The 116,430-nt window shown below is 41.3% G+C and overlaps 2 protein-coding genes, 1 long non-coding RNA gene and 1 other non-coding gene across 17 annotated transcripts; all 4 read left to right on the forward strand.

Annotated features, from left to right (window-relative positions):
- The first annotated feature begins 6,176 nt into the window (after positions 1 to 6,176).
- LOC120436488 lies at positions 6,177 to 7,582 on the forward strand. The gene is made up of 4 exons (XR_005610489.1): positions 6,177 to 6,275; positions 6,355 to 6,459; positions 6,617 to 6,686; positions 6,864 to 7,582. It is a non-coding gene; the product is annotated as an uncharacterized LOC120436488 (long non-coding RNA).
- Positions 7,583 to 12,406: 4,824 nt separating this feature from the next.
- On the forward strand, positions 12,407 to 68,020 carry LOC116312270 (collagen alpha-1(XVIII) chain-like). Of its 7 annotated transcripts, none has more exons than XM_039607008.1 (43): positions 37,577 to 38,738; positions 48,442 to 48,983; positions 50,575 to 50,655; positions 50,735 to 50,794; positions 51,870 to 51,945; positions 54,141 to 54,283; positions 54,366 to 54,383; positions 55,193 to 55,399; positions 55,473 to 55,499; positions 55,622 to 55,684; positions 55,765 to 55,848; positions 55,927 to 55,977; positions 56,058 to 56,198; positions 56,336 to 56,389; positions 56,719 to 56,763; positions 56,903 to 56,965; positions 57,703 to 57,834; positions 58,048 to 58,113; positions 58,209 to 58,235; positions 59,228 to 59,326; positions 59,409 to 59,444; positions 60,207 to 60,293; positions 60,488 to 60,520; positions 60,628 to 60,663; positions 60,758 to 60,817; positions 61,121 to 61,198; positions 61,380 to 61,415; positions 61,516 to 61,569; positions 61,953 to 62,024; positions 62,129 to 62,194; positions 62,300 to 62,327; positions 62,780 to 62,812; positions 62,898 to 62,932; positions 63,055 to 63,171; positions 63,258 to 63,405; positions 63,838 to 63,902; positions 64,140 to 64,268; positions 64,369 to 64,401; positions 64,487 to 64,683; positions 64,795 to 64,849; positions 64,936 to 65,133; positions 66,440 to 66,549; positions 66,641 to 68,020. In XM_039607008.1, exons 1-43 carry the CDS (start codon positions 37,715 to 37,717, stop codon positions 66,849 to 66,851), a joined length of 4,920 nt encoding a protein of 1,639 aa, XP_039462942.1. In that variant the 5' UTR covers positions 37,577 to 37,714; the 3' UTR covers positions 66,852 to 68,020. The 7 variants fall into 7 exon arrangements, with proteins under 7 accessions (XP_039462944.1, XP_039462942.1, XP_039462941.1 ...); XM_039607007.1 differs by having other exon boundaries at positions 37,578 to 38,159; positions 38,232 to 38,738; positions 64,487 to 64,849; XM_039607009.1 differs by having other exon boundaries at positions 37,578 to 38,159; positions 38,304 to 38,738; positions 64,487 to 64,849.
- trnai-aau lies at positions 15,440 to 15,513 on the forward strand. The gene has a single exon. It is a non-coding gene; the product is annotated as a tRNA-Ile (tRNA).
- An 11,274-nt stretch (positions 68,021 to 79,294) lies between the features above and the next one.
- On the forward strand, positions 79,295 to 112,452 carry LOC116316396 (NLR family CARD domain-containing protein 3-like). Of its 8 annotated transcripts, XM_039607405.1 has the most exons (11): positions 79,313 to 79,348; positions 82,334 to 82,376; positions 95,380 to 97,109; positions 97,659 to 97,779; positions 99,622 to 99,700; positions 99,828 to 100,053; positions 100,225 to 102,022; positions 104,063 to 104,236; positions 104,867 to 105,040; positions 105,803 to 105,849; positions 105,998 to 112,452. In XM_039607405.1, the coding sequence occupies exons 3-11, from the start codon at positions 97,091 to 97,093 to the stop codon at positions 106,531 to 106,533; spliced, it is 3,174 nt and encodes a 1,057-aa protein (XP_039463339.1). In that variant the 5' UTR covers positions 79,313 to 79,348; positions 82,334 to 82,376; positions 95,380 to 97,090; the 3' UTR covers positions 106,534 to 112,452. The 8 variants fall into 8 exon arrangements, with proteins under 8 accessions (XP_039463340.1, XP_039463339.1, XP_039463338.1 ...); XM_039607406.1 differs by lacking the exon at positions 82,334 to 82,376 and having other exon boundaries at positions 79,295 to 79,348; XM_039607404.1 differs by lacking the exon at positions 79,313 to 79,348 and having other exon boundaries at positions 81,690 to 82,505.
- The last annotated feature ends 3,978 nt before the right edge of the window (positions 112,453 to 116,430 follow it).

Genomic DNA, 116,430 nt, shown 5'->3' on the forward strand with positions numbered 1-116,430 from the left:
TGTATACAAAAGGTTTTCCCATGTAACGGTCTGCTAGAGGGTGTGGAGGCCCATAGCCCCGCCCCCAGGGCATGAAGCAGGCATGGAGGAGATCCAGGCTCCAGACATCCAGAGGACCCAGAGTGCGAGAGCCCAAGGAGTACCACCGGAGGGGCATCCGTGCCACCTTCCTGGGAAGGGCTGAGGAGATCCCCAGACGAGGGGGTCACCCAGTAGCCACGGAGCAGAAGCCAGAGGGGGCTGCACCGGCGTGCCCGCCGGCTCTGCCGGCAGCCAGCTGTGCCAGAGTGAACCGAGTTGCAGGCCCGAGGCCGGAGGCCCGAGGGCCCCTTTGCCCCGGAAGAGGCCTGACCGAGCGACAGGCATCGGGCCCCGCCAAGTAGCCACCGGGAGTGAGCCGGTGCATACACGAGCACCCAGCCCCGGACACCAAGAACCACCAATGCACCAACCCCTGAGGGCATCAGTTACCAGCAGGGAGTGTGGTGAGGGGAGATAGGCCTCCACACTTGGAGGGCCTGGGAGTACCCAGGAGGTGGAGTCTAAGACCCGACCTGACATATAGACACAGACAAACAGGCACACACAGACATAAACATGCTTTCCCACCCTCATGCACACATATACAAACACTCAGCACTCACCCAACGTAGGGATAGACATACATAGACATGTACACACAATCATACTCCCCAAACATACTCTATGCCCTGGGTCCAGGGTACTCGTCCCCAGAGGGGAAACGGCACCCAGACCCAAGAGATGTGACCCTTTCCCCGGGTGGAGGTAAGCAGACCGCCCCAGGCTCCGCAGCAGCAGGGAGGCCAATCGGACAGCCAACACCTCCTCCCAGCCCCCCGCCCCGATGGCTAGTAGAGAACGGGGGTGTGTGAAGACCCCATACCTCCCTCCTCCCGCTCATGTGTAGTGTTGCTGCGTGTTGTTCTAAAGTGCATTTAAAACAAGGGAGGGCATGGTGCTACTGCCAGAGAGCAGCAGGTGTTAGCACGGCCCCTCCCGAGAACCCTCAATGTCTACATGGATTTAAAATTGAGAGGTGGGCACCGGCGCCAGAGGTAGGGTTGAATACACAGACCCCCCTCTGGACGCCGTTAACGTGATCACCCTCAAGGCCCTATATATATATATATGTGTGTGTGTGTTATGAGAGTGTGAATAATGTGGATGTCTAAGTTGTGAAATAAAATTGAGGCACAGGTGGCCAGAAGGGGACAGAGAGGGGGGGATGCCTCCCTGCACCCTGGTGACACACCCGCACCCCAAGGCCCTACCTGTGTGGGTGGGTGTGGTGGAGCGGGAAGAGGAGGCAGCCGGGATGGGGAGGAAAAGAAGGAGGGGCAAGATGCCCCTCCTTAGGGCCAGCTCCCGGCTGACCCCAGTAGGCACCCCGTCCTCTAGTACCCACCAAGGCAAGGGAGCCCAGGCCCATCCCGATCGGGGCCCACGGCAGCAGCACCGCTAAGCCCCACAGGACCTGGGGAAGCCCACCCCACCCCACCGCAGAGGAAACTATACCCACCCCAACATTCAATCATCTCCAGACTACACAAGACAACAGACACCCAGGTTAGGTTTATTCTCCACCTCTCCTGTGTCTCTCCCCACCTGCAGAGTGGACTTCTGCAAGGATGGAACAACCTCCTGCCAGTTGAAGAGTCCCCAGTTGGGTCGATGCACCAGAGGCCCCTGCGCCAGGGCTGAGCCCGTGCACCCACCAGCCCACAACCTCGGCGACACACCGGCGAGGACCGAAGCCCCAAGGCCCAGCCAGAGCCCCATCACGGAGACGAAGCACCCCGAACCCCAAGCCCCCGCCTGCCCCGGATCCACTCAGGGGCAGCCAGGCTACCAGGCCAGTAACCCACGTCCGCCAGTACAGACCATCCCCAGCCCCGCTGCACGCAGCCATGAGGAGAACACCTCTAAGAGCGACCAGAGCCACTCACCAGGTTATGACCACAACCCCGGGTTGTGCCCTCCAGGATAACGTCTCTAGGGGTTCTCCTGGCGCCCTTAGCCCATCCCAACCTCCACATCAACCACAATAGCGAAGGCAGGACCAAACCATGACCCCCACCCCACTAGGTGATGAAGCCAATCAAAGGAGCCCAAAGGGATTGATCAAATGTGGTGGCAGAGGCTGTATCAAGACTAATGTGATCTATTAGATGGTTTTTATATTGATTAGAATTAAGATTATTTTATTTTTCCAGTTAAGGAGGACCGTTTTCTTGGCAATGCATAGGGCTGTAAAAACAATGTGGGCTGTGTTTATTTCTGCAGTGACCTCATCCAAGTTGCTCAGCAAGCACACTAAAGGGAGGCTGGAATGTTACATTTCAGACACTTTGATAAGTCTTCACATATCTCACGCCAAAACTTCTGCACTGGTGGACAGAACCAAAGGGCGTGGATGTAATTGTCTGGTGTATTGCCTTGACAGTGTGAGGAGTTGTTGGAAGATGTAAAGCCCATCTTGAACATCCGATGACCTGTATAGTGCACTCTATGTAGTATTTTGTATTGTATTAATTGCAGACTGGGATTTTTAATCAATTTAAAGGTTTTTAAGCATACCTGAGACCAGAAGTTTTGGTCTAAGCTTACTGATAAATCTGCTTCCCACTTTGCAATAGGAAGGATATTGATTCATCTATTTTAGAAAGTGTTCTGTATATTTTAGATAATAATTTGGGGATTTAAGAGTAAGAAAGTGTACCGCACTTGGTGGTGTTTGTAATTCAGCTTGACTGAGGTTAAATCTCTTTTTTACTATGGATTTAATTTGTTGATATTCTAAAAATCTTTTCTTGTTGATCCCATATTGTGTAACTAGTCTGTCAAATGGAATAAATTCTGTTCCCTCTAATATATGTTCTAAGTATTTAATTCCTTTACAACTCCATTCTGGAAAATTAATCATATTATTGTTTTGTAATATGTCAGGGTTATTCCAGATAGGTGTACGTTTGCATGGGATTAATGAGGACGCTGTCATTTTTAGAAACTCCCACCATGCTGTCAGAGAAGAGCTGATGTTGATGCTTTTAAAGCATTCATGTCTTTTGATGTTTGAGCTGATAAATAGTAGGTCTGAAATTTCTAGATTATTACATAGTGCCTGTTCTACATCTAGCCAGGGCTCATCTAAGAAGCTGTGTTTAAACCATCTAGAGATGAACTGAAGCCTGTTGGCTAAAAAAATAGTGATTAAAGTTAGGCAGATCTAATCCTCCTTTATCCTTGGTCCTTTGTAATGTTTTTAAGCTGATATGTGGGGTTTGTCTTTCCAAAGGAATTTAGAAATACATGAGTCCAGAGATCTGAACCAATCTTGTGATGGCTTACTTGGGATCACTGAAAACAAATAGTTTATTTTGGCAAGACCATCATTTTTATAGCGGCAACCCTTCCCATGAGTGATATGGGTAAAGATTTCCATCTAGCCAGATCGCTTTCTACTGTCTTTAAAAGCGGGATGTGGTTTAATTTAGTTAATTCTGAAAGCTTAGGAGAGACATTAATACCTAAATATTTTATATTTCCAGATTGCAGTGGTGTAGGAGAAGAATTATGGAAGGAGCAATTAATCGGAAGAACTGTAGATTTTGACCAGTTGATTGAATAATCTGAGACTCTTGAAAAGAATTTATCAATTCAATCACCCCAGAGATATTGGTTTGTGAGTTTTGGAGAAAAAGTAACACATCATCTGCATAAAGGCTGATTTTATGTTCTACATTCTTGCATTTTATGCCCTTAATTACTGAATTCTGTCTAATTGCTGCTGCTAGTGGCTCAATAAAATTGCAAACAGTGAAGGGAGAGTGGGCATCCCTGCCTGGTGCCCCTCAGGAGACAGAAGCTGGAGGATGTTTGGTCATTTGTTCTGACACAAGCTGTTGGGGAATTATATAATATTTTTAACCAGTTTATGAAAGAGGTTCCAAAACCAAATTTGTGTAAAGTTGCAAATAGAAATTTCCAGTTAACTCTGTCAAATGCTTTTTCTGCATCAAGAGACAATATTATGGTTTCAATGTTTTTGCTGCATGAGTAGTCTGTTAAATTAAGTAATCTACGTGTATTTGTTGATGAGTGCCTACCTTTTATGAAGCCAGTTTGGTCAGGATGAATTAAGAGGGGGGTTATTTTCTCTAATCTCTTTGAGAGAGCTTTGCAGATTATTTTAAGGTCTACATTTATAAGGGATATTGGACGATAGCTTGAGGGATATACAGGGTCTTTGCCTGGTTTCAGTAAGAGACTGATATTTGCAGAGTTCATATTTGGTGGTAGTCTGCCATTTTCTTTGATTTCCTGCAACATTCTGTGAAAAACTGGTGCTAGAATCGTCCAGAATTCTTTGTAGAATTCTGCAGGAAAGCCGTCTGGACCTGGAGCCTTATTGTTGGGCATACTTATCAGGGCTTCCTGGAGTTCACCTGGCATCAGTGGTGAATCCAGTGCCATTGCTTGAGTGTCTAATAATTTTGGAAGAGTTATGTTGTCCAGAAACTGATCAATTTCTTTTAGATGGGTTTATTTGTGGTGTATATAAAGTTTCATAGAAATCCCTAAAAATTTTGTTTATTTTTTTAAGATCATATATTGTATTCCCAGATAAATCTTTAACAGCACATATAGTTGTTTTTTCTTTATTGATTTTTAACTGGTTAGCAAGAAATTGTCCGGATTTGTTACCGTGTTCATAATTTTGCAGGCGAAGTCTTTGTACTAAGAATTTAGTCTTTTTATTAATAATTTCATTTAATTCTAGTTTTGTTTTGCGTAAATTGTTTAATATTTCTTGATCTTGGTGTGATACATAGGCTTTTTCTAAGGATTTGATGTTTTTTTCCAGTTCTTGAATATTTTTGTTTTCTTCTTTCTTCTTATGTGATGAGAAAGAGATTATTTTACCTCTCATCACGGCTTTCCTGCTTCCCAGAGGACAGATGCTGATGTTCCAGGAATGTCATTAAAGTCTAAATATGAAGTCCATTCTTTTTAAAGTATTTGATAAACTCTTCATCTTTGAGCAGTGATGTATTAAATCTCCAGTTTTTACTTGGTGTGGTATTATTCTTCTGCATTAGTGTTAAAGATACAGGAGCATGATCGCTGACAGCTATAGGATGAATCTCAGTGTCTGAAATGTCACTCAGCAGTGAGCTGCTGACCAAAAAATAATCCAGACGAGAGTAGGAGTGATGAACATGTGAGAAGAAAGAATATTCCTTACTGTTAGGGTGGAGGGAGCGCCATGCATCGCAAAGACCAAAGTCGCTCATATACTGTTTGATTATATTTGTGGACTGCCAATTACGCTGAGTTCCTAATCAAATTCTATATGCTGTACTCCAGTGTTGCCTGTTATGGTCCAGTTATTGTTTTGATGTTATCAAAATACTGTTGTTATGTAAATCTGGGGAAGTTTAGACTCCTTCATTTGTACATTTTACAGCAAATTAACAGTACTGTTGCATCCCCTAGATTCCCTAGTACCAGAAAAGCATCAAAATTATTCAAAAGTACCTTATATTTGTGTTTAAAAACTTCATTGAAATCAGTTGAATTCATTTAAATCTGTTTAAATGTGATAAAATGTATAAGTATGTTTTGCTGATGACGCTTAAAAGCAAGCAAAAAAGACCAAATCTGATCAATGTAATTATTTACAGTGCTTTCCCATATAAACTGGGATCATCATTAACATCTTTTACAGCATTTTGCAGATGCCACACATGCAGCTAAAGTGTGTTTGTTTAGTTCTGTAAATTAGTTTTGTAAATAAACAAAATGTTTAGTTAGCCATGTGATTGGCTAATCAGGTAAATGCATTAACAAGAAGTTGAACAGGCAGAGGCTATATAACCCAATCTAACGCTAGCTTGAATAAAAAGTGAATAATGCAGAGCTGTCCAAATTGAGTGATGTTTTGTTAGACATACAGTATATTAATACACCTCACAACAGGCACATAACAGTAATGGATAGAAATGGTCAGTCTCACACACTTTTATTTTACATTTCTTGTAAATTCAGTTACAATACTGTTGATATTTTGATTCTTTACAAATAAAAAACTGTCCTGTAATCTGATGTAATGTGTTTTGTTTATGTGCGTCTCTGTTTTTTCCCTCTTCATTTTTAGAATGGTACAGAGTGGTCTGGAAAACCGATCAGCTGTCAGCTGGAAAACCCAGTCAGCAGTGAACACAGTGATGACATCATCATCCCATTCACAAGCAGTTAGTTATCACACCAACACATGTGCATCATTCTTGTAAACATTTACAGTTTTATTAATTTATTCTTTCTTTGTTGTAGGAAATTTTCCTGTTATGTTCATGCGATTAGTATTTATTGTGTTGCTGATTGTGGTGGCCCTGTCTGGCTTCTTTATTTGGCACAAACACATAAAAGCTAATCCAGGTAAGAATCCAGAAAAAGATTACAGTTACTCTGCCGTCCTTTTTTTTTTTAAATTACATTTTATTTATTTATTTTTTTGCATACTTTTTCTTTTGTTATTAAAATTTCAACTTATGAGATTCTTTATTTTATTCTTTTATTTTACTTAATGTTTGAGCATCAAGACCCGACCACAGAGACACTGTTTACATCAGAGACAGCAGGAAAGAGGACAAAGAGGAGATAAGGTGGAGATTTTGTGCTGAAGTTGGTCTAAAACTGCTCAGATTTAAAGATCAAATCTATTAATAACACATATATCCTAAAAAATGTACATCTTTTGTACAGTTATTATATTTTTTATGTTTTTTTCTATGGTAGATGTTGAACAATATCAATAAAGCTATTTTATTTTCATTACATAGAGGACACATGCTCAGCCTGAGCAACCTGTGATGAAGTCAAATGAATTCTGAGTCATTGTTTCAATCGATCTCTCAGTGAGACGGACTACAGGTGGGACTCACAGGGTATGGGAAATGAATTTTCGGTTCTTTATTGAATGTATTCATGAATGTAATCCTTGTTTACATTGTTGTGCTGCTGCAGGCGAGTATCATTATCTGTCCACCAGAGGTCGCCATACACTCAGATGGTTCAGCTTTTACTCGTGAATGGTCTGTGTCAAAGGAAAATCGTGTATATGTGATCAGCTATATGAAATGTATCTTTTTATTTTATCATTAAGCACATGTCTATGTGACTTTTCACCTAGTAACTTGTGTGATGAACTTATGCAGATACTAACCGCTTCCTGTTTAAAGAACATTTAGATGTAGAGAAGTGAAACCTCAGCTCTTTTGCTAGAACATACAGATGTAGAGAAAAGGGGAAAAACCTGCTGTTTTGAGTGACGTTGTTATCTTTGTAACACACACAACACACACACACACACAGTACAATCTTGTATAAATAAAGGATGCAGACAGTCATGAGGCGCAGATCCTGCGTTTCATGGCTGCCCTCGCGGGTTAAAGAAAATCTGCAGTGTTTGTGTGTTTTCTAACTCAGGTGTCTCAGCTGAACAAAGAACGGCAGGGTGATTTAAAGAAATCCCCTGTCAGTCTGTAAAGCTGGATGACAGTGACTGGATTTGGAGGTTTATTTCCTTATTAATGGATAGTTTGGTTTCATATCTTTAGCAAACAATAAAACAATACAAATTTCCAGCTGACAATATTTAAAAATGAATTTGTATCATGCTTTATTAACACTGATGTAAAGTGCTTTGTGTTTGTAATAAGATCCAGATTATGTGAGCATGTTTAGTGACAAATTGGTCTTGCACATAATTTTTATTTTGGGTCCTGAAATAACAAAGCATGGAACAGCTGGATCTTTTCCTCCTGAGTCATTTTAATTTGTCACTGTCCAAAATAATAAATCACTGAGTCACAGTAAGTGAGTGAACCTGCATCTGATTCTGTTTGGAGTGATTTACTCTGCATTCATGTGTTTCCAGGAATTTCTCACTGCCATTCAAACACATCTGGAAAACTTAAGACTGTGGTGTTTTCCTGTGTTTTACAGGAACTTTTTGTAGTTATACTCTGCAGAATTTAACTAAAACTTTAGCCACCAGGGGCAACATTTTATCAGTTGGATGCTCCTGTTTCACTTTTTTATCTTTTCTTTTTAGCCTAAAATGTATTGAAAGATTGCACAGACACACTGCATCATCTAGTGGTACAAATTGGAACTGCATGAAAGTACAGCCCAGGCCTTGTTTAATTAGGATCTTTACATTATAATGCACACATGTGTTGGTGCTTGGTCCCTGCTTTACTAAGCTAGTCAGTGGATTGACAATTCCCTGGTGGTCACTAGCATCCCTTTGTTAGTCACTGGGATTCCAAGGATAATGACTAGCATTCACTCTGTTCCTTAGCTAGTAGTCATTTGCACTTAAATGCCAAAGAAATGTAGAATTATTATGCACATAGTTGTTTTGAAATGAAAATACAGTGAATAGTTACAAAAACATGTGGTTAGAAAGGTTGGGGCTGAGTAGCCGAGGGATGCTGGTGACTAACCTGTCCACTGGGTTGCAGAGGTAGAAGAATCAGGCCCTGGCTTTGACACAGACAGCATCTTCTCTGTCTTCAGATTTATGGCCTCTGATAGCGACTCCAAACTCATGAGCTCAGTGGCTTACAGTATGTAAACTAATGTGTCTGAACACATAAGAATGTCCTCCCAGCAGCTAGGGCAGCTAGAATCTGCAGGAGTGAAAAGGTGCAATGATGGCGCAAAATATGCAAGGAAAGTTTCCAGGTTTGAATCTGGCCGTCTCCTAGCAGTTTATCAGCCAGCAGGATATTTGTGTCACCTGGCGGCTGAAGGTCAACAAGCCTTCTTTAAAAAAGTGACACGGAGCTTATTTTTCTTCTCCTTTGGAGGTCGGTGGGAGGACACACTTATGTGTTCAGACACATTAGTTTACATATTGTATGCGCTAACTTCAAGACGAGTCTTCCTGAGCTTGACAGCCCAGAGCTGGAAAGAAGATGGATGAAATTTAAATTTTGAAACATAAAGGACAGGGAGGTCTCACCAAACAACACCTTTCGAGGAGAGCGAGTGGTGATTGAACAACAGTGGAAAGTGTATCTACTTTTACATGTGCGGACAGGACTAACAGGGAAATGAGGAGCATGGGAACCGAACACGGACAGATTTTTCTGTTCAGTCGTATAGTTCAGTTCTGAATACAATTTGCTATAAGTCTCACCTGCTTTCTAATCTAAATATGAGCTGCTCAAGTGACAAGTTTGTAGGTTGATGGATCCTAGATTGTATATGTTTTTTAATGATTTGGTGGTGAGGAGTGAAAAATACAGAGAAATTCAGAGAAAGTCCCCACCAAGGTGCATACATATCATCATGACTGACTTTTAGAGGAAGAAATGAGTCTCCACAAACAGGAAAATGCAAAGACTTCTTTGCAGATAGCAAAATGGTTTGAAAGTTTAGACTCAAATAGAATAGAATAGAATAGAATAGAATAGAATAGAATAGAATAGAATAGAATAGTCCTTTATTGTCATTTTTCCTCATAATGGGATGTTTTGTTCCAAATTTATTTGGTGTTGTACTTAAGGCTCCAAAGGTCCCCCTTCCCCCTTGCAGATAGATTGTGGGTGTAGTTCAGGGGCATCTGTCATCATGCAAAGCTTTACTCTAATCATGGAATGCAGATTTTAGCACAAACAGGTGCCAAACTGCAGGCAAACATGTCTTAACAGAGACTGAAACACATGGAGAGCATAGTATCAATCTGGATTTTTCTTTTATTTCCCCATCATCCAAAATCTCTGCATACATTTTATATTAAGAAAAGTCTACTTTGTTGAATTTAGGGCCTCCATGTTTGGAGACGTTCTCTAAAATTTGCTGAAAAACTAGTTGTTTTAAGAGCTTTTTTTGGATCCTGAGGGGATATTTGTGAGAGTTCAAACCTCAGAAACCTCAGAAACTTATTTGAAAACGTGCTCCTCAGGCTTCAAGTCTGCAGATTGACTGAAGTCAGCAAGAACTCTTTGGCAAACTTGCTCAAATGTGGATTCAACTCTGTTTGCACCACTTTGTTATGAGCTGCTGCATCTTTCTGGATGCCAAAGACAAACCTTTCATAATAATGACTGGATACTGACCTGACTCTACCTGTCTCCCACGTGTAGCACAAGTGTTTACTAGTATAAGCTATAGAATTTAAACTTACAAAGCCAATTACCAAAACTGTTAATAGTTCCATGAACCATTGAGCAAGGCATATGACTTGATAGATGCTATTATGAATGCTTTCAAAAGGCATCAACAGCACAGATACAGTGGAAATCATTCACAGAACAAAGTTTTCAGCCAGGCTGTACACATTTTAACACAAGATGTTATAATACTCTGGTTCACTCAGTGACTCACTCCGTCTCCCAAAAATCTTCTTTAATTCAGTTCAGTTCAATTCAACAGTATTTACATACAAATGAATTGAACTGAACTGAATTAAAGAAAAATCCCAACAATCCCATGTGAGCAAGCACTTGGCGACAGTGGGGAGGAAAAACTACCTTTAAAAAGGGAGAAACGACCGGTTGGGGGGGGGGGCATGACAAATTTATATACAACTAAATGTTTAAAGAAATATGGCTTAAAATGTACATTTAGGCACTGGAAGTAGCTGTTAACATTTAGTTGTATATTACTGTGATTTTATAGGAGACTGAGTTGAAGTCAGTCTAAGTGAATAGTCTAAAAAAACAGTTACGCTTCTTTTTCTCTTTGGGATTTTCTTCTGGCACATTTTCATCTTGGGCCTCTGGATTTTCTTGTTTGGTAACCTCCTCTTTTTTGTGCTGATTCTCCTGGAGTGTCTCATTTTGGGCTGGAGAATTTTCTTTTATGTTAACACTGGCCTCTTTTTCCAAACTTGATCGATGTATTGTCTTGTTTTGGGCCGGAGAATTCTCTTGTTTGCCACCGTTGGACCCATTTTCTTGTTTCTTTCTTGTCTCTTGCAGTGACTGCAAAGACTCCTGAAGTAATATCTTTTCTTCTTCTGTTTGCCTGAGTTGGTTTTTCATGGCTGTGTTCTCATGGTTTTGCTTCTCTCTGATTTCCAAGTAGGAAGCTTTGTTTTTTTTGCTCTTCTTCTAAGTTTTGTGCCTTTAAATGATTTTTCTCACCAAGAGCCTCACTGGTGCAGAGTTTGAGCTCACTGAACTCACAGCGGGCTCTTTGTTCTTGTTCTTTGTGCTTTGCAACTTCCTCTTCTAGATGTTTTTGAGTTTTAAGAAGCTGCTCGCAGAGTTGTTCAGTCTCTTCGTGCTGTTTTGTACATTGGACCTCCAACTCAGCTTCTCTATTGGTTTTCTTGTCTGCAGAGTCTGTGTGTGGAGCTTCTGTAGTTTGTGTTGAAGCGTCCACACTCAGCTCTGCAGCTGTGACAGCTGTGTTGCTGTCTTCAACAGGAGCCTCATTTACCTCAGGGGTGAAGTTCTCCTCTGGACTCGGGTCTGTTTCTCTGAGCCTGTTTCAGCTGTTCTTGGAGCTCGAGAATGTTTTTTTTTTTCCCCAGCGTTTTCTCTGCAGCAGGTGAAGCCAATCCTTCTGTGTTTTTTCCAGTCATTATGCAAATGTACTGTTTATAAGGTTTGGGGAAACCTGCAGTCAGCTGAGACTGAAGAAGTCACTTGGATGAGTGACGAAACGTTTCTCCCACAAAACGCTACGTCCAGATGAACAGATTCAACTTTTGGAGAGCTTCTGTGTTTTTGTCTTGGCAGCTTTGTGGTTTGCAGCTACCATTTTGTAAAGATTGGTTTTCTGCATGTGCTGAGACTCCTGCAGGTGGAATCTCAGCGCAGCCATTTCGTCAGTCATATCATATGGAGGTCTGCTCTCATTTGGTATGAAGTGAGGGTTAGGCTCTAAAGTGGGCATTGGGCTGATGTGGCCAAGGCCCTTGTCCAGGGTGTCTTAGGGTTTGCATTTTTCTACATATTCTTTTTATTTCTACCCTTTGGTTTGGCAGCCTCATCTGGTGCTCAGTTTTTGCCTATCGGCTTTGGGTTTTGCTCCATCGCTTTTGTTTTAGGCTGGACAGCGGCCGATGAAGTCCCTTCCTCAGGATCAGGGTTTTGCTGCATACGTTGCATTTTTCTTGTTTTCGGTCTTACAGTGTCCATTGAAGTTTCAGGCTTGCTGTTTGTGTTTTGCTGCATAAACTGAACGTTTCAAATCTTTTTTTTCCTAAAAGTTGGCTCGTGGTGTGTTCCTTAGCAGTTGCACAGTTCTGAGACATACTGAGAGCATGCTGGTGTTCTCATCCAGTGGTTCTCATCCAGGCTTTTACTTTGAAAAGCCCAGGGTGGAAGTTGTGCTGTGACTCTCCTCCCCGGCTTGAAAGTTTTTTGCAAAGTGCTGTGCTGTAAAGGTGCGCTCGTCCTCCTCAGGTAGACAGGCGGTGGGTGAAGCTTCTGTCACGGTGGTGTTTATTTTTCCTCCACCAGCTGCTGGAGATGAGAGCAACCACACGACTTCCTCGAAGCGTCTGAAGGGATTTTATTTGCTTTCTGTGTCAGACTCACAAAGTGATAATCACCGCAGGGATGCGTGCACGCGACAGGTGCTGGACCTGCATCCTCGCGCTGCTGGTGGCCGCACAGACGCAGTCTCAGCAAACTGGTAAATGGATGCATTTATTTTATTTTCTCATACGTGTGTTTAAATACTCTTTTGAGTGTTTTTTGTCAAACTTAAAAACCTGAAAATGGTGCAAAATCTCGGAGTTTCTAATAATTGTTAATTCAAAAACGTCCAGTTTTGTAACTTCAACTGTTAATTCTGACTTCATGAACTATTTCTGAGCAATGAGTTCAGTCACGTGACCTGAAAGCTTGGAGTTGTTTTTTTTTTTTTTTCCAGGCTGGAATGAGATCGTGGTCGGTGTGAATGTCTGGACTTGTTTATTGGGAATAATGAATAGCTCATCATCTCCTCCGCTGTCAGAGGCATGCACTACTGTCCTGTCTGTAAGAGTGCACCTACTACAGAGGGATGCGATTTCTACAGATGACTGACCTGTTCTGAAATAAGAATTTCTGGTGTTTTCCTCGATTTGAGGACTTTGCATTTATTATATTGGCTTCCTTTGGCACCATTTTGCACATGGGCGTCTATGAGACGCTGGGCCTCGGGGCACAGACAAATAAAAAGGCCCCTCACAGCTCTGAGATAAGGGACGCTTTATTCCGTTGTGGTTGATAGTGTAGCTGTTGTGCATTCAGAAAGGTCGACCTGAAGTTAAAGCGGTCAGTTATGGACCTCTAGGCTCTGTTTCCAGGCTTTAGATAATATATGACGGCCGGACGTCGGCCAGTCATAACTTTTATACTGTCTGACGATAAATGTCAGCGCTGACTCATTTTCAGAATGGTCCCATGATTATTTTCTGTCACATACATGCTGCTCCAATGGTGATACTCTAAATGTGGCCATAGCTTCAGATATTCAGGGCAGAGTATGTTTCTTCAAAAGCTTTTATCTCTTTTGGCTCTCACTGACATTCCTGATGTGTTCAGCTCAACCATACAACTATGGCTGTGAGCACAGAAACCCCACCCACCTGTTGTTCAGACCTTCTGTTTGTATGGGACAGCCAATCAGAACAAAGATGGCTTAAAGGAAGTGGAGCTAAAACACCTTGTTTTAGATTATAGACTCTATTAAAATAATGGATCTGAAAAGTGAAACCAGTACCGAAGTACCTTAAACCGGCATTATCTCTAATGGCCAACAGTCTCGTTTCAAAAAGAGGTCTGATTGTTTAGAAGTCCGTGGGGAAAATCGCCTTACGGTTCACTTAATGAAGACCTCAACAGTCAATTTCCTGATGAGTTCATGGCCTCAGGCTCTAGTTTTAAGTCTTATTCAATACAAGCCTAATCTTTATGACATTATAAATTATTTAAAGTAATAAATAGTTGATAATGAGAGTTGTCCTTTAAGCTTGATTTAGACTTTGGCAGTAAATCTATGTCCTGGCTTTTTAACGCCTAAATCTAAACCCCACGCTGTGACCTTCCATGCCAATTGTTGTGGAATGTGGAAGATTACAGCTCAGGATTAAGAGACGCTTCCAGTTACATCCTTAGTTGCGTTGTAGATTTAGAATGGGATTACTTATGGCTGACAAGCCCTTGATTTTCTGATCCACCCCTTCCTTCAAACTGTAAACCTGGTGATGTCCAATGTTCAGCTTGACTTCACAACAGGATCTCACACACTAGTGTGCGACCTGTCGCCCATCATCCGAGTTCAGGAGTTGCACCAACGCCCAATAAAAGATGAATAAAGATTAATAATCTAGTAGATTACTGTAATAGCTTTTCATCAGAAAAAGATAGCATTTAGGTGTTTAAAGGTTTACTTTTTTTAAAGAAACGCAGCTAATGAAGTAACAACCAGGTGCAGCAGAGCGGTGTCTACCAACCATAATCATAACATCTTCCTCTCGTAAGTTGTCTCAGCTCCACAGCTTCATGTTGAATCACTTAATCATTATCGTAATCTTCTCCTTGTGCTTGTTTTGCATCTCCAAGAACATGTTGGACCTTTGCTTTCTTATTTTGCACCTCCTTGTAGTTGTTTTAATCCTCGCTGTGGTTTTTTGTCTTTTTTTACTTGTTTGAATGACTTTCTGTGAAAACACACATTGACAGTGGCTTCAGTTTGAGGCTCTGACTCACTCATACCCACAGCCATGTCTGTGTGTGTGTGCTGGTGTTTTATACAAATATTACACTTTACAGCTAAGCTCCTCTTTGAGACCAATATTTAAGGAAAGATTACAAGTAAGTTCAAGGGCTAAGGCTAATGCAGGTGTGTGTGTGTGTGTGTGTGTGTGTGTGTGTGTGTGTGTGTGTGCGTGCGTGTGTGTGTTCGGCTGGTGATATGCAGTTTGTTCAGATTTTCCCCTCTTCAGGGCTCATCGTTCCCTCCCAGACACACTTCAACTCGTCTAATTTTACCTGGCTGTGGTTTCCCTCCTCTGCAGGCTACACACACACACACACACACACACACACACACACACACACACACACACAAAACATTATGCTGACATTCAGGCATGCCCGCACAATCATGTAGAGACAAAGCACTGTATATGCAGAACTGCTTCAGCTACCTTCATGGAAGAATCCAGGCCTTTGAACTGAGCGTGTAGTTTAGGGATACAACTATAATTTCTTAGATTTATAATAAATAAAAAAGAAAATGATTAAAAATGTGCCCTAAATTCAATAAAATAAACCTACAATTCTTAATATCGACGAGGATTTCACTATAATAAGTTTTCCCTACTTTGGCAAAAAAAGACAGCGCTCTTCAGTGAACTTTTAATATTTGAACATGCTTTTTTTTTCTTCTTTTGTCTGTTAGTGGCCGGTTAGCTCAGTTGGTTAGAGCGTGCTGCTAATAACGCCAAGGTCGCGGGTTCGATCCCCGTACGGGCCATTTTAAGCTTTTGGGGCAGGGACAGCTCAGTAGGTAGAGTTGGCACCCCATGATCGGAAGGCTGGGGGTTTGAATCTACTGAACGGCTACCCTGAGATACCCCTGAGCAAGGTACCGTCCCTACGCACTGCTCCCCAGGCGCCTGCTTAGTGGCTGCCCACTGCTTCACTGAGTGAATGGGTCAAATGCAGAGAGAGTAATTTCCCCACGGGAATCAATAAAGTATACATTATTATTATTACATTATTATTAGTGAGAAATGACTCAAAGGTGGGATGTATTATAACAGGGTAACAAACCCAGAACAATGTTTTATAAGATAAGTTTTTCTAAAAATCAGAGAAATTTTAACCATCAGCAGAACTAATACACAGTTGCACTTTTTGATCATACCAACGTAACTAATCCTAAAATCCAGAAACTAGTTGGCATTTTTACAGCAACAGTTCAATAGGCTATGTTGATTTGATTTTTGGCAGTGTACATGAGGTACGCTTTAGATACATTCACATTACACTTTTTGCCTGTGCCCAAGACGGTGTTTGCCAACAAGTGGTTAAACGGACTGAGAGATTGTTGGGGACAATTGAACTAGCATTGCTGTCGTGCTGATCACAGGAACTTAATACAGGTGACATTATCATCATGTGACTGTGGTGTAGTTCATCTACAGCTTCCTTACAATTACACAACTCTAACTCTAACAAACACTATATAAAATCCCACTGGCTCTTTGTCCAGGGTATGTCGGCAATACTAACTTTTAGGTTAGTGGCTGAAATGAAAAGCAAAGGTAATGCGATAGAAATGCAGCAGGTTTCACAGGATTTCTGGGAAAGCAGGTTGCAGAAAAGCGAGTCAAAGAATGAGGATCATAGAGTTATACTTTACTATCTGTATCAATATGAAGGTGAATTCTCCAGAATTTACACCCTCTTGGTTGTGTTTCTCTGAATTTAGTGCCTCCTAAATTTACTGTAGCTGTGTTTATATAGTATATAAGCAGTCGGGTCCCCTGGGTGGCCAAATTGCGTCTTTTCCATCATATACGATCCTACATACAAGAAAAGGGGATAATAAAACCCATGTACTGTGCTGCACAAAGTGAATGGCTGTAAACATAGCTGTCAGGTGCCTTAGGGTCTAAAGCAGGGGTAATACAGGGGAGCTTATGGGATAATTAGACGGGGTTTTTTTCTATTTTCTAAATGTACCACTAGACCAGCCTGTCTGAACCCAAGGCCCATTTCTACCATCAAGACTGTCTGTGTTGCACTTCAGGGGAAATCTCTTGTTGATGCCTCGAGCCCGTGAAATGCAAGCCCAGGTTGAACATTATTGTCTGACTGTGGGAATTCCACACATTTAAATGTTATAGCTGCAGGCCAGGTTGAAGCTCATGTAAGAGTTTACAAGCAAACACTCATTATAACAACGTTTTTCACAATTTTCTGGCACTGAATCTTGTTTACTGATATAGAAAATAATTAGCGACAAAGATTTTCATCCTGTACGGCAGTGAAGACATAACATAAATCAAGATTAAATCATTGTTTGACTCTTATCAGTCGGATTTAGATTTGAGTCAGACATTTGTTTATGTGAAAACACCAGTTGTGGTTACTGTAAGTCAGTGTGGTGTCTCTAAATGTGATTTATAAACACCCATCTCAGCAATAATGACTGAATGCTGCAGTCAAGTCCTGATAAAGACTCAGTGTTTGACTCATCTGTTTCAGATATAATCTGTCATGACATTTTAATCATTCGTATCTAACGGACCCTCATCTGTGGTGCTTTTGAAAAATTTGGGAATTTATTTTTTTACACAATGATCATACCTTATGAGCTGCATGTTTCTGTCATAGGTGTCATTAAGATTAATCTTTGATTCACATGTCGTGACTTATCTCATCCAAACCTACGTTGAATTATCTTGACTTGTCTTTATCTACAATATCTTGACTAGTTGCTTAGCTTGGCTTATCTTAGTCATGTGGCAAATTTCAACACCAACCAAAAGTTGAATGTAGCTTGTTGAGAGCTACGCCCGTCTTTTTTATTCAGCCCATGATCTTGACTGATCTTGCCCAGTAGAAAATGATATTTTTGCACCAACAAGGTGATTAATAAAGAGCTCTCAGCTAAAACCCTGGCATATCACAGCGTGGTGTGCAGTGTGTCCTTAAAAAAATTGAGGAAACGAAAGAAGCGTCAGTCATGTCCTTAAGAAACAGAGAAAAGTCCAGAAAAGACCTGACACAGAACCTGAGAGATGCATCTGGACCTTCAGTTGATCCATCTACTGTTCACTAAAGCCTCATCAGAAATGAAAAAGAAACTGTCATCAAAAACCGTGGACCACCTGGAAAGGATCGACAGCTTAATTTTCCAGCATGACAGTGACCCCAAAAACTTTGATTTGATGGATTGGCCTCAACAAGGCAGAAACATCCAAAGAAGAGCTTTGAATGTCCTTCAAGAAGGCCAGAGAACTATTCCTGAAGACTACTTAGCGAAATGACAAGAAAGCTGCCAAATATTGACCGTCAAGCTTGCTTGAATTGTACAAACTCTATTTTTTTCTTATATGTATTTCACGTTTTCCTAGCAAGATATAAAGAAGAGTTGCACATTTGTTTCTTAGAAGCTGCTACAGCTTTGGGGTGATGAAAAGCTTAGGTCAGGGTTTGGTTTATGCGCAAACAAACTGTAGATGTTCACACAGCAGGTGGTGCAGCACAAAGAAGCAAATCTTGTGCCATGTTCAAGTCCCAAACACTGGGACAAACTCCAAAGCCAGGACCTCTATACATCCACATACTATTTGTGGATGTCTGCTGATTAGATCTTAAAGAGCAGAGCAGGTGAGAGCACCGAGCCACGGCCGAGTGTGCCGGGACCATCATCGCCACCTCAAAGGACGAGCACTGCAGCTGGGAAAACAAAGCATTCCCCAGTAACACGGAGCGCTTCTGACCAGCCGTTTCAGATGGCACATCTGATAGGCTTCACAGAAAGATGGAGGACGGAAAGCAAAACATCCTCTCGTCCCTCAGCCTGAGCTCTCACCTCAGCTGTGTGACATTTACATAACTGACAGCAGGTAGAAAACACCCATTAGTGCCTTTTTTAAAAAAGAGCTTTGAAGTTTCAGTGGTTACAGTGTGCAGGTCTAATCGTCCCGATGATGTAGCAGAGCTGAAACTGAAGCACACAAAAGGACAAAAGGTGTAATCACAGATAAACGTGGGTGGAGAAATTTCCTTGAGGCGATGTGGAGAACAAGGAGTGTCAGGAGTTTGTTTTATGAAGCTGATCTGCTGGAGTTTATTCATCCTGCAGCTACAACACCTTATTCTCTGCTGGGTCTGACCAAATTCAGGCCAAAAAAACACCAGGATAAGACAAGTTGTTATAGTGTTTTTAAGCTTATTAGCACCAGAGGAAACAATGGCTCCTTTACTGGGCTGTATTTATTATGTAGGCATAGTTACTGGTTATATTTCAGAATACAAAATCATGTTACAGACTGATCCAACTTAGGGTCATGGAAGGGACAGAGTTTATCACAGCCTACATTATATTATTAAATTCAATATCTGCTTCCCAGCCTTTCTGAGTCTTACTAATATTTGCTTGAGGAAAGCATAAACTAAGAAATATGAGTCTGTGTGCTGAACTGCATTTTCCCCTCTTTTCAGGTCCAGATTCCTGTATGAATGCTGCTATCTGTCTGCTATATCCTCTTGTTTACATGTTACTGCAGACTTATCAATAAGTCCAAGGTCTTTAGTTGCACAGCTGTGAGCAGGAATTGTTCCTCTCAACCTTGAAGTTGGCTGATTATAAAACATTCATCTTTGAACTTTGGTGGAAAAAAGTGTGTAAGTTCCCTGTGTTTCCAGGTGCTTTCTGTTATAACATCACCGCTTTTGCAAGTTGAAGAACTCCACCTGAAGCGAATGTCTCCAATGCACAATCGCAGGTTACGCCACCTCTCACACAGAAGCTGCTTGTTTATGACTGAGAGGTCATTAATCATAGCTTTGTGCGCTGGCTCGCTCATTGCTATCAATTTGCTGGCTACAAAGGCACTTTACGATGAAGCATCACTGGGTTTTATGAGTGGTGCCTCGCATCATTTTTCTTTTAGTGCATTACAATCTGTCCTGGAAGCGTCATGAGGAGGAACCACTGTTTCATTTCCAGTGCTTGAAACAATCAGAGGGGGCGGGCCAGCTGCCAACAAAGGCTGCAAATCTTTTAATTCACAAGGGTTTTAGTGGAAACCACAGCATGACCAGTTGGGGAAAAGCACTTTAGAAACACAATATTGCTGATGCTAGAGTACTTGTCAATGTCTTAAAGCATTTGTGGAGGGGGTCTACAATATGAAATGTTAATCTAGACCTAAAAGCACATCCACATCTGACTCCATGCCATAGTCTGTGAGTTTTGTGGTTATTTGGTGGCATTTTAATCATTATTATTTGGTCTTTTATCTGGCTGTTGTTCTTGGATTTTAGTTGGGAAGAATGGTGCGTGGTGGTTAACACTATTGCCTCACAGCTAGAAGGTCCTGGGTTTGACTCCACGATCTGGCTCGGGTGTCTTAGCGTGGAGTTTGCATGTTCTCCTTGTTTCTCTGGTGCTCTGGCTTCCTCTCACAGCTAAAGACATGCAATTAGTGAGGTTTGGTTAATTGTTGATTCTACATTACCCGTAGATGTGAACATGAGTATGAGTGGTTGTCTTGCCTCTCTGGGACCAACTGGCGTCCTGTCCAGGGTGAACCTTGCCTGACGGCCGTTGGTAGCTGGGATAGATTCTATTCCCGCTGCGACCCTGATGAGGATAATTGGAATAGAGTGGATGGATGAATTGCTTGGGTAGTTTAGTTCTCTTAGTTTTGATAGACTATTACAGATATGTGTTACATGTGCTTTAGTTTATTCTAGCCTCTCTAGTGTATTCGTGCATCTTGTCATTTTGGTCATGTGACTCCTCATTTTGTTACTTCCAGTTTTATTTTTATTAGCCCTCTGTTGCTGGTGCCTTGTTATTAGTTTTATTTCTTTTGTTGTTGTCTTGATTAGTTTCACTTGTACACAGTTACCCTGGTGTTTCCACTCTCCCTGATCACCTTCTGTGCCTAAACCTCAGCTTTTTATCTGTTCTTTGTGGACTCAAACTGTGTCCATGTTGCACACCTTTTTGTGTGTTCTCTCAATTAAGGCTGCTCTTTGGATTACCTGCATCAACTGAATAAAAGTTTTTTTTTCTCACTCACAAGTCTGCATATGTGAGAAACCTTATTTAACACGACTCAGCAGCTGAAGTGGTTTTCTGATTCTTGTTCATCACTTGTCTGTCTTCCTCTCATTTTGGCTTTTATTAACTTAACCTGCTGTGGCCTGTAAGAAGAATGAAAGTGGGGTTTTGGAGAACGGTGGAAGTTCTCTTCTGGAAAGGAAAAACACTGTCACAAAACAGTAGAGAAAAATAACTGGTTTATCTTGATTACCTTGTAATTGTCTACCAGTAAATCAATCATGTTGGCATCTCAGATGGATAAAAAAATGTTTTTTAAACTTATTCTTATTCAACTTATTCTTCAGGGACCACCAGTGTACCTGGTTGATGTCTACAAAACACTGGCGGGCATCTGAGCCGATTACTGTAGTGGATGTGAATGAAACTGACATCTTAAAGGCGGCACAGAAGAATCATGAAGGACACAGAACAGATGGTTTTCTTGACTAGATTTCTTGAGTTTGTGTCTGTTTGGTTTTGATATCCCATGTTGTACTCATGTTGTGCTTTAGCAACACTAGTTCTTATTTCCTCAGCTTTGCTGCCTAAACAGTACCAAAACTAGGCCTTAACGCGGTATTTTTGTTGGAGTGGGATGGTGTCTGATGTTCGTATCGTGTTTTTGAGAAGCTCTCTTTTGTGTGCCTCAGTGCTTTTGTGCTCTTTGTCATTTTATGACTCAGTGAGAGCGCCACAGCGCTTATGAGGACTGAATTCCAGTATCTGGGTTGCAGGAATTTGAACCTGCAGCACTTGAGGCCTTGAGTTCACGTCCCCTCGAGCTCCTGCTGCAGAGTGTCTGGCAGGTGAGACCACAGCGAGGATTGAGGCATGAAGATAATATCACAGATGTGGGCTGTTAAATCATTTTCTTCTTCTTTTTTTAAAACTTTTAATCATTTAGAAGGCCTGGTTATTGCTTTTTAATTTTCTCCTGTCAGTCAGCTCATTAGAGGCTTCACTTCTCATTTATTCTTGCTGTCTCACATTCAGGAGGAGCCACCAAGCTCGACGCCACGCTGCTTAATGTCTCTTTACCACCTGCTTTCTTTAACAGAGCTCCTTAGTTGGGGATTGCCCAAAAAAGGAGTCGACTGTGTTGCCTTCAAGCTCCCGTGCTGCTTTGTGAATCCCAACCGTCACAGCCACTCATGTTTGTAAATGCCCCGCTCGTGTTCGTGCCAGAAACTCACTTTGACATACCGCAGGGGGGGAGGAGGAGAGAGGAAGAGGAAGGGGGGTCATGGGTGTTGATTTCTGCTGAGCTTCTGCCAAAGATGCCCTGCAGGGAACTTTCTTTTATTCTGCTCGTTGACTTTGGAGAATTTGAGTTATTTGATAACTGGGAAAAAAAGCAGCCAGGAGCACAGTGAAATGTAGTTATCGAGATACACGTGTAAATACAAGTTGATTTCTTAGTTTGCGCATTAGTTTTTCTTGGTACGACTCCAAAAAGCAGGTGGGAGCATTTATTTTATTTTTTTTGGCATCAAGAGCCTCTTTAAAATAATAGCTGCCCGCATTAACGGTGAGTGAAATGCGGGTAAACGCATTCAACTGTAAATTTAAAACAAAATAATAAATTCATTTAAAACTGTGGCACTCCCATCTGTTGCTAGAAATTGAGATATAAATCACATCAGACTAACTGCAGGTTAAATGAATGACCTGTGTCCTGATGTTATTCAAACCTCTTTCAGCCCTGGGCATCCACGCTGTTGGTTTTAGGTCCATAAGTTTATGAACACTTTTTAAAGATTCCACGGTGGGTTTTAATCAAACAATCAATGTGTGACTAAAGTGCAGAGTTTAATCTTCAGTTCAAGTGGTTTAACAGAAGTATTTAGGCATCACAGCTGTTTTTATATACGCTCCTCATTTAAAAGTAATTGGACAATTGACTAACAAGCAGTTTCTTGTCTGGTTGAGGTCTGTTCCTTCATTATTTCACAAGATATGAGGCAGGTAAAATACCTGGAGTTGATTCCAGGTGTTGCATTTGGTAGGTGTTTAGTGAAATTGTCAATATGGCATCCCAGAGAGATGTTGGTGCAAGTGAAAGAAGGGTGTCATCAGACTGAAAATCCCAAATAAATCTGCCAGAGAGATGGCAGAAACCTTAGGAGAGGCCAATACATTGGTATGTTGTTAAAAAGACTGAATGCACAGACCAGCTCAGCAACACCAAAATGTATGGAAGAGAGCAGAAGATAATCAAAGTAGATGATCACAGAATTATTTCAATGAAAATCAACTTCACAACATCTAAACAAGTAGAAAAACTCTCCAGGAACCTCTTGAGAAGGAAGGAGTATCACTGTCCAGGTCTAGAAACCAAGAGACACCTTGGTGAATGTAAACAGATTTACAACAAACCACTGGTTATGATCAAGAACAGGAAGGCCAGATTAGACTTTGCCAGAAAACATCTAGAAAAGCCTGCAAAGTTCTAGAAAAAAGTCCTTGGACAGTTAAAACCAGAATTAACTACTTTAACTGCTACTACTAAGATAATATGTCCTTCATAGTGCAGTGGAGGAACCTAACAAGCAAAAGGTTGCCAGTTTGATCCTGGGAGGAAACACAAATCCCTTTGGGATTGGATCTGGGAGGGCATTTGGTGCCAAATCAAGGATGTGGAGCTACCCATTGTGTCTTAAAACGGTTGCAATTTCTAAACAGCTAATGGAAAAGTGTAGTATAGTGTTAGCCAAAAAGTACGGTTATTACCTTAAATATATTGGCATCGTAAGAAAGTGAGGAAAAAATATTTGCACTTTTTGACTCCATACGAGAGCAAAAATTTTGTCGTGATTTTGTTATGTTTGTTTTTTTTGTTTTTTTGTTTTTTTCCTCTTTTCAGTGTTTTTAAGCTGGTGTTCTCAAAATGTGGCCCGCAGTCCAATGGTAGCCCACCAAAACCATTTTTCTGGTGATGAGCTCTTCAAGGCCTGTTACCTGCCTGTTACTGTTTCTAAATCAGCAGAGAATGAGAGCGAGCAGGTCGTTAACAAATACAGCCAGGGTCACCATAAAAAACCTATTTTTTTGTGACTTGTAAGTATTAAATTAAATGTTGGTCTTGTTTCTTTACAGTTTGATAATTTTTTAATGTTTACTTGACAGTTAGTAAATTTACTTATCTCACTCTGGCATTACTTCTTGAGTTTATTTGACCCAATTTAAAGCCCAGAATGATGGTGATTTGACTTTTTGTGCGATTGTTTTTGCATTTTTAGAAACTGCACTGTGTGCCCTTTTTGCAGTCATGCTGAAGCTGCCTCTGGTAATGTATTGTAATATAATGTATGCAGTTATTAGTACTTATCTGATCTTATTAAAGAAGAACAGAAAGCTTTTAAACTGCTGTAAATGTGAGCCCGGCAGCCTCTGTGCTGCTGCCATCTGCTGGGCCAGTCTAGTACTGTCAATGAAAGGGCATGACAGAAAGTATGTGGACGTGCTGCAGATGTTGACCTGAACTGAAATGAATAAGCAAGAAAAGTTGTTGTTTTTTTGTTTTTTTAAGTGACCAAAGTGATTTTCAGAGTAAATCTGATTGTGTTGGACGTGTTTCTGGAGTTTAACAGAGAGGAAACAAGACAAAAGGACGAATGTTAACAAATAAAACCGAGTCAGCAAATTCAGTATTTATTAAATTAACTGAAATTTAAAGATTTAGAATATTATAACATAGTTCTAATTATTTGCAGTAAACATTTACCTCTTAAGGTCCAGAATCTGTTTAACATGAGGTACAACAAATACACATCACATTACACCTGATGGTAGGACTAACATAATGTAATTGTGGCATATCAAAACTTTAAAAAATCATACAGAAATAACACAATTATCCAGTATTGTGGTAGATTTAGAGTAAAGATGCTTTGAATACAAAGATTTGACATGAATGGTTTGGGAAGATTTTGTATTTCAGTCCGAGGTTTAGCTTTAGCTTCAGTCTACACACTTTCAGTTTGTGACAGCAATTAAAAAAATAAAGATAAAGATGAAAATCAATTTATAGTCAGAGAAGGAACTTCAGAGCAGAAATAGGTTTTCTAGCATCTTAAATGCATAATTCAACATTCCTTTGAGATAGAAGATAAGAAAAACTACATATGCTATCTTAGTGTGCACATTTGGTCACATTAGTGCACTTTACCTCTGCATCACAACTTAAGATTTTGCTATGTTTGTCATAAATTTTGAAAATGCTGCTTTCCCAATGCTAATATGAAGTTTGAATTAGATGTTGCACCATATTAGAAGTTAATATCTCACTGCTCTGTTGTGAAATAGACACATTTATCTGTATCTCGGCCTCAGTTTTCTTTCACGGTGTTGCATTTTAATGGATTAAATCTCCATATTTGGAGGCTGACTCACCCTGCAAAGTTCATTCCTGTCACCAGCAGATTTATTCCAGCGTTTATATCTTTGCATCTGCTGCACAGACCACCAACATAAATGGCAACATCATTTGAGCCTCTTCCTCACACATCTCATCTTCCATCTTCGATATTTTGTGTAATAAATAAATGAAATGATCTTGTTGGACCGGGAACTTCGTGCTCTCTCTTTGTAATTGCTGTGTCGTGTTTCTATGTGACTGAACTCGCTTCCCACAGTTAGCACGGATGACTGTCTTGCTCTTCCCCCCCTGCTTTGGTGTCGACCCCAGTTCTTGACAAAGATGCACCGAAACGCTCAATAATGGAGCCTCTGTAGCTTTTTTTTTCTTTAAAGTTCGAGCCAAGGTGAGGCTGACATCTTTTCGGGACCTGCTGTTTGGCAAAGCCAGAAATGTTTTCAGAAGCGTGAAATTTATTAGGAAGAGTCATGAAACAAAGCAGCGTCTAGTTGGGGCTTGTTGCAGAAGTTTCCTCTCCAAACCTCTCACGTGGTCATGTTTAAGTAACCAGAGTTACCTGAAATAAAAAGAAGAAATGCAGTTTTAGGTATTAAGTTTTCTTCTTTCCTCCTCCAGTAATCACCATGCTTGTCATGTGAGCTTTAGGAGGAAAATGCTGCTTGTGTGATGTGGCAACAGCAGAACAAATGTCACTGGTGCTTCAACATTCAGCTGCAGCTCACCACATATGACTGCACCTCGCTGTAGCTACATGCGAATGTATGTGTGGAAGTGTAAATGTAAGCAACAGCTGCCTACATAATAAAACACAATGCACAAAGGGACCGTGCCCGAACGCAGCCGTGTGTTTACTTACCCTGCTTGTGGCCCTGTGCAGGTCAGAGTCAGCTGACAGCTGACGGTGATGAAAAGTGCTGGGAACGCAGAGGGAGCGTTAACACGTATGTTTGAGAGCCTGCAGGGCATTTATGGTGATGTATGACGGACACGGAGAAAGCGTCTGGGGTTGTGTTATTTGAAAGAAAAAACTTACCTGATGTTTTTGTATTTTTAATTTAAAAAAAAGTATTTTCTTGGCTTTTAGTCAGAACGATGCATCCAGTGGCGTAAATGTGAAAACAATAAGTAAAAACTTCATAGAATTCTAGTTTATGAAGTTTATGTAGCTTTTGATTCATGCGTCTGTTGTTGAGATGCAAGCTTTTAATTCCCTGCTGATGAAAATCAACAGAAACCTCATCAAAGAAGGAGCTTTGTCACAAAAGAGAGACAAAAAACGCAGACAGGAAGTCTGTAACTGCCTGTAATTACTGTAAAGCTGAAACATATGAGTGTTTTTTGGTGCACTTGGTTTTCATTTTTTAATGTTTTAGTCATATTTGTCACTACTGTACTCCTCAGTATGTCTGGCTTCAACCACGATTTTACTAATGTCAGCTGGAAAGAAATTAGTAAACAATGCAAGCAGAACCTTTCTCATATATCCAAAGGGGACTGTGTTTGCAGTTAGAATGTTTTCTGTAGATAATAAATCTCTTTGGCATAAGATCTGCAACAAAAAGTGCCTCTGGTAATAGAAATAGAAATAAAAAAGGTTTTTATAAGCTGGTTTAAACCTGAATTTTTTTGCTTTTGTTTATCTTTTGCTCTTCTTATGAATTCTTCTCCCAAGGCGACACCTGTTGGCAACAACTTTTTATGAAACTCAGTGGAGAGGTGGACGATTTGGTGATGGCTGTGCTCTCTTAAATCCTACCTAATCCTTTTGTTGGCTGGTTTAGACTGGAGAACCAGTCCAAGTTTTCCAATATCTGCTCTCTTTTACCTCTGCTTTTGGTCTCCACCAGCTCTGGAGGGACTTCAGCTGCTGGCAGTTTGATTTTTTTTTTCATCCATCCATCCATCCTCATCCGCTTTATCCGAAGTCGGGTCGCGGGGGCAGCAGCCTAAGCAGAGAAGCCCAGACCTCCCTCTCCCCAGCCACCTCCTCCAGCTCATCCGGGGAACACCAAAGGCGTTCCCAGGCCAGCGAGAGATATAATCTCTCCAGCGCGTCCTGGGTCTGCCCTGGGCCTCCTCCCGGTGGGACATGCCCGAACACCTCACCCAGGAGGCGCCCAGGGGCATCCTTGTCAGATGCCCGAACCACCTCAACTGGCTCCTTTCGATGTGGAGGAGCAGCGGCTCTACTCTGAGCCCCTCCCGGATGGCCGAACTTCTCACCCTATCTCTAAGGGAGAGGCCAGCCACCCTTCGGAGGAAGCTCATTTCTGCCGCTTGTACCCGCGATCTCGTTTTTTTCGGTCACTACCCACAGCTCGTGGCCATAGGTGAGGGTCGGGACGTAGATCGACCGGTAAATTGAGAGCTTCGCTTTTACACTCAGCTCCCTCTTCACCACGACGGACCGGTGCAGCGTCCGCATCACTGCAGCCGCAGCACCAATCCGTCTGTCGATCTCCGGCTCCCTTCTCCCATCACTCGCGAACAAGACCCCGAGATACTTGAACTCCTCCACTTGGGGCAGGAACTCATCCCCGACCCGGAGTGGGCACTCCACCCTTTTCGGCTGAGAACCATGGCCTCAGATTTGGAGGTGCTGATCCTCATTCCCGCTGCTTCACACTCGGCTGCGAACTGTTCCAGTGCGAGCTGGAGGCCCCCACCGATGAAGCCATCAGAACCACATCATCCGCAAAAGCAGAGATGAGATTCTGAGGCCACCGAAGTGAAAGCCCTCCGCCACTTGGCTGCGCCTAGAAATCCTGTCCATAAAAATTATGAACAGAATCGGTGACAAAGGGCAGCCCTGGCGGAGCCCATCACCCACCGGAAACAAGTCCGACTTATTGCCGGCAATGCGAACCAAACTCTTGCAACGGTTGTATAGGGATCGAATGGCCCGTAACAGTGGGCCAGACACCCCATACTCCCGCAACACCTCCCACAGGACACCCGAGGGACACGGTCGAATGCCTTCTCCAAGTCCACAAAACACATGTAGACTGGTTGGGCAAACTCCCATGCACCCTCAAGTATCCTCGAGAGGATAAAGACCTGGTCCAGTGTTCCGCGACCAGGACGAAAACCGCATTGTTCCTCCTGTATCCGAGGTTCGACTAACGGGACGAACTCTCCTTTCCAGCACCCTGGCATAGACTTTCCCGGGAGGCTGAGGTGTGATCCCCTATAGTTGGAACACACCCTCCGGTCTCCCTTCTTAAAGATGGGGACCACCACCCGGTCTGCCAGTCCAGGGGTACTGCCCCTGATCTCCACGCAACATTGTAGAGGCGTGTCAACCAGGACAGCCCTACAACGTCCAGAGCCTTCAGGAACTCGGGGCGGACCTCATCAACACCAGGGGCTCTGCCACCGAGGAGTTGTTTAACTGCCTCAGTGACCTCGACCCCAGAAATTGGCGGGTCATTCCCTCATCCCCAGACTCTGCTTCCTCCTCGGAAGACGTGTCAGTGGGATTAAGGAGGTCCTCAGTATTCCTTCCACCGTCTGACAATTTTCTCAGTCGGCGTCAGCAGCGCACCGCCAGCACTATACACAGTGCAGGTAGAGCACCGCTTTCCCCTCCTGAGACGCCTGACGGTTTGCCAGAATCTCTTCGAGGCAGTCCGAAGGTCTTTTTCCATGGCCTCTCCGAACTCCTCCCACACCCGAGTTTTGCTTCAGCCACTGCCTGAGCCGCATTCCGCTTGGCCTGTCGATACCTGTCAGCTGCCTCTGGAGTCCCACAGGCTAACCAAGCCCGATGGGACTCCTTCTTCAGCCTGGTGGCTCCCTTCACCTCTGGTGTCCACCATTTGGTTCGGGATTACCACCACGGCAGGCACCAACCACCTTGCGGCCGCAGCTCAATGCAGCAGCCGGCAATGGAGACGCTGAACATGGTCCATTCGGACTCAATGTCCCCAGTCTCCCTCGGAATGTTGTTGAAGCTCTGCCGGAGGTGTGCGTTGAAGATCTCGCGGACTGGGGCCTCTGCTAGACGTTCCCAGCACACCCTCACTACGCGTTTAGGTGCACCGGGTCTGTCCAGCGTCCTCCCCCGCCACCTGATCCAACTCACCACCAGGTGGTGATCAGTTGACAGCTCAGCCCCTCTCTTTACCCGAGTGTCCAGAACATATGGTCGCAGGTCTGGTGATACGATTACAAAATCGATCATCGACCTGCGGCCTAGAGCATCCTGGTGCCACGTGCACTTATGGACACTCTTATGTTTGAACAAGGTGTTCGTTATGGCCAAACTGTGATTTGCACAGAAGTCCAATAACAAAACACCACTCGGGTTCAGATCAGGGAGGCCGTTCCTCCCAATCACGCCCCTCCAGGTCTCGCTGTCGTTACCACGTGAGCATTGAAGTCTCCCAGTAGGACAACAGAGTCTCCAGGTGGGGCACCTTCCAGCACCCCCAGGGACTCTAAGAAGGCTGGGTACTCTGAACTGCCACTCGGGCGCATAAGCGCAGATGACAGTCAGGACCCGTTCCTGACCCTGAGGCGCAGGGAACAAACCCTCTCATCCACCGGGAAAAACCCCAACGTACCGGCAGCAAGCCGGGGGGATATTAGAATACCCACCCCAGCCCGCCGCCTCTCACCAGGGGCAACTCCAGACTGAGACAGAGTCCAGCCCCTCTCCAGGAGACTAGTTCCAGAGCCCAAGCCATGCGTAGAGGTGAGCCCGACTATATCTAGCCGGTACTTCTCAACCTCACGCACTAACTCAGGCTCCTTCCCCACCAGAGAGGTGACATTCCATGTCCCTATTGCCAGTCTTGGCAGCCGGGATCGGTCCGCCAGGGCCTCCGCTCCTGGCCGCCGCCCGACACACATTGCACCCGACCCCTATGGCGCCTCCCTGCGGGTGGTGGGCCTGCGGGAGGATGGGCCCATGTCTCCTCTTCGGGCTGTGCCCGGCCGGGCCCCATGGACTAAGGCCCGGCCACCAGACGCCGCCCTCGGGCACCCTCCCGGGCCTGGCTCAGGGGCGGGCCCCGTAACCCTATCCCGGGCAGGGTAAACTGTTCCCTCGATGTTCTTTTCATACGGGTCTTCTGAATCGCTCTTTGTCTGGTCCCTCACCCAGGACCAATTTGCCATGGGAGACCCTACCAGGGGGCAAAAGCCCCCAGACAACATAGCCCCTGGGATCCCTGTGACACACAAACCCCTCCACCACGATAAGGTAGCGATTCACGGATTCAAACCTAATGGACTCTCTAAGGAGGCTATTGTATAAAGGTTTAAATGTGAAAACAGAGCTGATCTGTTATTCAAAAAAAGCTAAAAGTTGCAAAAACCTAGCAACCAAATCTCACGGCAAAGTAACAAACATGCCGGTCCACAATGTCCATTTCATGCTTTGCCTGTCTAAAGAGTAAAATGGAGACGTTGCAGTGCTAACAGGGGGAGATAACATATTTAAAGCCAAGAAGTCGGATGGATATCCATTTCAGGCTTTGAAGAAGCAAAGTGTGAAACGGACACGGTGGACCAGGGTGTCTATTCCACGCTTTGCTCGTAGAAGTGGGGAAAACAGTGCATAGTAACATTAAAATCTTCACCAAGAAAAGATAAAAAGACCCAGACACTGATCATGCAGAACTCTTTTTACTTAACTTTGATTTACATATAAATCAGCTTTAGTTATTTAGTTTCTTACTTTTAGGGCAAAATACTGATTACCCTTGACCTAAAAACTGCTCGCAGACGATTCCCAGGAGTGTATTCATTGTTGCCTTTGCGTGTTTCTGACTTCACACAGTCTCATGTTTTTTCAGCCTGATTCGTGCTTAGTAGTGCGTTCTGTTTAACGGTGGCTGGCAAACTGCTTCTTGGGGATCTAGCCTTTACAGCCAACCAGGCATTGGTAAAAACGGGTACTTAAACATGTCCTAGCCATGCATAAACCATTCAGCTTTTGTCAAATGTTAAAAACTCATACGTAAATCATTTACTTTTATGAACAGTCAGGGTTGCACAAGACTTACTTAATACAGAACACATTAAAATATGCTGAAAACCAGTGCATGAAGAGGCCTCTCTGAGAGCAGCTCTCGTCTAAGTGCACAGGACTCACATTAGAGTTTAACTTCACATATGAAGCAACAGCTCAGGGAATTACACATTAAGTAATCACATAACTTTATAGTGATGTCTGATGCTAACAGTTAAGTCACTATAATGTGGACAATAATGTCCATTGTAAAGATATTATGAAATAAATTGTTTCAAACACACAAGAATCTTGTATAACTGTATAACTCCTCCTTTGGAAGTGCAATGAAAGATTAAGACTAAAGAGGGGAAATGATTTAAAATATATTTATGTATACAACCTGTAGATCTTTAATAAGGGGGATGTAAAGTAAGTTGGGTCATCTGTTAATATTTTTAAAGGGTTTATGTGCACAGATTTCCTCACTGAGGTTCGGGTTAAGTAAAAAAAAAACATCCACAATACGGAAACACATAACTGTAAAGACGTGTGTTTAGAAATGGAGAAAAGCATGTTGAAGAATCGGTGTAGATATATAAATATGAACCCTAAACTGTAGAGAAACAAGACAACGTACTGTGCAAAAGTCTTGAACCACTCCTCATTACCTCCGTTAAGGAGGTTATGTGTTTGGTAGCATTTGCATGTCATTCTGTCTGTAAACATAATAGCACAAAAAGTTTTTAATGAATTCTGATAAAACTTTCTAGAGGTGTAATTCATGATTTAACAAGGGGGGTGCTGACCTTTTTACACAGGGCCAGGTAGGTTAGGAAAGCCTTTTGCCTTATTAATGAAATCAGTATTTAGAAACTGCATCTTGTGTTTACTCTGGTTATCTTTGTTGAATATTTTGTGTTGAAACAAGTGCGAAAGCAAAGAAATCCTACTTTTCACAGCACTGTAAACTGAGTTTCACACTGTATATGTGTGTTTGTGAATGCTTCAATAAATTGCTGCAGCTAGTAACATTTATATTTTCCTAGCAAAGATATAAAGACACAAGACGTGGCTCTTAATTTAAGCACAGTTAGCTTGTTAGTTGTGTATTTAAATTTAACAAATAAACAGGTAATAGCAGTTTTTCAATGCTAGCCTTATAAACAAACATGCAGTTCTGCTTCTAAGAAAGTTTTTTCTTGATTGGAGAACCCACTGTGACACCCACTGGTGCAAAGCAGGAGGAGGAAGGTGCTGCAACTACTAGTGAGGAGTGACAAAAGAAGCAGAAGCGTGCAGTATCACCCTAATGAAGGTCAAATAAAAGCATAGATTCTAAAACGTTCTATGAGTAGCAGAAGAAAAACAATGCGTCTGTACAAAATTCCAGTGTTTTCCTTCAGTTTTCTTGATCTTTCACAAATGTGTTAAAAGATAGTCCAGTATCCAGCCTATTCAATTCAATTTTATTTTATTTTATTTTATTTATATAGCTCCAAATCACAACAACAGTTGCCTCAAGGCGCTTTATATTGTAAGATAAAGAGAAAACCCCAACAATCATATGACCCCCTATGAGGAAGCGCTTTGGCGACAGTAAAGGAAAAAAGTCCTTTAAACAGGAAGAAACCTCCAGCAAAGACACACTGTGGAAGAGAGCTAGAGATTAATAATAACTAATAATTCAATGCAGAGAGGTCTATTAACACATAGTCAGTGAAGGTAACTGAAGAAGAAATACTCAATGCATCATGGGAATCCCCCAGCAGCCTTGCAGCATAACTAAGGGAGGATTCAGGGTCACCTGATCCAGCCCTAACTAAATGTTTTATGAAAAAGGAAAGTTTTAAGACTAATCTTGAAAGTAGAGATAGTGTCTGTCTCCCGAATCCAAACTGGAAGCTGGTTCCACAGAAGAGGGGCCTGAAAACTGAAGGCTCTCCCTCCCATTCTACTTGAAAATACTCTAGGAACAGCAAGTAGGCCTGCAGTGCGAGAGCGAAGTGCTCTAATGGGGTGATACGGTAGTATGAGGTCTTTAACATAAATGGGGACTGATTAGTCAAGACCTTGTATGTGATTTGAAGGATTCCAAATTTGACTCTAAATTTAACAGGGAGCCAATGAAGAGAAGCCAATATGGGAGAAATATGCTCTCTCCTAAGTCCTTGGTATTCATAACAATCATCATTTTCAGTTTTATTGGACAGGACGGGTTTGAATGTGGACTGTAGGCTGAATACTTTTACATGAGGCAGAATTTAAAACAAGCTTATGTTTGACAAGAGATTTCTAAACTGTATCAAAAGCACACTGTCGATTTTGAGCAGAGCGAGCGGCACATTAGCTGGTCATTTAACAGCATGGTTTTTACAAACCACTGGCCTGTTCACGGCTCTTAAATGTCAGTTTTATGGATTTTCCTGCTGTCAATTTGACACCTAGGACTTTTGGATGGTCATACTGATAAAATCAGACACTTGGAGACACCAGGTTTTCTTAGATTTGGTTGGCCTAATGATCAATTAATAGCCTTAAATACAGCACCATTAGTTTGGCAGTGCAAACAGGAGCCCCTTAATGAGGCAGATTAGCAGATTATAATCTCTCCTGTTGCTGTTCTGCTCTGGAAAATAGGAAGATAAAGAAGTTAATGATGCATTAAAGAAAGCAAAGTTTCACCAGAGTAAACTCCAGTGACTCTAATGTTCCTCAGCACTGTTCGTTAGCAGCAGTTATGTTGCATGAATGCACAAATGATGGGGATGAGGCAGCGTGTCATGCAGCGTGGGTGTGGAGGTCCACCAGCTGGAATGTGTAACAGCTGGTTGTCCGAGTTTGGCAGATGCTGGATGATGAGGACACTCTGGGCCATGTGGAGGAGGAGGAGGAAGAAGAGGAGGAAAGGGAGGAGGAGGAGTGTTGGTGGAGAGGAATCCTTTTGCCCCAATCGCCCGTCTGTGAGAACCTGGAAGGAGTGCTTTTTCCGAGGATTTTCTCCGATGAGGCAATGGAGTCGGTCTCTCGGGAGGGCAGCTGCTGTCTCTCATTCATCCCTCACATTGCTGCTCAGCCTCTCTCCAGCTGCGTTCATGCCGTTTATCCGATTATGTTCCTCCCAAAGCTTCAGAAAGTAGACTTGCTGGTTTAATTTTTGGTTACTGTAGTTATCGGGAAAACAGAGGCATAAATCAGACAGCTAAACACACCGAAGCCATCGGCGCCGTGTGACTGAACCTCCCTTGTTTTCCCTTTTCTTCCTGAGAGATGAGATAATTTCTCTTGCTCTGTCACTCACCGTGCCCTTGATATTCTCACCATTGTAGCCTGTCAGCTGCTGTGCTCAGTTTTCCCACCTTTTTCCTCCTTTTGTCCCTTTTTCCCACTCTAACACGAAGTCATGCAAAGTGGAAGTACCCAGATCTTTTACTTAAAAGTAGAAAAGTTTTTAAAATACTGCATGAACAGTATGAATCCTGGAATAAAATGCTTCCATTGTTATAACTCTGTTGTTACAGTCTGCTGTCCTTGCTTGTACTGTTGCATAGTTTAGTGTACTGATCTGAACCTGGGGGCCACGGGGTAATCTGAGTACCAAGTACTTCTTAACTTTCTCTAGTAGTTGGTTTAGAAATCTAGCTAAATTTTTGTTTGAATAAAAACACGAGAAAAGGAAAAAGTAAAACATTCAGAAGTGTATTTTGTATTTTTATGTTTTTTAAAAATCAAAAATATGAGCTAAGCAAAGTAATGAATTACAGAAAACAAAAAGTAAATAAATAAATCTTGGGGCAAATTTTCCTTTTTTAGTTCCTTTTGTGTGTTTGTTTACATTAGTAAAACTTCAATTTAAAATTTAAATTTAAAGTAGGAAATAGTGGACATTTGGAAGCTAGAGGGCACCATTCACACCATATTAAAAAAATATTATTTTTACTCTTAAGCTGAGTTTTTATTGACTGTTTACTTCCCTTTGCACTCACTTGCTTTGGCAAAATCTGTTTGTTAGGATCAACAAGGGTTTAAGGGTTTTGAAGATTTCATTTTCGTGGGTGACTCAGAGACTCGGAGAAGACTTGAAAATAAACTGTGTTGCAGGCATAAAATATACTTCAGCTGAAAGGGGTTATTTCTCAGAGCTGTGCTGACTGTAGCAATAAAATGAAACGATTTGTGTCCACAAACTCGACCAGATTCCTTCTGCTTTGCCATGAGAGGGACTGAAATTTGCAGAAGCTGAAAAAAAAGTGTATTTTTGCGTGATTGTGAAGTTTAATGCTCAAACTTATGAGCTAATGCCGCCATCTCGTCTTCAATTAGTGATTCATTTGTTTATTTTGAAAATTTCAAAACCCAAGGAAACAAAACACTGTCAACTGTCATTATCGCTTTAACATGAGGATATCTGCATATCTGTAGTGTCTCCAGATATGCTGTCATAAACAATAAGAAAAAGGACAAATATGAACAGATGAAAGATATTCACAAAACATAATTTTGGTCTGTTATTTTTATATCTTAACTTAAGCTTCTCTGTAACAAAAGCATATTTTTTAAGATTGAAGCAAAAGTTTCTGTAATGATAACTGTCGAGTTATGTACAAGCGCAGTTCCAAAAAAGTTGGGACTCAAAAAGTGTAAAATGTAAATAAAATCAGAATACAATGACTTGCAAATCTCATAAATCCAGATTTTATTAACATTAGAGTATAGAAAATATATTACAACATTTTACTATTTAACCCTTTCATGTATGAATTATGACATCTTTAGGCATGAAAAGATGAATAAAAATACTTGAGAAAAAAATCCTGATTGAGGTTGTCATAATTCATGCATGACAGGGTTAAATAACAATAATTACAATAAAACACGTCATACATCTATATTAGCATTAAACAACCAGTGGGTGGCAGGGTATGGAGGGACACATCACTGTCAAATGTAGTGGTTTATGTGCAAGTATACCATCAACACTGACACAAATACAAGAAAACAGACTATGAATAGCTGTCCACATTTAACCCTTTCACTATGCGTGAAAGGGTTAAATGAAAATATTAGTTCATATTGTATTTGATGAAAACAACACATCTGGAAAAGGTTGGACCTTGTTTACCCCTGAGTAGCATACCGCCATCTTTTAACAACAGTCTGTAAACGTCAAGGAGCTGAAGGAGAACAGCCGACGGACTTTTGGGAGAGGAATGGTGTCATATTTTTCCTCTCATGATGCTCCGAATGGGTCCAGTTGCCTGCAGTGCAGACCAGTCAGGCAACTGGACTCTTAATCTGTGTTGCTGTAACAGATGTAGTATGCAGTTTAGCACTGCCTAGCTGAAATATGTGAGACTTTCCCTTGAAAAGACGTTGTCTGGATGGGACCATATGCTGCTCTAAAACCTGTATATATCTTTAAGCATTGATGGTGCCCGTCCAGGTGTTCAAACTGCCAATCCCACAGGCGCTGATCCTCCTTCACACCCTCAGAGATTCAGGCTTTTGAACTGAGCATTGATAACTGATTTTAAACACAGGTTTTGGAGAGTGGTGAAACTCTGCCTCTCTGAAGTTGCTCTTTTTGTACCCAATCACCTGAGCTGTTGCTAAGTAACCTAATTAGCTGCAAAATGTTCCTGCAACGGTTTCTTTTTAGTACCACTCACTTTTTGTCCACTGTAAATATTTCATGTTTTCTGTGTAGTATTGTGAATGAAATATGGGTTTAAGAGATTTGGAAGTAATTGCACAGTGACCCAGCTTTTTTTAAGAGTCGTACATATTTTGGAAGGATTTTTGGCATCTCTGCTGCTGGAAATGGCTTTAGGAGTCATTTCTTTGCTCTGAAGACACAGTTTAGTTTTCTGCAGCTGCTTAGAGTTACCATTCTTGTGCCTTTGTGGTAAAAAACCAATATAAAGCCTGCATCCAGTTAGTGTAGTTTTGCGTAAAGACTCAAAGCAGCAGGAAACAGCGAGCCTCGTCCTTTTAAAAAAATAAAAATACAGTTAGTAGAAGTTTATTAATGTAACCTGTCATTATGCTTTATCAAATTGTGGTTAACTAATTATTGCCTATAAAATAATATTTAATATTTTCTTTGGTTAATTTACTTGTTTACTTTTATTTAATTGCATTTATTCAGTCCTGCTCACCAATAAAATGAGCTTTTCCTTTAGAGTGTGAACTAAACCTTTTTTTATGATCTGCAGTGCATTTATGAAAACTCCACATTTCTGCAGAGCACACGTCTGTCTAGGCCGGGTGTGCCTGTGTGGTAAAAAGCATGCCTGTATGCTTTCTAAGGAGACCCACAGGAGTCATGCAGGGGAGGAGTTTTAGTGTATTTGAGCCCTTTTTCTTTTTTTTTTTTTGAGGGAGTTTGCGCTGGGAGCTCAGTGGGGAGGGTCCCAGAGTAGTTTTTATGCCTCTGCTTTCATTCACTGGTTGCTCAGTGGCCCTTGATCAGCCTCGATTTAACTGCTGCCCGGCTGGCACAGGTGGTGCTTTGAGGAATCAGTGAGAGCGCTGTTGCAACAGCCAGCACCATGTGGAGGAGGCTCCAGACTGCGACGCTGCTCCTCATCCTCTGCTCTGGGAGCTTGGAGGCCTGGTTCTGGGGAACCACGGATGAAGAAACAACGACAGAAGCGGTTACGTTTGATGCTACCACTTTAACCTCTTACACAGCGACGAACAGCAATTCTGTAGCAATGACCGCCAGTACAACAGAAGAGGATGAAGGTTCTACAACCACAGCTAGTAGTGCAAAGATGGAACTGGAAGATCCCACCGTGACCAGCTGGGCAAAGGAGGAGGAGGAACTTACTACAATGCCATTCAGTGGGGCAAAGGAGGAGAAAGAAAATGCTACAATGACGGCGAGCAGTGTAAAGATTGAGGTGGAAAGTCCCACCATGACAACCAGTCGTGCACAGACGGAGGTGGAAGGTGCTACAAGGACATTCACTGGTGCCAGTGAAGAGGAAGAAGGTACCACCATGACAGTCAGTGTTATGAAGGAAGAAGGTACCACCATGACAGTCAATGTTGTGGAGGAAGAAGGTACCACCATGACAGTCAGTGTTATGAAGGAAGAAGGTACCACCATGACAGTCAATGTTGTGGAGGAAGAAGGTACCACCATGACAGTCAGTGTTATGAAGGAAGAAGGTACCACCATGACAGTCAATGTTGTGGAGGAAGAAGGTACCACCATGACAGTCAGTGTTGTGGAGGAGGGAAAAGAGCCTACAATGACAGCTAACACTGTGATGACAGAGGTGGAAGAGCCCACTGTGACACCCACTGTTGCAAAGCAGGTGGAGGAAGGTGCTACTACTACCAACAGTGTAATGATGGAGGAGGAAGGTTCTACTAAGACTGCCGCTGGTGCAAAGGTGGAGGAAGAAGAGGAGGATGACAACTTGTCCGGGGTTGGGGAAGAAATCATCAACGTGGCCACAGGCATCCGTAAGTTTGTCGAGGCGTGGGACGCGACCACGACCACCTGGACTGTTAGTGCCGGCCTGACGGAGAAGACGGAGAAGTCTGACGTGACGATGAAGCCAGGCAGGTTCTTGGGGGAGAGGGTGGAGGAAGGGTCTGGGGGTGGGGAAGGGGAAGGGGGTGGATCTGAGTCAGACGTGACGATTAGAGGTGTCGTTTCTAAATTGAATGGCACACCCTGTCTCCCCGCGCCCTCTGATTGGCCCGTTTGCAGACAGCCACGCCTTTTCTCGCTGCCCAACTTTTTCAACCACACCTCTGTGGAGGAGGTGGGGGCGGTCCTACAGGAGTGGGCGTGGCTCACCAAAGCAGGATGTCACCACAGCGCAGAGCTATTCCTCTGCCTCCTCCTAAGTCCCAGGTGTCCATCACCCGTCTCTCACCTGCCCTGCCGCAGCTTCTGCCACACACTGCAAGACAGCTGCTGGGCGTTCCTGGAAAACGGGCATCTCCCAGTGGAGTGTGACCTCCTGCCTGAAAGAGCTCATGAGCCCGGGCGTCCGGTGTGCGTGTCAGTTAGTAACTGGAAAGGTAACCGCGGCGGGTTAGAATGTATCCTGTGTGACGATACATTTTGAATCCGGAGCGTCTGTGTGTGTTTGTTTTGGTGTCCAGCTGCATCATTGTCTTTGCCCATCACGTGATTCACTTTAAACGGGATTTTGCATGTTTTTACCATTTTAATGTGATCATATGGAGCCCATAAAGTACTCTGGCTCATGTGACTACAGGTGCTATACATTACAGCTTCACATATATTTGACCCCCTACCATGAAACCACTGGTGGGTTTGTTTTATTAGAGGAAGATAATGACCCTCACATTTACTGGGGCTCCAGCTAGTGATTATTTTTTGATTATTTTGTTGCTTGTAAGAAATTTCAATTTCCCAAATCACAGGATACAATTATTAAATGTCTTTTTTTAATCCAGAACTCCCAAATATATGAATTATTATAATGTAAGGCTGTAAATTCACAAGTTTTAGAAACCATCATCATCACTTTTTTATCTAGGATCAAATTACTGCAGTTTAGTTAATAAAGTTTTCTGTTTTGGATAATGTTAACTGAAACAAATCACAATTAATGCACAAGAGCATTCATCATCTTTAAAAAAAAAAAAGTTATATTCTTGTGCCTACATTACCCACAATGCAACATCAGTTTGCTTTAGAGGATCAGGTGTAGTAAGTAGCAACCATGTAGCTCACAGTCTCAAGCAGGGTTCAGTTCAGGCTTCACAGTCTTCACACGCCTCCTTCTGAGGTCACAAAGGGCTTTAATCAACTTTCTTACATCCATATTCTTATCAAAGTAAACTTTAAGTGCAGTTCCATTTGATCGGTAGTATATTAAAAGTGAATGAAGGCATCATATTCACTGTAATAAATATCGAAATTCTGTATTCGGAGGACCCAGAGTACCAAAAAACAGGTTTATCATATGATCAACTATTTTGCGGTTAGTTAATCAAGTTAGGTATGTGAGGCACTAATGTTTTTGGTATATTTTATGTTTATCCAAAAACACCCAAAAACATATCTAAACGTAAAATTGTAATAATTAATTATTAATATACTGGTAAAAATCAACTGAGAAACTACCAACACACATAAGTGTGATGCGTTATGTATAGACTGTCATACAGCTGACACATGTTGCCCACATAATTTAAAAATGTAGATGATTATCTTTATTTTTCACTTTCTAATTTTTAATGTATTATTTTATTTAGGCGGTTTTGGTCCTCCGTATATTTAAAGTCAGAAAAAAGCTTGCAATTTGGAAGATGGGTTTGATTAATGTTAAGTACACACTTTTTGTAAATCAAGGGTCAAAACATGCAAAAACATTGATGTTGCAACTGCTGAAGTGGCTGTGGTGTCACTTTCTCCCCTGACGCATGATAAAACACCTGAGTTCACGCCGTTGTCGCCAGGCTGCATGCAGCAGCTCATGTTGTTGTCTTGTCTCCTGCAAACGAGGCATTTTTAATGTGAGGAGTCAGTAGCGGTCAGCAGCAGCATGCCTGCAAGTTGTTTGATGGTAGCTGCATCTTTTTTATGACACTTAAATCTATTCTGGTCACGTTAGATGTTTATACTGTAAACTAGAAATCATATATACATTAGGTTAGAAACTTTTGCAGTGAGTATAAACCCTGACAAATATATCAGAGGCTCTTGTTCAGCCTTTTAATGGCTTAATAAATTTAGCAGCACACGTCATTGGCTGTACATTCCTGGGGGGTTTTTAAATTAAAACTTTGACCTCTGCCACATGAAAACCTTCTTCATCGTGTGTTTCCCGCGGGAATGCTTACTGCAAATGTTTGAATGACCTTTACAACAACTTGTGGCTTTAAAACACCAACACAGCTATGTTTCACCCCACAGCAGACTCCTGAATCTGCATTGCAGTACGTTTTGGAGACTTTGGTCTATGCATGCAGCCAAGCTTTTGCACTGTTATTGCTCGGGGTGTACGGGTTATAACACGTCCCTGTGGTTGTCAGTCAAACTGGTTTTATTGCCTGTGATTTTCCAAACACCTGCACAAGGGATGACAAAGGGGTTAAGGGCGCCTACATTTGATCAAAAACACTCAGTGTAAGCTCTCAGTTGTGATGTTGTCTTTGCATTTAGATGTAGGTTGGTTTCTCACAGCAGGCAGTAATCCTTCTATTGCTCCCATCACATCCTACTCCTGCATGCCAGCCACACTTTTCTGTCTCGAGTTATCGTGTCATCATTTCTAATCAGCTGGTGTGTTATGTAGATTTACAGATGGATGGCGTTTTGTAGTTTCCCAGAGGGAGAGGAAACAATCAGGCCGTCTGTGGTGGCAGTGGCGGTGGAAGTGGGGGGAAGCTTGTGGAAGGTATTTTTGATAACCGCTGTGGGTGGGAAAATGGTCTGCTCCGAGAGATTGAGTGTGACAATTGTGTGCTCGGTTTGGGAGAAAGGGCGGTGATCTCGCGGTCGGTAACAAGAGAGCATTGTGATGGGATGAGACGGGGAGGCTTGCAGTCTCTGCCAGGAGGGCAGAGGGCACGACAGTCACCCACTCTTTCACCCAGTCACACTTGATGGATGGCAGTTGAGTGTTTGGGACACCATTAGAAGATGAGCAGGGATTCAAAATGAGGCACAAGTGTGAGAAAGACTTTTATGTGAGTGGGGAATTACTGGGTCTTCAACTTAGAAGCAATTTAAATGCATTTTGGGCCATTTATGTGTCATTTATAGTGTCTCAAACTGACACTGAGTCACTTCCATTTGTTTAAAGTTCATCTTTTTCCAGCTGATGCTGAGGTTCAAGAGGCCACGCCCACCCTGGAGGGCCTCTGGGTTCCCCTGCTGCATGGTTAGTGCTCAGTTAGTACTCAGGCATAAAAAAAGAGACGGCAGTTTAATGAGCCGGTTGTGAGCTGCTTGTTTATCTTTATTTCTTCTTTGCTGCTGATTGGTTCCCTTATTAGTTCCCCAAAAGACACAAACTGTGAAAGCAAGAAGGTTTTCAGCCTCTCTTCATCCCATAAAAATAAAAGGTAGTGCCACCAGCAGCCCAAGCTTTAAGGTTTCAGCATCACTGAAAAGAAAAGCAAAAAACTTTTAAGTGGCCTGAAAGGTCAGTCTTTGCTATTTGCGTTCACGCTGTTGGCGAGCAACTGAAGAATACGACAAATTGACAGATGACTTGGCAGTAAATACATTAGAGAAAGGGTGTCAAACATAAGGCCTGGGGGTCAAAATCGTCCCAGCAAAGACTCCAGTTCAGACCTCCCCTCATGTAATTAACCATTAAATGACAGATAATATATAAAAATGTTTTGAACAATTTTTTTTTTATTGACAAAAAAACCTTGGAGCGTTGGAGCCTGTTAGAGAAGGAAACTGGACACAGTCTGCAGGTAACTGTTAGAAGCAACAAGCTGTCAAAATACTCCGTATTAGGGCTGTTTGCTTTATCAAATTATATTTTCAGTTCTCAGTTTTCAGATCTGTTTTGCAATAAGTCCCTAGTTTTGCCTTCCAGCACATTGTTTTTCTGCACTTTTTCCTCTTTTTAAAAGTCAGATTTGGTGCTTTTAATGAATCCAGTTTTCAGTACATTCATTCTGTGAGTAGTTTTTGCTTCATGCCTGTAACACATGTATCACGACAGCAACGGTTAACGTTTGACCCTGTAGCAAATTGGAGAGTAAGAGAGCTAACACAGACTTAAAATATAAAAACTGGGCTTTAGACACATTGAAATATGGTCCTGTTAGCAAAACGGATGATGAAATAAATAAATCATGCATTTCGACATGTGCTGCAGGCTAAATTTATGAACCAGTGGTACCTGTCACCGTCCATACTTCTCAAATTCTTCACATAGACACATTTGTTTTGGAGGGCAGCCAAGAAACCCGAGCTTTTCAGCTCTTCTGCCTCTTCTGCCTCTTCGAGGAGCAAGATGGGGACAAAAAGAAGAATCCAGCTGATGTCATCTGAGCCGCACGGATCCCCCTCACTCAACTTTAATTGGCTCTGGGCTCTGGGCTCATTCAGCCGTGGATTAGAGTCTGAGCAGGGATCAGAGGCTGGCTGAAGGTGTCACGGGCTCCATTTGAAGTGTTAACTGATGGCACAGCCGAGACTCGGTGCAATTAACAGCCCGAGTCTCAGGCCAGCTGTGTGAATGAAGTGTTTGGTGTGTTTTAGGATAAAGAGTCCTGGATTTAATTCTTACCCACGTCCTCAATTCTCCAAATCAAGACCTGCAGGTTTCTGCTGCAGATATATTAAGATCTGCTTTGGGAATACCAGGACAATGGCATAATATTCCTCATGCAAAACACTGAAATTACTGAAATTGTTCAGACACAGTAGATGATTTGGTGTAATTATGGAAGGCGGATTGAGTTGCTTTTGCAAGTAAAGGACATTTCAGGTCAAGCAGAGAAGAATGAGGGTGTAGTTTCTTACATTTTTCTCTATTTTAGGCCACTTTAACCATCATATGCTTGCATTACTTTCCCCGTTGCACTTTGTAATTTAAGCACACAGTGTGGTTACATTGACTGCAGTAACACTGAGGCTTAGGCGCAGATTTTACAGGATAGTATAAACTCTTCTTATGCTCCCCCTCCAGGATGAGGGAAGGTCTCTGCACTGCTAACCTCTGGAGGAGTTCATTAGTTCCACTGTGACATTTCTGCATGTTTTAACTGGCGTGTTGAGTCAGTTCGGGCTGCTGGGCCCGTCCACTTTGTCCCATTAACAGTCCCTCATGGTTCACTTTCCCATGGACAGTTGCCGTGCATTTCCTCCCTCCCGCCCTCTGTCTGTCCATCTGTCAGTCCGTGCCTCTCCTCATTGCCTGTGTCTTTTTCTTCACACGATAAAACAGGCAGGCGTCGGATTTCTCTGGAGTTACATGTTGGAAAATACAGACATGGCACCCCAGTAATCCCCTGTAACCGAGAACATGAGGTCATTAAGGCCGCGAAACATTGATGTGGGCTGTTCTTGCATACAATGGGGACTGTTAGCGTGGAGAAAGGAAGTCAGAAATTAGCTTCCTATGAATGGTTTCAACAAAAAAATCTGTATTTCATTATTCGATGGTGTCCCATGCAGAGATCTGAGCTGATGTCTTAAGAGCATAAAAAAACAATTTGAACAGCTTAACGTGAGGAGATCCTTCATGAACATAATTTACTGCCCAATTTGCAACAGTTCTGCTCATTCCACACACCAAATTTCTGTGGTTTTAGCTTTGTTTGTTTGTCATTATGACTTATATAAAATAGGCGGGGCTTCACTTCCTGAAATGCACAAATCAAAATGTAGCAACATTTGAATTAAACATTTGTTTTTTTTCTTTTTCGATCCAGTGAAACTGCAGTTTTTTCGTGTTTTTGATAAACTCAAAGTTACGTTTTATGTATATTATGACAAACACTTACCATCCGCTTAGCACACCTTAAACACACTAGGTTGGCATAGATTCAAGAAGGTTCTGGAAACATTCCTTCAGAGATTTTGGTCCCTACAACATGTGATGCATGTCAAAGTGCCACGGACACAGGATCACATCCACAATGAAAATCTCCTGTTCCACCACATCCCAAAAGTTGCTCTATTGGACTGAAATCTGGTGACTGCGGAGGCTGTTTGATTACAGTGAACTTATTGCCATGTTCAAGAAACCAGTTTGAGATAATCTGAGCTTTGTGACATGGTGTGGCATCCTCAGAAGATGGTACACTGTGGTCATAAAGTGATGGACATGGTCAGTAACAACACTCAGGTAGGCTGTGGTGTTTAAATGATGCTCAGTTGGTACTAAGGAGCCCACAGTGTGACAAGAAAATATCCCCCATATTATCACACCACCAGCAGCCTGAACTGTTGATATAAGGCAGTATGGATCCATGCTTTCATATCGTTTGAGCCAACTTCTCACCCTCCTATTAGAACGTTGCTGCAAAACTCAAGCCCAGACCAGGCTACGATTTTCCAATCTTCTGTTGTCTGGTTTTGGTGAGCCAGTGTGAATTGTAGCCTGAGTTTCCTGCTCTTAGTGGACAAGAGTGGCACTCGGTGTGGTCTTCTGCTGCTGTAGTCCATCTGCTTCAAGGCTGGACATGTTGTGCATTCAGAGACGCTCTTCTGCTTTGCTTAGTTGTAACGGCTTGAGTTAATGTTGCCTTCACATCAGCTCACAGCAGTCTGACATTCACCTCTGAAGTCTGGCATCAACAAGACATTTTTACCCAGAGAACTGCCGCTCACTGTGGATCAGCACTTTCTGAAATAGTCTCAAATGAATAACCGCGCCACATACAGAGTCACTTAAAATCACCTTGCATCATCATTTTGATGCTCAGTTTGAACTTCAACAGGTAGTCTTGACCATGTCTACATGCCTAAATGCATCGATATGTTGTCGTGTGAGCAGTTGATCTGGTGTACCTAATAAAGTGTATAATAAAGATAATCGTGGGCATATATGATAACTATTCCATTATTAAATGAAATTCCTGTAGAATTTAATGAAAGTATCTTACACATGGAGACTCCTTTCCCTCAGCTCAGCTCATAAAGTTGAAGCTATGTCAAACTGCACTGTCCCTTTTTAATAAGTAATTAAATATATCTATTGCTTTATACATAATATTTTGTGCTGTATGAAATCAAAACATGTTTAAAAGTTTTTTACAATGTCTGAAGAGGTAAAATGATATAAAATCCTGCCAGGAAAAACTCTAAAAATAAGCATGTTCCTTATTCCCTGTTGCTTCCTCTGCATTCTGACTCACAGGAAAGAAACAGAAATACATTAAGACCCTGAGACTAGATTGCAGCCCAGATAAAGAAATGAGAAAACTTTGCGTAATTGTTATGTAATGGTCTTGTAACCACAGTGCTAATGGCTTGCTGGCAGACATTAGCCTCCCTCATGGGAGGGTTCGCTGTTACTGGGCTGCAGAGTTGGGTTAGTGGGAGAGCTGTGGTAAAACTAGACAGCTTCCAGATGTGAACATGTATGGAATTAGAGTAGGGGCCTCCCTTGAGAAATTCATTTTCAGTGTACCATTTTTGATTAACTGTAAGTTCACATTTGTGCTGTCATTTGTCATTTTCTGAAACTGCATAAATATATACCACTATGGTTTAGCTCACACAACAGCTGCAGCAGCTGTGCTGCCTTGAGAAGAACCAATAGCAGGTGCCTTCACTGAGAAGCCCTCCACCCTGCTGATCTCAAGCTCCAGTTGGATCAAATCCTATAATCCCAAAGGAGCCAGGCTTCTTTTAGCTGCTGTGCAGGTCGAGAGAGTTTACAGGCTGCCAGCAGTTAGTTATGATGTGGTTGTCCTGTTACTATCCATGACAGCAGCATAAGCAGGTGGAAAGCGAACAAAACCTCCCAAAGTCCTTAAGAAATCCTGGGAACAATAAGGTGGCTTAAATGGCATCAAATATTGACCACACGTGAACATATAAAATTCACATCACTAAGAAATGTGGGAAACCCCCACTACTCATGACCTCTGTACGCCTTTAATGCACAGATTGCACTTGTGCAATGGCAGGCCTCAAACCCTACCCTGGTCCAAAAAATGCTGCTTCTCCCCCGTGAGGCTGATTTATGAGAATGTAAATCTGCTGCTTCTCATTTCCCTTTTGGGCTATTTTAGTCTGTGGGAATTGAAACTCAAGCAGTTTTTCCACTAATGTGACCCACTCTCGAAGTCTCAGAGTGTGTCCCATAAATGTCTTGTAGCCATGTTTTTTTGGACAGTTTTGTTCTTAAATCACCCTCATTGCTGAATTTAGGATCTGTGGTTTTGCCATGTGACCTGCAGTGTCAGTGCACTTTTCGGTTTGTTGTTCCAGACATGGGATCTTCAAGGGTCACTTCAGTTGCAGCAGACTGGTAACTCGGTGAATCTTGCAGTGAAAAGCACTTGTGAAATTCATGTATTCCTCCTCTCTCAGGAAAAGCCAGTCTTAGAAAACATTCAAATACCTTTAATGTGCCAGAAGTATTTGAATTTGCTCTCGGTACAATCACAGATGCATTTTTATACATTATTCTATTAATGGTTCGGTGAGTACTTAAGTTTAGATAGTCTGTGGTGGGAAATGAACCAATATTTAAAACTTTGTCCACTTTTAGCATTTGAAAATGGGCAACTGTGTAAAAAAATGACTAGAATAACTTTAGAATAACTTTTTTAAGTCCTTGAATTTAAGCTGAATCACATCTTGATCCTTTGATTTACTGTGGTGGTGTACAGAAGCAAAATTGCAAAACAAGTGCCATTGTCCAAAAACCTGATCGTATACATTGGTTTAAGACCAGAAACCTGTCACACTCAGGAAATAACCAACAAGAACTAGTGAAAAAAGGTGTGAAGTAAGTGTAAGGAAAAGCTTTCATTTTGAAAGTGAAGGGTTTCCTTTTCCTGTTTCGGTCTTCACAGTTTAACTACTGCTTAGCAAGTAGTAGCTGAGTGTTTGCAAACAAGCTGGTCTTATCTATGCAAGCTAGCAAACTGTGGCTGTTTGCTAGCAACCAAAGCAATCGCAAAGAGTTTTTCAGTGCAGCACCATATACCTCTGTGCAACCAATTTCACCTAGCACCTGCTATCAGCATGTCAGCGAATACTCAGATTCAGCAGATGTTTACATGTTTATGTGATAGCCTTGTATAATGGACACAGTAAACATGCTATGCTAGCAGCAGCTTGGAGTAGCACAGCTCGTTGGGTTGAGGTTTTTTTGCCCTCGCCATCTTGCTGTCTTGAAACACGACGCTGCTTGGGATGACTATAGGCCATCTTGTTGGCCTTTACAAAGGATGCAGGTTAAAATGACTTTCCAGTGGCTTAAGTTTGTAGACCAAGAGGCTACATCTATCTGTCACATGCACTATACTCACAACATCCCAACAAAAAGACCAGAGTCTTATAAACCCTTCAACGTTTAATTCTACTGCGCAAAGATAATACTGCATCTGTACTATCGGTTCAGTCCCACATATGAGAGTGTAATACTAATTACACTGGCTGGTTTGTGAGTTTTTATGTATATTTTTCTTCTTATGAAGGATTTTTACTTGATACTCAACAACATGAATGTCACCCAATTGATATAAACCATTGAAAACATTTTTTTTCAATGGCTGGCAACTGAAAGCCAATTTTCTGTTTCCTATGTGTGCACTGACTATGTTTTAACTTCCTGTCTCCTCCCTCTCACAGAAAAGAGCGGCATCTCTTTACTCCAGTTGATTGGAGAACCTCCACTAGAAGAGTTCACCGCCGCCTATGGGCCAAATGGGGAGCCTGCCTATCGGTTCACTCCTTCAGTGGTCCCGGGCCAGCCAGCTCTGGTCCATGTCCCCAGCCCTTTCTACCGCCACTTCTCCCTCCTCTTCCATGTCAAGCCCTCCACTCCTGCCGCCTCCATCCTTTTCTGCATCACAGATGCCACCCAGAAGCTCATGTATGTCGCCGTCAAGCTCAGCGCGGTGAAGGCTGGCCGTCAGAAGGTTCAGTTTTTCTACACCGAGCCTGACTCTGAGGCTTCGTACGAGGCTGCCAGCTTTGAGGTGCCGAGCATGGTGGACACCTGGAGTCGCTTCTCGCTGTCAGTCATGGAGGAGCAGGTGGCCTTCTACCATGGCTGCGACTCTGAGCCACAGGTGGTGAAGTTTGAGCGCTCGCCGGATCCCATGGATCTCGACCCTGCATCGGGGCTCTTTGTGGGTCACGCGGGAGGAGCTGACAGTGACAAGTTCCTGGTAAGTGGATCCACAGATTTGATGTTCCTTGGTGATTGCCAGATGATAACCAACCTGTAGGCCTATGTGACTGGGACTTCAACAATCATTTACTTTGGGACTGCCAGCAACCAGTCCAGAAATATTAATCTTTCCATCTTGGCTTGTGGTCGTTAGATGGTCACTGACAGGTCCCTGGGCCTGTGTGACTGGGCCTTATTCCCCTGATCCTACACCGTCACCATGATTTTGACATGTAAAAAATGGCAGCAAAGTTAACATCATATGGTTAATGGTCAAATGTCTCCAAAATCTCAGTGGGTTGCGTAGTAACAATGACACAATCATATTTATTGAAGGTTACATGAAGTCCAAAAATGCATAAAGAAGATTTCAAGTATTTACAAATAATTTTAACTGATGCTGCTCTTACTCAGGTCTGCTTTGAAACACAGCTGATAGCTTCTTAACATGGTCTTTACTGAACGCTGCTTAGTGATTAAAATAAATAAGTAATAACAATAAAACAGTCTCTGTATGTGTTACTTTGTAGCTTATGCAGTTTTAGCATGATTAGTTTTGTTCGTTGGGTATAAATGACTGGAGGATGACTCATCCAAGCCGTGGCTTAGCCTGCCTACGGCGGCTCATCTTGCTTGTAGATTGGACTGGATCACTCTACCTGATCCTGTGAGTGGAAGTATTGACCTACAGTCATCCATTTACCCTGCAAAACCCACTCCTGGAAAATGACTTTTGCAGTTCCTCAAAGTGCTTGAGAAGAGCAAGTTGTAAATTAAAAAGTGAGCCAGGTCAAGGGTCACCAGTGACCATTATTCTTTTGGAAAGATCCTTTCAGCAGAACTTGGTTGACAAAAATCACATTTTTAAGATTTCTTGAGTATCAAAATAATTCATATACAGTTACACGTACATTTACATATATGCTGCAGACAGGAAATGCTGATGGCTAATTCGGCATACTTTCAGTTGCTCCAACATACAAATAAATGTGCTAAAATAAAGCTGCCAGAAAAGATTCCTTCTTTATGTGTTGAGGATTTGATCACTATCAATATTTAGGAAATATGAAAGTTTAACTGATTAAAAATTGGACAAAACAACATGATGACACTCATCTCAGAAATAAGCATAAAGCTACAGCAATGCTATAAAACAAGAAAGACAAATTATCACTTTTAAAGACCATAGTTTTTGTTTTATACAACAGTGTGGTGCAAAAGGAAGAGACGTCTGTTTTGTACGCATAATCTCCAGGGTACCAGCAGAGGAAATGCTAAAGAGATGTTTCACAGTTCTGACAGGAAAAAATGAAAAACAGCAACGAATCCTCCTCCAGATGTATCTGGGAGTCTGCTCTTTCTTGTTTGTGACGTCTCCCTGCGGCACTCCGTCCAGGGCTTGTGTCAGGGTCATTAACAATAAGGAGGTAGTGCCACCTTCAACCTCTGAGACAGGGACTCTGGTGATCATATGACTCTCTATGAAGTGGAGAACTGTGGACGAAATTAAGATGGCTGCAGTTAAAGCTCATAAAATCTGCATGCTTCTGATAATACCTATGGTGGGATTCACTGTCTGTGTGTTTTAGGGTGACATGGCAGACCTGAGACTGGTGGGAAACCCTCGGGCAGCTGAGCGTTTATGTGACTATGAGGACGACTCTGACGCCGTGAGTTCTTGTTTTTCTGATATTCCAGTCAAACCACCAGAAGGCTTTTGTGAAACACAGTTTATTTTCTGTATCGCAGGGCTCTGGTGACTATGGCAGCGGCGACGGTGAGAGGAGGCAGATGGGAGGCAGCGTGAAGGTCTGTATGAGCTATGTGGATGTCTTATGTGAACATACAAGAGTGATTTACAGTCATCTCATCTCGAGATGTTTTTCAAGAGGAACAGCAGGGCCTAATTGCATTATGGGAATTGTAGGCATTGAATTGCTTATTAATGGCTTTCTGGAGGTCTCTCAAAGTTTTCTTTAGACATTAGCTACTTTTTATCAGACCATTATCAGAGGAAACTTTTTTGTTTGTTAAGCCATGTAACACTGACCTATGAATCATTCAAGCTTAAAAAAAGGCACCTAACTGAAGGGATGAACCAGTGTTTTGTCTACAACAAAAAATTTAAATTGTATCTTTAGTCGCTTTGTTGCTACCAGCCTGTCGCAAAAACACATCATTTGTTCCCATTTCTTTAGTTGAATCTATAAAAAACTCCAAAGATAACAGTTTCACAGACATAAACTAGTATTTCAGCTTGACAGTGATCCTAAACACACTGCCAGTGCAGTAAAAGCACACTCACTGTGCCCAAGGTCACACCAGGTTTAGATAAATCAGTTTCCAAATTACAGGAGTTCATGTGGGACGATCATTTGGCTTAACATTATTTAGTAGTTTAGTAGTAGTTTTTTTTTTTTTAAATTTATGGGTCTCTTTCAGTTAAATCTCTTTTGCAGTGAAATATTTTTACACTAGGATCCTTTATATATATGGGAGACCATAGAGAATATGAAAAACAGTTGGGTGAACTTAAAAAACACACATACCCCAAAACATCATTAACACATCAGCTGGTGACACACTGCTCGCTAGTGGTGAACATTTCATTTAAACTTCGTAAAAAAAAAAAAGTACCTTCAACTTATTATAATAGTATCATAAGAAATAATTAGGATTAAGTGAAATCCATTTGTAATAAATTTCAGCTGAATGCAAATTATCTGCTTTCCACCACCTGGTGGCAGTATTTGTCTGCTCTTGTGCACAAATATTGTCTGAAAATTACGTATAAATGTAGATGTACATGTGACGTGGCTGGATTCCATTATGTGAATTTCCAGATGTTTTAAACTGTTGTATTTGTGTCCCGTTCCCCCCACAGACCACCCCTCCACCTTTCCGTCCACTGCCTGAACCTCCGCTGATTTCCTCACACATAAACACACTCGCACAAACAGGTAAAGAGAAAGTGTGTTAATCTATAACTACAGAGTTTAAGCATGCTCTTCCAGGACTCTCAGCACCGCGCTGTGTAAATGTGTAATGGAAGTTTTTAACCATGCAGCAGACGCTGCCAAAGAAACATCATGTAGACATTTTTAAGCCAGAAAAGTGTGCGTCAGGTTGCCTGTCTGGACCCGTGTGAGGAGATTGCTGCAAGGAGTGTGTATGACTAGAAGTTCTTCAGCTCCCTCTAGTGGATGATAAAAGAAGTAATTTCTCTTTGAGTGACTTGCTCATGAAATGAGAACGTTTCTTCCTCCGTCACGCCACAAAAATGTTTCATGAGTTCTCTGAGCAGCAGGTAAAGGTATGTTTGTGTTCAGATGTCAGGTATCAGCCCTCCGTGGAGTACAGCAGGCAGGACTTCAGCAAGCCTGGATTATTAGGCTCAAAAGGTGGGTCGCAGGGGGCAAAAGGGTCCTGATAGCGCCTGGCAGCACATCAGATTAGGATTATGTCCTAATCAATCTGTGGCCTTCCTATCACAGTAAAGGAGGAGTGCTCTGGCTGTTGCTGCTTTCTCATTCTGCTCAGTGTATGGGTGGAGGTTGATTGATCGTCAGCATCCGCTCAGCAGGCTTCAATGTGATGGTGTCTTATTTTTGTCCCCAAGAGAGCAAATCTGGATTACTACTGAAGTAGCTGACTACTTACTACTGAAGTTGTAGCACAACATCCAACATTATTTCTACTTGTAGTGCCACTCTGAATAGTCCTCAGGAACTCTGTTTAATCAGATTGACTTAAATTAAAATCACAAGATGGTAGAAATGACATTTTACAGGTATAATCTTTATTAAAATCTTTGTTCCAGTCAACTTTGGTGCAAAACATGATATAATAACTTAAGTTTAATGCTCTATCGGACATTTCTTGAGTAAAACGTTCTGTTGTATAAGTGATGATGGGCAACGCACATGGAGGTCCAAAACTGACAAAATAATAAAAGAATGAATAAATGGCTCCAAAAAGTGCCATATACCTTAAATATAAAAAATACATAAAATAAGATGAAAATTGGTATTTCAGATTTTATGATTTCCATTAATTGTGTTATTTTCTCCTTTTTTTGCTCAGTTTTTATTTATTTATTTTTATTTATTCATTCCATTCTCTTATTTGAACTTTTTTTTACTTTCCTCTTTCTACTTCCTGTTTTTTATTTGTTATCTTCTTATTTATTCTTGTGTTTTTTATTTGACTGTTGACTTATTTATTTATGTTCCTGTTTTTACTTCATTTTCACTTATTTTATTTTATTTACATGGGTTTTAATTTTCTATTTGTCTTTTTGTTTGTTCATTCTTATTCAGTTTATTTACTTTCATCTTTCTACTATCTCATTATCTTATTTGTTTACTTAGTTATTTTCTTATGACTTTGGCAGTTTTGTTAGTCCACAAACAAAACTACTGTAACTTTTTATTGTGAAGCAGGAGCAACGAAACCTACTAGTTTAAATATAAAAAACAGTAAAACATGCATGTTCTGCCTCTCGTGACCCTTTTGGGCTCATAAAGACATTTTGACTCCAGCCGTCACCAACAATAGAAAACCAGCGTTTACTGTAAGCAGCACTAATGTGTCTGCTGTAATATTTGTCTCTTTTGTTTCTTTACCAAAAGCAAACTTACAGATCAACATGGTTTTATTTTATTTATTTATCTATTGTTATTTATTTAAGTTAAATATAAAACCCTGAAGAAACGACACATGGAGATTTACTTTCCTGGATGATTGAGAATGCATGAAGACGACACAGCTAACCTTGAAATGAGAAGCAAGAATTCCTGCTTCCCTCTATAGGACTGATTTCTTAACTGCTTCCCGTAAATAAAATTTGCCTTTTTTGCAGAGAAAAATAAATAGAAGCCAGTTTTATTAAAGACTTTTTTTGGCTTTTGCTTTGGCATCTTCTGCGCTTTCATTTTGTCATTATTGCAGTTCCAATTTCACATTTTGCTTCGGGTGATGGTGAAGAACTGTTTGCTGATCATCACTGGATCAGCGTGCTTGACATCCATGTCCTATAAGAGTAGATGATGCATTGATAGTTGCTGGTCTTATATTTACACATATCACATGTGTATTTAAGCATTCTTGTCCTGCAGCACAGTCTAGATATTCCTAACTTGCTAAATTACTTCAGGTACAATCGGTGCTAAAGGTGAAAAAGGAGACAGAGGAGAGAAAGGCTCAAAGGGGGACCAGGGCCCTGTAGGAGCAAAGGGAGATTCAGGTATCAGCTCTGGCTCTGGTTTCTCTGCACAGGGTGGAGTCCAAGGACAGAAGGTAAGACGCCACTTTGTGTCTGTGAGTGTGTTTTTAGTGACCGTATGGCTGATGCACTCAACTGTTTCTTCCTGCTTTTCAGGGTGAAAAAGGTGAAAAGGTATGTAAAGTGTCTGTCCATTTACTCATACACATGTAGTTTGGCTTTGATACATAATGAGCTAAACAAAAATAAGGAGGTCAGCATGTGTACAAATAATCCCTGCAATGCAGAAGCTCAGGATTCAGAAAACTCTAAACTCTCAGTCTCAGAGTTTAGATAGAGTTTTGTTTTTCACACTCGGCTCTGTCCAGTGTCACAAAGAAAGGATAGCTTCATGTCCTCAGCTATAGACGTGAGAAAAGAAGGTCCGTTCACCTGCTATTTAAACCCTCTGCTTTTGAGAGGCTGCCAGTCAGAAAAAGGTGGTAGTACTGATCACAAGCCCTGGCTGCTTCCTGAAGTTGGTCAGTCACAAAAAGGCATATAGCTGAAAAGATGGCCTTATAGGGGGAGGAGCTAAAGCTAGTTTGAGTTCTGAATCATTGAAAGCTGCTCTGGTCGAGTCAAGGAATAAAAACATGTTGGAGATGAGCAGAAAGGCTCATGTCAGAATGAATGAATTGAAGCACAAGAGCAGAAATGTCTAAATGCCGATCAGCCAGGAGCAAAACTTACGATACAGATTGAATTTGAAATTTTATTCTTGCCATTAGAAATGATAGAACTTATTTCAGGTTCATCTATAACAACATGTTTTGTTTCTGCTGTCAACAGATCTACTGTGTCTCTGCTAGAGAAACTATTCTGATGACTTTATTATACACATAAAGCTTAAAACTATAATTCACATTTAAATTATGTAAACCTGTAACTTAAGTATTAACTAAGTATTAAATTCCTTCCAAATCCAACATTCTCGCTCACAGGGTGATCTTGGCAAAGGCTACGCTGGTAATAAAGGAGATCGTGGGGCTCAGGGGCCTCCCGGACCACCTGGTCCTCCAGGACCTGCAGCTGAGGTGGTCCGACTTGGGGATGGCTCTATTGTGCAGCAGATGGCCGGACCCCCTGGACCACCAGGACTGCCAGGGGTGGATGGGCCTGCAGGACCTCCAGGAGCTGATGGGGAGCCTGTGAGTACAAAGAGGTTTACAGCTGTTCAGTGTTTGGAGGTTCATGTTGCTCAGTTGTTCATTAATCTTTCAGGGTGATCCAGGAGAGGATGGAAGAGCTGTGAGTTTCTCTGTTTTCACATTGAAATACTTCTACAAAAGAAGAATTATTTATAGGCTTTTCCAGATAGATCGATTGAAATATTATCAGTGTAATTTGGGGTTTTTTGCTTCTGTTTCCAGGGTCCTCCTGGGCTGCAAGGTGTTCCAGGAATTCCAGGAGTTCCTGGTGCCAAAGGCGAAAAGGTGCTCTATTTAAGTCATCTGTTTAAAGAAAACACATGGCATTATGTAGTGTGATAATCTGTGGTCTTAAAATCCTCCAGGGTGAACGTGGAGAGGGTCAGCCTGGACCCAGAGGCCCCCCAGGTCCACCTGGACCTCCTGGACCTGGTACTGGTGATCGTCCAGTAAGTCCAGGCTCCACACACTCTTTTCATTCACTTCATAACTTCCAAACCTTTTCACTAAATTTATGCTTCTTACAGACATTTGTTGACATGGAGGGCTCGGGATTCCCAGACTTGGATAAAATCCGGGTATGTTTTGTTTTTTTTAACATAAGTAAAAAGTAGTCACTTGAGGTGGTAATATGATTGTTTTGGGATTTGTTATCTAGGGTCCACGTGGTCCACCGGGTCTCCCAGGTCCTCCTGGCCCTCCTGGGATCCCTGGTACTTCAGTGGCAGTGGGCCTTGATGGTCCAATAGCTGTTGGACCTCCTGGACCACCTGGGCAAGATGGTGCTCCGGGATTGCCAGTGAGTATTTTACTTTGATTACTTACCATTTTACGTACTTACCACCCAATGCCTCCATTGTGCTGCTCTTAAATGTTGTTGATGTTTATTTTAGGTGTAGTTTGACTACTGACTCTGTTTTGTGTTTGCTGCTGTAGGGACCCCCTGGTCCTCCTGGTCTACCTGGTCCACCTGGACCTGCAGGAGGAAAGGTAAAAATAGACTCAGTCTAAAGTTTTAGATTGTTATAAACCAATCTGTGGGGCTGTACTATGGTACATGCTAACAAGAGACAGTGTACTCACTAAAAGACTTAATCATTTATTAATAAAATCTGAATGAGAAGTTCATCAATTTTATTTAGTGATTAACCAAAATATTTTAAAAATTGTTATTTTGACCACAGAACAGCTAAAAAAAAGTTCAAGAAGGATTCAAATGAATACAACCTACAAACCTGGACTAAATGTAATGATTCAATAGACATTTCTTTTAAATGTATTGACTATCATATATTTTGTTTTAAATCTTCTTTCCCCAGGGTGACAGTGGTGACCTCGGTCTTCCAGGACCAGCTGGAGAAAAGGTGAGCTTAATTTTAAGTTTCAGCCCTTAAAACTCTCATCATTGAAAGCAGAAAGATGTTCCCCACTAAGCTGATATGAAAACGTTGTACTTGGTGGCCCATCCATGTACTCTTCACATTCTTTGTTGCTTTCCTTTAGCAAGACACGCAAGGCTCCAGCTTTTTCACCGGCTTGTTCTCTTACTTTACTCCATCCTCTACGGTGTGTAATGGGTTGGTGGTGCTGAGGCACGTCTCTGCTGTGATGATTTATTTTCTTTCCTCATGTTTTTGGCATTATTTACTCTTTTTTATTATTATTATTTTCTGTTTTCACAGAATCTTTCGAGACAGTGTAGCTGTGAAAGATTCTGTTTCCATAAAAGACCTTTCTTCACTCATTTAAGGACCTACTATGCATTTCCTTAGTTTCTGTCATGTATATACCAAGTAAGGTGTTCATATTAAACACGAGTTTTAATAAATCAGGCTTCACACTGCTCTGAATTTTAGATACTTTCACCGAAAATGGTTTCTTTAAATAGTTACTTGGTACAGGGACCTATGAAGAACAGGGCGTACAGCTCACAAGCACTGGGTACTGCCCCTCAGCAAGCTTCCAGAAGCTGGCTAATCATATTACAGTGTCCTGTTAGAAAGAGACATGCACTAACATGACTTGCTTCAGACATACATTAGGGCGATGATAAAGAGGCATTTTTTGTCCATTGTTGAATTATACGATCAGCTTTATTACAATCCAAAACTAAATACAGGCACATTAATGAGCATAGTAGGTCCCCAAACCTTAACTGTAACCTTCATCTGCATCTCCACTTAACCTCCAGCTCTGCACGTGCCTGTGTCATGCCACTGTTGCCCTTCCTGTCCTACTTTTCTTCTCCTCTTTATACAGTGTTGAACATAATCTGACATTACAACTGACCTCTGCCACCTAAGGGCTCTCATGGTGAACCAGGACAGGTGGGGACACCAGGACAGACTGGTCTGGCAGGGCTTCCAGGTCCAATGGGACCAGTGGGACCACCAGGGCCCCCCGGACCACCTGGGCCACCATATCGCATTGGCTATGTGAGTAGATTTTTTTTTTGTCCTTTTTTTTTGGTTTTCTTTTGTTTTTTGTGGACAGATGAGAGCAAGTACCAAGCTAAAAAGGTTGTTAATTTGAGGATGGTGGTAGCAACCATTGATATCTACTCTGAAATGTCAACCAGTCCAAACAGTCTGAGTGGATGAGAAGCTAGCAGTGATCAGTTGTTTTGACTTCAAATTATCTCCATACAGAGTGATCAAGATGGATATGAGGTACTCAGTGGTCTGCCTGGACTCAGAGGCGAACCTGGACCACAGGTAACGAGTTACTAATATAGGAGATTGTTGTTCCTTTGCTCACAGTGCTGTAAATATTTGTATATCTCATGCTGTCCTGTGCCATATTTTTCCAGGGCCCACCTGGTATTGCGGGTCATCCTGTAAGTATGCCAGAGAAACTGTATGGCTTGAATAAGTTATCTCTTTATGTCCATGATACCGTGAATTAAAACGTCACACATTTTAAGATTTCATGAAGTACATCAAAGTACAAGGGTGTGAATCAAATATAAAAAGGTGTGCCTCAAGGTTCGACTTTAGGGCCACTTTGGTTTTCTGTTTATTACTGATATAAGTTATATGTGTGTTTTCAAATGATTTGTTCAATTATTTGCTCTGCTGTGTATCTGTTAACCACATATTCATTTGGCTTTTCAGTCTAATAAGCTCTGGATTAGTTAAAAAAATCTAAGACAAAATCTTGTCTTATTAGACCTGACAATAAAGGTTACGTTAGTATTTAGCCTAGTTTTAATATCAATAAATTATATATATAGAAAAATAAAGATCTTCTAAAAAATGCTTACAATATTTTTTATAGAATCTTATTATAGAGTAGCATAAATGTCTGTATTTCTCTGTATATACAGTATTTCCTCCTTAATGTGTAGATCAGTCTTAGTGCATGAACATCGTCACACACAAAGTGATTATTAAAACGTGTATGCTTTAAAAATATTTATTATAAATCCCTTTTTTTTTTTTTTTTTTTTTTCATATTTGTAATCCATCATTCACGCACTTTCATCCAAGCACTTTTTTCTAGCCCACATTCACACTCTGTTGAACACATCACAGAACAACTTAGGGTTCAGTATCTTGCCCAAGGATACTTAGTCATTACATCTACATGAGTAGATGTCCTATTCACAATTCATAAGCACAGTTTTTTTTAACCCCCCAAAATCCTGGATATTAAGTGAGAAACCATATCTATGTTTTATACGTACATTAACATAAATGAAAAAAGTCTTCCAAAGTTTGTCTTATTAACAATATTAGTAGCAGCATTCCATTTTAATTCAGTGAATTTATGTTATACTTTTATGAATTCACCACTCCTGTAAAGAATATGTTTTAATGTTTTTTTTAGGGAAATCCAGGTTTACCAGGAACACCTGGTAGCAAAGGAGCAGAAGGACCACGAGGACCTCCTGGGATCCCTGGCGTAGATGGTTCAACTGGAGAAAAAGTATGGCTAACATTAGTGTTACTGTACACTTAGTAGTATTAATGATATGGTCTTCTAATACAGTATCCTGATTATTTTTTAGGGTCCAAAGGGAGACAGAGGCGAGAAAGGAGAGAGGGTGAGTTAAATGCAGAGTTAAACATTTTGCCGTGAGCCAACATATTTTAATTTTTAAATGTGTTAAATACCTCATCTGTTGTGTTGTTAGTACAATATGCAATCAGCAAGATTTTTGTGCTTGATGTTGAAAGGCAGTAATACCTTAACATCTATGTAGTTGTTGTTCTGAAGCTCTTCATTTCATATGAGCTTCATCAGCATATGCAGTTCCCAAATAACTTTGAGATGTGTGGGTTTTTTTCAGTTATTATAATTTATCTAGAGTGTACTGTCTATCTAAATTGATGAAAGTAATGTGTATATAGGACAATGTATTTTGTCATAGATCATGTGATCTTTTTGAACATTTCTTTAGAACAGAAGCAACACGTGCAAGATTGCAAGTCAGTTAGAAAGTTGTGCCTCAAAGTTCTGTTTGGGCCTACCTATGTTTTCATTAGTTTTATTCAATTCATGCAAACTTTCCTTTTGTGGAGTTTAGTTATATGCGGATGACAGCATTATATTTACGTACAAAACATTGTTTGAAGGTTTCTGCTTTAGGTTCTTTTACTTCTGTATGTCTCAATGGTATGATCGCTGACCATCGGATTCAGTTATATGCAGATGATGCCTTTATTCAGTACCAGTCAAAAGTTTCAAATGCATGTTCAATATTCAATAATGCAATATTCATTCAGACAGGGACTTGATTAAACTATGCTCTGAACATATTGCATATTCACCCATTTCTGCCTGATAATGCACCAATTTGTAACAGGGTTTGCCAGGAAGAGATGGTGGACCACCTGGACCTCCAGGCCCTCCTGGACCTCCAGGACAGATCATCTACCAGCCAGGAGGAGATGTGAGTCTTCATTCAACTTGTAAATGTACTGAGGTTGAATGATTCTGGATTAATATGTGAAATAACACTAACCCACACAGCACAGCCTGTCTAAATCGATTTTTCTCCTGATGTTACTCATCTTCACTAATAGCCACAGCATGCGTGTTTGCTAATTCACATTCATACTAACTGACCTAACTTTGTCTTGCTAGTATAACGACCTTTATTGGAATGAAGCAGGGCAGGTAGGTGGATGCGCCCCTCGGTCCCCTAACAATCTTATCAAAGCGTTGCCACAAAACATAAAGTTGAGAGAATATTTTAGCTTTTTCAAACTGCGTTTCTTTTTCAGGTTGGACCAGGTATTCCAGGCAGGGCAGGATTCCCAGTACGTATCATGATCATCAAACAGTTGAGCCTGAAGGAATCCAACTGATTCAAAATAATGCAAATAAGTGATTATATTGTGTGTATGGATTTAGGGCCCAATGGGACCAAAAGGGGAAAAAGGGAACCCAGGGCCACCAGGATATGCACCTAAGGTAGGTGCATATCTTTATTTGTTCATTTCACATTTTAAAACATGTATATTCATTATATTTTGTGCATCATTGTTTTTTAATTTAATACATTTTCATATTAACATGATTTAACATGATTTTTATTTACATTCCTCTGAGTAAGTGACATACTTTTTACTTTCCAAATTATTTAACGCAATTTGTGTTAAAGTAACAGGAAACGAATGGAGTTCAATATTTTAATAGCAGCAATATTTTTTAAAAGTCTTGTGACTTAAATACTGTTTCCAGTAGTATTTTTGTAAGTTCTTGCTTTTTGTTCAGGGAGAAAAAGGAGAGCCTGGTGTCATCATGGGGCCTGATGGGAGACCTCTATCCCTGGGAGGCTTGACAGAACAGCCAGTAAATAAATCAAGTTTTATCCAACTGCCTTAGTATCGATCCGATACCGATATCGGTGTTGGTATGGATAGTTCTAGTTCAGGTTGTCTTGAAAAATAAAGGTGATCATTCCTAATTTGTTTCTTAAATCAAAATATCCCTGTGTGTGATGTTTACAGTGTGCTTGTGTCTTAATTTGCAGGGTGAGAGAGGGAGTCCTGGCCCAATGGGATTTCCAGTATGTTGTCTAAATTTTAAAAGCTCACAACTTTAGACTTGTTTAACAAGTTAGCAAAATCAGATTAGTATAACGAGCATAAATGTACATTTTTCTCCAGGGTCCACAAGGTCCTCAAGGCCAGAAGGGGGAGATTGGTTTTCCTGGCCGACCGGTAAGCTTGGCATCTTTACAAAGATTTCATGATAAGCCTTCACATAGTTAGGGAGGTATTTGACTGGAGTAATGACACAAACAACTGCCCAGTAGGGAAAGATCACCCTTGATGCTGATCTCTTGGCTACAAATATAAAGTATATGTATAAAGTCAGAAATGTAGTGGTTTGTGCAAATACTATTGCAATCAGTTGATTCTTCATATTAGATGTATGCTCTGACAGCAACTGTGAAAAGAGAACAACAGTGGAGTCCAATCTTAGGGAGCTTTGATTTGCAGGGTTGAGAGGGAAGAAATTATTAATAATAATTTTATTTTTTTTAGAAGTTCATTATGTCGTAACGTAACTGTGACATTCTGCATCATTTGTCTTGTTTTAGGGTCGACCAGGACTAAACGGTGCCAAAGGAGAGAAGGGAGATGCGGGCAGTGGATCTGGATCTGGATACCCTGTGAGTGCTGAAGATTTGACTTTGCCTTTTTATCAGATCCTGATTTCAATCCATTTTTTAATCTTGTACAGAGACAGTAATCAATATTCATTTTTGTGTCTCAGGGGCCACCAGGCCCACCAGGGCCCCCTGGGCCTCCTGGACCTCCTGTTCCCATTGACAGACTCGGAGTGAGTCCAGACATGAAATTTTCCTGTTTTTTTTTTTTTTTTTTCCTGGTGCATATATCGGTCAAAATGGGTTAAAGTTCCCTAATTCTTTCCTTTTAATTTCAGGGATATGATTACTCCAGGTATTACGCTGGTGAGTTCACTTCAAATTCAATGTTAGATGCCAATGTTATGAGAAAAATTTTAAAGGAGTAGTGCAACATTTTAAGAAGTACAATATAATACCTTAATATCTGTATGGTGAATGTGAAGCGTCATGGTTAGCTTGGCTTAGCAGAAAGACTGGAAGACGGGCAACAGCTGTCCGATCTCGGTCCAGCGGTTAAAGAAAAACTCCAAAAATCTCTGAAAGGTTTCTCTCCACAGTGAATTTAGACGTAAAAAGGGTTTAGGTGGAGAGCTGTGTTTGAATTACACCGTCCCACTGGTGGAGTTTAGCAGTAACTAAAAGGTTCAGAAGCAGCAGTTGTTCTATGTTTGGACTCTAATAACGGGTCATTATCCTTTGCAGTTACAGTAAATAAAGTCAGGATTTGAGGAAATGCTTTGTTCTTGCGTTTGTTTAACTTGTTGTTTTTTTTACAGTTAAAGGAGAGAAAGGAGATCGGGGACCACCAGGTAACGTCACTGACAGACGTGTAAATGTTTAAAGTTTTCAGTGTGCGGACAAATTTAAAGCAAGACATTTTTGTTTCCAATCCAGGTTTTGGATCAAACATTGACATTTACAGTTTAAAGGTAATCCCTCGCCTTTGCACACAGATTTTACGTCTTTATATTTTAAGATTAAGCTGTTCAAATCGGTTTGAGTTTTTATTGTACTGCTGGCTTTTTCTCTGATTTTTCATGTGTCTACCCAGAATGAGCTGAAAGGTGAAAGTGGCGTGAAAGGAGAGAAAGGAGAGCCAGGCGGAGGATATTATGACCCCCGGTATGGAGGAAGCGGAGTCGGAGCCCCGGGAGTGCCTGGACCTCCAGTACGATCACACTCTGGAAAACATACTGCCACTTCATGTTTTTAAAGATGCTGTAAATCAGACTCTGTGTCCTCCTGTCTTATTAGGGCCCTAAAGGAGACTCCATTATTGGCCCACCAGGCCCTCAGGGGCCATCTGGACCACCTGGAAGAGGGTATGATGGACCACCTGGACCACCAGGGCCACCTGGACCTCCAGGACCGTCACTGGATGGATCTTACAGAGGCACACAGAGTGAGTTAAATTAGAAAACGTCCTTTAAATATGAAAGACTTCCTTAAAAGAAGGTGATTTATATATTAAAATTTGAATGACTTGTTGCTCCTTTAATTTAAACCCCACCTGGAATACCAGTCTTGCATTTTAAAGTGGTTCTCTGAGTTTTTGTGCATGAAGAGCTGCTTATCATTTTTAAAAATTTCCCTTATATACAAGAAACCTTTCTGGCAGGTTTGCCATGAACAAAAGCCACTGATACAAAAGTGCCTGTAAAGTGCCTTTATACTGAAGAAAACTTCACTGCATCATTGCGTTTCATCTCTGTGTGCTCAGACTAAATTCTTTTGAGAAGGCGTTCTCTTTTCCATGTCTGCTGCCTGCAACGATAATGATAATGCTTATCCAAGCATTTAGCCTATGTTTAACAAATCTGTGCTTGAACCACAGCTATCAGTATACCTGGACCACCAGGACCTCCTGGACCTCCTGGAGTGCCTGGTGTCACCTCTGGTGTGAGTAAAACTTTTAGTCAGTTGTTTATTTTCTGGTTGTCTGTCATGAACTTTAAAAAAGTGTTGGGTGTTCAAATTAAAGAGCTGGAAATTATGGTTAATTACCTCAATGGATTAGCATTAAAACTTGGAAGTCCATCCAGTTTTTGGGGGGGTTTTTTGAATAAATTTCTAAAACCACAACAAAAATACACGTCTCGGCTGCACAGTAATCCACATTGTTGTCTGTGTTTGTAGGTGACAGTGTTGAGGTCTTATGAAACAATGACAGCTACAGCTAGAAGACAACCTGAGGGCTCTCTGGTGTACATACTAGACCAAACAGATCTCTACCTACGAGTCCGAGATGGAGTTCGTCAAGTCCAGGTGAAACATTCATCTTCATAAATCAGCCGGAAAGACGCAAAAATACTTTAAATGTGGATTTTTTTTGTATATTAATTCTGTTTTCTTTCTTATTTTTCAGCTTGGGGAGTACATCGCTTTCCCCAGGGAGGATGTGAGCATAATTTTATTTGTCTTTTATCTGGTAATTAAGGTATATAGCATGTCCAGTTTTAACAAGCCACATGCTGCATTTTTAGGTTAATGAGGTTGCTGCTGTGGAGCCTCCGCCAGTTGTCCCTTACTTCCAAGACCACCATTCCCACACGGGCACCTCCACCAACCACTTCAACCAGCCGCATGAGAGTCCGGCCCAACCACATGCTGAGCCTGAGTATAAACCTACTTACGTCGATCCCAGATATCAGCCTGATTCGCGGTATCAGTCAGAACCACGGTATCCAGAATTAACAGATCCCAGATTTCCAAGTTATACAGACCGGTTAAACTCACCTGATAACAGGTATTATGTTGTGGACACTCATTACCCGATCACCACTCCACGAAGACCACCCCCACATCAACCCCAGAGTCCAGTCCACCATCACACTTCTGGGCCAGTGGTAAGACAAACCACTTGGCTCATCTCAAAGTCTAGCTACTCACATTGTAAGAATACATTTTTACTTCTTGGCACGTTTCCCCACAGCTCCACCTGATTGCTTTGAACAGCCCTCAGACCGGCTCCATGCGGGGCATCCGCGGTGCAGACTTCCTGTGCTTCACCCAGGCTCAGGCCATCGGGATGAAGGGAACTTTCCGGGCCTTCCTGTCCTCCAGACTCCAGGATCTCCACAGCATCGTCCGCAAAACTGACAGACAGAATTTATCAGTAGTCAACTTGAAGGTAGTTAAACAGTGTTTTCACCCAACCTGACGTGACCTGTGTCCCTTGCAAGTTTATGTATTGCTCTCACAGACTGTATAAAATAGATGGACATAATCTCAGTGACATCACCTGTTCTCTTCCTGCTGTGGCTTTGTCCTTACAGTTGTAGCCATGTTGGTTTTTAGAGCCAGGAGGGACTATATTTAAATGGAAGGGTACAGATTAGTGCTAAATAATAGACTAATAAAATATAGAAATTCATTCAGTAAAACTGGAGCACAAGAAGCCAAGATATTCATCCATTAAAAATGCTCTAGAAGACACCACTGACTCAGGAGCAAGCGAGCAACTACAGCTGCCCATCAGTCAGTCAAAGATACCGCTATGCTAACTTTCAGAGTAAAGCTCGCTTCAGCTGTAATCACTCTGTTAGGCTATGATTATAAGAGGGCAAAAACCTGCAGTTCCTCTAATGGCCACTTGAGACTGGTCGCAGAAGTGAGTCAGTCGCCCTAAAGTTCCTCGTTTAAAGGACAAAAATCTACAGCAGAAGTAAACATATGTACAGCCCAGTATAAACACATAAAGTTTATGAATCACTAATTTGCCCCTTCATGTCAGCTGTACAGCGGGCTAATATTTTGCATTACTGTGCTGTTTGGATTTTGTAAAGACTTAAATTGAGGGTGTGCCTGTTTTTAAAATGTGTGCCAACACAGGACACTCTAATTTGTAAAGCATTCTTCAGCAATAGTTCTCCCGCTTTTAAGCGCTATTAGCTGAAAACTTGGCATATTTTAGGATATTGTGTAGTGTGTCCTTAAAACAACTGAGAATGAATACAGGGAAACAGGCAGAAAAGCCTGAGATATAAATATATCACACAAAAGCTGGTCTGAGCAGATGCCAGTTTAGCTCAGTTGGATGAGTAGGTGACCATATGCTGCATGGCTGAGGGTGGCCGGCCCAGGTTCAAGTCCGACCTGCGGCCCTTTGCCCCATGTCTCTCTTTCCCTTTGCTTTCCTGTTAGTCTTCACTGAATCTGTCTAATAAAGCCAAAAAAAGACCAAAAACAATATGTTGAAAGAAAAAAAACAAAATTGAGTCAGTGGCAAAGGGTCTCATGGAGTGATGAATGCAAATCGGTGCGCACAGAGGTGTGTGGCACTATGACGACTATTTCCATCCTTTTCATACAGTCTGTGGAACTGAGTCTCTATTAAAGCCAGCCTCTGATACTCGCTTAAGTGTGGACTCATTTTAAAGCTTTGACATTCCCAACAAAGTGTAATTTGACTCAATCATGTGTCTCGCGTTCATCAGGACGAGGTTCTGTTTGACAGCTGGGACGACATCTTCAGCGGCGGCAGAATGAAGGAAAACGTGTCAATCTACTCGTTTGATGGCAAGGACGTTCTTTACGACAACACATGGTGAGGCTCAAATCAACATGAATCGTAACATTACATTAACATTACGTCTTTAAGGCTTGCTACGGAATGACGCTTTTCTGTTTCTTCACAGGCCAGAGAAGATGGTCTGGCACGGATCGACTAGCAGAGGCGAGCGGCACGTCGACAGCTTCTGCGAGACGTGGCGCGTGGGCGAACAGGCGCTGACCGGCATGGCGTCGCCGCTGCAGAGTGGCAGTTTGCTGCAGCAGAGCTCCAGCAGCTGCTCCAGCTCCAACGTCGTGCTGTGCATCGAGAACAGCGCCGGCCACTCCAGGAGATAGACACGGACACAGTTTTTGTCCACACACACACACACGCACACACTATGATGTGCCTTTGTAAATATGAATTTTCTAAAGAATAATAAGTGTATGTATGTTAACCCCTACTCTGTGGTGCTACACAGGATTACCCACGCAAGTTAAGCTCAGGTGACCTACTGTAACTGTCTCTGGCAGCCATGTTGGTGCAGCTTCTCTGTCATTTCTTTTGCTGTTTGAAAGTTGCCAGCTAGCAGCGTCTCTAATAATCATAACCACCGCTAGTTTAAGCAAGGTTGTGCACCACAGAAGACGTAGACTGATAAATATATCAGTGATAAGTGAAACAGAGAAATCAGTTTTTAGAAAGAATTCTGCTCTGTGACTTAAGTCCATATCTGGTCTTATTCTGAAAGGACAGGCTGCTGTTAAACTGTCATTTTTCAATTTCTGTGACCCCCTTGGCAACTTTCAACACCCTGCAGCAGAGAACACATCGTGACTAGTGTGACTGGATCTATCTCAGAGAGGTTATACTGTACCACTAGAAACTATGTCTGAACCACTGCAATGTTTGTGTTTGTGTCTCTGGGCTGAGAAAAAGTGTTAAAATGGTTTAAATAAGGTTTTCTGTGCCTTTAACTACACAGCTAGTTTTTATATAGAGTGAAAAATGGATATTAGACATACAAATTATGATAATGTAATGTTCAGTGTCCAAGAGCAAAGTAAACATTGATTATTTTGTATGTGAAATGTGTGTTTTAAGCTTCTTTACACTGATTTTATCTGTAACCCACAGACTTTTACTTTGCTTCAAGGGAAGATATTTTCAATTGTATTTTTAGCCATAACAGAGGGATATTTATTTTTTTTCTAAACTATGCTTTGCCTATAATTTGCGATGTGAGTCCAGTACATGTGCAAAGTAAGAATGAGTTTGTTTGCAGTCACAGGAAGCAAACAAATCACATACATCATGCCGAGGATTCAGCCATAAATCTGTCATGTCATGTGTTTTTGCTGGCTTTTTGCCCACTGCCATCTCTAGTGGAGAGGATTCATCCTCTTCGTGTGCTAACAGAGCTGTAACGAATGCAGTGAAATGTGCATTAACTGTTGTGCCTTCATGTGAGCAACACGCTGAAATGCTTCGTTTCTTTTAATAAATTTGTGTGGAAAAAGTGCAAGAAGCTCTGAGATGTTGCTGTCTGACACTGGCGGTCCTTCTGTACGAAGACGGGAACAAAACGAGCCGTAAAATCCAAAAGAAGTCATTAAGTTTAGAAATGAATGGAGGATGCGGTGATATTATCTCATGAAGATATATATTTGCACTTAGTTACATTTTTAAAAGTTATAAAGACAATTTACGTAAGTTTAAAAAGTCATGTTTAATCATAAGTCATGGATCTCATCATCTGCTAGTTTACCAGCGGCCTTTAAGAAGTTTGCACATGTGCTGATTACTTCTGAGACCTAATGGGACAAAACATTAATCACAGTTTGTTTACACTCTGTATACACTATATTTCTCATTTAACTGTAGTCTTAAAAACTGTATTTGTATTAATGCTAAAGTATTATTATGCTTATTTCCAACTCCATGAGTAAACTAAGTTTCTTCTGATTGGCTGTCCATCACGAACAAAGTTTGAACAACAAATGGTTGGAGTTTCTGCATCCTTGAGACGACCATATTTGAGATCGCCATTCTGTATGATGTGATGCAGAGCCAACAGTAGAATAAACAGCGGAAATGGAGCATATAGACTAGTTTGAAATCCACTTTTTCAATGATTGACACTTTTATTTTATTTTGACAAAAGACAGAAGATGACCACAGAAAACACCACTTGTCAGCATAACTTTGTTTATCCTTCAAACACCTCTACAAGTCATCACCACCCAACAGTTATCCTGGGCTACAATTAAACCACCACTTTAACTGATCCACCACTCATATTAATAAACCAAACAGAATAAATAAAAAAACATATATACATATAAACCGACATGTAGAGATACTCATTAACACAGTGGGGCAAGAAAGTATTTAGTCAGCCACCAGTTGTGCAAGTTCTCCCACTTAAAACGATGAGAGACGCCTGTAATTTTCATCATAGGTGTACCTCAACTATGAGAGACAAAATGAGGGGGGGGGGGGGACCTAGAAAATCACACTGCAAATAAATTCTTTAAAAATCAGACAAATTATGGTGTATTATGTATTATGGTCTTGAGGCAAGTTCATAGATTTTGGACTTGTAACTGTTTTTACTGTTTTTTACTGATCTTCTTTAAAGTGACAGAAAGGGGAGTTTCAGTGGTTCTGCTCACTTAAGATCAAAGTGTCCCACAATGTGAAATGAGTTGGACATTCCTGCTGTAGAGGATTGCATTTCCTTATACCACTCTTTCTGATTTGTCACCATCTTTTCCACCATGTGACCCCTTTTTCATCTCTTCCCCTGTGTCTCTGTCTTCATGAGCTTATCCCTCTGTGCTGCCACCATCACTAACATCGGCAGCAGTGTTGTCCTTGCTGCAGCTGCACAAGCATGCCAGCAACGTGTCAACAGGCCAGGAAGGGCTTTTAGGGTCTTTGCTATAGAAAAGATGAACACAGGGGCAGGGAGAAGAGCATAAATGAAAATGACCACAGACTGCTGGATGGCTATCGTAAGAGGAATGGTAAAAATAAAAAGGACCCTAATCAGAAGATAGAGTAGGAAACAAGTGTTTTTTCTTATGCAGCCCAACTGTGGGAACATAATGAAGACACAATGGAGTACATAACAGTATACTTCCGACCATAAGGATCCTTCACTGTACTCGATAATTCTCAGAAATATCCAAGCACACACAAACGAATAGTTATGTCTATAACTTCTGTTCCCTGAAGGAGAGGAACGAGGTACAACACATAAGTATGGGATATCACGCCCTCGCGTGTCCTGGCTGAAGAAACCTTTATTCACGCCTTTAAGGCAGATGACGTGTGATGACACACGCACGGCCCCGCCTGCACATATAGCCGCTGTCATCACAGTCATCCCTCAGTTCGATAGCCGCTCTTCACCGAGCCAAACTGCTCAGTGGGGCCACCTTGTGTTGTACCTCGTTCCTCTCCTTCAGGGAACAGAAGTTATAGACATAACTATTCGTTCCCTTTCAGTCGATTCACTCGGTACAACACATAAGTATGGGACATATATACACGCCCCGCAGAGCAGCCACCGAACTGGAATCGGACCACCACTTCCTTAGTGAGTGGTAGACCCAGCAGAAAGGACAGCATGAGCCACCGAGGGGGCTGTAACGTCCAACCGATAAAACCGCAAAAAAGTGTGCGGTGATGCCCAACTAGCTGCCGCACAAATATCAGCTACAGGCACCCCTTTAAAAAGAGCCCATGAGGTTGCCATCCCCCTGGTGGAATGAGCTCTCACCCCGTGGGGCAAAGCAAGACCTGTGGTGCCGTAAGCCAGTGAGATAGCTTCTATAATCCAGTGGGACAGCCTCTGTTTAGACAGAGCTCTACCTCTATTTGGATTAGCGAAGCAGACAAACAGCTGGTCACATAAACGCACATTCTGAGTGCGCTCAATGTAGGTGCGTAGCACACGCACTGGACAAAGAGAATGCATCCTCCTCTGCTCCTCAGATGCAAAAGGAGGGGAGCAAAAGCTCAGCAACTCAAACTCCATTGAGCTATAAGATGCAGGCATGATCTTGGGAAAATAGGCAGCATTTGGACGCAATACGACCTTGTGGCCATCAGAAGAGAACTGTGTGCAGGAGGGATGCACAGACAGCGCATGAAGGTCACCCACTCGCTTTGCCGAAGCCAAAGCGAGAAGTAATGCAGTCGTAATGCGGTCCAAGCCCAAGGGTGCATCGTGGTCGATTATGGAGAAGAACAGGGGGCAGTGAGTATTTATCCTGGAAGCAAAAAGATCTATTTGTGCCTTGCCAAATAGATCCCAAATCTGAGCCACTATTAAAGGGTGTAACCTCCATTCTCTCACCAGAGGACCCCCTGAGAGAAGGTCCGCCCCAGGTTCAGGTGGCCCGGGACATGGGTGGCTCTTAGAGACAGAAAATGAACACTGCACCATAACAGCAGCGAAGCGAGACAGCTTCAACAGGGGAAGAGGCGTGTTCCTCCCTGCCTGTTTATGTAAGACACCACTGTTGAATTGTCCGTCCTGACTAAGACATGCTGGCCCTCCAGGACTGGACGGAAATGCTTTAGAGCTAAGAACACTGCTAACAGCTCTAAGTGGTTGATGTGCAGCTGGCGCTGGGCTGCGGACCAGATCCCTCTCACTGATGCACCCTCGCACAGCGCTCCCCACCCTCTTAGGGAAGCATCTGTGGACACCACCTTGCGAAACAACACCCTCCCAATCCGAGAGCCCTGATGCAGCAGCCTGGGCTCCCTCCAAGGACGGAGAGCTAGCATGCAAGACGCGGTTACCGGCAGCCTCCTCCGGAGGTGACGCGATGCACACAAACGGTGAGAGAGAGTCCAGCGTTGAAACGCTCTCATTTTTAACAGTCCAAGTGGCACTACGGCGATCATAGATGCCATCATGCCCAACAAGCTTAATATCGTCTGGAAACGCAGTTTGCGTCCCAGCTGAAACTGAGCGAGGCAGCGATGAAACGCGGCCACTCTGTGCTCCGACAAACGTGCGCGGCTGGAAAGCGAGCATATTTCCAAACCGAGGAAAGAAATCTGCTGACTCGGGATGAGCGAGCTCTTTTGAAAGTTCACAGAGAACCCCAGTGTCTGAATGTGTGACAGAACCAGCGACAGCTGTGTCTCCGCCTGCTCTCTGGAGCAAGCTACGAGAGCCCAGTCGTCTAGGTAGGCTAAGATGCGGATGCCTCTCTCTCTGAGGGGCGCTAGCGCTGCCTCGGCCCATTTCGTAAAGGTGCGAGGAGCGAGCGACAGCCCGAACGGCAGCACTAGGTATTCGTAGGCTAGGCCCTCGAATGCAAACCTCAGAAACTGCCTGTGTTTCGGGTGTATAGCCACATGAAAATAAGCATCTGTTAGATCGATTGTTGCAAACCAATCTCCCGGGCCGACTGCATTCAAGAGCTGTCTGAGTGTTAGCATCTTGAACCTGTACGTTCGTAGATACGTGTTCAAGACTCGCAGGTCGAGGATGGGACGAAGCCCTCCCCCTTTTTTCGGAACAACAAAATAACGGCTGTACCAACCTTTGTCTGTCTCCGAAGCGGGGACCACTCGTATTGCTCTTTTCTGCAATAGCGCCTTTATCTCCTCTCTGAGTATCATGGCCGCCTCGGTGTTGACAGTCGTGTTTACGACTCTTTGGAAACGAGGCGGCTTGACCCGGAACTGCAACCGGTAACCCATGGCAACGGTTCGCAGCACCCACGGAGAGGGGGCGCAAGCGCGCCACTGAGGGAAGTGAGCAGCCAGCCGGCTGACCTGCAGCAACGTCGGCGGGGCGTTGTCGCCCCCCAGTGTGTCTGCAGGGGACTGCATCACCTGCCTGACCTGGCTCATTCTGCCTGCAGGCTGAGCATTTGTGATTGTTTGAGAATAAACAACACTCTTTATTGATTGTAACATGGAAACATGTACATTCATACATTTTGTTGGAGGCACCTTTTCTGGGGCACAACAATGAAAAACAGCGGGAAAACTTGATGTGGTCACCTGAACATTTAACACACCTGAACAGGGAGTTACCTGAGGCATTTTGTGTGCAGGGGTTTTGTGCTTGGGAGACAGTGTTAGGAAAGTGCAGCGCCTTCTGGGGCTGACAACCTGAACAGAACTTAAGCGGCACCTCTTGTGCGGCAACAGAGGGGTAAAAGCAGCGTCTCCCTGCTGCTGGACCCCTTCTCCACTCGAAACCACAGCTAGGAGGGCTGAGGCTTCTTCCTCCTGGGCGTCGGGTCCCGCCGGGGGCCCGAGGGTGGGCCTTTGCTCCAGACCGACTGGCGTGGAGCTCGGGCCGGAGGATGTGCTCTCGCTGGCGGCACACCCACTTCAGCAGTGGGCGCCGGTCTCTTGCCAGTCGGCAGAGGAGCGGCGGGCCTGTGAGAGCTAGCTGCGGGCTTGGGCTTGGGCTGACGTCTGGGGATGATGTCGCACAGAGCTTCCGTCTGCTTCTTCCTCAGATCGAATCTAGCCTGAATGGCTTCAAGTGAATGTCCGAATAACCCAGCCGCAGACACTGGTGCGTCCAGATATACAGCTCTGTCCCTATCCAGGACGTCAGAGAGGGTCAGCCACAGGTGCCTCTGCGCCACTACTGTCGAAGCCATCCCTCTGCCCAGGGAGAGCGCTGCACAGCGAGACGCACGGAGGATGTAATCTGTGGCGACTCTGACCTCGTTAAGAAGAGGTGCCAGCGGGCTGTCATCAGGAACCAGCGATCCGAGCTCCGCCAGGCACATTGCCTGGTACGTCTGGAGCATGGTGGACGGAGCTCATGGCGCGAGCAGTGCCGGCCTGAGCCCCGATAAATCTTCTCCAGCTGCGAAGCAGAGAATCTGCAGTGCTTGGGACGGCAGAGTTGCGGGGCCGCCGACACCATGGTTATGGGGACGGGCCAGATAAGCAGCCAGAGACGGCTCCATAGGGGTGGGTTAGCTAAGCCAGCCCCTCGGCGCCGATCCAATTCCATGTACTGTCCATAGCCGGGCACAGTGACGCTGGTAGACAGAGGTTTGTCCCATGATGCTGTTAGCTCGCAGAGAAAGTCTGGGAACATGGGAAGGCAGTTTTGGCCGTTGCGGGCTCCGGTGGGAGGAAAAACCCGTGAACCGCGACGGCTTCTGAGCTGGCGGAGGAGAGGGCCAGTCCACCTGCAGCTTCTCAGCAGCACGGCGAAACAGGGAGAAAAGAGAGGTGTCATCGTGGCCGACTGGCGCAGCAGCGGCGGCACATTGGCCCGACAACGAGCTCTCCTGCTCATCCTCCGACAAACCATGGATATCCAGGCCGATGTCCAGCACGTCATCGTCTTCCTGGGGAGCGCTGGCGGGCTTCAACCCAGGCTGAAGCCCGTCAGCGCTCCTGCATGGTTCCGGCTCGTCATCGGCTAACCCGTCAACATATTCCATGTGGTCAGCCCAGCTAATTGCGGGGACATCGACCGGAAAATCCTCGTCTTCGGACTCGGACGAAGCCAGGGCTCCAGACTCAGAAAGGAGAGGGTCATGCCGTGCGACAGCCGAGCGTCCCAGCACTTTTTCCACAAACGTCACCCGTCTTTCCAGAGTTGAGCGCCGGAGCTGGCGACAAAACGCACAGGCTTCGGGCTCCGTCAACGCTCTCCTAGCGTGGACAATCCCCAGGCAGACAGGGCAGGCATCGTGCTGGTCGCTGTCGTGCAAAGAGAAACCACATCCCTGAGGACAGGGGCGAACAGAAGATTTCTGCTTTGCTCGCTTCGGTTTGGAGTCCATTCCAAAACACAAAGCGAAACGCTGCACATGAAAAACTTGAAATTAGCGCTCCGCGGGCAGCCTACACACCAACTGCGCGGTGGAGGCTAACACCAACAGGGGCAGTTAAGCTAAATTCAAGTCGGCAGACAACGGAGCTAACTAGCAGCAGCTAGCTAGCCCAACTCAGCAGAGGTGTTCTCAGCGAGGTGAAGAGCGTAAGAACTGAGGGATGACTGTGATGACAGCGGCTATATGTGCAGGCGGGGCCGTGCGCGTGTCATCACACGTCATCTGCCTTAAAGGCGTGAATAAAGGTTTCTTCAGCCAGGACACGCGAGGGCGTGATATCCCATACTTATGTGTTGTACCGAGTGAATCGACTGAAAGGGAACTTAAAGACAAATGGGTACCTTTCCAGAGCAATACACATCCTTAAGTTAAGACTGGCAATCCCACCATAGAGGTAGTGAGTGATGTGTCGGTCGCGAACGAAACGGCTCTTAGAGCCGACTCTTTGGGAGCCGTGTTTTTTTTCTTCTTCTTCTTTCTCTCTCGCACTTTTTTCTGCTTCACTCCCCACGCGAGCCTTGTGCTTTGCGCTGGGAAGAGGGGGGGAGGGGCGGTAGTTACACTCAGTAGCACAGGAACAGAGCGGGAGGGAGAGACAGAGAAAGCGAGGCAGGGACAACAACGTCACATTAGAAAGGTATAGTAATCATCCACAACTATTTTCAGTTGCGGATGATAAAGGATTCAGAAAGTTTATGACAGAGAATGTGCATCTTCTTTTTGTTTTCATATTTTAATTTATATTTAATTGTGTTGTGGTTTGCAGTGTTTTGTGTTGTTTCACTTTAAATTTGTTTAAAAGGAAAAAGCTGAAAATTTAAATAGTTAAAAGTTTAAATGTGAATAGTTGGTTTTTGTATTATATGATTTATTTATTACATTTTATGTGGAGTGAATAAATAAAAGTATATTTATGGTGGCCCCTAGAGATAAAGCACGTACAAACTCCAAAACACATTCAAATTCCAAAACACGTACAACTTCTGAAGCATGTACAAATTCCAAAGCACGTGAAACCTCCAAAACACGTACAAACTCCAAAACACAACGGAAGTGCTCCAGGATGCTATGGGCAGTGCTGAGCTTTTGTTACCTAGTGGCTACACAAGCCAGGAAGTACCAACGACCGGATTTGGTGTGTGGTAGTAACAAGTATGAACATTTTTTTTAATTCTTTGAATATATATGACTGTTTGTGTATAAATACACAAACAATACACATATGCTTCCAATTGTGTAATTTAAGTGATCTAGGTAGCTCTGTTCTGGATGTTAAGTTAACGCTAGCAATGTGCTTTGGAGTTTGTACGTGTTTTGGAGTTTGTATATGCTTTGTCTCTAGGGGCCACCGTATATATATATATATATAAACGTATAAAAATAACATTTATTATTTATTTTACATTAGTAATTCCTTTTTTGAATAATTTTATATTGTTGTTGATAATAAATTAATTAAAGCAACAAAACAACCTGAAGAGCTGGTTGGGAGCCGAAAGAGCCGGCTCTTTTTAGTGAGCCGAGCCGAAAGAGCATGTAGGCGTTTTCTAATGACTTTCTCTTGTGCAGAGTCAGGTGCAATGCTATTCTGCAACTCGATGCCTTGATGGTTTAATGAACTGAAATAGAAACAGGTACTGTTTTGTGTTCTTGTGCACTGAAATTGAGTTAATTTAATAGTGAAGTGGCTAAATTTGTTACTGTTGTGATAGTAGTGCAACTGTTAGCTTGTGTACATCCTGATAATGCTCGCCTTTTTGCTTTGTGTTTTTTGTCAAAGTGTAAACATATTTTAAAGAATGTAGATATCTTTTGGTCAGGCTAACTTCAAGTTATCTAGCCATCCTGACACACTTACTATATTTTCTGGAAGAAAATATTAATCATGACAATAATAACCTTACTTGTTCAGCAGTTTGTAAACCAGATGGTTACAAAGTGCCTCACAATTTAGATAAAATATTTTCAAAATAAGTGACTAAAATAAAGAAAAGAGAATTTCTGTTCTACTGAAACATACAACTATCACCTTACATTGTGACAGTTGAAGACAAATGAATATTTGAATACTTCTTTTAACTTTAGGACTAGCTGTTTTTGCTCTTGGTTAACTGACTAGTAATATAACATGCTCTTATGTAACAGTAGCTATTAGCGATTGGACTATAACAGACATACTAATGCCATAACATTTCCTACCTCAACCCGATTTAACAAATGATGCGTTTGATTTGGATTAGGATTGGGTGGCAAAATAATGGGGGTAATTATCATGAAATAACTTTCTGAACATTTTTTTGTCATGAAAGCCAGTGAGAAGGTATTATAAATACCTGTGTTGTTTATTTAAAATACAGTTGTATAAAGTTCCACGGTATATTAATCATGTTCAAATAAACAATATTTAAATTAACCTTCTAAGACCCAAACTCTTCCACGGCATGCATTTTTAATTTCTCTTTGATATTTGGGCATATTGGAGCCCAAAGAATGTAAAAACAAAGAATTACCAGATTTTTTTTTTTTACCTTATTTTTGTTTAAAAAAAAAAAAGAGCCACATATGAGGATATTTGTTTAAAATTTTGATAGAACAGTGGCAGTATAATGTCCTCATAAGTGGATATCAGGCCCATGTAGAGCAAAATTGAGTATTTTAGTCTAAATAACCCAAAATGTGATGTCCACATATGTGGACGCCAGGTCCTAGGAGGTTAAAAATTAACCTTACATCTTAATTTTGGAGTAAAAAAAACCCTTTAAACTTGACAGCTTTTCCATATCACCCAGCCCAACATGAGTTTTTGCAGCCCATGGTTGTTTTTGCAGTAAGAGGAATTTACAGTTTGTAACTGGATTGCCTGTTTATGTCATTCAGTTCTGATAATTAGTAGGTGTAGTAGGTAGGGTGTGGGGAGCCATAGCCCATAGCCCTGCCCCCTAGGGCATGAAGCAGGCATGGAGGAGATCCAGGCCCCAGACATCTGGAGGACCCCCAGAGCACAATAGCCCCCCCCAAAAAGCCCACTGGAGGGGCAGCTGCGCCACCCTCCTAGAAAAGAGCTAAGGAGAGCCCCATATGACGTCCGCATGGCATGGACAGAGCCCCCAGGTGCCAGGCCCTGCTAAACAGCTGCCGGGAATGAGCCAGTACACACCCAAGCACCCAGCCCCGGACACAGAGAACCACCAACACACCGATGGGTGAGGGCATCAGCCACTGGCAGGGAGTGTGATGGGGGGAAAAAGGCCCCCACATTTGAGGGGCTCTGAGATGTTCCCAGAGAGGTGGAGTCTAAGACCCGAGCTGACACGTAAACAAAGACAAACAGGCTTACACAGACACAAATCTGTGTGTGTGTGTGTGCCCCCCCCCCACACACACACACCTCCAAAAAAACAAAAAAACAAAAAACAAAACAAAACCATCTCTTTTTAGGCTTTAACCTTTTTTTATAACCTCTATGAAGGCAACAATGAATTTTGCTATGTGTACCTAATGAGCAAATAATGGATAGTACAGGCAAATAGTTTCTTATAATGCATTCATCATTATAAGATATAGTGACACACAACAATGAACAATGAAGTCAGATTTTTGCAAAAAACAATGAAACAAGTACACTGCAAGTACTTTCTGGGATGCGAGCCAAATTATGGAAACACCTGCAAGACCTGTGACTAAGGCACAAGTAGCCTGTAATTAAGTAACATGTAACAAATTTTTCTCAAAAATTAATTACAATAAGACTTTGCATAAAATATTTTGTTCTGGCATTTTTTTAAATGTGTTGTTAAGTGAGAAAATAGATACCTTGAGATGTACCCTATGAACTTCAAGCTTGGAAGTCTTTCATAAATGTTCTAAATTGCAACAATTTCTCCTAAAATTTGGAATATTTTCATTTATCTAGGGACAAAAATTTAATGAATGGCACTCCACATTTTTTTTTTTCATTTCACTTACAGCCTGCTTAAACACACTCCAAACCTGAGTATGAACATGTCAGTGAAGTCAGTGAATCATGCGCGTAATCCATCCAGGTAAGTAAATCCCAAAAAGTTGATTCTGTTCATCTGGAGGTAGCGTTTCCAGTGGGAGAAACGTTTTGTCATCCATCCAAGTGACTTCTGAAGAAGTTGTACTGAGGTGAGAGTCAAATGCAACTTGGCAGGCAAATTTAGAATGACCCAACAGGCTGCTGAGAAATCGTTTTTCTTAGTGTTTTTGTTAATAAACCGCACATCCTGAAGGCCTCAAACAGAACCGGTTTGGTATGATCCCAGATTTGGTCAGACAAACAATAACAGCTTTAAGAGAAAACCATTATTTGAAATTTTTTCTGTAGAACAACAAAGGTTTGAAATAGCAAAACTATTGTTTTTGTAGAATATTTCCACAAATTGTCTTTTTTTCCCCTCTGATGTCAGTTGCTGTGACCACTTTGGATGATGTTGCTTTCTCAGAAGAAATGAGTGGCTGGAGATGACCTTGCTCCTATTTATATGTCATGGTTGTTGGGCTGCAGCCAAGGTTCAAAGTTCTGCTGTTTCTGTACAGCTGCTTGACAAACATCTGTAGTTCAAACTCTTGCTCCTCTGTGGCATCTAACCTCTTGTATTTATAATTGAATAAATATTATAAGTAATTATATAAAGACTATATGTATATGAATATTATATTGATATATGAATTTTATATGAATACAATAAGATAAAGAAATTTATCTTATATTATATTCTTAATATAATTTATTTTTGGTTGTCACACAGTTTATAATGAATTCCAATTGTGTTAATATTCCGTTAATAAACTTCTATATATTCTCTGTGTAGCTATTATTTCTTCTGTTGTATTTCAGACTTAAATGTCTGTTGCCTTTAGAGGGTTAAAGCTAAATCTCCTTCTTCCCACTTTCTTCTCATTTCCTGATTTTAGTGTTTCTGCTTTGCTCTAGTTTGACTTGTTCGTCCAGCCGCACCTCAGACCTTTTCTGCTTTAAACTGGTAAGTGAAAGTTTTTATGGTGGACTAACTCTCAGCTACTTTCTGCTCTCAGTGCTGCCCTGGAAAAAAACTCTGGCTCATTAAAAAAAACTGGAAAATTTTCAGCTGTTTGTGTGAGAAGTTGTATTAAACAGTTAAGGGTTTCCTGTCTGTACATAGATTACCAGTGTAACTCATCAAATACTTGAGGATTTGGCAGGATCCTGGATCTTACTTTTAAGCATTTGTTTATTTGGATGTCACACCAAAATCCATAGTTAAGTTAAATTCAAGTTAAATCTATTTGAGCAGGTTTATTTAGAAAAAGAATAAGCAACAGACTTAAACAGTAACAAAGACATGGCTGCTGCATTTTCATGGGAGCAGATGTCTGATCTTTTTTTTTGGCCACCCCTTCTGTCTTGTTGTCTCTTGCTGTTTTTGCAACGTCACCTTTTCTGTGAGTTATCTCACCAAATTCCTCACAGCCTTCTATCAGAACATTCATAAAAATACACTTTTCCCCTACCGCTCAATTGTTTTTAAAGGGTGAAAACTGCACCTCCCCACACGCACATATTTTCAGTTCCACTTATATTGGCTCTTAGCCAGTGGTTTCACTACCACTTTCTTCTTCATTTACATCATATTTGAGACAGAGACCTCAGAGAGGACTGTGTTGAAATGTTTCGAGTAACAAACCCTTTCAGTACAAGCTTCAATTCTTCAGAAAGCTTCATTTGGCCATCACTAGCAAGAGGCAAAGATAAACTCAAAAACACTCAGTTTTATTGCTGGAAGCAAGGAAATGCAGGAAACTAAATTAAACTGGCCGATAAGCAAACAGAACACACAGTGAGGGATGGAGGAGATAACAGCACTGAACAAAGGAACACACAGGGCTTAAATACACAGAAGGATAAAGAGGGGGAAGCAAAACTGAAAACATTAACATGGGACCCAGACTGTCAAAGTAAAACAGGAAACATAACAGCAATGCAGACCTGACACTGAGACAGAGACAGTAAGAAGCCATAACACTGAACACAGGGAAGGTATATAAACAAAACCTAATACTGGAAATTAGGAGATACTAAAGAACTTAGGGAGCTAGAAATACAGAAACAAAACCCAAGAGACTAACTATACCCTAGACACATAATGAAATAAACAAAATAAAGGAACCAAAAAACACAAAACACTGGGTTGACAACCCAGGTACCCTAACATATCCTCTTCTTCATGTTAAATGGACATACAAATCTTCTTCTACAGAAAATGAGTGCCAATAAGTGCCACCTATTCCAATCAGAGACATGATCAAATAACAAAATGGCCATCAAAAATCTACAAAGAACATGAAGCATATAACAGCAACACTGTTACAAAATTCTTAATCTGGTTGTCATGGTCCTGGGTCATTTGACCCAGTGTTTTCTGTTCCTGTATTTTCATGTCATTTTGTATTATGGTTTATGTTCAGGTTCATTCATAGTCTTAGTTTCTTTTATTCCCTGCCTGTTTAGTTTATTTTCTGTTCCTCAGTTTAGTTAGTTTTCCTTATGTCCAGCAATAAAGCTGTTTTGAGTTTACTTTTCGCCTGCCTGACAAGTCTGTGTTTAGGTCCAATCCTGCTTGCTCAAAACACAGTTCATGACACTGGTGAAATTGTAATTCAGAATCGTTTCTAGCAACAAGGAAGGAAATGATTTCTTTTTAGCACATAAACATATTGTGGTGGTGCAAAAAACTGCATCTTGTCAGATTGAAAAACACAAATTCTGAAGAAGAAAAATATTATCAATCCATTTGAGAATAAAGTCGAAATTTCTAGATAAAGTCATTATTCTATTTCGAGAAAAAAGTTGAAATGTGGAGATTAATGTTTTTTTTCTAAAACAAATTGCCACGTTTGCTAGACCTTCTGAATGAGTAAAATTGTACTTCAGAATCGGTTTTAATAACAAGGAAGGAAATTATTTCTGTTTAGCACATAAAGACAATGTGGTGGAAAAAATGGTGAAGGATGGTGAAAATATGATGCAGAAAGCTACGTCTGATCAGACGAAAATTTTATATAGATGTTTTTTCTCAAAATTATTTTTTGACTTTCATGAAATTCATGAAAATGTCATGAATCATGAAATTTCTACTTTATTCTCAAAGTTATCAACAATATTTTTTTCTTAATGTGGCCCTAATACTCCATTATACTCCTTGACTTAAATTTGGGCTCTGCTTTTTCTCACTTCTAATATGAAGTAATGCAGTCAGTGAGATGAGATGAGGAAAGGTTTCCAAAAAATGTGACATCTGTCTTAAGTCTCTGGGCATTTCTTTTTTCCTTCGCACGCATCTACCTATTTTCCTTGCAGGCTTCCTGATGGGATTCTGGGTCGTCCTTCGGTAGGAAACATAGTTATGTTTGTACTGTGGTGCAGTTATGGATGTAGTAAACTGTTTGGATGTGCTTGGGAAAAGAGAGACTATTATTGCATAAAATAACACTGCATCAGCTGATCGTGAAGCCAGAAGAGGAAAAACCATAGTTTCTGATTCACCATTTGTCACCTGACTCAAACAAGCTCTCCTCCACATTCTTCTCATTTATAAAGTGCTTTAAAAGCCCAAACATTACAGCTAACAGCTGGATTTTCCCGTTTGAGTGCGGCTAGCCAAACAACGAGGGGCCACTTACTGCTAAAGAGACAGAAAGTGACAGTGGACAGTATATCCTAGGGTTTAACATCAAACTCATTGTTGCAGCCAAGGACAGCCCAGAAGTCATCCCTTTAAACTGATTTTTAGTTTTAGTGTTGTTATTTTTCTCTCAGTTATTGATTCTGTTAGTAGTTAATGTGGCAGGATGAATGTTATTCCTCGGTTCAACCCACTTTCAGCCTGGCGCATTAGGGGGCGCTAGTATAAATAGTGGCCATTTGAGCATTCCTGGATCGCTTACCTGTGATCTCCTTTTTGATCACCTGACTTCCCTTGGTGTTGCAGAGATCCTCTGCGGGTTACCCTTCTGAAGCCTCCATCGCAGCTGGTAGGTGTGTTTACTCAGTGTAGTGCGTATATTACCTTACTGGGTGGTAAACAGATATTGTTTTTAGGTCGTAGCTGTAGAAGCCTCCTATGAGCCACTCTGCTCATGATTCATGACGCTGTTTACTCGGTACATAATTCAGTTTTGTTACGATCTCTGCCTTTTATTGTTCTTTTATAGTAAATACTTATTATGCTTTGCAGGAAGTGTGGGCCTTAGTTTTACGCCACGCTACGCTAACTGAAGTGCTGCTGCTTTGCTTTGGTTTGCTTTTACCCTCTGTTCCTGTTGTGAGGTTACTTTTCCTGCTGCTGCCAGCTTTTTTTTTTTTTTTTTTTAAAGTGGACGTCGGCGTGGACAGCGGCCATATGCATGCAGGTGTTGTGCCAGAAAGTGATTGCCGTCCGCGGGAGCGCGCGCAGCTACTTAAAGCTGCAGCGCCCGGATTACTTGCGTTGCCTGCTACTTCCGTGCCACTGATATAACGTGGGGGGGAAGAAAAAAAAAACATTTATGCCTTTGTTATAAGGCAAAGGTATGCATTTATGGAACTTTAAAGTTTCTTGTAACCGAATTGTGACGCTTATCAGAAGGTTGCTTTCAGTGTGTAGCGCTGTCACGAATGACTACACGCATCACGATGGAATAATTAATGCCTACAGGTTTAGTATGTCTACTCTTGTTGTTCATATTTGTTATAAGACTATTGTTTTAACTACTATTCGATAAAGACCTATTGTGCCAGTATCACCATGACTCTCTCTTGTTTGTTCAGAATAACGACTGAGAACATGGCATTTTAACGCTACCAAAAAGTGATTGTGGCCTACAACTTGTCACTGAAACAATATTTCGGCTTCAAACTTGTTGGATATATTCCAGAAGGGTTACATGTCATATATTATATCCAAAAAACTCTCCAAGAACTGCTGAATAACTTGTACAGGAACATTAACATTGATAATATGCCATTTTCAGCCTGCCAAAAAGTGATTATGGTCTATAACTTGTCACTGAAATACTATTTCTGCTTCAGACTTGGCAGATGACATTCAGAAGAGTCATATGTCAAATATTACATCTCAAACAGTTCCTTAGAACTGCTGAAAAACTTTTAAAAGAACATTAATACTGATAATATGCAATTTCCAACCGGCCAAAAAGTGATTAATTTATGTTCATGTTGCTGTGTGCGTTTCTGTGTTGTTAACAACATTATAGTTCAGCTTTGATTGCAATTTGTTTGTAGGATTATTCAATTATTTTGTTTCCTAACATGTTAGCATAGTTACTGTATGCAAAGAATTAATATATATGTTGTTCCATGGTTTACTGGTGTTGAGCTTCCGCTATACCCCCTGTTTCTGGTCTATTTGTTAGTTTATTTTAACTGGTAGTTTCTTCTTTAATTGGATGTAATTGTTGTTCGTTTTTGGTTTTCATTTCAATTAAGAAGTGCTGTATTGGAATGACATTTTTATTACCGTTTGTTTTCTCTTTCCTATTACTTAGTGTTCCTAATGTGTTTAAGCAGATCTCCTCCCACCTGTTTCCATTTGGCCATTATCCTTTTTTTGTATTATTTTTGAATTACAACATTTTTGAAATTTGACGTTTTATGCACAGGTTGAAAATGACATATTATCAGTATTAATGTTCTTTTAAAAGTTATTCAGCAGTTCTAAGGGAATGTTTGGGCTCCTGTGTGTCACATTTAACCCTTCTTGTATGGAGGACCACAAGAGCCACGCGCATCGAAATAAAAAATTCTGTGCTTAATTTTAATAAACTGCATTTCAAAATCCTTTTTCGAATTCCACTTTAATAAAAACATTTTCGAATTGCACTTTAATAAACTGCATTTCAAAAAACATTTTCGAATTCCACTTTAATAAACTGCATTTCAAAAACCTTTTTCGAATTCCACTTTAATAAAAACATTTTCGAATTCCACTTTAATAAACTGCATTTCAAAAAACATTTTCGAATTCCACTTTAATAAACTGCATTTCAAAAACCTTTTTCGAATTGCACTTTAATAAACTGCATTTCAAAATCCATTTCCCTTTCCTGTTCGCTCAGGGATTAACATGTGGATTAGCAGTTGGATTAACAACTTCATTTTAAAAATCCTGCTGCTATTCAAATTAGCCACACCGTGGGATGTAAGGAGCTCTCTGATTGGCTGGTCAGACAGGCTGTCTGCCAGCCTGGATTTTTCTAGCTCATAGCTTCGCCCTGCTACGAAGCATGTGTGCTTGTACAAAGGTATGGGCTCAAAATGTGGTCATAAATATTTTGTACTTGTAAATCAGGATTTGTATGTGTAAAAAGAATTTGTGCGTGCGTAAAAAAGATTTGTATGTGTAAAAAAGATTTGTGTGTGTGTAAAAAAGATTTGTATGTGTAAAAAGAATTTGTGTGTGCGTAAAAAGATTTGTATGTGTAAAAAGAATTTGTGCGTGCGTAAAAAGATTTGTATGTGTAAAAAAGATTTGTGTGTGGACTTAGCCAAAACCCCCTGCAAGTTACAAGTACAATTTTGACCCTATTTTTCTTCCTGTCATCTGATTGGTCAATGTCATGTCAATCACAAATGTAACAATCCAATCAGAGAACAGATGGGTTTGGCTGTCGGAGGGGCACTTTTTGACCTGCAGGTCCTTGAAGGGAATACATGCCCTTTACATGCCAACCCAGCGTTTTCCTTCATCACCACGAAGGAAAACAGTCTGTGGTCGTCCGAGTTTGGTGATTTTTGTGTCACAGGTCTACGTGCTTTATACAGGGACTTCCACAGGCTTTTCAACAGCGCTGCGGACCGCGGGGGGGGCAGTGTTTTGGAAATGACAGTCTTCATTACAAAGCTTTCTTCGTTATGAATTAGCATACATGTTTTTATTGAACATTTGAAGAACTAGCAAAAAAAACCAGAAACTGTTGTAGAGGACATAAAGTCAGAGATAGAAACGACAAGGAGCAGGTGCATCTAGTACAGGTAGAGCTGCTGCAAAACCCACAGAGCTCAGCAGCCAGCGCAACAAATTCTGGATCCTTTGCTTTTAGTTAGCAGTTAGCATTAGCAGCACATCCTGCGTCCGATGTGAAAGGACCTTTATGCTGCGCACTGTGACTCACAGCAATGGTCCCGGGTCAGCCCTGACTTTGTGTTAAACTAATCCTAAAGTAATAATGGTATTTCTAACCACTGACATACCACAACTTTATCCTTTCAACAGCTGCTGAAAGTAAGGGGACCTAGCTGCTATCGGATATTTATATAGAGATCCTCCAGCTTCAAACTGTATTACCCTTCAAGGACCTGCAGTTCAAAAAAAGTGCCCTCCGACAGCCAAACCCATCTGTTCTCTGATTGGATTGTTACATTTGTGATTGACATGACATTGACCAATCAGATGACAGGAAGAAAAATAGGGTCAAAATTCGTACTTGTAACTTGCAGGGGTTTTTGGCTAAGTCCACACACAAATCTTTTTACACATACAAATCTTTTTTTTACGCACGCACAAATTCTTTTTACACATACAAATCTTTTTACGCTTACGCACAAATTCTTTTTACACATACAAATCTTTTTACGCACACACAAATTCTTTTTACACATACAAATCTTTTTACACACACAAATCTTTCTTACACATACAAATCTTTTTTACGCACGCACAAATTCTTTTTACACATACAAATCCTGATTTACAAGTACAAAATATTTATGACCACATTTTGAGCCCATACAAAGGCCGTTCAGCCTCGGGATTTACACTCGGCTCGACACGGATATGTGAAGAATGAAGGGAGCCTGCAGCGAAACGGAGAGCTAACCTCTGACTGAGTGCCCGTTTACTCAGTCTGACCACCTGTTGAAGGTAACGTGCTAACATGGCTAACGCTAGCATCACCCCACGTAGCCCCGTTATTTTAAGATCATCTTAGCTAATGAAAGTTTTACGTCGCAGCTGTACCAGCTCGCTACGTGTTTTGTAAGCTGCTGTGCTCTTCACAAATAAAGCTGGAAGCAGCTCAGACTGTTAGAACCAGCACTGAGGCCTGTTACATTTATACAGTGTTAGAGCAATGGCTGCAACCTACAGCCTTTAAACTAGCGATTAAAATGCTGACAGTAAACTCGTCAGTCCAGATGTTACCACATTACTTTGTGATACTTAGAGTTAAAACAACTGAGACAGGCTGATTAAAATAACAGCTGTCAGTTCTCTCATTCCTTATGTCAAGACTGGAGATCACACTACTGATTTCAGTTCATTTAATATGTGAGTGCACAGATTCATTCTCAACTGGACATAAATGATGATCAAAGGTTGTATATATGATGAATTCATCATATATACAACCATCAAATCCCAGCCTCTAACAGTGCGCTGAATCTTAGCTTTGAATGTCCAGTATATTCTAATCAGTGCAATTTAAGCATTCACTGAACCTACAATATCTACACCTGTGTGGCAAATATGTGGTAAAGATACAGATAATGAAGTTTAATTATTAATACAATATACATCATGAAAAATGAAAGCTGAAATTGATTCAGTTTAGTACTTTTCTCTGTATGTTCTGTGATTATAAAGGCCTTAAATTCTGTGATATATACTGTAAATGATTTTCACAGAGGTCTTAAAGTACTTAAATCACTGCTGATACTCTGGTTGTTTATATTTTCATGTTTTTGTGTCTGTAGGGCTGTTTGATGACGATTTGGACTCCTCTGGGTGATGAGGACACACCCACATCTGTTCCATACTGCAGCCATGGATGGTGTTACAGCTCTGAGTCCGCTTTGGGCCATCAGATGCACACACTGGAAAACCAGCGCCTGTACTTCATGCAGGAGAGATGACCTCAGTGATGTAGGTTCATAAGCAAGTTCAAACATTTCTGGCCTCTTATCACTTAGATTTCTTAATCTTAAAAGTGAATGCATTTAAAGCAGGAACTGCACACCTAGCCATCAGAAGTTTGGCAGCATGAGTACTGTAAAGTTTTGTAGGGCCCTTGTTAAAAATTCCACAAGCACCACACCACATTTGTCATATACAGTTCCATTTTGTACAGTACATTGTTGAAATTATAAACTATATATTCTAGTTATCCACTTGTCAGTAATTTTTGAGTAAATGGATGTCAGTGATAAATCAGTGGTGATTCACCTGCAAATGTTTTTAACAAACTTTGTTTTTGTAGAATTCATCAGCAGCTGTGAAGAGATGTATTTGAATATCTTCTGGTTCCACTTTTCTTAACCTGGAAGCTGAGGATGGCTAATTCCTGACAAGGACACACACCTCAGCGCTTATCATGGGTGTTACATCCTCTGCGCAGCAATTCCAGAGAAAACGAGAGAGCAACGACCACACATTAAGACCAGACAGAAATCTGTCCCTTTCTGGCAGCTGTGGAAACTTCCAATAAGAAAGTTTGCATTCTTAGAACAATGCTGGGTCATGTGTGATGTGTCATTATATGAGGATATTACATTTTAACTTAATTCTGCTCAATTAAGTGTTTTGTTCGTTGATCCAATATGGCAGCTTTTATTGTGCTCCAAGTTAAAACTCATTGTCCTCATGAGCACAGCATCTAACAACTCTCCTTAAAAAGTCGATTGACTTTAACTGGACACAATGGTTTCCAGTGGAGATACATTCATCACTCATCCGTGACACTGGAGAAGTCACCTGAGTGAGTGATAAAGCAATTTTCCATGGAAAATCCAGAGGAACTAAACTTTGTTGTTGTTTCTTTGGGCTCAATTTCAGCTCTAGCAGCATCTCTCAGAAGAAAACCGTTTTGCAAATAATCAGATAAAAAGATTGTTGAACTAGGTGGTATTCTCTGGAGTTTAAGACCAAAACTGAACTCAAACAGTGAATTGACATTAGACTGGAATTCATAAGATGAATAGAAATACTGCTGAAGCTGAATGATTCATTCATGTATATATATGACTTTTTTCCCCAATTCACCAGGTCTGTAAAGTTCAGTATGACTGTGGTACATGATACAAAAGAATAAATACAGAAGAATAAAAACTTTATGTGAATAACTTTACTCTTCTTAAAAATAACTCATAAAACAAGTAAAAGTACAAATGTGTACAAGTTAGAGACTTCCTCAGTAAGTTTACACTCTTTTGGAGTGATTTTAATTGTGTGTTAAAGAGAAAGAGATTAGGAGGTAAAGTAGAGGATGCAGAGTCAATCATCACTGAGGTCATCTCTCCTGCATGAAGTACAGGCGCTGGTTTTCCAGTGTGTGCATCTGATGGCCCAAAGCTGACTCAGAGCTGTAACACCATCCATGGCTGCAGTATGGAACAGATGTGGGTGTGTCCTCATCTCCCAGAGGAGTCCAAATCGTCATCAAACAGCCCTACAGACACAAAAACGTGAAAATATAAACAACCAGAGTATCAGCAGTGATTTAAGTACTTTAAGACCTCTGTGAAAATCATTTACAGTATATATCACAGAATTTAAGGCCTTTATAATCACAGAACATACAGAGAAAAGTACTAAACTGAATCAATTTCAGCTTTCATTTTTCATGATGTATATTGTATTAATAATTAAACTTCATTATCTGTATCTTTACCACATACTTGCCACACAGGTGTAGATATTGTAGGTTCAGTGAATGCTTAAATTGCACTGATTAGAATATACTGGACATCCAAAGCTAAGATTCAGCGCACTGTGTTAGAGGCTGGGATTTGATGAATTCATCATATATACAACCTTTGATCATCATTTATGTCTAGCTGAGAATGAATCTGTGCACTCACATATTAAATGAACTGAAATCAGTAGTGTGATCTCCAGTCTTGACATAAGGAATGAGAGAACTGACAGCTGTTATTTTAATCAGCCTGTCTCAGTTGTTTTAACTCTAAGTATCACAAAGTAATGTGGTAACATCTGGACTGACGAGTTTACTGTCAGCATTTTAATCGCTAGTTTAAAGGCTGTAGGTTGCAGCCATTGCTCTAACACTGTATAAATGTAACAGGCCTCAGTGCTGGTTCTAACAGTCTGAGCTGCTTCCAGCTTTATTTGTGAAGAGCACAGCAGCTTACAAAACACGTAGCGAGCTCGTACAGCTGCGACGTAAAATTTTCATAAGCTAAAATGACCTTAAAATAACGGGCTACGTGGGGTGATGCTAGCGTTAGCCATGTTAGCACGTTACCTTCAACAGGTGGTCAGACTGAGTAAACGGGCACTCAGTCAGAGGTTAGCTCTCCGTTTCGCTGCAGGCTCCCTTCATTCTTCACATATCCGTGTCGAGCCGAGTGTAAATCCCGAGGCTGAACGGCCTTTGTACAAGCACACACGCTTCGTAGCAGGGCGAAGCTATGAGCTAGAAAAATCCAGGCTGGCAGACAGCCTGTGTCTGACCAACCAATCAGAGAGCTCCTTACATCCCACGGTGTGGCTAATTTGAATAGCAGCAGGATTTTTAAAATGAAGTTGTTAATCCAACTGCTAATCCAACTGCTAATCCACATGTTAATCCCTGAGCGAACAGGAAAGGGAAATGGATTTTGAAATGCAGTTTATTAAAGTGCAATTCGAAAAAGGTTTTTGAAATGCAGTTTATTAAAGTGGAATTCGAAAAAGGTTTTTGAAATGCAGTTTATTAAAGTGGAATTCGAAAATGTTTTTTGAAATGCAGTTTATTAAAGTGCAATTCGAAAATGTTTTTATTAAAGTGGAATTCGAAAAAGGTTTTTGAAATGCAGTTTATTAAAGTGCAATTCGAAAATGTTTTTTGAAATGCAGTTTATTAAAGTGGAATTCGAAAATGTTTTTTGAAATGCAGTTTACTAAAGTGCAATTCGAAAATGATTTTATTAAAGTGGAATTCGAAAAAGGTTTTTGAAATGCAGTTTATTAAAGTGGAATTCGAAAATGTTTTTTGAAATGCAGTTTATTAAAGTGCAATTCGAAAATGTTTTTTGAAATGCAGTTTATTAAAGTGCAATTCGAAAATGTTTTTATTAAAGTGGAATTCGAAAAAGGATTTTGAAATGCAGTTTATTAAAATTAAGCACAGAATTTTTTATTTCGATGCGCGTGGCTCTTGTGGTCCTCCATATTCTTGATGATACCCAACAAGTTTGAAGCAGAAATATTGTTTCAGTGACAAGTTATGGTAATGGCCTGTATTTGTATAGCGCTTTACTAGTCCCTAAGGACCCCAAAGCACTTAAGTTATAGGCCACAATCACTTTTTGGCCGGTTGGAAATTGCATATTATCGGTTTTATTTTTTCCTTAAAGATTATCCAGCAGTTCTAAGGGACTGTTTGATATATAATATTTGACACATGACCCATCTGAATGACATGCAGCAAGTTTGAAGCGGAAATAGTATTTCAGTGACAAGATATAGGCTGCAATCACTTTTTGGCAGGCTGGAAATGGCATATTATCAATGTTAATGTTCCTTTAAAAGTTATTCAGCATTTCTTAGAGACTGATTGGGATATGATGTGCCACATATGATTCTTTTGGATGATAACCAACAAGTTTGAAGCAGAAATATTGTTTCAGTGACAAGATATAGTCCATAATCACTTTTTGGCAGGCTGAAAATGGCATATTATCAATGTTAATGTTCCTGTACAAGTTATTCAGCAGTTCTTGGAGAGTTTTTTGGATATAATTTAGTTTAAAAGAAAAAGGAAAAAAAGAAACTAGTAATATTAAACAATTGTCACACCTTATTAACTGCATCCAGAGGGAGATGGTGGTTTATAAAAGATTAGATTATAGCCAATCTACACCACATGCATTTCAGAGTTTCGTGGCTCAAGAGTTGGGCGTTCGCCTTGTAATCGGAAGGTTGCCGGTTCGAGCCCCAGCTCGGACAGTCTCGGTCGTTGTGTCCTTGGGCAAGACACTTCACCCGTTGCCTACTGGTGGTGGTCAGAGGGCCCGGTGGCGCCAGTGTCCGGCAGCCTCGCCTCTGTCAGTGCGCCCCAGGGTGGCTGTGGCTACTATGTAGCTTGCCATCACCAGTGTGTGAATGTGTGTGTGAGAATGGGTGGATGTCTGGATATGTAAAGCGCTTTGGGGTCCTTAGGGACTAGTAAAGCGCTATATAAATACAGGCCATTTACCATTTACCATAATATATGACATGTAACCCTTCTGGAATATATCCAACAAGTTTGAAGCCGAAATATTGTTTCAGTGACAAGTTGTAGGCCACAATCACTTTTTGGTAGCGTTAAAATGCCATGTTCTCAGTCGTTATTCTGAACAAACAAGAGAGAGTCATGGTGATACTGGCACAATAGGTCTTTATCGAATAGTAGTTAAAACAATAGTCTTATAACAAATATGAACAACAAGAGTAGACATACTAAACCTGTAGGCATTAATTATTCCATCGTGATGCGTGTAGTCATTCGTGACAGCGCTACACACTGAAAGCAACCTTCTGATAAGCGTCACAATTCGGTTACAAGAAACTTTAAAGTTCCATAAATGCATACCTTTGCCTTATAACAAAGGCATAAATGTTTTTTTTTTTTTTTTTTTTTTTTTCCCCCACGTTATATCAGTGGCACGGAAGTAGCTGGCAACGCAAGTAATCCGGGCGCTGCAGCTTTAAGTAGCTGCGCGCGCTCCCGCGGACGGCAATCACTTTTTGGCACAACACCTGTTATGGGAGTCGGCTGGCGTGCATATTGATTGACTGGATGATATCCTGCGCAAATTTGCGTAACTTCCCTAAACCCAACACCCCCTAGAATTACTGGCTTTTTTATTTTCTGGTGCAAGTCCCGAGGTGTTAAGCACCCCTGCTGAGATTTTCACAGGTTGTCAGCTTGTTTCTCCTACAGCTTTTGTTGTACAAACCACCCGTTGTCCTTGAGGCCTGGCACATTTGCATTTGCTCACTCAGAGTTGCTCAGATCCAAGGCAGGCCAAACCTCTGTGTTACAACTTTCAGAAATGCCTGCCGTATCTATACAAAATATCCCACACATTGACTGACCTGCAAATATAAAAGACACACATTCACACCTTCCTTGACTCTCAGCACAGATCTTCCATTGTTCCATCGTCACTGTGTATGTGACGGAGTGGCATTGCTTGCCTACAGCACAGTGCTGTGCATAAAAGCAGACCGACCCAGGCCGGAGAATCATTTCTTGTTCGCATTTCTGAGAACGCACATCAGGATGGCCTCCGTATCACTGCCACGCAGGAAGAACCTCTCCACGCAACAGGCTTTGGCCTTACTTCGGGAAATGGACGAAGCAGATTCTGATGGAGGAGAGGTTTCATTTGTCCAGCAGGCCACTGATACCTCTTCAGAAGAATCTGAAAATGAGACGGAACAAGAACCCAACATGCCTCCACGGAAGAGGCCCCGTGGTACTGGGAAGCCCAGCCAGAACCACACGGCAAAAGACGGCACTGTGTGGGTTGAGGAGGACATTGGAATGCCCAGTGCAGAAGCAAATCGTTTCGTGCTTCACTGCGCAAGCTGGACCCACAGAGTCTGCTAAGGTTTGTCACTGCCATATTAGATATGATATTTATATAAACCCATTTAGAGTGAGGTTCATGTAAATTTACCATTTTCTATTTGTTTATCTTCCGACAGCGTAAAGTTACAAGTGTGCTCCAAAGCTTCCTTTGCCTGTTAGACGTGGGAATGCTGCAGACCATCAGAGAGTGCACGGTACATCAAGCCCGCAGAACAGAGCCGGACTGGAATTTGGCAGTTCATGAACTTATGGCATCCATTTCAATCCTGTTTGTAAGAGCAATCATGTGTCCTGTTGGTGCCATTGTGGATTGCTGGTCAGAAAGTTTTCTGGTGCCACTAATCAAAGAGACAATGCCCCGAGAGATTAATTTCAATTATGCAACACCTTCGATTTGATGACAGGGACACGTGGGCAGAACGGGTGAAAACAGACAAATTTGCAGTGATCTCCGACATCTGGACACGCTTCAACGAGAACTGTGCTAAGAGTTTCACTCCAGGGGAACACATGACCATAGATGAACAGCTGTTCCCTACCAAGGTTCGTTGTCCATTCACACAGTATATTGCAACCAAGCCAGACAAATTTGGGATCAAGTTCTGGATGGCCACAGTTTGGACACCAAATATGTCTGCAGTGCATCTCCTTACTTGGGAAAGGACCCCAGTCATCAGAAGGGAGAGAGGCTGGCAGAGAACGTGGTCATGAAACTGATGGAGCAGTTTTTGGATGGTGGAAGAAATGTCACAACGGACAATTTCTTTACTTCACTGTCACTGTCGCACAGACTGCTGCAGCGCAAAACAACATTACTGGGCACGGTGAATAAAGTCCGGCGTGAACTTCCTCAACTTGCAAAAGATACTGCAAAGCGAGAGGTATTCTCCACTTCAGTGCTTAGAAGTGGCAGTGTCTCCTTGACAATTTATGCACCTAAAAAAAAACAAGACTGTGTGTGTTCTAAGTTCCATGCACCAAGACGTGACGGCAGAAAGAGGAAACCCAACACGATCACAGACTACAACCACATGAAGGTATGTGAATGTGTGTACAATTTTACACCAGTGCTACAATGTTTTCTGATGTGTGCTATACAGGCCTATAGAAAAACATATACTCATGACTCTCTCGCTCTGCTTTTACAGTGTGGTGTAGGCGTGTTGGACCAAATGGCACGGATGTATTCTGTAAGATCAGCAACACGCAGGTGGCCAGTAGCGGTTTTCTACAATATGCTGGACCTGGCGGCAGTGAATGCCTACATTTTGTACAAGGCATGTACAGGGTGGACAGGCAAAGAAGATTGTTTCTGCGTCTTCTAGCTCAGCAACCGTAGCAGATTCATGCAGCACAAGGAAATCTTAGCACAGAGGCAGGCTGCTGCAGCTGCTGTGCCAGGGACTGTAAAGACAACGCAGTGCCAGGTGCAAGAGAGCTGCAACAGGAATCGCAGCAGATTTACCTGTGCAACATGTAAGAAATTCACCTGTGCCAAATGCAGGGATGATGGACACTGGGTCTGCAAACGCTGTAAAGTTTGAAACACTGAAATAAAACAGACTTGTGTACCCATATATTGTGAATGTCTGTCTTTTGTATGTAGGTTGTAACACAGAGGTTTGGCCTGCCTTGGATCTGAGTAAACAAATGCCAATGTTATATATACACACACACACACACACACACACACACACACACACACACACACACACACACACACACACACACACACACACACACACACACACAGCAAATCTGCATTTATTTGTCCCACAAGTGGAAAATCTGCATTGTCATTGCAAAAAAGTGGACAGAGCAAGGTATAGAAAGTGCACTATACAAACATTTTTTTTTATGTGTGTGTGTGTATAACTAGACTTTATGCATATTATATAAGGTGTGGCTATATAAATATATGTACAACTCTGTGTATATAGGTTTATGGACAGGCATGCAGGCAGGTAAGGAAGGAAAGTAGCCTTGCAGGGAAGGAAAAACTTGAATCTCTCATGGTTAGGGGTTGGGGGAGGGTGTGTTTGCACAACAAAAGCAGGAGAACAATGGAGCTGAAGACCTGTGAAAATATCAGCGGGGTGCCAAGAGGTGTTAAGGTCGGGGGGAATTTACGCAAATTTGCGCAGGCCAGTAAATCTAGTAGTAGGGACTTGCACCAGGGGAAAAAAGGCTCAGTAATTCTAGTGTTAATTTATAGTCGGGCAGACGGCAAGTTGCAGCAATACGGCAATTCCGTTTGCTCCAGATTTTAAAGTTTTATCTAGATTGTATGTTGTTTTTCTGTTGTTTTTGATTTGTAGTTTGGGTTTTTGTTACGCCACTGGTGGGAGGCCCTTTTTCTAGCTGCAGATCACCAGTGTGGTCCTGCAGTTGGGTTATCCCCCAGCGTTCCATATTAGTTTTGTTGTAATATATTAAAATTTTCTTTGTTTCTTTTATTCAGATGCGGAGCGCCGACGTGGAGGAGACTAGGGTGCTTTGGTCGTGGGATCCTTTGAGTGTACACACCTGCCTTGTTTAGTTTATTAGTGTGAGTGTGTGATAGTGTGCTGCACTTGTTTTCTTTTCTTTTTTTTAGTTTGTGCGTGGCATCCCTGCCCCTCCACTGGTAAGCCTCAGCTCTGAATACCTCTTTTAAGCATATTTGTACATTGATATTTATGATTGTGCTTTTATACGTTGTTTTAAATAATTATTAATAAATTGTTAAACTGTTTTATCATTGAACCTCGTCTCTGTACTGAGTATAGCGAACCTAAGTGCCTTTTTGGTGATTTAGTGTTACTTCCAGTATTCTCTGGGTGAAATTCCCAGGGTGGCGTTGTCTTTTAAACTGTGAAGAGTATTTACTTTATTCCCACCTCGTGCTGCCACATTAACTAACATAAACTAATGTAATGCTATTGGCAGTCTAATGACAGCAACTGTCATGTTACGTACTGACAGAAGATAGCGCTAAACATGTTTTTAAAACTTTGAGTACTTAATTCCTAAATCCAGGTACACAGTGTAACAACCGTTGTTGCGGCATAGCACCACTAGGGGATGTCTTTCCACTTGTGGTAGGAGAGGAGACCCCTAGAGAGTGTGCGGCCCATAGCCATTAGAGACAAGCATGTTGCTGTCTCCTCACCTGTGAGTGAGGAAGACCTTACCCTTGTAACAGTATAACTCAGGTACCTGTGTTCAGGACATCTAGACCAGCTATAGTACTGCCTCGGAGACCTGGCTAGTATAGTCTTGTTAGTTATTGGTACCTGACTAGCCTCTGAGTGGTCTGATTAACTTCCTGGTGCACACCCGCTAGCCCTGCTTGCCGCTCTACACCCAAGAGATCACTGTTACTACAGACAGTGTTACATCTATGTCAGTTTTTGAGAGCAGGGTGTTGCTGCATCAGAAGGCGATATGGCAGGTGATGGTTGCTCATGTGGCAGATGTGGCCAAACCATTGCAGTCGTCCCTTCTGGATCAGCTCTTCCTGGCTTCCTGGTGACATTGGGCTGCTGGTGACATTGACTACGTATCACGCTGTTGCTGAGATGGTCACAGAGGGACAATTGGAGAATCTGACGCAAACAGCGCATTTGGAAGACCTCGAGTTTGTTGAGGTCGTGCTTGAGGATGACCCAGACCGCAGATCCATAGAGAAGAATGGGCAATACCAGTGTGCATTACAGGCAGATTTTGGTGATGAGGGTGACGTTTGTGTTCTTCCAGATTCACCATCGGAGGGAGGCAAAAGCCGCCAATTGACCGATTCTTGACTGTATTTCAGCTATTGATGCCACTTTCTTTTCTTGCACCAGTGAGCCGAAGTATTTGGATTCCTGCGCTTGTTCAATTTTCACGCCTTTGAGATGCACGGTGCCTGGCGACCCGTCAGTAGTAAGGTCTTCTCGAAACTGATCTGGTGGCCATATGGTTGAGCAAATTGGGCGACGTCGTGAAGGATGCTTTCCTCTGCAATTTTTTGCTCTTCTTCATCCACTTCATCTAGATCAGCTAGTAGGGCAAAACAATTCAACAAAGCAAGTTGGAATTCTTGGCGGCGTCCATTGTCTGTGAGCTGTTTCCTGTCCAGCCTGGGCGACCTAGGTGACGTCCACTTAGCGTGCTGGAGTTTCAAGGTAGTGATCGGAGCCACAGTCTAAATGAGGACAACCATCTGGGGTGGGAAAAAATTATTTTAAGACTGTGGCTTAAATGTAAAACTAAAGTTTACCAGTTACATAGAGCAAGTAAGATTTTAATGTTTTGCTCAGCTTGGGTCTCATTTTCTCTTCCTGCTAAACAGATGTTACACTTTAACACTTCCTCTGTTAAAGCTTTGAGATCCTCTGAAGTCAAATTAGTTCATCATCAGCCTAAAATTTTCAAACTAATAAACGATGTAACCAAAGCAAACTATGTTACACTCCAACCTTTATTTCACTTTAATGATTTCAGATCCCTAGCTAGCTAGAAAAAGCAGGTTTTGATTATCACTCATTTCTGTTCCACAGAGGAATGGTATTCTTTTGCTTTAGTCTTTTTTTCTTTTCTTTTTTTTTTACTTGTTCTATTAGCTGTGTATCAAGGATTTTTACAGCATGTTCAACAATTCTGCTTTTCCTGTCTCAGAGTTCAGACTGCAGAGACATAAAGCCAACAATTATTTTCCAAATGAGTTATATTTAATCTGATGGAATATTTTTTCTTTCTTTTTTTTTGTCTTTTTAGTTTTTATCAGGATGCAGCAACAGAGAGCAGAGTGCTCTAAACATAGTTGTGTGTCCATGAAAAGTGAGCAGTCTATGGATAAACCTGCTGTGTTTAAAGATGAACAACATCCCGATGTACGGTAAGCATTAAATATATATAAAAAGTTTACCTTGATTAGAGCAGGGATATAAAACAAAGTGTTGAGGAACCAGGACAAAGTAGTGTGGCAGCTTAGTGTGTTATCAATGGCATACGTGGTGACTCTGGTTCCAGCTGCCTTCAGATCATTAGCAATCTCCTCCTGTGTAGTTTTGAGCTCATCCACCACCTTTCTTCTAATCATCCTCACCCAATAAGGCAAGATCTTGCATGGAGCTCCAGACTGACGGGGACTGTTGGGAGGATTCGGCATCACCTGATCTAGGACTAACTCTATGCTTTATCAAAAAGGAGTGTTTTCATCCTATTAAAAGTAGTCTAGTAAGGGTGTCTGTCAGCTCCCAAACTATCAGCTGGTTCCACAAAAGAAAGGTGAAGACTCTGCCTCCTATTGTTCCTATAAATACTGTACGGAACCACAAGTACTCTAAGATTGCAGTGTATATATGGCTCCTTTTGGTGGTGTGTGGGTTTTTTTTTTTTTTTTTTTTTTTTTTTTTTTTTTTGGGGGGGGTGATGTGGTACTGTGAGGTCTTTAAGATAAGATCGGGCCTGATTATTCAAGGCCTTGTTTGTGAGGAGTAGAATTTAAAATTTGATTATAGATTTAACAGGATGCCACTGAAAAGAATCTAATATGCGAGATGTGTTCTCAAGGTCAAGCTTTTTCCATTTACATTTTGCTCTTCCCCTCATATGGAGTGAAGTAGCAAGTGCAGTAAGCATTTTTGGTTTTCATTCCCACATCACCAACTGTTAGTGTCCCCTCCTTTATAGCCTGGTTGTAGCTCATAGTCTTATTCCCTCAAGTGAGGAAACACGTCTCGTGGAATTTTGTAAATAAAGTCTGCAACACTGAAAGAGCTGTGATCAAACTATTTAATACTGCACACAGGAGAACACACAGACACATCAAAACATAACAAGTTCATAGTAATGGGCGTTCTAACCTCGGGGCATTGCAGCGCCCCTTTTATAACATTGCACAAACTCTGTGTATCTTTTCAGTTACGACAGTCTTTTGTCCAACCCGGGCTGTTGCTGAACAGAAGACTCCCACTATCTTCATGAGCTTCATCCTTCTGAGCAAAACAGTTAGCAGATAACATAGTGGAACATTGTTAGGCCTAGCTAAGCAGTTTTCACAAGGTCATGTTGACACATACTTGCTTCATCTTAAGCAGGCAAAGGTTATAAAAAAAAAAAAAAAAAATCATACAGTAAGATTCTAAACACATAAATCTAAACGTAAGGATGAACTAGATTTTTTCCATAACACAAGTATGTTGTGTCCACCTTTAGCAGGAAAAGGTTTCTTGCATATTTTGAAAAAATATTGCTTTGTTGTAAATCTGACCTCTTGTAGTTCCCTACTAGGTCGTCATTGGAGACTAGCATGTGGCATGCCTAAATATTTATACCAATATTAACACAATTTAATATGATATTTCATCTCTAAACAGCCAACCTAACATGTCTAACCTTATGATCCATCATGGTGTAAAACCTTTTCAGTAGGCTTCTGATGGCTGTACTCTTTGCATGATGCTCTGCAGATCAATACTCTTGATGCGGCAAAGCCTCTATGCTCTACATGTATAAAGCAAGCTCTCCTTGCTTCTGACAATGATCCACCAGCTTCTTATATTTCCTGTACAGAGCTATGTCACATTGTGTCCTTCCTTTGAAGGGTAAACAGCAGTAGCTTTGCACATCCTCATGTCTGGAAAACTCTCTGAAAAAATCTCATCATTTGCTTCTTAAAACGTTCTGCACAGAGTTGAATCATTAAGTTCCCTTAAACATTATGTTTTTTCCACAGACTTCTGCAGAAGAGCTCAAATGTTTCCGGGGATCTGTCTGCTTTGGGGGAGCGTAAACAGTTAAATACCATATTTTGGGTGGGTATATATCGAAACTTACTTTTCAGCTATTAAAATAGTCCACAATTCTCTGTTTAGACTTGCAGGCTTTTAGACTCTGCAGTCTGCCAGTTTAAATTAAAAATTAAGTTTCTTTCATTTCCAGATGCTCAAGTCAGAAATTTTTACTTTCATTCGGAAAGAGCTAGAGAAGATGCAAAAGCTTCTGAGCTCAGATTGTCCAGAACACTTTGAAAATCAGTTGAAGGATGGGGATTTCTTGGAGGATGAGGACGAGGAGAGCAGCAGCACCAGAGATGCATTTTTGAGGATCACAACGCACTTTCTGAGGAGAATGAAACAGGAGCAGTTGGCTGACTGTCTACAGAATAGTAAGCAGATTTCTCTAAAGATTTTAGTTACTAGATACATTGAATATTTATTAATCTGTAAGCAGATAGACCAACTTATGTTCAAACACTCATTCTTTAGTAGACTGAAACGTTAGACTATTTACAGAATAATTTATTAATCAATCTTATTTGGTTTTGTTTGTTTTTCAGAAACTTTGACTGCAGTTTGTCAGCGTAAACTTAAATCTAAGCTGAAAAAGAAATTCCAGTGTGTATTTGAAGGGATTGCTAAACCAGGAAACTCAACCCTTCTGAATCAGATCTACACAGAGCTCTACATCACAGAGGGAGGGACTGCAGAGGTCAACGATGAACATGAGGTCAGACAGATTGATTTGGCCTCCAGGAAACAAGACAGACCAGAAACAACAATCAGACAAGAAGATTTTTTTAAAGCCTCAACTGGAAGAGATAAACCAATTAGAACATTTCTTACAAAGGGAGTTGCTGGCATTGGTAAAACAGTATTAACACAGAAGTTCACTCTGGATTGGGCAGAAGAGAAAGCCAACCAGGACATCCAGTTCACATTTCCAATCACTTTTAGGGAGCTAAATGTGCTGAAAGAGAAGCAATTTAGCTTGGTGGAACTTGTTCATCACTTCTTTGCTGAAACCAAAGAAGCAGGAATCTGCAGCTTTGAAGATTTCAAGATTGTATTTATCTTTGATGGTCTGGATGAGTGTCGACTTCCTCTGGACTTCCACAACACTGAAATCCTAACTGACCCTAGAAAGTCCGCTTCAATGGATGTGCTGCTGACAAACCTCTTTAGGGGGAACCTCCTACCTAATGCTCACCTCTGGATAACCACACGACCTGCTGCAACCAGTCAGATCCCTCCTAGGTGTGTTGACATAGTAACAGAGGTCAGAGGGTTCACTGACCCACAGAAAGAGGAGTATTTCAGGAAGAGATTCAAAGATGAGGAGCAGGCCAGCAGGATCATCTCTCACATCAAGACATCACGGAGCCTCCACATCATGTGCCACATCCCAGTCTTCTGCTGGATCACTGCTACAGTTCTGGAGGATGCACTAAAAACCAGAGAGGGAGGAGAGCTGCCGAAGACCCTGACTGATATGTACATCCACTTCCTGGTGGTTCAGGCCAAAGTGAAGAAGGTCAAGTATGATGAAGGGGGTGAAACAGATCCACACTGGAATCCAAAGACCACAGCAATCATTGAGGCTCTGGGAAAACTGGCATTTGAACAGCTGCAGAAAGGAAACTTGATCTTCTATGAATCAGACCTGAGAGAGTGTGGAATTGACATCAGAACAGCTTCAGTTTACTCAGGAGTGTTCACACAGATCTTTAAAGAAGAGAGAGGACTGTACCAAGACAAGGTTTTCTGCTTCATCCATCTGAGCATTCAGGAGTTTCTGGCTGCTCTTCATGTCCATCTGACTTTCTTCAACACTGGAGTCAATCTGTTGCAAGATCAAGAAACAACCTCCAATACGTCTGAAATAAGAGAATGTACAGAGACGCACTTCTACCAAAGTACTGTTGACAAGGCCTTACTGAGTCCAAACGGACACCTGGACCTGTTTCTCCGCTTCCTCCTGGGTCTTTCCCTGCAGACCAATCAGGCTCTCCTACAAGACCTCCCAACACAGACAGGATGTAGTTTACAGACCAATCAGAAGGTGGTCCAGTATATCAAGGAGAAGCTCTGTGAGAATCTGTCTGCAGAAAGAATCATCAATATGTTCCACTGTCTGAATGAACTGAATGATCATTCTCTAGTGGAGGACATCCAACAGTCCCTGAGTTCAGGAAGTCTTTCCACAGATAAATTGTCTCCTGCTCAGTGGTCAGCTCTGGCCTTCATCTTGCTGTCATCAAAAAAAAAGCTGGATGTGTTCGACCTAAAGAAATACTCTGCATCAGAGGAAGCTCTTCTGAGGCTCCTGCCAGTGGCCAAAGCCTCCATCAAAGCTGTGTAATTTCACAAATATATTTACTGATTCTGATTTCAATCCTTTGTACACCTTAACATCACAGTATTTCTTTAAATAACTTTTACATTCATTAATGCAGTGGTTCCCAAACTTTTTTTGCTGGGCCCCCCTTTGTTTTACAAGAAAAATGTTCGCACCCCCCCGCCCTTCTCGCGCGTGCACGTGCGCACGCACACGCACCCACCCATATTTTGCTCCATTGTGGTTTATTTCACACCTCAAACATTTAGTAAACAATTAAGCAAATACAAGTAATCTGCAATAAATTACAGGTAGTAAGAAAATAAACTACTAACTCTTTTACGCTACATCCGCACCTACACTGCGTTGTTTTGTTTTTTTTTTTTTAAACGCAGCTGTTTCGTCCACACGTAAACGGTGTTTTGATTCACCGAAAACGGAGATTTTTTTTAAAACTCCTTTTTTGCGTTTAAGTGTGGACGAGGAATACAGAGTTTGTCCCGCAACGTCAAAGGTATGCGCCTTTTTTTTTTTTTCACGTCACGCTGTGCGCCACGTTATTGTTTACATGAGATGAATTGCAGAATGGCAGATAGTCAGAGACAAAATACTGTTAATCTATCTTCAGGTTTTACACGCTTACATACACACACGCAGTTACTGTCCCTCCATTTACAAAGGCAGAGGAGTCACGCTGTGATTATTTTACATGTAGTTGTTTTTTTCCTGTGTAATATTCAACATTGCTATCAATACATTTGTCAACAAATGCCTCTCTGTGCAAAATGGGTTTAAATACATAAACAACTGTGGGATACTGTTTGTCCGTGATTTAGACAGGGGGAACAAATTGTGGCAGGATCAGCCTGATGTTATTTTTATCCCGCTTTAACTTTACTGTATAAAGAGCTAACATCTCCAAAATGTCAGGAGTAGTTAGTCATTACAACAAGTGTTTGTGAACTAAAAATCAAGAATGTGGGATACTGTTTGTCCGTGATTTGTAGAGCCCAGCGCGTGCTCCCAACTCTGGGAAAACCAATTCTGCAGGGGAGACCTACCTTGGCACTTGTGCAGGTGAAACCAAAGGGAAGACATGCTTCACCATATTTTCTAGTCTTTGGCTTAGAATGAAGTTGGTTTGGAAACATATTCAGCGATGCTTCTTCTCCTGCTTTGCGTTTGTGTGGGCGCCCCGTGCTAGCAGTGTCCAAGCGTTGTTTTTTGTTTTTTCGCTTTTCATGCCGCGCCCCCCCTGCAATGGCTCTGCGCCCCCCCCCCACACTTTGGGAAGGTCTGCATTAATGCATTGAATACATACTCACATGCGCTGGTCAGCTAGTTTCCTGAAGTTCAGACCCAGCTTCACAGCAGGAATCTATACTGTAAACAATCACTTTGTGGAATTTTTTTTTTTTTGGGGGGGGGGCATCTTCCACACAAACATCTAGCTGAGGATAAATTCGTTTTGATCAGATCCCATTTTCATCTTGTAGCAGCAAGTTATCAACTTCAAGATTTAGATTAAAAATGTGATACAAATGGTTGGTGCTGTTTGACAAGAGCTGTATTATTGAAGCTTTACATATAACCTTTTTTTCACATCCAGAATAAATATAAGCCTGCTTCTGAAGTGTTCATAGCTTTTTCTACACTTTTGTAATTTTCTTCTATTTACAAACCATATATTAAATGTTAACAACTTATTCTAAGTGAAATGTATGAAAATTGAATTTAAATTTAACGAAAACATATTTTAAGACCACCAGTTTTCCTGTAAATAAATGTAACAACATCACCTCTACTTTAGAGGTGATGTTGTTACACAGGTTGTTCTGTTCTTCCCATTTAGGAGGTGGAGGAGATTAATTATGAGCTAATTATAACTGCAGAAAAATAATTTAAGTCAAACCATTTGTTTTCTAGTATCAGTTATATGTAAATGCTAACTGATGCAGAATAAATTTATTATGAATTTAGTAATGATGGTAATTAAATGCACAATGAGAAAACATCTAACAAAACAATATATGAAAAAAGAATCTTGATTGTCTCGTCAGGATGAATGGCTATAACTTGACAGAGAGAAGCTGTGAAGCTCTGTCCTCAGTTCTCACCTCCCAGTCCTCCAGTCTGAGAGAGCTGGACCTGAGTAACACCACCCTGCAGGATTCAGGAATGAAGCTTCTGTCTGAGGGACTGAAAAGTCCAAACTGTTCACTGGAAACTCTCAGGTCAGATCAAGTTGTAGTTTATTTTTTAATGACTTCTTTGAGATCTTTTTTTTTTTTTCTAATTATATCTCTTAAGTACTGAACACAGATATGAAATCACACAGAGAAGTTTAAATATCATGTCTGTTTGTTCCCCAACACTGCTGTTCAGTTAGCCACACCCTACCAGGCTAACAGGAAACAGAGTTCGACAAGACAGAAGGCAGCTCTGTCACCAACAAAACTCACTTCTCTTTTTCCAAGGGTGTATATTATTTCAGAATCACAGGGTGGATGAAGCCCATCCTTGCTAACTTTGGACAAGAGAGTGTGCACACCCTAAAAATGTCACAAATCTACCACAGGGCTAACACAGAGAAAATGACAATAATTCAGGCTCACATCTGCACCTACAGTCAATTTAAATTCACCAGTTATCCAAACATGTCCTGTTGTGTGGGAGGAAGCTATGTACCATTTAGTTATTAAGGGGGGAAAAACTATCCAAACGTACCTGGGCTTATGTAAAAAAGTTAAGTCATGAATTAATGTTGATTAACCACATTTTTTGGAAGGCTGAGTTCAATTACTGTCTTTGTTACAGCCGGACCTGTTAAATCAAGAATGTCTCCTTTTTGATTGTCTTGTCAGACTGAATGGCTGTAACTTGACAGAGAGAAGCTGTGAAGCTTTGTCCTCAGTTTTCACCTCCCAGTCCTCCAGTCTGAGAGAGCTGGACCTGAGTAACACCACCCTGCAGGATTTAGGAATGAAGCTTTTGTCTGAGGGATTGAAAAGTCCAAACTGTTCACTGGAAACTCTCAGGTCAGGATTTATTCACCTCTTCAACTGATTCAGCTCTTCAAAATTTAAAATCTGGATTAACATTTTCAAATAAACTTGTATTGTGTTTTTTTTTTGTTTGTTTGTTTGTTTGTTTTTTGTTTTTTGTTTTTTTTTTCTTCCTTTTTTCATGGTTTTGAATCAGTTGTCTTTAGCTAGATTCACTCGTTTTCTATTAACATATTCTACCAGAGCTAGCCAGAGAGCTTCCAGAGCTTCTTGTCTAACTCTAAACTCTGAGATTATGGAAACTCTTTCAGTTCCTGAACAGCTGATTAAATTAGTTTCATTCTAATTATGTTTAGCTTGAATTCAGAATGTTTGCAGGTATGACAAAAAAATCATCAGTGGAATTCAGATATCTGGATGCCCATGGTCACCATGAGCATCCATTTAAATCCAGTGAACTGAGAAATGTGAATGCATGTCAATGAATATCATTAGTCAGAGAGAGACAAATTTGGTTGAGAATGACTGCCAGTGAGCAGGCTGGTAAAGACTCTGTGACACTAAAGTAACTGAAAGAAAGATAAGTGAACTTTCTTTGTGGAACAAAAAACCCAGAGTTTCCAGAGTTGAGGGTTAACACAATGGATTTTAGCTACACCTGATTTCTGGGACAAGACCCAGAATTGTTAATACATCTACCTTACTTGGAAAGCACTTTGGTTCAACTCTTGTTTTAAATGTGTCATAAGTAAGTGACTTGGATCAGCCTTTATTCCCCCCACCCCTTTCTTTCAGAATGAAGCCTGCTGAAGTTCAATGGTTGAGACCAGGTCTGAGGAAGTGTAAGTATTTGTATAATGAAAAAAAAGCTGTATATTTAACCATTATCATCACTCATTCACATCTCTGATATCAGGAGTCATCAGAGTGTCAATCAATGAACAGATGCATCAGTAACTGAAGCTGGATTGTCTTTCTTATCTCTATCAGATTCCTGTGAACTCACACTTGACACAAACACAGTAAATGGAAATCTCAAACTGTCTGATAACAACAGAATGGTGACGTATATGTATAAGGATCAGTCATATCCTGATCATCCAGACAGATTTGGCCACTGGCCTCAGCTGCTATGTAGAAATGGTCTGACTGGCCGTTGTTACTGGGAGGTTAAGTGGAGAGGAGATGTTCATATATCAGTGAGTTACAAAGGAATTGGAAGAAGAAGAGACACGGACTGTTTGTTTGGAAGGAATGATCAGTCCTGGAGTTTGCGATGCTGTGATGGTTATTCCGCCTGGCACAATGGGAAAGAAACAGTCATTTCCTCCTCCTACTCTATCCCTGACAGAGTAGCAGTGTATGTGGACTGTCCTGCTGGCACTCTGTCCTTCTTCAGAGTTTCATCTGGCACTCTTATCCACCTTCACACCTTCAACACCACATTCACTCAACCTCTTTATGCTGGATTTGGGTTTGGGTGGTCTGGTTGGTGCCTCAGTTTCTTTGGTCTCATAGAGGAATGACACTTTTGTCAGTTCAATTTGTAAGTGATCATACAGCTAATTCCACATAGCTGTGTCTAATTCCACTCTGCATCTAAGTTGTACTTCTCTCAAGACAAAGAAGGCAAAATGGCACCTGTGTTTGGCTGTGCCGCTGCCTTTGTCCATGTGTTTGTTTACTTTACATGTTGTGCAAGTGTTTTTGCTACAGTTTTGTCCGGCGTCATCTCCCTTGGGATTTATGATCGTCATGTGTTATTAGCGATCAAATTTGCTATGGATAATCTTCAGAGTCAACGAAACAAGGTTGTTTTCCCACCACCGTTTGAGCGCGGCGCACCACCCAGTTTACCTCCATTCTTGTCGGTCAGCTCATTTTTGCTTCAGAGGCCTCATCGGAGGAAGCGGGGGAAGAGAGACTGCTTTCTTGTGCTGCTTTGTTGGCTTCGGAGAGAAGTGGACCTTCGGGGGCTTTATTCCTGGGCTACTGCCGGTAATATACACCTAAGACTTGTCGGAGCTGGATTAATCCCCACAACCCCCTGTGTTTACCACCCGAGCTGTCATCTGAAAGCATGGAAAGCCACGGCTCATCGCAGCAGGAACCCTGATTTGCTGTGCGGTTTACCTCATAGCGCAGACTCTCTTCCAGGCCACCCTACACCTGTCCCGGTGGGTCGCAATGTTAAAATGATGTTAATTAATGCCCGGTCAATTGCCAACAAGTCTTATATCTTAAATGACTTCTTCTGTGCAGAGAAGCTTGATTTTATGTTTATCTCTGAGACATGGCAGCGTGAGAATGAAGTCTCACATCTTTTAGAGCTATGTCCCGCAGGCTGTTCATTTCTCTGTGCACCTCGGATATCTGGACGAGGACGTGGAACAGCTTTAATCTTTAAAAAGAAATTTTTATGCCAGATGATCTCTTCAAGCTGCTACAACCCTTTTGAGATGATTATGATAAAAATTGGAAGAGATCAGCATATGTACGGTATCGTAATTTATCGTCCACCTGGCTCTGCTGCGTCTTTTCTGTCAGACTTGCAAGAATTTTTAACTTCCACTATTAAAATGTGCAAGGTATTGTTGGTGACTTCAACATTAATGCAGAACACTCATCAAATAGTACCACTAAGGAGTTCCAGAGCATCATGGACTCTTTTAATTTTGTTCAGCATGTATCAGGTCCTACTCATACTGCTGGGCATACTCCGGACTTGATCTTCACTTATGGTGTTTCCCTTGAACACTTGAACTTAAATGACTGATGGTTTTTAGTGAACATAAGTCATTCTCTTTTAATGTATCTGTCAACTCAGTCTCTTCCCCAAGGTTTTATTATTGATGACTCGATCATTTCTAAGTTTTGTCTTTTTAATTTTAAAACTTCTTCTGACGATATTGAGCTCCTTATTAAGTCTTTTAATGAACACGGTCTTGCCACTGTCAATCAGGTTACTCCTTTCAAAACTGGGCATTGCTCTGTTAGTTCCTGCGCACCCTGGTTAAATAATCAAACTTGTGGTCTTCAACGCGTATGTGGCGTCCATCGTGAACACTTCAAAGAACTTCTTCACTTATATAATGAGTCAGTGAAAGAGGTTAGATCCTCTTATTTCAATAATCTTATAAATCGTCATAAGAATAACCCAAGAATTCTATTTGATACCATCAACAGTATTGTTTCTCCTCCAACTCAGCATGCTGTGTTACTTTCTGATGAAGATTGTAATACTTTTCTCAACCACTTTGTAAATAAGGTGATGGACTTGAGACCCAAGTGCCTCCCCTTATGATGCTCCTTGGTGTCCTGGGTCATTTACTTCTTTTTCTTGAATCACATTTAATGATTTAATTACAGTAATAGGTAAAATGAAATCCTCATCATGCTCTTTAGATATATTGCCTCCCTCTGTCCTGTCTGTGACTTTCACCAGCATCGCTCCCACATTGCTATCCATCATCAACAGTTCACTGAGGCAAGATTGTGTTCCATCCTATTTTAAACATGCCGAGGTAACTCCTCTATTGAAAAAATAGAATCTATATCCTAGCTCTACTAGTAATTACCGGCCTATGTCAAAATAGCCATTTATAAGCAAATTACTAGAAAAAATTGTAGAAAATCAGTTCAGGTCCTTACTATGCAGATTACAGATTGCTGACCCTTTTCAGTCTGGCTTTCAAAAGCAGCACTCCACTGAGACCGCTCTCTTAACTAAGGGTCTATAATGACCTATTAATGGCTTCTGATGCAGGGAATTGTTCTGTGGTCATTTTGCTTGATCTCAGCACAGCCTTCGATACCATTGACCATAAAATCCTATTTAACAGGCTAAAAGTTTTGCTGGTATATCTGGCTCTGCCTTAGACTGGTTTTCTTCCTACTTATCAGTAAGGACCTTTTCTGTTAGGACTGACAGGTTCACCTCTGACATTGCCCCCTTAACCTGCAGGGTTCCACAGGGTTCAGTTTTGGGTCCATTATTATTTTCTTTTTACATCTTTCTTTTTGCTGGCATTATTCAGTCTTTTAGTGACATTTCTTATCATTTCTATGCCGATGACATTCAGCTGCATATGTCCTTTAAGCCTCATCAGCTCGATAGGCTGTCCATCCTAGTCCAGTGCTTAACTCTGGTTTCTGATAGACTTTCTAGCAACTACCTTGTTTTAAACACGAACAAGACCGAGACTATGATCATAGCTCCTCCTGAACTACATTCTGAAATCAGTCAGGTTCTTGCCTCTTTCTGTCCTCCTTCAAAATCTTGGAGTAATATTTGATTCTTCTCTGGGGCTTGACTCGCATGTAAAATCTTTGCCTGGTTCATGTTTCTTTCATTTAAGGAACATTTCTAAACTACGAAAAATGGTCTCCTTAACTGAACTGGAATAAATTGCTCTTGCATTTGTGTCATCACGTTTAGATTATTGTAATGCCCTGTTTACCAGCTTGGACAAATCATTTCTTTCTCGCCTCCAAGCTATACAAAATGCAGCAGCCAGACTACTAACTCATTCTAGCAAGCGTGCTCACATTACTCCTATTTTATATTCTTCACATTGGCTCCCAATAGATTTTAGAATCCGTTTTAAAATTCTTTTTTTCACATACAGAGCACTGAATGGCCAGGTTATTTGGCCATGGTCAGATTATTTATCAGAGCTTCTTACAAAATACACTGCTGCTCATTGTCTCCACTCATAGACTCAGAGTTTTTTGTTTTTTGCCCATACACTACTGAAGACGAAAGGGGACAGAGCCTTTCAGTCTGTGGCACCAATGCTGTGTAACAGTGTACGACCACAACTACACTTTGGTTGACTCTGTGGAATCCATTAAAAAACAGTCAAAACTTTTCTGTTTAAACAAAGCTTCTGTTGATAAATGTTCTTTTTTTTAAAACTTTTTGTATTATTTAGATTGTCTATTTTGTTACTTAACGTTCTGTTTATTTTAACTTTCGTGTACAGCGATTTGTGACTGCCTGTCTATGAAAAGCGCTTAATAAATAAACTTTACTTACTTACTTACTTACACATGCCATATTAATGCTGTAAATAAATGCTGTAAATACAGTTTACAGCAGTGTAAATACAATTTAAATATCAGAAAATCAGAGCCGCTTCATGAAAGGCTGAAACTCTTTCTCTAACATTCACTCTCTTAAAGTGTTTCCTCAACACTGTTCTGCACCTGTAGCATTCAGCTTTTTATTCTTAGATTTAAAGAGAGACTTTGAAGTACAGTCAAATTGTCTTAAATTGTCCACTATTCTCTAACTGTAATTTTGTTAAAGCCAGACATCTTCAAGTTCAAATAAGGTAAAATTTTCACAATTCCCTTTTGTCTTTACAACTATGCTTAAAATTCTACTGCCTTTGTTTGTATTAGCAACATTTATTTTATTATGGCTTTGTTATGTTCATTAGAGTAGCAGGTTATAGCCATTTAAATACATAACAATTTGAATACATATGCAATCTTCTAGTTAAAAAAAAGTTTGAAAACAAAATAAGCTTTTTTTCACTTTATTTTTATTACTAAACATTAAAACACATTTTATTAATCAATTAAATTAATGGACTATTTAGACATAAATAAATACAAAAAAAACTATACTTAAAATGTCTAAGTGCATGCTCAATCATCCAGGTAAGGAAATATATAAGGGTATACTTAAAATAATGTGAAGTATATTGAAATGTGTTTTAACAGAAGAAATAACAAAACCTGCACTTTGCATTTCTTTTTACTACCCTACAAACTAAAAGTACATGTCATGGTCCTGAGTCAGGTTACTGTGTTTAAGTTTTGTTTATTCGGTGTTCTGGGATTTTGTGGGGATTTTCATGGTTTTGTCTTTTGTATTTCATGTCCCTTAGTTATTCTTTAGCACCTCTGTGATTTTCCAGCCTTTAGGTTTTGTCTCTGTGCCTCCCTTGTTCCTTGTGTTGTCTTGTGTTCCTGGTTCGATGTTTGTGTTGTTTCCTGTTTTACATTGAAAGTCCCATGTCCTATCGCAGTGTGTCTAGTTTTGCTTCCCTTTGTAATGTTATGTCTAATTAATCAGAGTTGTGTTTCCCTCCTGTTTCCCATTCCCTCATTACTCCACTGTATTATTAAGCCCTGTGTTTTCCTTTGTCCTTTGTCGTGTCGTACCTCCTCATGTGTTTAAGTCTCCCCATGTTCTAGTTTCAGTCCTGTGTTTCTAGTTTTCTGGTGGTTCATTCCTAGTTCTTATGTTCAGGGGTTTATTTTATTTTTTGTAAGTTTTGGGTTATGGACTATTCGCCCAGCAATAATGCTGTTGCTTTAAGTTCACCTTTTTGCGTTCGAGTCCTGTATTTGGGTCTGTCATCCTGCCTGCCACACAGCCTCACATGAGTACATCGAAAAAGAATAAAGACAATAAATTCAAAACATAAAAAGGAAAAAATTCCCTTTTAACAGGAAGAAGCCTCTGGTAGAACCAGGCTCTACTTTTAAAAACTCTTTTTTTGTCATATAATCAAGATTACAAAGTAGTCCAAAGTGACTGCATCTGATTTTGCTTTAAAGTGGTGTGATGACCCCTAGGCACTAAGTGTTTGGCATTTTGTGTTGTAGTTTGGGCACTTTTTGAGGTAACTAGCTGAGCTACACCTGGGCTAGGGGTGGGTGATATATCAAATATACTCGATGTATCGCAAGTTTTTCCACGTACGATGCCTTCATTGTAACTATTGAGTAGAAGTTGCCATGGGAATATTAAGCCGTCTGCGCATAATTCACTGAGTTATTTTTTTTTTCCCCACACGTGGCGAATGCATCATTAATCCCCCATTCACAACTGGAGAATTTTCTACCCAGCACACTGCACTGAGCATGCATGTTTGTATGCGACCAGATAGGGAAAAATATGGTGACAGTGAGAGTTTCAGATGAGCGAGGGAATGAGAGATGTTGTTTGGATTTCATGAGGAGTGTATCACACAAAATGTGGTAATTTGCAATACATGCCGTAAAAGTATTGCCGCTAAGGTAGCAGTACCATGGGTTTATTCCACCAGCTGAAAAATCATCTACTGCCAAATGAAGACTTTTTAAAACTCTGCATGTCAGGGTTTTCCCACATACCAAAGAAAACATTATATAAACCAGCTGTGATACCTGTGACTGTTCTTGGTCAGTTGTTTTTATAGTCACTTTGTAATTTGAGGTCAACGCATTTTTTATTTCACCATTATGTTTTGTTAGCACAAAAGAGGGTGTTTTTTTTTTTTTTTTATTTTAATTGTTATGCCTCGTGAATTATTGCTTGATGTATTGCTATGATTTTTTGTTTCTTAAAGGTCTAGTGTTTATCACGGAGAAAGGCTTACTCTCACATTATCGTCATTTGTGAAAAGCCTCTGTGTGCAATTGGTGGTCAAATAAAACATTTCAATAAATTGTGATTTTTTTTTTTGTTAATATAAATATAAATATATAAATATATAAATAAATAAATATAAATATATAAATAAATATATAAATAAATATATAAATAAATATATAGATATAAATATATAAATAAATATATAGATATATATATATAAATATATAGATGGATGGATGGAATGGTCTGTCACAGTCACCAACCAGGATGATATTGTATGGTAAAATCATAGGTGTTGAGGGCAGCAAGCCAGTATGTCTACTGCACTGACCTTAGCAGATGTCAGTGGATATGTTAATGACTTATTGTCAGTCCTGACAATGAATTTGAAACCATACAGGTATTCGTAAAATGTATCACGGATATGTTCTGAATCCACTGTCCAGCAAAAGGCTCTGATGGTTTGGTTTGTGTCTACATTGTTCTTGGATTTTGGGGTCCTTCCAAGTGGGACCATAACTCTTGGTGAGGACTGACAGTTGACAGATGATGGTGGAGTAGTTCGCTACGAACCTCCGAAAAGTTACAACGGGTAGTGAGAGCAGAAGAGAGGATCGTAGGTACTTCTCTTCCCTCCCGCAAGGAGATGTACTGCACCCGCCTCATCCGGAAAGCCCTCTGCATTACAGGTGACTCCACTTATTCATCCAACAACTTCTTCAGTTTGCTGCCATCAGGAGGGAGACTGAAGAGCCTCCGGGCCAGAACCAGCAGACTGGAAGACAGCTTCGTCCATCAGGCTGTCAGGATGCTGAATTCACTCCCTGCTCTCACACACACGAACTCCAGACCTGCATTCATCTCTTCCTTCTGAACCCCCACCCCTCCAAACATACAAACTCTGACCCACCACCATTGCCCTTTCACTGACTGCCCCACTCCCACTTGCACACGAACTTGCCCACAATCACTATGATTGTGTTGGACACTGCTGTTTAAATAATTGTATAGTATTGTGTTGTACATAAGACTTATTTTATGTTATTTTACTTTATTTTTCCTTTTTCATCTTTAGATTTTTAGTGTACACTGAGGGCTATGTGAGCATTGCAATTTCAAATGTGTATGACTGTACATATGGTCTTTGACAATAAAGCTGACTTTGACTTTGATACCAAGGGGATAAATAAATGCCATCTTTTCCTTGTCTTCGCAGCCTTTTTTATCTGATCGTATCCCATACGCAGATCTAATACTGAGAACCATTGGCTGCCTGACAAGGAATACAAGGCATCATCGATGCGGGGCATTGTATATCAATCAAGTGTATTGCAGTTGTTCAGTGTTCGTTAAGCAATACAGATTCATTGCAGATATTGGGGAGGTGTAGGGGGTACAGGACTGTTATAATTCCAGCGCCCAACAGCTTTTATATGTGTCACCTCACATCCGCCTCACATCATCTATATCAGCAGGGGCTAGTCTCCTTGACCTCTTTGGAGGGGGCACTAGACCTGTCACAGTGGCATAACAATTTGCATCCTCATAGAATGTGCTTTGCTCACCTTTCATCTTCACCCAGTCCCATAAGCAGCGGAACAGTGATGTATTGGTGCCATCTAGTACAGGGGTGTGTTGTTGGTTTCTTAAATCATTTGGTTTTAGTGGTGAAATGTTGTGCTTGACTAATTTCTTACTTCTCAGAGAAGTCCAGTCTGCTGGCTCAAATTTGGGTATAAAATCATAAATTCAGTTTGTTATTTTTAAGCAAATAACAAAGTTAGTTTTAATTTAAAACAAAACAGATATCTAAAATATTTTTTGTTTGTTTATATTTTATGGCAGGTGGTAAAAAAAATGTTAAGCATTGTATTTCTCTAAAATAGTCGAATAGAAAAAACAAAAAGTTTGCCCAACAAAGTGGGTGGGGCTTTGTATATATATTTGAATGTTTGTGAATGAAAGTGATCCAGAAATTCTTAATAAAATGTTTTTCTGCACCAACAACAGAAAACCACCCAAAACAAAACCATCTCTTTTTAGGCCTGAACATTTTTTCATAAACTCCAAGAAGGCAACAATGACTTAGCTATGTGTACCTAATAAGCAGGTAAAGGATAATACAGACAAATAGTTCCTTATAATGCATTCATTATTATAAGATATAGTAACACTTTATAACATGACTTGCAAGTAAGGTGCAAATACCCTGTACTTACATGCATTTTGTAGGCAACAAGTCAGGTCACCTGCAAAACCCGTGACTAAGGCACAAGTAGCCTGTAATTACATGTAATTTTGTGTAATAAGTTTTGTACAGGAAACAACAAAATAATAACATAAAAATAAATAAATAATAATAACCGTAATTAAATGGTTAAGTAATTTTAAGTACTGGGTTATTTCATGGTAAATTTATGGAAAAATAAGCAATATTTCCCCATCTTACATCTTATGTGCCCTGTACTTTCCTGCAAATTCCACGTAAATACAAGGTACTGGCACCTTTGTCACTCCATTTGTTTCCTGCAAAAATACACGTAAGTAAAGAGTACTTGTGCCTTATTCAGAGGTCATATTATACAGTGTTATCTAAGAAATTATTATGATCAAACACCTATGGCAATTAGTATTACTTTTTTAGAAAGATGTGAACACAAATTACTTTTCTTTCTTTCTATTTAATTCAGTTTTAATTATGTAGCGCCAAATCACAACAACAGTTGCTTCTCTATCAAGTAAGCGCAGTTAGTACATTACCAAAACCCACATGTACCATTATTGCATTTACAGAGAAGCAAGTGCAGAAGAAATGAAGGTAGCTTCGTGAGGTAGGTTAATCAAAATGCTGACTTGACCTCAATATTTATAAGTTTGCACATAACTATGCTGTTCTTCAAATAGAAATATTCTGAATAAGTGTAAATATTGCTCTTACTTGTCTCGGGATAGCTTCCAGCTGGACCAGTGAGTGAAATGTTAATATGGCGAACTTGAACAAAGATGGTGGTAAACAACTCTATAAACCACACCCCTGTACTCACTGGTGTTCACACTCATAACAGCCCAGAGGGAAAGCAGGCGAGAGTCCAGATGCATTTTTATTCTGCATAGTAGACACTCTACTAACAGTACACTCTACTGTTCTGCTGTTTGTGTCATGGTCCTGAGTCTGTCAACTCAGTGTTTTGTGTTTCTTTATATTATTTCCTGTGCTTGTTTATCCTGTTATATCTTTGGTTGAGGTTTGCCGTTTGTTAAGGTTTTGTTCTGTGCCTGCCCGCTCCCACTTCTGTGTTCCCTCCGTCTGTCTATGGTGTCACTGTGTCTGCTCGTGAGTCTGCCTGTCAAGTTCAGTGTCCTGTCTGGTTCTCTGTGTCTGTTAGTTTCCTGTTTTATTCTGAAAGTTCATGTCTCATGTCAGTGTGTTCAGTTTTACCTCTCCCCTGTCTCGTTAGCCTAATTTCTCCCACCTGTGTTTCCCTCCTGTTGCTCATCCCTTAATTGCTGCTATGTGTATTTAAACCCTGTGTGTTCTCCTGCCTGTTGTCGGTTCGTCTGTGTTTCATGGTGTCCTGTTCCTTGTCTGCATCTCTCTGCCTCTCGTCCCTTTTGGTATCATCCCAGGTTTGTTGTTTAGTTTTCCCAGTTTAGGTTTCTTTAGTTTATTGTTCTCCCTCATTGCCTGTTTTGCCACTTCCCCTCTTTTGTAAATAAACTTCACTAGCATTTCATCCACTGCTCGCATTTTGGGTCCTTTCTCTCTCCAACACCACAAGGCTCGCCTCGGCAGCCGTGACAGTTTCTGACTCTGCACCATAATCATATGAACACGAATAATTTAAGCGACATTTTCTGATTGAGGGGGTCAGTCATTCCCCCTTTTAAACTGACTGGTTGCAGGTGAACCTCACACATATTTCTGAGTAAAATTCTGTGTGATTTATATCAGACAGTCTCTGTAAGATGTGGTTTACATTTCTGAAAGAGTGCATTTAAACCTAATGCAGTTGAAGGAAATTGGAGATAATGTCAATGAAAAATAAACCTG

The sequence above is a fragment of the Oreochromis aureus genome, linkage group 23 (assembly GCF_013358895.1).
Source record: "Oreochromis aureus strain Israel breed Guangdong linkage group 23, ZZ_aureus, whole genome shotgun sequence".
Taxonomy (NCBI): Eukaryota; Metazoa; Chordata; class Actinopteri; order Cichliformes; family Cichlidae; genus Oreochromis; species Oreochromis aureus.

What these genes read in the sequence shown, in the direction of transcription:
- LOC116312270 (XM_039607004.1), top strand. Translation starts at nt 37,715, where the DNA reads ATGTGGAGGAGGCTCCAGACTGCGACGCTGCTCCTCATCCTCTGCTCT. An exon ending in CAGGACCAGCTGGAGAAAAG is followed by an intron (nt 56,764 to 56,902) that starts GTGAGCTTAATT and finishes GCTTTCCTTTAG; the next exon opens with CAAGACACGCAAGGCTCCAG. An exon ending in TTCCCATTGACAGACTCGGA is followed by an intron (nt 62,195 to 62,299) that starts GTGAGTCCAGAC and finishes TTTTAATTTCAG; the next exon opens with GGATATGATTACTCCAGGTA.
- LOC116316396 (XM_039607406.1), top strand. An exon ending in GAACAACATCCCGATGTACG is followed by an intron (nt 97,780 to 99,621) that starts GTAAGCATTAAA and finishes TTTTTTCCACAG; the next exon opens with ACTTCTGCAGAAGAGCTCAA. An exon ending in GAGACCAGGTCTGAGGAAGT is followed by an intron (nt 105,850 to 105,997) that starts GTAAGTATTTGT and finishes TATCTCTATCAG; the next exon opens with ATTCCTGTGAACTCACACTT.